The sequence below is a fragment of the Dermacentor albipictus genome, chromosome 1 (genome assembly GCF_038994185.2).
Source record: "Dermacentor albipictus isolate Rhodes 1998 colony chromosome 1, USDA_Dalb.pri_finalv2, whole genome shotgun sequence".
Lineage (NCBI taxonomy): Eukaryota > Metazoa > Arthropoda > Arachnida > Ixodida > Ixodidae > Dermacentor > Dermacentor albipictus.
This window is the reverse complement of record NC_091821.1, coordinates 226,945,642-227,089,820: the sequence shown is the minus strand read 5'-3', so window position 1 is coordinate 227,089,820 and position 144,179 is coordinate 226,945,642. Positions and strand designations below refer to the sequence as shown.

Below are 144,179 nucleotides of genomic sequence, written 5' to 3'. Positions count from 1 at the left end.
AGCAGATAGCTACCTAATAAAAGCAGTTTCTTATTAGCATGCTGATACAATTTTTATCGATTTGATTGGATAATTTTTGTCTGAGCAAGCTTCAGATAACATTCGAATGCCTTGAAATGTTGCCTTGAAATGAATGCCTTGAAAGGCTCCCGAAACCAATCTTGATATTGAGCGTGTACTGCTACGCCTGATCATTAAAAAAATCGACCGGTGTACCCGATGTACTCTTTCCCGTAGCTTAGCGTGAGTATACCCACTCCTGGAATACCCACTGTGAATCTGGTTGCACTTTTCTTGACGCATGCCTTCTGCTTGTGATTCATCACAGCACAAATGTTAAGCAAGTTGCAAGGTGGTACCATGGAAATGCAAACATTGTGACAAGTGGCTATTTTTCTAACGTTGCGAGACAGTGCCCCAATTTAAAGGCCACTTGGACGGGCCTGAGTTCTTTACGTGTGACATTACGGTGCAAAGTGAAAAATTACAACAGCCACAATCTCAGTGGAGCTCGACGTGATTCGAAGCATTGTTGTTTGGTTAGAAAACGGGCTCGCATGAATCGTTTAATTTTCTGGGGCTAAACGGGTACCCCAGTTCTCACGTGCATGCGAACTGGTGGTATGTGCAGCGTAAATGACACAGGGCTTATTGAATACGAAATGTTTATTTCATTGAAGTGACACCTATTATTTCGTTTGGGTGGCGTAGCACTCACGTTCGGCAATTCGTTTTCGTTCCACTGGGGCAGCGCAGGACGGGCGTCTGAGCCGCATAATCACGGCGAGTGGCCTCGGGGCGCTTAAGTTAACGTCAATCGAACCCAGCTGGGATGAGAAGTTTTTTGGGAAAGGGTTATGTAGAGCGACGTGGAGACATTACGCTGCTCTCAGGCCGCACTGCAGCTGGAAGGAGCGAGCGTCTTTTTTATAGAGCCCTGATGTCGCGTACACGTGCCTAGGGCGTCTAGCTTCTATCGTCGCTTTGATTGTTAGCACACCTAACGTCAAAGTCAATGACCAGCACTTGTCCAAGAACCCCGACGTGCGTTTCCGGGAAGCCGAGAGCGGGTGTGCCATAGGATAAGTGATTGCACACTGTTTCACCGGCACTTCCGACACTATCTTCTGGATCGGTCCACATTTTTGTGCTGGACTACCTTCGGGATCGGCCCATATTTCTGGACTGCACTTATCTTCGGGATCGGCTCACATTTTACACTGCATTTATCTTAGGGATGGGCCCATATTTTTGGTTAGGTAGATGGTAAATGACAGGTAAAACAGGGTTACACTCGACAAGAATGCTTCGCCTTAGTACATGTTTCGATTGCTATAGAACGCCTTCACACAAGCTTGAAATCAAGAGCGACGGGCAACCAGCTTTGCCGATATGAGTCAGGTGTTCACGGGAACTGGAGGACAATTAACGCAACAATCTTTCTTAGGATACTTCACGCACTTTCCTATCTATCTATCTATCTATCTATCTATCTATCTATCTATCTATCTATCTATCTATCTATCTATCTATCTATCTATCTATCTATCTATCTATCTATCTATCTATCTATCTATCTATCTATCTATCTATCTATCTATCTATCTATCTATCTATCTATCTATCTATCTATCTATCTATCTATCTATCTATCTATCTATCTATCTATCTATCTATCTATCTATCTATCTATCTATCTATCTATCTATCTATCTATCTATCTATCTATCTATCTATCTATCTATCTATCTATCTATCTATCTATCTATCTATCTATCTATCTATCTATCCCTTTACTCGCCAGCTTAGGTCACGGGTAGTTCATGGTCTAATGGTTGGAGGCTGCTGTGCTGAACCAACCTTCAGATTAGCTTGCGTCACTGGTTATGTGCCTCTATTCAATGAACCTCTCTGACGCCAATGTGGGTACTTGTCGCTCTTCATTGAGAAAAAAAAAATTACAAACTTTATAGTACATGTCTAAATCGAACCCACATCATATGTATTCAGGAATTTTTTACGGAATATATATTCACACATGCGCTACGCGCGGATTTCACGTTAGTGCCGCTAGATGGAGCAGCGTGTTCAGAGGGAAGAGCGAGAGAGTAGCCCGGATGCATACATGCCTCACGCACGACGCGTCTCTGGGGTGACAATACGGCGTTTTGATACATCGCTTCAATGCTAATCGCATTCATCGTGAAATGAGTCCTGCCAGATTTTTTTCTTTTACTATGTTAGTGTGTGTTCTATTACAGTATAACGCCTCTCTCACGAAAAAATTTTACAATCGTATGCGTACTCCTAGATTAGAGGAAACTTTAATGTCAGAACTTGTGTGCCACGTTTGACTGGCGGTAAAAAGGGGAAGAGTGGGTCTGTACGCTGAATAAATGTCGTCAGAATCGCCGCCGCCGCTGCTGCTGCTGCTCCACAATCGTACTATTGTCGAATACACTGCAAATGAACTAAAGCGATTCTCCGCCTGCGGTGCTGTTGTTGTTGTTCCTCTGCACGAGCGATACATACCCACCGTGGAGGATTAGCCAAGGATTGGGTGGTTTGAGGAAAATGGGTGAAATAAGTTTCGAATGAAAAAAAAAAAAAAGACCGCTGGTGAACAGTGGCATAGCTAGGTCGTCTGGCACCCGGGGCCCATAGGTCTTCTGTCACCCCCCTCCCCGGGTGTAGCCGGCGGAAAGAGGGGTGTCTTCAGACGTATATGACACCCCCCCCCCTCTCACTGGCCCCTTGCACCCGGGGCCCACGGCTTCCCGCCCCCCCCCCCCCCCCTGTTGCTACGCCACTGCTGGTGAAAGACGTAGTTTGCTCGGTATTCAAAGTGGAACAGCCATAATGCTAGAGTTAACCGAAAAATAGATGAATAATTATTATAATTTACTGCTTTAGGAAGCCAGCCGATTGGTGTCATGAATGAAGTCTTTTATCACTGTGCATACATTCTTGTGGCTGTAACACAAAGTTGAAGCTCCAGACAAATGCAAGACGGGGACGTTCATGCTGAGGCCAAGCTTGTCTACAAGGACTTCGGGCAACCTTCTTAGTGCGGAAAATCGCGTCGACACGCAAGGAGAAAGTGATCAATTGTTTCTGGTTCCCCCGCACTGTATACGCAGAGGAGATGCCGCCAAACCTGCAACGCAATTTGCATAGAAATTTAGCGCCGGAATGAGGCAGCGTAGCCTCGTTAATGTAACCGCTAATTTGCGTGTTGGGCAGAGTTTGTGGCTCCAGGGGAATAGTAGGCCGCGGTAAACAGAATGCGAGGCTAGGTTAGATTTGCACAACTCGCTCATCATTCTTAATCTTCGCAACCTTGCGGCAGTGATACAGACGGTCGAAGGAAGGGCAGAAACTACGGGGCCACCCAAGGAAACCTTTGCCAATTAGTCGGTACACTCATTCAAAGGGAAGATAGCTTGCCCTGGCACCCACATTAAACGATGCGAACGCAACTGAGGTCGAGCCACTAGATATAATTCTTGCAAAATTTTTGTGTCTCTACACGTTGTAAGCGATGAATACAGACAGGGTGAGTCGGTCATATCAGCTACTGATGAATGAGTGAGCTTCAACCTTCGCAGTGCTAAAACTACACCTAAGAATTCTGCTAGGTAGACATGGGTAAAATGAGGAAGTCTAATTGAATAGGATCAATTTATCGAATGACAGAAAAAAGAAATTCCTCCTCCTGTCTCTTCATTGCTCAGTGAGGCATCTCTCGCTATTATAGCGTTGGTCTGAATATCCATCAAGTGAAAATCGAGCAAGTGACTGAGAATTCCTGAAGATAAAGATTTTGCATTATTTGTGCAGATGGTATCGAAAATAATTTCTAGAGAGAAGGTAGTCTAATTTTCTGAAGTTATCTCATAGAGTTTAACATTCCTATAAGAGTCCTCTAAACACAAACATATAACAGTCCTACAAAAGTCCTATACACTGTCATTTACCGCATCAGCACTGCCACGTGCCATAACCGTATGGAACAGACTTCCTGATAACATTGCGTGCTTGACAAATCGTGATGCCTCTCGCAAATAATTGCAAAGCTTCCTGTAGAAACATTTTATAAGGATGTTATTGACCTGCTTTCCTTCCCTGTTTTTCACACTTGTATTTTTTGTGTGTATGAGTATATTATTTTGTTTACGCTGTCTAAAGCTTAGCCTAGACAAACATTTTTTGAACTTTGCTTTACTTATCTTGTGACTGCCTGTATTGATATTTATATTGTTACGGGGTTAAAAATAGTCAGATGTGTATTTACAGAATATTTACAATAATTATAGCAGCTGACAAGATGGCAGACAGCGAGCGAGCACCAGAACATCGTCTTCTTCCGAGGATGATTAAAACATCTTCTTCGTCAGCGTGTCACATCACCCCCGATGGCTGAAGCACCGGCTCGGTGCTGGTTAGGAGGCGGGCGAGTGATACAACTTTAGACGCGCGACGTGGAGCACGTCGGAGCGATGCTGAGCCACGGTTGACTCAAGAGGGGCGATTTCGTACGTGACGTCAGTTACTTGACGCAAGACACGGCAAGGGCCGGAGTAGCGTGAAAGTAACTTCTCCGAGAGGCCAACGCATCGCGATGGCGACCAAAGGAGAACCAGGGCGCCCGGTGTGTAATGCACGTCACGATGGCGGGCGTCATACAAGCGCCGCTGATTGTCCTGCGACTCCACAAGTCGACGTCGGGCAATATGGCGTACTTCTTGTGCTTTGAGGATGGCTTCACGGGTGTACTCGGATGTGGAATTCGGACTAGCAGGTAGAACGGTGTCGAAAGGTAACGTAGGGTCGCGGCCAAACAATAGGAAGAATGGAGAGAAGCCGGCGGTATCATGGTGAAACGAATAATAGGCGAAAGTAACGAACAGCAGCGCAACGTCCCAGTCGCGATGGTAATCGGAGACATACATGGACAGCATGTCAGTAAGGGTGCGGTTAAGGCGCTCGGTTAGACCGTTCTTTTGTGGATGGTTAGCAGTAGCAAGTTTGTGTTTAGTCGCGCACGAGTGGAGAATGTCATCAACAACTTTAAAAAGAAAGTAGCGGCCTTGGTAGGTGAGGAGCAGTCGAGGGGCGCCATGGTGAAGGATGACGTTTTATAGGAGGAAGTCCGCGACATCGGTTGCACAGCTTGTCGGAAGAGCCCGTGTGATTGCATATCGGGTGGCGTAGTCTGTCGCTACAGCAATCCACTTGTTTCCCGAAGCAGGCGTAGGAAAAGGGCCTAAAAGATTAACACCTACACGGAAGAATGATTCTGATGGTACGTCAAGTGGTTGAAGGCGACCAGCAGGTAGTGTGGTTGGCTTTTTGCGTCGTTGACGAAGATAACACGCAGCGACATAACGGCAGACGTCGCGGTATAGACCAGGCCAAAAGAAGCGCCGACGAACGCGGTCATAAGTCCGTGACACACCAAGGTGACCTGCAGTCGGTACATCATGAAGCTGGGCTAGAACAGTCTGACGCAGACCTCAGGCACAACGAAGAGTCGGGCAGGGCCGCCCGGGCACATGTTAGAGCAATACAATATACCATCTTGAAGTTAAAACATGCGAACGGAAGGAGCGGGCGTCGTTGAGGTGAGCCGTTGAATAAGGTGTTGCAAGGAGGCGTTCCGACGTTGTTCGGCTCCAATGTCACGAAAAGCAGCCAGATAGAGAACGGTGACAGGTATGCCGGCCGCAGAAACGTCAGGAGGGTCGACAGGATGGCGCGACAAGCAGTCCGCATCTTGATGTAACCGGCCAGTCTTGTATACAACTGAATAGTTGTATTCTTCAAGGCGCAGAGCCCAGCGGCCAAGGCAGCCTGAAGGATCTTTGAGGGACGAAAGCCAACACTGAGCGTGGTGATCAGTGATGACTGTGAATTGGCGGCCGTACAAATAGGGGCGGAATTTACCCACTGCCCAAACGAGAGCCAGACACCCGCGTTCGGTGATAGAATAATTGCTCTCCGCAGAGGAAAGAAGGCGGCTGGCGTAGGCAATAACACGTTCTCGCCCTGGTTGTTTCTGTGCCAAGATAGCTCCAATACCGTGGCCACTGGCATCGGTACGGACTTCTGTTGGAGCTGACGCATCAAAGTGAGCTACAATGGGCGGGGACGTAAGCAGCCCAATCAGCTCGGTGAAAGCACCAGCTTGCTCAGGGCCCCAGATGAATGCAGCGTCTTTCTTAAGGAGCTGATTTAGAGGGCGCGCAACGTTCACAAAATTTCGGACAAACCGACGGAAGTAGGAGCAAAGGCCCAAGAAGCTGCGAACAGCCTAGCCCCGGGCACCAACATCAATAACCGTAGGACAAATAAAGTTTATTCTTATCCTATCCTATCCTTAGCACATGTCGGCGCGGGAAAGTCTTTGACTGCCCGTATTTTATCGTGATCAGGGCGTACACCAGAAGAATCGGCGAGACGCCCGAGCACAGAAATTTCCCGATGACCGAAGTGGCACTTGGACGAATTTAGTTGTAGCCCCGCCTGACAGAAAACAGATAGGATCGTCGACAGGCGCTCGAGGTGTGTCGCGAAAGTCGGAGAAAGAACGATCACGTCGTCCAGGTAACAGAGGCAGATGGACCACTTGAAACCGTGTAGGAGGGCGTCCATCATCCGTTCAAATGTGGCCGGGGCATACATAAACCGAAAAGCATCACTTTGAACTGATACAGGCCATCGGGAGTAATAAAAGCTGTCTTCTCGCGGTCCATGTCATCGACGGCAATTTGCCAGTAGCCGCAGCGAAGGTCGATGGACGAAAAAATATTGTGCTCCATGCAGACAATCTAGGGCATCGTCAATGCGTGGTAGCGGATAGACGTCTTTCTTTGTTACCTTGTTGAGGTATCGATAATCGACGCAAAATCGCCAACTGTTGTCTTTCTTTTTAACTAGTACAACAGGGGATGCCCAAGGGCTGCAAGGTTCGATGATGTCTCGAGAAAGCATCTTGTCAACTTCGTGTTGGATGATGTGTTGCTCAGTAGGCGAGACGCGGTAGGGTCGCCGATGGATCGGGCTCGCATCACCGGTGTTTTATCGATGTTTTACGACAGATGTTTGTCCTAGAGGGCGTTCTCCAAGGTCGAATATGTCCCAGTATGAGGCAAGGAGGCAACGTAGTTCTTGAGCACGCTGGGGAGGAAGGTCGGGAGCAATCATTTGTGTTAGGGCATTCAAGTCTGAAGGGACAGGGGGCGAAGGAGGAGTTGAACACGAGGCGCTGTCACAAGTTAAAGCCGAAATGTGGCTGGCGTTATTTGCCACAGGGATATTCCGCGCGGGAGTACCTGTGTACAGAGTCCAAAGTTCACAAGCGGAAGGCAGGACGTGTTGTCCGAAATGGTAACGACGGTGTGAGGGAAAGCGACGTTATGCGAGAGCCGGACATACGGATTAGGAGATACGATGTAGTCACCATCTGGTACAGGTGGAACGGGGGAGACACCTATGTAGGTAACGGCACGGTGAGGGAGGCGAATATGCTCTGTGGAACATAGCCGTATCGGAGCACTATCGGGAGGGTCACTAGCCGCAGGTAGAGCGAGGTGCACAAAACCCGCAGAACAGTCTATCAAAGCGGAATGTGTAGGCAGAACGTCAAGGCCCAGGATGAGGTGGTCGTGAGGGCAGTGCTCTAGTGCATAAAACAAAACAGAAGTATGATGTCCGGCGACACTCACGCGAGCCGGACACATGCCAATAACGGCTGGTGTTTCACCGTCGGCGACTTGGACCACAGGCGAAGGGGCAGGAGTGAGGACTTTCTTGAGGCGATTCCGAAGCTGAGCATTCATCAGAGATACGTGAGCGCCAGTGTCAATCAGCGCCGTAACAGGTACACCATCCATGTTCACGTTAATGAGGTTCCGATGTGTGGGCAAGGTCAAAAGAGGATTTTTGCGTCGGGTCGGTTTGGGAGCAATATTGTTTACTCCTGTTGAAACATTTGCTTTGGGACCCCTCCCCTTACCCAATGCCCTTAAATGGCCTTGTAAGGTATTGTGTGTATATATATATATATATATATATATATATATCCGCAGAGATACCCACTGACAGGACAGCAGCAGTGTCTACACGAAACTCAGCTGGGTAGGCAAAGAAAGCGCCGCTTTAAAAACACGGCCTGCTCCGTCTATAAGTACGGGATTAGTGAATTTTTTTGCTTTTTTGGAGCTGTAGAACTGCAATTTCCGCACGTGAGAACGAAATTGCTTTGCCAGCGTCGCCGGTGAGCCAGCGGGTGTCCATGTGTCGTGAATGGAACCGACGCCTAGCCTCTCTTTTTGCCCGTTTTTGCTTCCGCCGTCTTCCGGCAGCCGACGAGGATGGATCAGCGCGGCGAGGGGGCTCGCGTGTCCGGCCGGGACAGCCAAACAGACGCGCTCCCCGACGAGCCGTCGAAACACACTGCCCCAAACTTAGGCGGGCGGCGCAGAAGGAAAACAAAGGCCCGGGGTGAAAGACCCCTCATTTGCGCCAGTTGGGCCCGCACCGAACGCCTGCGAAGGCCCGAGTCGCCGGAATAACGGGGCACCGAAACGCTGCTAATTACAGCGAGAGGCATGGGCCTGCTGGTGAACGCAAATGCGCCTGCCAAGAATCTCTGCGCAAAGCCGGTCCAATGGCCCATATTTGCTGCTGCTACGCCGACGCGTGAAGACCCTGCTGAAAGAAAGCTTCCGTGAGAATGACGCAGATGCGCACGCGCAGTGCAGCGGCTTAGCTCGGCTATGGCACACAATGACTTGGAACGGATGCTCGTGCTAGAGTTGTTCGTAGGATTGCACTGATGATGATTATGAATATGGTGATGATGATGATGAATTATTTAAGGAGATAATCTACACCAGCTGTATTGATAGTCTCTTACATAAAGCAGTACTGCTTCCAAAGTCAACGTCCAACGCAGGTATTTACGTTCGCCATAATTTACTTTCTTGCTCGCGAGGCATGCGCGGTTGTCCTGTCGCTATCTATCTATCTATCTATCTATCTATCTATCTATCTATCTATCTATCTATCTATCTATCTATCTATCTATCTATCTATCTATCTATCTATCTATCTATCTATCTATCTATCTATCTATCTATCTATCTATCTATCTATCTATCTATCTATCTATCTATCTATCTATCTATCTATCTATCTCTCTATCTATCTATCTATCTATCTATCTATCTATCTATCCTTTTATTATTTTTTTTGCCAATGAAATGCACTTGCTAGAAATATGGGTCCAAAAGCTTCATGGTAGCTAATGAAAGAAATTTATCTTCGGTTGTATTCAAATATCGGTAAACGCTAACCGCGCCTCCACTTCAGTCATGTACACTTCTTGTACGATCTCAGGCAAAACTAAGACTGCATGTTGTTGCACTTCGCTGCGCCCTTTGCATTGTCTCTCCGTAAAGGTACATGCGCGATCACTGTGGGTGTGCGCGTCGGTGAACGATGCGTACGGACTTCCACCATAGACAGGTTATACCTGCTGAAATTGATTTTATTTATGCTACGTAGAGGTGGGGACATTGAAGCGCGGAATTAAAACAGGGGCGGGCAACTATGTGCGTGGAGGTTTCCGGTATGAACTTTCGGGCGAATAAATTAATATGGCTGACGCGGTACGAGTGCGGCAGGCACGAAGGCACTACCGATGAAAATGGGAGCTCTGACATTAAAAGCCCAAGCAGAACGAGCAGTGCGAAAATTCTCCGGTGAGAGCGAGTGAAAGCAAACAGAAGACGCGGAGGTTACCCAGAGATGGTCTTGGTTGCCTGCACTAGGTGCTAAGTATGAGGTCGTGGAATCAAACCATGGCCACGGGGGCCACGTTCCGATGAGAGCGATATGCAAAAACGCCCGTGCACTGGAGGGACATTAAAGGTGGTCCCAGGTGGTCTAAATTAATCCACAGTCCTCCACTACGACGTGCCTGGCTCTGGCACGTAAAACACATCAATTAATTTTTTTACAGAGAACGAGTAGAAATATCGTGCTTTGTGAAACTTCAGTACTTCTGTTCTTTCGTATCAGCCATGCACGTTCCATACATTTTATAAGGTAGTGCATCATTTATTGTCAATCCGAGAACCATGTCCTATGTGGAACCAGAGCGCGGCCATGGGGTCCTGCGGCAACTGCCTTGCACCGGTTGCACCCTGGACAAAGAAAGGTCTACGCAGCAATTAAAAGGCGCTCGAGGCAACCACCAGAGCAGTGACCATGCGTAATACAACAGCGCGAACTCCGACACCATGGAAACGAGGATCCATGGCCCTCCAGAAGACTTTATAAACGAAACATTGCAGCAGCAAATGTTGGTTGTATCCTTGAAGGGGGCAGTTCGGCGGTTTACCGATGTTGGGACCACACCTCACCGTTCAGGTAGATCACGCGTGGTGATCACAGCCCATCACAGACGACACATGAAGTCGCAGAAACGGCACGAAAAAAAAAAGGATACCGTTATCGCACCCCACGACACACGACTGGAATGTGCACGCCGCGTTATAGCGGAACTAGAAGGAGCAGCAACGCTACCATTTTATTCATAACGCTACTATCGAAGACGTCTACATCGGAACAGACCTGTTTTACTTGTCGACGAATTGTCATAGCTGTAGGATAAAATGCAAGCATTTTGAATACCTAGGGTACGCAATTTAGGCATTCGTCTGGTAATAGGTGGTGAATCATAGTACCAACGGATATAGCATGAGAGCTGACGCGCATCGCTCTGATCACCATGCGACAGGCGGAGTAGGCATCGCAGAGCAAGCAACCGGCAACGAACAGACACAGATGCAAAGGAAAAGCCACCACAAGAGCGCGGTTGCCCGAAACGCGACAGGCTACGTTTTGTGCTCCGGACAGTCAACTTGAGCTGTGTTTGGTGCTCTGTGTTGCCGGCAGAATCTTTCTGTCCCGAACACTTTCTTACTTTCGAATGCTGGGGACAGACTACTGCCAGTCGCACAGGCTGCTTTGCTCATCATGTTCTACCATGCACACTTTGGGGCGTGCAATAAAGCTTAAAAGGGGTCGCTAGCGTCGTTTGCTCACTGCTGTTTTAAAGAAAGAGCAGTAAATCTAGAACCAGCGCGGAAGAAGAATCAAAACAGTGCAAGGTGGCAGCCGGCAGCTGCCGCTGCACGCGCACTCCGCGCTTTGTGGTAGCTGGCCCGTGAGGGCTGCGTGGTCTGCCATCTTATTTTTAGGAAGCGACCTGAAAAAGTCCCCTGACGCCAGACGATCTTTTGAAGTTGCCGTCTGTGCGCTTTCGTTCCTGCAGGCTAGTCGCCTGCTCTTTAACCGCAGCAGCCAGCGAGAAGTCTGTCCCGTACCACTCGGGTAAAAAGAGTTGACTGCTGGGCTTTCACCGAGCTGCGCTCACTTCGGTGCCTGGCGCACGCGCAGCCAAGCCGGCGGCTGACTTCTCGCACGGCCGCCTTCGGCACTCTCTCCGTTTATCCTAATGGAGCTCTGGAAAAAAAAAAGTTAACTAATTATTTAGAGCTTCGAAAGATACTTGGTGACTTCAGTTACTGCGTAGAAGCCTTGGTCACGCGACAAAAGGCAGGCATGTTTTAAAGATTTTTCCTACATAAATGACCCACTGAGAAACTACAGAAAAGCAGCTAAAGTAATCACGAGACCCTCACGCACCCCAAGTCATCTACTCAAGGACTGCAAGCAAACATTAAGTATGCTACAGATGATCTTATGAACACTGCAATTTACGAGGAACTATGAAACAGGCAACATGGTAGAGTTGCTGCTTAGATAAGTTATAATTCTCCATCGGAGTTGAACCGGCGATATTTTAAGGCAAATACGGTGGAAGAATTTGAAATACTCTCACGCGAATTTTCTTCCGTCCTTCTTGTGTGCAAGACACTATCTCTTAAGCAGGGTGGAATGACATGAAGGGGAAGTCGCAGCTCTGCCACTGAACCTGTGGTTTCAGGTTTCAATACATTACGTCCCTTTATGTGACTGTCAGAGAAAGAAACTGTGGAGAAGTAATGCCGCGGAGTGCAGAGTTAATGCTTCATGTTAACTATCTTAGAGCCTACAGCAGCCAGTGGTGACAAAGGAGACTACTGTGACTTAACGGGCATCAGCTGTATACCACACAGCTCACTACCTATGTTGGTTTAGCTTATATTTCTTTACGAAATGTAGTACTCGCGCTGAGCGGCCAGAAGCTGGCTGGTAAAGAAAAAAACTACGTCAGTCAAATCAAGTTAAAGTGTTTAAGGCTCTTGCAAAGTGCGGAATAGAGCGTATCAGACGCTATGACAAATAATAAAAGATGCTATGTCTAGGATGCACTTATGTGAAGTGTACCCAATACAACTTATAACACCTGTTTAACTTTATTTAGAACACATTGCTCAAAGCGACATGAAACAATAGATTCTCATCGTTTTGACAGCCCACCTTCCCAGCATCTTTCAGTACCCCATAGTAAAATATAACATAATAAAAAAATTGCATGCAGAATCTCCTGCGAGAGTTATCTCAATGATGCGCAAATATTTGCTACTAATCACCTGTTTCCGCTTGGGGCTGAAACTCTTTGCAAGAGGTTCGCGGTCAGCGCTACACGCGACTGGAGGAAACGCGTTTCGAACTGCCACCTTGCATACGGAATGTGAGCGACTCTCAACAGCAACCATAAAGGGAGCCGAACGAACGAACTACCAAAAAAGCTCTTAGGCTATTGCAACAGCTAGAGCTTTGCCGCAACGGTGGCCACAATCATGCACTTGACTCCGCTGCAAAAGGTTCAATTTGAAGCCATATGAGTCACGCTTTTTACTGCCACGGGAACATCTCAGCGTGCCGGCAGTGACTGATGGTGGACACGTAAGTGCGGAGCATGCATAATTACCAGTATTTGCTTTTTGTTTTCTTTTACAAGACGTGCGGGAACATCGCAAAATTACTTAGTCGCAAATGCATTGGTGTCTTTCCACGAACGCGACCGCGACCGCGGCAGCACGTAGACCCCGGTTCGCGGCAGTTTCCCGTGTGCCGATTGGAGTTGCTGCGTCGAAAGATCTCCGCGAACTGCTGCGCGCGCACGCTGCGCGTTGTGTTGTGCTCGTGGAGCCCCGTGCAAAGGTCCACGGTTTGACAAAGACATTCGTCTCATATGTCGGGCACGATACAGGAACGCATACGGCTAATGGCCGCTGACGCATAGCGAAACTGGAACACGTTCTAGATACGAAACGCGCCAATGGGAAGAGCAAGTCCACTCTGACCTTCTCTTTTGTTTTCCCAACTCGCGCAACGCGACCCTTCGGCCATTGAATTTCGAGCAGCGCTGCTACGTAGTTCGCCCTTTGTGTCAGAAAAGGCAGTGAACGTGTGAAATCGGATAGCGCCGCCTTGATGTTTGAGGTAACTATATATATTTTTGGCTTTGTTACAGTTAGGGAAAACAGCTTTCTTTAGCACAAAGAAAGCTTTATGCAGCAATGCCGTCACGTTACATTCTCTTCTCTGAATTTTCCAAATTCCTGGAAATCCGAAGACAGCCCGATTCACAAACACCCAGGTTGTGTGTCTCACAGCAGAGTGCTGGTATGGTAAGCTATTTCCTGAGGGGTCATGCCGCCAGAAGTAGGTTATGTGCACTAATAGCGCAGTGCACATTGGTACACGTTTTTCAATCAAGCTATGGTATAAAATTTAGAGTGATATAGCTCACCCGTGCTGAAGAGCGAACAGATTCAAAATAAAGGGTGCTTTGACTTTCAGTTTAATGAACGATGTGACAAAAAGCGCAGAATTATAGTCTTACCAAAGGTAGTCACGCGAGCAACGTACCTCCCCTTGCCTCCCCTCCCCCTTCGCCGTGTCATTTGGAATTCTCAACCAAACCAAATCCAATCAGTGCACGCTGACGGGGTTCTCAAGAACATGGCGCGTCGAATAAGTACTACGATCTAGCGCTAATAAATTTGGTAGAATGCCAGGAGTAAATTGAAAAAAAAAAAGAAAATCATTAAGAGAGAGAGAGAGAGAGAGCGATGAGGGGACAGTTTTTTTTCTCTCAAGTTCTTCGCTATCGCGAGCTGTCGTCTCTCGTGATGATAACGAAGAATATTGGGTAGCGCGCACGCAGTCATTACCCGTGCGACATCCTCAAGAAATGCTACAGACAGGAAGCGTCGCGGAAGCGTGAACCGAGCGGCCGCGGTCGAGCCAGAGCACAACTTCTCGGCACGACCGTTTCCGTGAGACACAGGGCGGCCGCCCAAGAATAGAGCCGTGTTTAGCGCCGCTCAGGCGCATTATGTTCAGCAACCTGGAATCGAAGTCAACGAGCCGCGCGACTCGAAGTTCAACGGCCGCCGCTGGAATGGGCTTCCCTGGAACTCGGGCCAGAAGAGCTGGGGCGTCGCACGCGCGCGCCGCTCTGTCTCGCGCGTTCCGACGCCTCCTCTTGGCGCGGTATTTGTTTAACCAGGAAGGAGGACAGCGTGCGCGGCAGGTGCTGCTCTCGCCCTGCGTACTGTGCGCGCTCCTGGGGTCCACACACACACACACACTGATGCGGGAGACACATGGTGCGATTTTCCGTGCGATCAGTCGTACGGCGCGTCGTGTGCGACTTGCCGCATGCGGCGATTCGGGACACATGGTACGAATGACCGAGCGGCGGCTAGCTCCGCCCAGAACCGGCGCCCCTGCGTGGAAGTTTGGAATGCTGCATAACTTCGAACAGAAAGTGAAAACAAACGTATTTGCACAGCTCTCTTGTTTGGAACAAACGATGACAATATAAACACGCCCATGGAAGCACTGTAGACGTGTTTCCACAAGGCCGCGTTAGCAGTAACGGCTCCTTTGACAGCCGCCGATGGCTGTGCCGGCAGGCACAGCTCGCTCGGCCACCGAATCCGACACCGGTGGCGCTTGTGACACGATCGCCGATCGCTTGCAGCTCGTAAAACGAAGCGTCTATGTTAGTCGGCACAACGTGTACGCAGTTATCCTACGCTTATATTGCAGCACATTTGATTTCATTGGCGCCGACAGAAGCGAACGAGCATGCCAGGCGAGCTTGCGATCGCTGGGAGACCGTGTAGGCCTAGCTCGCCGGCCGTCTATCCGAGGCCGAGGGCCCATGCCGATGCGTCCGCAGCTCGTAATTAAGCGCCTAAATTCATCAGCACAATCAATGCTTGAACATTTATGTTTTTCTTAAGTGAAAATACGGTTAGTTTTCTCGGTGCCGTTAGTAGCGATGAGTAAACACGCCACTCAGGCGAGCCGCTTCGTATAGACGATTGCTGGCGCATCTGCGCTGACGGCGTCCGTTTACTATATCGCACGACGTTTCATAACATGCACTCTTTTGAGGCCACTTTATTCTATAAGTTATATCGTGTCAGAAACAAACTGCTGCTTATTTATGTGCCGCCGTCAGCGGCGAAAGAGGCCCTCGTTTCGACCAGGGAGAAAAAAAACAGACATGATCGGAGCGGCGAGGCGCTCGCTCGCCGGCTCCGCCCCGTCGGGTCTATGACGTGGCCGTGACGTTCGCGCTACCTGCGCTGTCATTGGCTGCGGTCGCCCGACCGATGCGGCGGTCGCACGAGAATATTCAGCAAGCAAGACAACAAAAGCTAAGACGGGCAAACTCAATACACGAAGGCGATGTGCTTCTGCCGAGGAAAGAGAAATGCTACACCAAACGAGGAAACCTGTCCGTCACGTATAAGAATCGCTCCGAAGAAAGTTAATGTATAAAGCAACAGCATAAATTCGAAACGAAGGCGGTAGCGAGCTTTGAACCTGTGACCCCACGCTCAGAAGCCGAGTGTCTTACCAACTGGGTTAAACACCCATGCTTTCTGAAGGTGAATATATCTGAACCATGTATGAATGTGTTGTACTGGCGGTACAAAACAAAAGTCAAAGAAGAACAATTTATACGAAGGCTTTCTTGAAAGATTTAGTTGATGGAGGAATAAAATTCATCTCCAGGACCACATGTAGATCCGACTTGGAGCATTGTAGACGTTAGGAAAATTAAGATTTTGCGAAATTTTAATGACAAACATGCCCCATCCCCGATGCATTTCGGTGGTCGCGTGACGCGCCTTTCGTTAGGGCGTTCCTTCACCGACCAAAATGCCACCGATCTCTGAGGGCTCATGCGCTTCCCGTCGCGCAACACAGAGAGATAACCAGTCAATAAGCGCATAAGGATGATAAAGAATGATGAGGGGTTATATGCGTCTCATCGCGGTTAATAATGGTTTGACGCCGATGGATAAGGTGTGAAAGAGAGTTAAGGGCTTGTAATCGTCGCAGCAATTCCGATAAGGTTGATAAAGACCGAGCGGAATTGATAAGGTCCGGATCAAGTCCGGTAAGAGTTGATAAGGTTTGCATAATGTCCGATAAGGTTGATAACGACCGATAACGGTTGATAAGTGTTTATACTGGGGGGATCATGTTTGATAATATTGATAATGAACCAAGTTGCGTGCACATTAACAAGTGGCAGAATTATTACACATACTTGGGCAGCTCCAGTGAAGTTTCTGCTTGACTGTTTTTTTTTTGTGTGTGGGAAGGGGAGGGAAGAAAAAGCTCTGCTGCCGCTGACATTGTATATATATACCTGAGCTATAAAATTGACTTTCAAGTTATTTTCGAATGACTGGCACCAAAAAGTGATTTGTAGATTTAGCCCGAATGTACCTCTCCGCTTGTTGCCGGTATGTCGCCGGCAATAGGCACCGCGAACCCGTCGTATGGCCATGGCATCGTCAGCGGTGTAGCGACCAGCGCCAAAAATCACAGAGAGGAAATAGATAGCTAGCTGTAAACTGCCACCAGGAGGTGCACAACGCCGATAGGTTCTAGAAGAAACAAGGCACATAGGAAAAAGAATGGTACGTTTTATATGTAACTTATATGAAACCCTGCGAACAAACGTAACTTCCCACGTCTTCACGTACGCTCTCGCAGAGTGCGTCTTGTTACATCTAGCTTTTCTAGCGTCTGAATTATGCAATAGTGATGTTCATACGCGTAGCAATATTGCTGCACAAAGGCCAGAACGGACATTGTCGAAGCGCCTTGATTGCCCACCATGCTTAAGCATTGACACCGCCTACTGTGATATTCAGACTACGTGCGACAAGCTTCAACGGTGGGTCAGAACAATGATACAACAAATATACGTATGTTCAAATTACCTGTGAAAACAACAAGACAGCAACTGCTACTTCAGATAACCCTCCTTCAGAAGAGAAGGTTGCATAAAGCGCGCAGCTAAATTATAAATAGAATTTCTTTCAGCGGCTTTACGTTGCTGCTTGGCGGAAGATCAGCGAACAGAGAATTTGTACTGTACCTTCAGTGACTGCTGTTACTTTTGCAGCACAATTGTAGCTTCGTCGAAATTTTCCACGGCAAGGCGCAGACGACAACCTGATCAGTACCTGACCTCCGTACCTGATGAGAAGCTACCTGCCCAGTTGCCTCTCTTGCTTCGTTTTGTTTTTGTGCTAAATTTTTAGCTATGAACACACATGCACAACTAGCCCAGCAGTGCATTTGGCTAAAAATGGCACATGATTTTTACCGAGTCCTGCTCACTGTCCGCACTACATATTTATCGACTCTTTATGCAGCGAAGCTGACGGTGTGGCTATGTAAGCGCTCGGAAAACTTTATATGCGTGTTTCCATGGTGTCTATGTCATGTCTAAGAACTACGTCATTCGATCACCAAGCATATATTTAGCGGAAATGGGGCTTTCAGGCTTTAAGGACGTTAGGAGTTAATGAAACGTAATAAATCTTCGTTTTCTATACATGCTTAGAGGCGGCATACGAAATGCTTACAATGTTTCCCGCTGGTATGGAAGGACCAAGAATGGCAGCTACTCTATATTCAAAGAAACTAGGAACCATGTTATGGATGGCCATTACAGAAAGAGAGAAGTGTGCAGGTTATTTACAGCCTCTGCAGTAACTTACCTTTACAAGCGTGCCGGGGCTTTACAAGCTTGCTTTATGAACTGCGTCGGAAATTTTCCAAATGTTTTGAAAGAAGTCGGCGGGGCACAAAGATACGATTTCAATGGAATCCAATGAGCGATGTGTGGGCACAGTTTCAAGCGCTTCAATTGATTACGGGTTTCGGAAAATTTTCTTAAGCAAGTGCTCAAAAGCGTTATACGGCCGTTAAGCACTATGTTTTCTGCTATTCAGATAGAACTGTACGTACACATATTCAATGGAACTAGGGGCCGTGCTAGCTGAGGCCCGGGGGGAAAGTTTAACGTTTCTGGCTTAATTAAGAGTTTTGTAAATAATTACTGATCTCTCGTTTCCTTTCCATTTTGATGCGTTATATGTGCCACGTTCATAGTAAATTTCCCCGGTGCTCTCGGTGTACTAAGCGAGCCGCCTTGTTTATATTTAGTGAAAATAAGGAGATGGGGGCATGGTATGGATGACGTGCAGGCGAAGCTCATACTGTGTGGGTTAATTACGGCCTTTGCATAGAAGTGCTCCGGTGAATTATGTGTGTGCTTTACTAACGGCGCAGCATTTAACCCACTTTCCGGTGAAAACTAGGTCTTCAAAGTTGAAATAACGGTACATTTAATGGAACGCTATGCTATCTACGCAAAATGTAATTTCACAGGCGGTTTACAGGTTTTGGCAGAAACAATTTTCACGACAAATTAGAATCACCAATCACATATTTAACAAATCTTTATTATGATTATTACTATTATTGAAAACTAGCGACGAATATCTACATTGCCGGTTATTGCTCAGATCATTGCTTAACAAATTTTCTATCCTGACAGATCGACTGATAATGGGGGGGGATCATGATGGCCCATGCGCATGCGAAGGTGAAGGTAAGTGGGTGAATTACGGCTTGTGTTAAATATTCAAGCTCTTAAGCATCATATGGTGGCAATGTTCTAAAGTGTGTGGTTGAATTGTACGGGCAACTGAATTTCTTGGTGCAACTGCTCCAAAGAAACAGCTTCGCTGGAAATTGAGTTGTGATTCTACAATGTCGGACAAGTATGCTGTTTGCTGCTTTTCTTTTTATCGGTGTCAAGAGCTCTAAATAATTTATGCATTCAAATTATTTTTAAATCTTTTGCATTTTTTGCCATGGCGACGCACCTTAGTTAGAAAATTATGTATTTGTTGAGTGCTTTTAGTACGTTACTTATTTGGCTCCTCTAAATACTTTAGCTATGAATTTATGGATTCAGGAAGCATTTGTAAAGTTGTGTTAGTGGCGAAGGCTCCCTTTTGCCAGATAGATAATATTACCTGTCCTCTTAGAGCTAGGTGCCGTCTCCTAGATAGTTACCGACCCCACAAGTTATCTATTGTTCCGAAATCCCTAGAACACGCAATAAGTCACAAATTATATCCTCTTCTAATGTAACCTGTTCAGAACTCGCAATAAATGGAGGTTGACTTCTTGGCGTAGGGTTTGTTTACAAGGGCTTTTTTACGCCATGAAAATCGCATTGGACAAATACGACATGCTTATATGCAACAGTGCATGGTGGCTGATTATTAACGTTTTGTGAGAGACATTTTTTAAAGGAAAGCGAACAGCCAAACGCTCTTAGAAAGCCGTTCACTTTATTGAAGGCCGGATGCGCTTTTAGGTGCATATTTCTTTCATTGCGTTCAACAGGTAAAAGAACCGTCAACCAGTACATACGTATAGTGGTGCCAGAGCCCTCTCCTATACAGCCGCCGCAGGGCCTTCTCGAGTGCCACAACATCTAAACCTCCTCACGCCCCTCAAATCCCGCGCGACAGCACGTGACAGGAGGGCCGCTTTTCATCCCCATTGGCTCACGCGTACAGCTCTAGACGATCTTGCTAAGGGGCGTATGTAACGGAGCCAAGTTATACCTTCGCATTGTCGCAAATTGCCTATATTCAGTACCTCCGGAATAGCTGATAATGCTCAATGAACTCTGACGAAAAATGTTATTTTACACTTGCGAAAACCACAAAAACCATATCTATCACTCGCACGTTTGTGAGAACTAGGTTCGCATGGAAGGTTCTTTTTTTTCGTTTTTTTTTAATCTCATAAATTTGCTGAAGGCGTGCAACACGTGCCGCCCAACTCAGTTGCGCGAGAGCAGGTGGCGTTAGTGTCGGTGGTGAACGTCTGACCGCCAGCCACGAACCATTAAAACAGGCGATAAAGCAAAAAGAAAGCTATTCAATGAAAAACTGAGCTGGGCTTAACATGCCATCCATGAATGTGATGCAATGAGTATGAAACAAGCGCTCATGAAATGAACAGTACGTCTGCTAAAACAGAGTTATACTTATGACGTCAGGAAAAGGGGCAAAAAATAGCCTTTCGCTACTGTTTATACACAGCCAAACAAGGCAAGTGCGCACCCGGTGTTGGCCGTGCTCGCAGATCCTCAATCTCGTATCCATCACTTTCGTTACAGTGTGTAAGAGACGAACAAATACGGGGGCAGTCGTTGCCCCAGTTTCGCGTAGCTGCGGGACCGGCTCCGCGAAGCGAGGCATTTGTTCCGTACGACTCTGTTGAGCCACTCCCACGATTTCCATGGCAACATCCCATCCCGGTGTTCAGCGACAGGAAAAAGGGCATCGCCACACTACAGACGATATGGAGGGCGCGTGGCTGTGCACAAGGAACGCCACAAGTTTGCCCCATTGTTTTTTTTTTTCCCTGGAGGACCACGGGCCGATGCTGATTGCACTGGGCTTCCGTCGGGCCGCGCAGTGTCGCAATCTCGGCGACAAATCAAGAACGCCTAGCTCTCTCGAGCTCAGGGACCTCAACCTCTCGGCGACGGGGGGGGGGGGGGGGGGGGGCAACTTTCACAGCCCTGCCGTTGCGCGTATGGAAGCGCACGTGGCCGCGCGCGCCCCTAATGCTCACGATTGATGAGGGCGAAGGAATCTAGATCAAGCTAAAAACGGGTCTCGCAAATTAATCGAGAAGGGGAGCGCGCAACTCTGCCTGTGCGCATCCTCGCCCCCTGTGCGCCAGCGCTGCACGGCGGGAAGCTCGCTGGGAGCTGCATTTTCTCATTTTAACGTAACACACACACACACACACACACACACACACACACACACACACACACACACACACACACACACACACACACACACACACACACACACACACACACACACACACACACACACACACACACACACACACACACACACACACGCACACGCACAGATCCGCGTTCATGCGCTCCACGAGAGTTATTTTTGAGATTGTGACGCGTGCACAAAAGTTGCTCCCCCTTTTCCGCCCCCATCGGAACTTCATAAAGAAATGATTCCAGTCTTTCTTACTTTTGTTTTTTTTTGTCTGTAACACGACTAGCGTATTCGACATCAAATACTTCGCTTATGCTCTCCAAAAGCATCGCCCACAATTTGCCTAAATCTATCGGACGGCGTACGCTACCGTACAACCATGTCCAATGGGGCACTAGAGGACAGAGACGGCCACAGCCATTACGGCGCGCGCACGTGTCGTTGACGCTGCCCCGTTTTCTACTGTTAACGTGACCCTAGCTGGCAGTGTAGGGGTTTTCGGAATTCTTCAGCGACCTGTTGCGATAAAATTACTGGAGCGTCGGCTATATATATATATATATATATATATATATATAAATATATATATATATATATATATATATATATATATATATATATATATATATATATATATATGCGGAAGAGCCATGCTATTCCGTCGTCGACCTGCCAGCGAAGCGTTGGCTGCTCTATGTCCATGGAGCGGTGCAGGTTTCCCCGGGGCGCGTTTTTAGAACGGTTCTGTAGCGAACCGTTCGCTTGGCATCGCGTGTTTGGTCAGAATGGCGCTTTCGTCGGAAAAACAAGAACAACAACCACAACAACAAACATGATTCTGAGCAACCACGCCAGGCCAAGCGAATGGCTCGTTCTCCGGACCGTTAAAAGATCGCGTTCCCAGGTGAAGCGTAAGTGGCTGCACGTTCGCGGCGTAAACCATAGCCGTGTCGCCACCGCTGGGTCTTCCACTCGGTCAGATCCTGTACCGCCCTTCTTACGGCACTCGTGCATCTGAGTTTGAACGCCACATCCCTCAGCTCGCGCTTTGTTTTTTGTGGGCTATTTCAACGAGTAATGGGAAAATGCCTCCAGCACACGGAAGCTGATGGCGCTGTAACGTGAGACATATACTCTCTTACGTAGGCTGGCAGAATCGAACGCCTCCCCCCCCCCCCCCCTACGACGACAGGGTGCACGTGTGCGTATAGGTAGGCGCAAACTATTATGGAAGCACGCTTTTCTGCTTCCGTATTAGCTAACACTACATGGGCTAGGAAAACAGAAGCGCTTCAGAGAATCGTGCAGGTTAAAACATTATATGCCTGTTCTAATGACATGCCATACAATCTCTGCCTGGAACCGCGAAGAAGCGCTTCAGGGATTCGTGCAGGTTAAAACATTATATGCCTATTCTAATCAAATGCCACACAACATCTACCTGGAACCGGCGAGATTGCCCTTATTCCGCGACTATGATGACACGAGGCTCCTGAACAGGTCAGCCGCATTTCCAATTAGTGCAGCGAGTGCGACCTATATACATCCTTAGGTCGATGACACGTGCTTTTGTGGGTATATTTTTCATCGTATAACTCCTTCGTTCCATTCGTTGCTTCCACATGACATGTCCATTTATTTCTTACCGCTGTCACCGTACCTCTTTCATTCAAACATACAAATGCACCAAGGTTTTCAGCGCGCCTATAATTATTTTTTACTTGCAGTGAATACTCATTACGTGAAACCAACAACATATTTCTGTCGTGTTTTTTGTGGCCGCAGTTTGGAGCTCGAAAATATTCATATTCGAAGCATTTCCTGCAAGGCATGCGTAGTAAAAAACAAATGAAAGAGAGAAAGACGAAGAAAAATGGGCATCAAATAAATGCATGCAGCCCTGTGGTGCAGTTATTGCAGGAATGAGTTGGCACATTTGTTGTTCGTTATCCAATGGGTATTGACATCTGGAAGATTAGACTTTAGTGTGACTTTCATCAGCATCTTGTGCCTAATATCCTGAGTACCAGGGCACAGCCACGGATGGTGGTGAATGTCATCCGTAGACATAGGTGCCGGCCGCTTATGACAGGTTCCAGAGTTGTCAGTTGCATATATATGCTTAGGTCCAGGTGACAGCAGATGTCAGGGCCAACCCAGCCTGAAGTCGCCGAACAGAAACTTCGCCCACCCCGGTTAACGTTGCGGTGATGGAAGCAGAAACACGGCGCTGTAAGCGCACATGTGTACCGTCGGAGAATAGACTTGTGGACTTGGAGGAGAGCTCGGCGGTCAGAGTGAAGAGAGATTGGTGGGGTTTCAGATAAACACGTTGAGTGGGCCATTTGGTCGGCCAAACTATTGAACGGACTCCGACCATATATCTTGATCCAATGCGCGGTAACGCTGAAGTTTGGCGACTTGCTTTAGCTTATGTATTTGTTGGCAGATTGCGAATGTCGTGGGAATATTTTTTCACTTCCTTCAATGTATGTCAGTGTAGACGTTAAGTTGCGTAACGTTTGATAACGCGCTGACGCACTTGACGGCATTATGTATGGCTTGTGGTTCCAGAAACAACAACAACAAAAAAAAAAACCGCAGAAAACACCCGCCGCCTCACCCATAACTTAGCGGGGAAGAGGCCGCCGATTGGCGCAAAATACAGACTGGGGTATTACCCGACCAAAAATTGCTAAACGCCATGTATCCCACTCGCTATAGGGCCAAATGCCCTTGGTGCGGTGGCATACCCATCCTAATGCATGTAACCTAGGTGTGCGCTAAGCGCCCTCATAGGCCAAATAGCAATGACAAAATGGAGCAGTGGGAGGCACAGCTCGCCAGTGCCAGCAGCGAGACGCTGCTGCTGTCGCAGTAATTGACTTCAGAGCCAAAGGAACCGATGAAGTTAGACTTTTTTTGTCCGCATCAGTCTCGAACCCACTGGCTGTCAACGCTACATAATCCTATAATAACAAATATTTTTGCTGAGCTGTTTTTTCTCGTTAACACGCGTTAACGGCGAACGAGTAACCGATGAAGACGGACAGAATATTAAACAAATACAGAAACATAAAGTCTGGAACATACTTTTGGAATATATATATTCCAAAAATATGTTCCAGACCTTATGTTTCTGTATTTGTTTAATATCATGTCCGTCTTCATCGGTTACTCGTTCGCCGTTAACGCGTGTTATACTATTTGAACCTTCTTTGCGGTGCCTATCCCATATGACACTGAGCTGGTCAATTACCTGCCTTACTCTGAGCATTACTTTTATTACGCACCTTAATCACATTATTTCCGGTTCTTTCAGTAGTTCTCGCATAATGGCATCTCCGTATCATCGTCGCAACATGGGATGTACAGACTTTGTCAGAAGTTTTGGAACCACTGCGCGCTACCACACACCAGGTCCTCCGTGAAGCTTTTTTTCGCTCCTTAATTATAGCGCTTGAGAGGAAGGAGGCTGAGTACTCTCGCATACTTTGAAGGGCCAGGTGTGCGAGTAGGAGCCCAGATTTCAATGATGCGGCTGCGAAACTTCCGACAAAGATTGCGCGCATTCATCCGCCCTTTTCTTCTTTGGCCACATTCTACCTGTAATTGCTACACTGCGCGTCTGATTTTCTGCAATAATCTATACGTTTACTCGCAGGAGGTCCTTCTCACTTTCATTACCATGGCAGTCCTGCGTCGAGGTTCGATAACTTTCATATGTTTCAAGAGTTGGTGAAATATTATCGACGAGAGCGTCCCTGAAGAAATATACTCTGAGGTCCACGACCTGCTCAGTGCTTTTAGGAAGGAGCCCCGGCACCTCCCTCCTGAATTCCCAGTGTCGTCGCGGAAACATGTCGCATATAGCCTGTGAGGTGCCTCGGCACTGAACTGCATCAAACAAAGAATTGCACTTTGCGTTCGTCGCGTATTTTTTATTTTCATTGCAGATAAACTAGGAAGTTCCTGAAGTTGATGGGACCCTATAATTATCTAGTTAAATTGAGAACTTCATCAATTAGAAAACACTTATAGCACCCATGAGAATAACACATTTATTCAGGAGCAAGAAAAGTATATAATTTATGCTACAGACAGCGAGCCCGTTGAGCGCACATTTTTCGTCGCACTGGCTCTACCAGATGGCCGACATCAAACCGGCATGCTAATGCGTTTACTGTATCAACATTTGAATTAACTTTGACGCATTTTTATCAAAACAGGTTTTCTGTGACATGTTTATTTGCCCGTACTTTCACGTAAATTGTCGTTAAATTGGGCGAGACGTTGACCTGGCCCCGTTGCTTCGAGTTTTTTTTTTTAGCAAATCAGGCACTCAGGTTAGCAATCAGGTTGTCGGGGAGTCGAAAGCACTTTGTTAAATTGAAGCCAATGCGTTTAAAACCTCGAAGCAACGAAGTGAACTCAAGTTCTCGCCTACGTTAATGAATCTTGAGGAACAATATGGATAAATTATGGATATGCCGGATTTAAGTTCAGGCGACGGGCACCATTGACCAGTTAAGAAGGTTTTTCGCGTCAATAAAGAAAGCAAGACTGCTCCAACGGATCACTCTGCGATAATTGCAAAAAGTGTGCACACACGAAAAATTTTTTTTTATTTTTCGCTCTTCAGTATATATATGTATATACATAATGTTACTCACACGATTGTTTAAGTGTTCTCATGTTAAAGAACTGCTCTATATAAAGAAATAATTCACGGGTATATACCAACCCTGCCAACTGTACCTTCCCGGGCCACCAGTATCCTGCTTTCGACTGAGAGGGGATTTAGATAAGAAGAAGGTAGGGAGGTTAACCAGAATCACGTCCGGTTGGCTACCCTACACCGGGGGAGCGGGAAAGGGGGAAAACAAAGATAACAGGGAGAGAGCGGAGGGAAGGAAAGAAGGAAATTGCAGTGAGTTCGCTGACGTGTGTGGTCTTACAGAAATTACAATTAGAGTCACAAATGGTCGCACAAGCCCGTCGTCCTTAAGAAGCACAAGAGTGCCTTCACAGCTTTTTGGGCCGACGGGCGATGGGGGCGGTGTTCCAGCAGCACCTGCACAGAAAGCGGCCGATTGTCCAGTTTTTGAAAAGCCCTGGCAAGTTCTTGTCTCTCAGGGGTGTATCGTGGACAGTGGCACAGCAGGTGGTCGATGTTTTCTTCCGTGCCACAGACCTCGCATGCTCCACTGTCAGTCACTCCAATCAATGTAGAGTATGCCTTTGTGAACGCAACTCCTAACCAAAGGCGACAGAGAAGCGTAGCTTCACGTCGAGGAAGTCCGAGTGGAGGCCGGAGTTGCAGGGAGGGGTTTAGTCGATGCAGTCGTGTAAGTCGCAAGTTTGGCGAGTTCCACTCGGTCAGTGTGAGACTGCGTGCCAAATGTCGAAGCTGCCTAGCGGCGTCTGTCCTCGAAAGCGGAATCGGAACGCTCTGCTCTTCATGATGCGCTGTGCGAGCAGCGTTATCGGCGGAATCATTGCTACTGATTCCACAATGGCCAGGTACCCATTGAAAAATGACCTCGTGACCTTTTTGTTGGACATCATGGTAAAGTTTCGCGATTTCGTATGTCAGTTGGTCATGGCATCCGTGTCGAAGAACTGACTGCATGCACTGTAATGCCGGTTTGGAATCACAGAACACAGCCCATTTTCTAGCTCTTTCAGATTCAATGAATTCCAGTGCTCGACGCAGGGCCGTTAGTTCTGCTGCCGTTGAGGTCGTGACATGCGATGTCTTGAAGCGCAGTGTCATTCCTCGCGTTGGTACCACCACGGCACCACCGGAACTGCACGACGTAGTTGATCCATCGGTATAGATGTGGACGTGGTTTCTGTACTTTTCATGCAGAAGAAGTAAGCTCAGCTGTTTTAGAGCAGGGGTCGTTAGATCTGTCTTCTTCTGTAGTCCTGGAATCATTAGATACACTTGTGGACGGCTCAAACACCACGGAGGAAACGCTGGCTTGGCCGCAGGTGCGTACCCTGAAGTAAACGGCGCACGATGTGCACTGACCATGCCGCTAAATGTCGAGCAGGGCCTTGCAGCAGTGAGGCTCGCCAAGTGGTGGGAAGGAGTCCTAGCATAATGCCTCAGGCATCTCAGGCATTATTTCGACTGAGAAATGCGTAAAAGAGGCTTTTACTCTCAAGCCATCAAGGCAACGTGTCAGTTCTTTCAAAGCATTATGGAACAGCAGAAGTTACACTTTCTTTAGTTATCATTGATAAACATGTGTGACTGGTCGCTACATGTGAATTACCTGAAGAAGTTGTCGACAGCGATTGCCAGCTGCCGATGTTTCTGCAAGGAAACACTGGTCAGATGGGCGTGACCGCGCATTCAATGTTCCCGTCGTACGAGACGCTTTTCGTCGGATACCTGCGGTACGTGTCATTGATCCCCGACACGTGTCGAAGTATTCGCGGTGCCATTAACAATACTCAGGCTCAGGACGTCGATATTTGTCTTGGATTAATTGTCACGGCGCGTGTGAAAGGCGCATAATACTGCTCAAGGACCCCAAGGCAGAAACCATTACTCTTAGACTAACGAGTCTCGTTACGAATTGCTAATGAAACCAGGTGCGACGTCCCATCTAGGAATGACCAGTTCGTCACCTCTTCAGGGAATACATACACTACGTACACCAGAGGCGCGTACCTGCCCTGTAATGCGAACAAGGCATACGTTTCTGATTTCTTCAGTGAAACTCGCTATAGGGATCCTCAATAATCTTGGCCCCAGATTCGTTCTCATAATCCCCCCCGTATCTCTGCAGAAACGCCGTGCACTAAATATATACAGCCATTTCGGCGTATTGCACTCTGTTTTATATCAGTATTTGCTCCTGTGGCGTGAGCAATGCATTTACCGCGTCTTACCTCGCTTATAACTTGAAGAAAGGTTATTTTTTGTTAGGCAAAACAACCTTCGTATATATGAGCGTCAGGAATTGTTAAATACTCACCAAGAAGGGCTAACAAACTGAAATTCTCTAATTACCTTCCTTTAGAATCATGAAACTCGGATCTTGTATCTGCGAAATTGAAGTCGGTGAGTCCTCGAGACGCGCTAATCTTGTGGGGATCCTAGCACGACCATGTATTTTAATATACGAGTACTCATAATGTGGATAGAACACCTCCCCCCCCTCCCCCCCATAACTCCTTCCCCGCCACTGCGGGATGAAAGCACGTGGAGCGCCAACGTGTTTTCTGCCGTATAGGAGGACGGCCATCAGGAAACTGGCGCTGGTCTCAGTATTGCTATTTGAATGATTAAATTCATAATTAATTGAACTGTTAAAGTACTAAACGCTTTGCGTTCACTGACTCCAATGGTGAATTTACGGAATAAGCGCCAATGTTCTTGGAATTAAAAGTTGGCTTGAAAGTTATAGCTAACGAAATATATTGTAGCCCACCGTGCACTATCTTAAGCCGAATGTATTGTCATTTCGCTGCAAAAATAACCTTAATACCCTGCACTGTGTTCACTTAACGAATCTGCTGACACTTTTCTTATTTCATTGATAGCTTTCTTTTCTAAAGAAATGAATTCATTAACGACAGCATAAAACGTCTAATTAACTACACTAGGATCAGTGGCGCGGCCTAGAGTTAAATTTTTTTAGGGTGTTGTTCGCCTGATCTTAATCTGTTTATTGCTGTTTCGAGAGAAATAAAAGAAACATTCTGGGTGGTATTCTGACACCTGGAGACGCCGCTGGCTGTGATGAGGAATTGCGAACGCATCTGTATAAAATTTCGGTAGGTTAACAGGGGCAATCACGCCAGCTTAAAAAGCGAGTACATCGGGGGTTTTGCTTTAAAGCCTTTTTTAACATGTTTTGCCTTTGAAATTTTCATGAGAGAGCCACCAATGCTGTTTGCAGCAAATACTTTTGAAAACATAACTATTATGGAAGCGCGTTCACCCTTATTAAATATTCGCGAAGGTGTTATAACGGAAAACAAATGAAAACAACGTGGACGCATATTTGGTGTTTGAATTTTCTCTACAAGAATGGGTAAAGGTACGCTGTGACGAATACGCTTTAGCTCTGTTTATAGCGATGAAAATAAAACGAAATCTTGCCTTTGTCCTTCTAATTAGTGTCTGCAACAGAGATGTAGAAAATTGTGAGTGCCTTCTCGACAAGACGGTCATTTGCTGAAGCGGAGACGAAAAAAAAGTATTGAATGAGAAAACGCAAATCAGGGTGACTGACAAAGGGCGGCACATCATTTGAAGAAATTCAAGAGCCTCGCATAATAAGCCAGGGAGCACGTGCCGTGCTCTGCTGCTAAACTGAAAACAATTGCGTACCTACGCGCTATGTCCTTCCGGCGGGCTCATTTGTATCATGGGTTTAAACCTATCCGGTTTCTGTCATTTGTCGTTTTTGGAGGGGACGACCAGAGCGAGGAGATCTCACAGTGGGAACAAACGTGAGAAATTAAATTGTAGCGTTCTGTCGTGCTCCAGTTGTCCTTCGCAGCAAGCACGGGGCGCTGGAAGGGAACGCGCGTGGACGTCGTTGAAGGAATCATGCTCCGGCGCGAAAAACGTTGCGTCAGCTTGTTTCACCTCTGCCAGCTTCCGTTTTTCGTCCCTCCCTTCTCCTTGTTTCAAGCGGCGAGCACGTACACACCTTCACTGAGAAAGCATGGAGCAAGCGCTGGGAAAGAGCGTGGCGGGCCGTCTGCTGGCAGTTGGACTGCCGCTAGTAAAGGGGGGGGGGTGGAGGGGGGAGGGAGGTAGCACGCGAAGCGTGCCGTGTCTGGCCAACGTGCGGGCTTCCTCGCCGGGTGAACGGTCGCGGGCGCCCAAGATGAGAAAGGATGGTGCGCGTCCCGTCGTCTTCGTCGATAGCTTCTCTTTCGTGGTATCACCGTCGGCAGGGCGGTGGATCGGCGGCCTGTCGAGGACGCGACAGGAAGAGGCAGCCGTTGCGCTTTGTGACTCCCCCGTTCCTCTGCGCGACCAGGCGTCTTGGCTGTTGGCACCTCTTCAGAAACTTCACGCACCTCCGCTCACCGTTTCTACGAACTGGCGCGCTATGCTCGGGCGCAAGGAGGGCGCAGAGAGAAAGCGAGAAAAACAGCAAAATCGGGGACGAGACAGCGGCCGAAGGGTGAGGCACGCCTGTTTATTTGCCGGCCCCCTGGCTCGGCCTGTCGCTCGAGGGACAGCAAAACGTTCATTTTACGCCACCGCAGCATCACTTGGCCTGCTCCGGAGATTTCGATGGGTGGGCCACGAGCGTAAAAAGAGATTTGGTGAACGGGACACGATGTCTGAGAGGGCGTTTGTCCACGCTTATTTCGCGAACGAGCACTCGATGCGAAGGCTAAAGGAATGTCGCCTGATGTCACGCGCACGGATACGATGTCCAGGTAGCTCGCCCAAACGACACGACAACCATTACTTTTGTCTTTGTGTCGAACAGGCGCATCCATTTGGCGTTAGCAGCTTGCACCGAAATGCAGCTCTGGTTGGCAGAGTGTGGCGGAAGTTTGTTGCACCAAGAAAGGCAAAGAGTCGCCCCTGTCTGAAGGGAATAAATCATGCGCGGTGAGGCGCCGCCAGCCACGACAGGAAAACAAGGGACGAGTCTGGGAAGGTCGTTGCGCCAGCTCTGCCATCCACGAAGGCTCGCCAGTGAGGTTCACGTTGCAATAGCTTCGTGTGCGATGTTTGTTTCTCTTTTGAGGGGGGGGGCGAGGGGAGGAGGGGGGAGGGATGACGCTTATATAGGGGACTACAGCACCTATATCCTCCACACCAGTGCAGGGTAGCAAACCGAAAACTTGCCTCTGGTTAACCTCCCTGCCTTTCTCTTTATCTCTCTCTCTCTCTCTTTCTCTCTTGGAGAGCACGACAACAGGTTCTAACTGAACCTGCAATGAGAAAAAGCGTGGTTGAAAACGGTGTGTTAGTTATGAGAGCTTTGGGGGCGCACACGGATCCTTGATTTGTCTTCTTGAATATCTTTAGATTTGCGTTCTTTCTGACCAAATGGAGCAAGGAGAAATGAATAAATGTCTAAAATCCAGATGGGCGTACAGTTGCTTTGTCTTCACACAGCGAAGCGACGTCACTATAGTAACACACACACACACACACACACACACACACACACACACACACACACACACACACACACACACGCACACGCACACGCACACGCACACACACACGCACACGCACACGCACACGCACACGCGCGCACACACGCACACACACACGCACGCACACACACACACACACACACACGCACGTACACACACACACACACACACACACACACACACACACACACACACACACACACACACACACACACACACACACACACACACACACACACACACACACACTTTTGCAAGTATGAGAGAAAAACGGTGATACTGTAACCGCTCTACTTTTCCACTTGCAACGAGCGAAACCCGAGGACTCGGGTTCCCAATGCTGACGCCATGGCTCCAGCATGAGGGGCTTCTTCGTCGAGCTCGCTGTTCTTGAGCCGTCTTCTCCGCTTTAAGCGGCGTCACTGCGGTAGCGTGCGCATTGTGCCGCGCGCCCGCGTCATTCATAACTGGGCTCATCTGTATGCGGCCACTTACGGCTCTAATTTTGCGGCTCCCGCGTGAACCAACACTGCGACGGGCTCATAATTGAGGCCGTTAGCCCGCTCCCCATTTCCGTGGGCTACACGTGAGCTCGCACGCATCTGGTGCGCTTCCCTCCCCCTCTCCTGTCTGCCCCTTTGCCCGAGTGACCCCTGCGAACCTCGCATGCAGTGGCCGGCGACCGCCAGAAGATTAGCCACACCGTTGGGCGCGGTGGCGTAACGTGAACGCCGGCTTTTTCGCGCAATGAAAGCAGGCGTAAAAGACGAAAGAGTGCTGCATAGGCTACTTTAATAGGTTGCCCCCGTTAACGAAAAGTCTGCCTTGCTGAGGTCGTGTGAACCAATGCTCTTCCTGACGATACATGAACCGAGCTCGTAAAACGCAAGCCCCGCTGAACAAAGGCCATCTTTCAAATGCTGAGAGAAGCAACGAACTAAAGAGGAGTAAGAGCAACAATGACTGCGTATGACTGCCATATAAGCACGTGGGCAGTGATTACAGCGCGAAGCAATTAGCACTGAAAGTAGCTTCGGTAACGTTATACCTAAATTGATCAAGTTTCCCGAGCAACAAATCGGGAAGGATGAGGGATTATAGGCAGTGCAATGAGTGAAAATGTTCACAGGTGAGTGTTTCGTGGTGGTTGTAATGTATACGGCTAACTTAATTGCACTTCGCTTTCACTTTTCCTTCTCGTTTTCTCTTTACACAGAGTGTTGCGAAGAAATAGTGGCACTCAACGCTCGTCCATGAAACCGATTTAACGTTTCTTGTGTCATCGTTCTACCTGCGCTACCGCCTTAGTGGTAGTACTCTTCTCCGTCCGTGTACAACTGTCCACATTCATTTTATCACCGCGTACTAGCATTAGGTTTTTGTTCTTTAGTCTCGATGAAAGACACCCACGGGACGTGATAGGTATCCTAACCCCTGCTTTCGCCTCGTAAAAACGGCATTTGTTCTGTGTAGATTGGGACGTCTTGTCACTTTTCATATGCCTTAAGTGCAGAAAACAAATCTGAGTGCCTTATGATTATCTCGAAGTGTAAAGTGAGAAAAACGAACAAGCATTTCAGACACGGTAAAAAGAAGCACAAACAAGTTATTCATAGAGTACAAGCATTTATTGAAAATTCAACGGCTGTCCGAGGACGCAAAGATGGCAACAACAACAAAAAAGCAAGAAAAAAAGCTAGGAATTTGAAAATGCGTGATTCAAGGTGATCTTCAAATACCTTTTTATGAGAACTACAACTACCGAAGATTTATAGGCTAGCGTCCAACTAGTAATGCCGCACTACAAACTTTTCGTGCTATAAGAACGCTCAGGACTCTATGGCATTGAAACTAAACTGTGCCGTGATGTGACACCATTGGAAAGAAGCCGTCTTAGAAAATGTTGCGGCTGTGCGAGATTTGATTTCTAGCGTTTCATCCGGAATGGCTAAACGTTGGTGTGGCCAAAAATTATTAACTTTCTTAACATTTACCATGGAAGCTCCGCGTCGTGTGTGTGGACAGCGAAGACGAAAGCCATGCATTGTTGATCTTGCCCTTTTACGCCGAGAATGGCGACAGCTGCATACGCTAGAAGCTGAGCGCACACGACAAACACCCAGTTTCACTTCACACAATAGTTCTACCTAGGCCTCGTGCGCGCGCGCACACACACACACACACACACACACACACACACACACACACACACACACACACACACACACACACACACACACACACACACACACACACACACACACACACACACACACACACACACACACACACACACACACACACACACACACACACACACACGTACGCACGCGCGCACACACACACACGCACACACACACAAACACACATATACACACACGCACGCGCACACACACACACACACGCACACACACACACACACACGCGCGCGCACACACACACACACACACACACACACACACACACGCACACGCACACACACGCGCGCGCGCACTCACGCACACGCACGCACATACACGTGCACACACACACGCGTGCACACGCACGCACACACACACGCACGCACATACACGTGCGCACATACGTATGCACACACACACACGCACGCACACACACGCGCGCTCACGCACATGCACGCACACGCACGCACACGCACACACGCACGCACATACACGTGCGCACGTACGTACGCACACACACACGCGCGCGCGCACACGCACGCACATACACGAGCGCACATACGTGCGCACACACACACACACGCGCGCGCACACGCACACACGCACACGCACGCACATACAGATGCGCACATACGTACGCACATACAAACACGGGCGCACATAAAAAAACGCGCGTGGATGCACGTACGCGGACACATTAAATTCAAGATTACATTCTGGCAGAGGGAGGAGATGCGGAGTGGTTTCTGGAAATGTCGGTATTTAATCCTAAGGATTACGAACTTAACTGGCAACAACGTTGGAGGACATAATTATGTCCAACTTTGAAGAGGTTACGAAAAAATAAATTACGCCACAGCGAGCAAGGTCTGTCTGCTTCGCAACTACGCACTTGTTCTTTCTTCCGGAGGAATGGTAAAACGTGCACTATCTTATGTTTCGAAAGCTTTCCTCGTTGCCCATTTTTCATCGGTCCATATGTTTAATGACTTCTGTTTCTTTGCTTTGATAAAAAGGCCAGTGAGGGCAAATTGTTTCCAGAACTACGATGAACGACTGCTTTAAGTTTAACGATCCCAGAACACTCATTACGGGATTGCTCAAGGGAGCGCTCTTTACCGGCTCACTCAGCGCCAGAAGAGGGTGGTCTTGTGCTCCAGAATTTTAAAGAGAAAAGGCGAACTTCCCTCGAGCCCTTATTGATTAATGTGCGTTCTTGCCTGGCAACTATAAGAACTTTATGAACGTCTCTGTCACATAGTAACAAATACAGTGGGGTGACTGCCTGATACGGAACATTTCCACTCAAAATCCAAACAAGTAAAAAAAATGCAGGTAAAGTAAACGTGCAAAATAAAATAAATAATAAATAAACAGGCAAGAACGTCGAAAAACAAGTAACCAGGTGGGAGGGGAACGGCTGTCGAAACGCGATGATAAAGCATACGATATAGCTATAGAAATTTCGGTTAATAAACTATTCTAACAAAAATAAACGAAGTAACAAACAATAAACTATTGAATTAACAAAACGCAAGTTCTGCATAAACTGGCGGCGTTTAAATATAACTGACAAGCTGCGAATGGCGTTAAGAAAAATGATCACGTGGCTTGCGTTAATCGGCAGGACAGGGAATGCTCCAAGGTGCGGCCAACATTTCGACAAGAGGAGTTGTCAGGGCCCTGACGACAAGTAGCTTCGCGAAAACGTTGTCACCATCCTGCGGTATTCCTTGTTGCACCAGCGCTGGTCACTCCTAGCCTCCGATACGCCGCGGCAGCTTAGTTGCTGTGGCGTTGCGCTTCTTTATTACTCGACGTCGCGGACGCCATCTCGGCCGCAGCGGCCGCGTATTGATGGGACGAAATGCTAAAGCGCGCGTGTAATTAGATTCAGGTGCACGTTAAAAAAGCCCAGGGAATCAGAATTATTCCGAAGTCCTGCACTACGGCGTGCCTCAAGTCATATGGTGGATTTGGCGCGCAAAATGTGATAATTTAATTTACTCACAGCTGCAAGTTTCCATTTTCCTCTGCACCCTTCTTTTTAAGGGAATTTTATCGCGGGTGTGCAAGACCTCGCGCCGCGGTGCTTTAAAAAAAAGTATGAAGGGATGTGTTATATTGGAGCGTAATGCACTTTCAGTCGCTTATTGAGCTGGTTACAGTAATGGGCGACTTTGTGGAAGCAATCGGACATGCTGTGTTAGCCTGTAGAGCATACAGTGATGAAAGGGACATATGCAAGACAAATATGTCGGCAGTCTTCCAAGGCTCTGTGACACTAAAGAGAGTATTAGATCCCAAGGAAACTCCAGGAACGCAGCCTCAAGCCCTCGAACTCTTATTTGATTGCCTTCATAAATTGGCTTTCTCTCAAAACTATAGCTGTAATTCGGACTGTTACATAGCATAAAAGCCAGTTGTGGAGTCAAGATGACTCATATACTCGAACAAGTAAGAGTCAAAATCGAAATGAATTAAGATATCAAATAATTTTTTTTTTCTGTTCTTATGCCCTCCTTCTCTTATGGCTTCTTCCCTCCTTCTTCCCTTCCCTTCCCTTGCAGAGTAGCATGTAGGTGAATACATAGCCGCAAACCTCTCTGCTTTTAAATAAAGCGCTCTCTTTCTCTCTCTACGAGAAAAAAAGAGATGAATTCAATATATTGGCTTCCCCATTCTTGTCGTCATCGTAAATATTGTAATTTATTGATAGTTGTAACGTCGTTTTTTTTCTGCAGCATATGAAGTTAGGCGAACTGGTTGCAAAACAAATATCTATATTACCATGGTACAAGAGAGAGAGAGAGAGAGAGAGAGAGAGAGAGAGAGAGAGAGAGAGAGATCTATTAAGGAAGGAAGGACATGGAAGGTCAGTCACCGTGTAAGTACTGGCTTGCTATCCTGTGCTCGAGAAAGGGGTAAAGGAAATAAAAGGTAAAATAAGAAAAAAGAAAAAAAAATCATGAGCCTTTTCACTTTGTGAAGGTGGATGGGCAGCGAAGCTGTTTAGCGGAAGACAGAAAGGTGACAAAAAATTTTGAACAAACGTGCGAACACATTTATTATCTTAATCAGTGATCATCGTGACGATAGGTACGCACACACATTGTCGTATCACCTCTGTTATAAATGCGTAAGCGTTTCTATGCCTACCGAACGAGAAATTTGTCCGCTACGTAAAGCAATGAATGGCTCATACCCCCTTAATTAAGCAATGGCTCATAACCCCGTAAGCTAGCAAAAACAAATGATCTACCTTAGAATCTACTGATCTTGAAAATGGTTCCTATTGATAACTAATCTACTGAATATGCATATCCAAGTTATGAGACGTACAAGCGTTTGCAGAGAATGAAGCGATTTTGCATCAAATTCAGGAGCTGAGTTTTTGCACGCGCGCAGATTGACGGACAGGAAAAATCCACGGAACCCTAGCCATAAGCAGTTTCGCTATAAAAAAATAAAGTGAGAAAAGTTCACATGATAGCTCGATGCTACGCGCTATTGTATAAAACACGTCGCTATCGGCACTATGACAAATACGGCACCAACGCGATGCTACGCGCTAGTGCCAAAATATGTCCGGGCCGTATCCTAGAACTTTTTCTCCGTGGAGTGGCGTTCGTCGAGTTTTTCGAGCGTGGTCGAGAACATTTTTTTTTCCACGTTGTAGCGGCGGCATAGTCACAGATGAGATGCTTGATCGTTTCCTCGCAGCCACAGTTGCCGCAAGCAGGGCTTTCGGCCATTCCAATGCGGAAGGAATAGACGTTCGCGAATGCCGCACCGAGCCACAGGTGGCACGGAAGTGCTGCTTCCGCTTGCGGTAACGCTGGTGGAAGACGGACATTCAGACGTGGATCCAGTCAGTGCAGACGTGCTTTGATGAATTCACTGACGCTCCGCTGCGTAAGCGCGCGCGCGTGCGAGGGAGCGAAGAATATGAATGCATCTGTTCGCTACAGTGGTATTGGTATAATATCGACACCATCGTGGGCCGATCGGGCCGCGTCATCCGCACTGTGGTTTCCTGAAATTCCACAGTGACCCGGTGTCCACTGGTAGATGATGCCCTTGTCGATTGCGTGATGGTGAAGTAGTCGGATGTCTGCGAATAATTGCGCGTTAGGTCCGTGGTTGAAAGCGTACAACAGACACTGGCGAGCTGCCTTCGAGCCGCAAAGGATGGACCATCACTGTTATGGTTTGTGGCAAGGTACAAACACTGTCGTCACCTTTACAAGGAAGTGAGGGTGGAGAACGCTACTAGTACGCGCAGTATTCTTACAGAGTGGCGGGGATAGACGTGATGAACAAGAAGGAAAAGAAATCTCTTAGGGGTTCTTGCACATTTAGAACCCTATCACCTTTGAAGCTGTGTTATACGCAGGGTACTTTCTTCTTGTGTGCGTGTATCTTCGACAGATTATCCTTAGGTCTCCTGTGTCGATAATGCTACGTCACCGGGTCCTCAAAGTTATCGTTGCTGACGTAGCCGTCAGTAGCCTTACGGCGCTAGCGGACGGCAACGTAGCATACGAGAATATGGCGACAGCTGGCGCGCGTTTAGAAGACAATCTATCGCAGGTATGTTGCTGTGGGTCAGTGTAAAATATGACGCGCGAGACTTTAAATTAAAGAGGGAGTAGGAATTGTGTAGTCTAGGTCAATGTACTTTCAGAGCTACAATTCTTCGTGCCAGTGGTCATTTGAAATAACTCCAATGCCTGGTGCCTCGTAAAATAAATAAATAAATAAATAAAAAAGAGGAAAAAAGGACCGGAATAATTTTCATTAGTTTGCGTTCCTATTTACCCAACATGTGGTCTTTCTCAAGGCACACCCTTATTTTTTTTACTCATCTTTTTATTCATTCTTTAGTTCGCATCTTCTAGAGAACGTCCCTTATGCCTTTTGACTTTTGATATTTCCTTTTGGCGACTGTGAAGGGGGCAATATTCTTAGCGAGATCTCAGTTCACGTGACTTGCCCTTCATGAAAGATCTTCTCTCCAGAAAACAGAAAAAGAAAGCAAATTCCCGTGAGGATTCTCTAACGAAGCGATCACGTGGCACAGCTGGAACAGTACACAGGAGACAGCAGTTCACATCTTTTACTCGGCTGGTGTTTAAGCCCGCGCGCACTCAGGTCCGCGCGTTGTTTGCCCATTTCGGCTCAGCCCTAAATGGCTAGATTGCAGGTCGCCACTCCAAGATGGAATGAGCTCTGTTTGGCGCTTGGCTTGGCACGCCACGTGCCGAAATGTGATCGCGGCCGAAATGTTTGACCAGTGCTTGCAAGACACGAAGAGGGAGCATCAATCAGCAGAGTCACCTTTCACCTTCAACAGAGGACGAACGAACAGAATGAGTGCGCTTTCATCTCAATTTCATCGCTTTGTTTTCTTGGGCCAAATATTGCACTAGTGAGTTGCATCAGAGAAGTGACGGAGCAATTCCCTGTAAACATGCACAAAACGCGTTCACCATGTATGCGTAGCAAAGCCAGAAGCGTAGCTTCGGGCGAATTCGTCCCGGTCAATTAATCACTGCGATGTGTAGGAAACCGCATGGGCTATTCTAAACTGCGGCGCGTAACTTTTCGACTCGCCACCGAAGGGATAAGCCAAGTAATCTGAAGCACTCTGTAAAATTTATTCGCGAACACGTCGGCAACGTAAACGAATAATTCTAAGCAGACTGTCGTGAACGTGGCAACGTACTTGTCTGCGTACGTGATGATTATACTGAGAAACAGTGACGGTTTAGCTCGTGCTTTGAGAACCGGCTCATCTCTCATGCCCGTTACCATACCGCCGAAGACAGCGTTCTCTTCTCATGTCATTGTGTAGAGGCACTAATAAACCCACACTCGAACTTCGCGTGTTCTGTCCATTCACTGATATAGCGAGAGTGGAGCCTGACTGGAAGCGTCCAGACTCTTGGAAGGCGCTGCGCAAAGGCGATAAATGCAGCTGTGAGGATCGTTTCAATGGGAAACGACCGAGCTGCGAAGGCGTTTGTAAAGAATCTGCCGCGACGGAGCATTTCGAAACAGCCTCTTTGTGCTCGCGGAAAGGTTTTCCTTGATTTCGCCATTGCACTGAAATGGAAGCCCATCGTCTTACTTTAAAGATTTCCTTTTATTTCTCGGAATACTGCTGGGAAATACTGCTTGCCCATTGAGCAAGAATAAGAAAAAGAAAGCTTTGTGGTTCCGTGCTCGATGCGATTTAACGAGAAAATATTATAGCATACGAATAGATCTCTGAACGCAGCTTGAATGGCTGGAAGAAAAAAAAAAAGCAGAGGAAAAAAAAGGGAAAAAGCTCCAAGATAGGTGACTTTCCACTGTCGTAAACCTGCGGGAAACAAAGTAATAATGAGCTAGTTTGCTAAAGAACTACCAACACCACCTAACGCAAATTGATTGTGGCTGATCCATATATTACTGACAGGCAGGCGTGCAAACATGGACACAAGTAGGAACGAACAGGACAATACAAACGCTATCAACTGAACGTTCTCTCTGTGGCGGCATAGAAGCATCACACAAGATATGTGTTCATGCTTAAGAGAAGGCAGCGCCAACCTATCCAGCCTGGAGTTTCCGGCAAAAGTTACTAGGGAGTACTCTGGGGCTGGTGTTGACGGGAGCTGCTATCATGGCGATTCAACCAGCCGGGAAATTAAGGTTAGTACGTGAATTTGCCCAAACTTTGCCCTTGTGACTTCGAATGGCTTTCTGCCTTTCCAGACCAATCATATTCAGCAACATATTGCGTTATAAGTACCACAATTCGCAGTGATTATGCATGTGCCTTATCGCCTTCTGCGCTTAGAAAAATATAATCGCTTCGAAATTTGGGCGGCTAAATTAGCCAAAGCTTAGAGCAGAAAAAGCCACAAGAACGTCTGAAGGCACGAGCACGAAGATCCGACAAACCCATGCAGCAACCATGATTCACTCGGTAGCTGAGCATTCGGCTCGCTAGAGTTGCCTCTAGTTATTTTAGCAGAAAACTCTATGCCGTGAAAACGTGCGGCCGCTCGCACGAGATAACTGCGTAGACATGACAATTTCTCTTTGGGCCAGATAATCTAGTGCTTATTAATGATACGCGTTAATAATGATACGACATGCCTGAACCATTAGGCGCCCATCGTTTTTAATACACGAACTCAAATATATCGTCTGGAATTTAGGGAGTACACTTGCAATCGTGACGTGTTGCCGAGACAGTGTTCCACGGAGTAATGAACGTTTATGCGCAGTCTGTCCCTGAATGACGCAACACCCAGTCTGCCCGACATAAAGGTGACCGAAGCTTAAATTAACTTCATAAACTACGCCCATACGGCATCAAGCGAATTGTTGTACGTTGTCCAAGAAACGGGCAGTGTACGTTGTCCACTGCCCGTTTCTTGTGGCCTGCCACAAGGCAGTATTTCGGGCCCTTTCCTCTTTAATTTATATATTAATGATATCATTAGTATCAGTATCAAGGCAAACTATATAATTTACGCCGATGATACTAGCATATTCCCGATAAGAAAGTCGGCGGATGAATTAGTTGAGGAAGCAAACTTAATCCTTCAAAGATTGCATGAATGGACACGTAAAAATTGTCTTAAAGTAAACACAAACAAAACAAAAGGAATAATTTTTCGAAGCAAAAATAAAAGCGTAATAATTAATACACCTATATTGCTAAATTTAACGCCTACCGATATAGTTCTGTACTTTAAAACTTTAGGTGTTATCTTTCAAGAAAACCTATCTTGTGATAAGCATGTAAATTCCTTGGCGACAAAATCATCTCAAACAATCGGGCTCTATTACCGTAACCGTTATATACTGCCAACAAAAATAATGATGCTGTGCTTCAACACACTGTTACTTTCTAGTCTAAACTAATGTCAATTAGTTTTGGCTACTACCACACAGGAAAATTCCTATGAGTCGTAGAAAATGTTCCAAAATATGTTCATACACGTGAATTTTTTATAAAATACAATGTAATGCCAATTGCCAGTATGTACGATTATCGAGTCTGCATACAAACAAGAAATAAGAAATGAAGCCAACTTTCTAAGAACACTAGCGGATTTAAAAATCAACACTACAGCATATACAACAAGGACCAGAGAGTTTTGGAAAGTAGAAACCGTTAGAACGACATACGGACAACAAACTATTCGTAACAACCTGCCAAGGTTCCTGAATAAATTACACAACGAAACCACCGGATTCGAAAATACCTCTTTTAAAGCTCTGTATAGTTATTTCTGCCTGCACTTGATTGTTTCCCTGGCTTTCGCAAGTTTTTCCCTATCGAAACTAACTAGTCCCATTGTATAGCTTATATTCTTGGTTTTTCATTTGTTTACTTTGTATGAGAAATGTTATTGTTACAGCTTCTGTTATGATTATATCTTTCTCACCCTCGTGTTTTTTGAACAGTTGCGATACCGTTGTGCCTATCATTGTTTTTTATTCTTATTGGTTAGAGATGTTTTTTACTATGCCCTGTTAGAGCACATCTTTTTTTCTTCATTTGCTTCGCATGGTTCGCGATGCTCAATTTTGTGTAAAGGACATTTGTAAACATTGTCCTTTACCTTTGTGTTTGCTAACGTCGCGCAAACGCCAATGCGGGGGCCTGCGGCATCGTCAAGCTGTCCATGTGGCAGCTTTTTCTGCATGCCCCTCGCGTCATGTACTGATGCGAATAAACATCATTGTCAAAATAAACATCATTGCATAGCACCTGTCAGGCCTTTCTTTGCAGTTCAACTGGCCTTTCTTTATCTGCCCGGTAGCGGATACATTTCCCAACTTATTGTCAGCCCTAAACACCTCGCCTGCCCTGTATCGACTCCCTACTTTGTTAAGCATATGTGATAGAGAGTGAATGTAAGGTATATCCACGTCCGTCTCTTCTTACTGTCACGTGCTCATGATTGACGAACTGGCGATGCCTTCTTTTCAGCATGCGCAGATAAGTTTTGTTTCTTGCTGCTTTTGCGCGACTGTGCGACCTATCAGTTGATAGTCCAAAAACAAGAAAGGGGCTGGCAGATGGAATGGCACACTGTGGTATAAAATTTTTTAAACAGGGTTGAAGTACCTCAGACAGGCTGGCCGACGTTTCGATAGGTGGACCTATCTTCGTCAAAGGCGGCCTCGACACGCCGAGGATGACGAGGCCGCCTTTGACGAAGATAGGTCCACCTATCGAAACGTTGGCCAGCCTGTCTGAGGTACTTCAACCCTGTTTAAAAAATTTTATACTATCAGTTGATAGTCTTAGTTTGTGCTGGTCCTCTTCGTTCCTACTATAGTGTCCTTGTTTGCACGACTGCCTTTCAGTTACGTTATTCCCTACCAACTTGCTTATAACCTTCAGTAGTACTAAGGTTGCTGATGTGGTCTATACAAGGTGGTGGCCGTAAATACTGCAACACATCGCGATTACTTCTCGGCACTTCGTGTGAATTAAATTCCAGCTCCCCAACTCATTACATTGTTCTCTTCATAGAAATACTATAGGTATAGTAAACTGTATTAACGGAACTCGAGAGAGCTGGAAATTTCGCTCTATTTTACTGAAGCTTTATCGAAGCACATTACTGAAGGTACTTATCGGCAGGCTTGTTACGACGGGTGTGTGAGCTGAGTTGATCGAAGAAGCCCATCCGAATAAGGTGTGAAATCAAGGTAAGTAAAACTGTTTTCGCCTGCTAGGTGGTTCGTGGCTATGAAACCTAGCATTATGCGCAAAAGCCTGTCGGCAGAGGCAAGGAAAGAAAGTCTTCCGACGTAATTGTTACTTACCTAGCCGCAAAATATAAAGGCATTTATTTCACTCGCGTCACTAAGAGAATCAGACGACGATTACGATAACCACCATGAAGCGCGCAGTGTCAAGCCGACAGCGTCAAACAGGGACTCACAATACCCGCTGATAGCCCGGGCAAAATGTAAACATATCGACGAACAAAGGTACATGCAACGAAAGTAACACTAAAGAACGAAAGCAAAAACCATCAAAAACAATATAATGAAGCGGCGCTCCCCTTCCTCCCTCTCCCGCCAAAAAGAGAAAGAGAGAAAAATAATGACGGCCAACAAGAAACCGAGAACAAAACCAAAAACCTGGGAAGTCATAGGTTACGCAAAACATCAAGAACGTAAGCTACAGCGCGCAACATCTCCAGATAGCGTTCGCCTTCGGAGCCATGACGTCCCGCTTGAAGGCAGATAGCCTATACATTTCAATGGGCGACCCAGGCGACGCTTAACACGGTCGTCTATCCTCTGAAGTATGGTTTTCAACGACATTTTGCTGCCGAGCGCCAGATCGTGGGCACGATTTACGACCACAGCGGCAGCATTCCAATGGTGGCGGATTGCGAAAGCGCTCGTCCGCTTGGATTTAGGCGGCCATTAAAATTGAATATAGGGGTTCAAAATGGATAGGAAGCCCTACAAAACGCAGCTCTCATAGTCGCTAATGTCGCTTTCGGACGTCAAGTTTAACCACTCTCTCAATCAATGGCATTTGCCGAGGCTTGCTCACCCTCCCCCATTGGCAGACGCTACGCCGCACTGCTCATGAACGCCTTAACAGTGTGGGCCTATCGACACTCGGCACGTTCCGTGTTATCTTCCATGACATTTGTCGTACTATATAGTCAGCGAGCTGCCGTGCTCGAAAATGGAGGTTCGATCCCACCATCAGTCACGCATTATAGGTGGTCTTCACACACTTTGAAGATATCTAACAGAAAACTCGAGAGGTGCTGAGCATACGCGAGCGGCATCACAGCGTGCATGAAATCGCAAGTTTGTAAGAAATGCGAGGTGTAGAAACGTCACTCTGATAAATGAGAGTGTGAGGTCGACCGTAACGTCCGCGCGCGCAGATGTCGAGACATCCAATCTAAGTATCGTATACTGAGAGAGACAGCGGTGCTAATAACTGGCTTTCGTGTTTTTCTTTTAATTTTTTTTTTGCTTTTAACTTGCTGTTTTCGCTTGTGTACCTATAACACCAGTACGCACTTATACGAACCCGTCACCATTCGCTGCTTTGTCTTTTCTCCACTTGTAAAACTCACCCTGTCCGGTTTTCTGACATATTTGTTTTCACAAATACCTTTAATTGTCTAGAAGGCTAGATGGATCCGATGTTGCATTTCCAGCCCTCGCACCACCCTAGTTTCTTTTTGTAGTGTCTTCCTTGCATTTATAGTTCAGTCCCTGTAGAGGATGCTCTGCTGCTCGCTTCAATGTAATGCAAGAAAGCCAAACTTTCTGCATGTATTTATGTGTATTTAAATGGAATGGTCTTTCTTGCTTGATTATTTTTTCCTTCTCTCAGCCTGCTATGATGGGAATACAAATATTACGGGCGTGCGGGAAAAAAATGCTTCGACCTTTCCGAGTACATTACACGCCCGAGTATATGAACGAACGGTTACTACGAGCAGTCTCGGTATCGCGCAAATTGTATGTGCATTTTCTTTCTTTGCAATTTTTGGAGTGAGAAGAGCTCGTAAAACGTTATCTCAGTTTTCTTATACGAATAAGTATGCTATCGGCAAATGTCATTTTAAGTAGGCAGGAAACTTCTTGTGGCGAATACTATTTTCACAGCAAAACAAAGCACATAAGCTTGGAGATCTGCGCCTAACCTGCAGTGTGCATAACGCGGCCGAATTTTTCAGTACTACGTCGTGTGATCACGCACAAAGGGAAAGCGGAATTAACTAGGTCGCCCGGCTATTCTCGCCGAACGACTCCTGCTTCAAAACACTGCAACAGAAAGTGCAACAGGCTAGAGAGATTAATCGGAAGCCACAGCTTACAGGAGGTTCTCGTGGTAGTCGCCGCGCGTGATTGTTGTGCCGGTGGCCAACGAGCGCTGTTTTGAAACCACCTGCGCGGGGTGTTCGCGGGACCCAGGGAGAGGAGGAAGTTCCTGGAAGTGGAGAGCGCGCGCCGAGACCCTCCCGCCGCTCGGCGCTGCTTCGGAGCGTGCGGGTGTGCGCGTGCGTCAAAGGTTCAGGAGCCAACCAAGATAGATTTACTGCTCGCTCCGGGCGCGAACGCTGGGCCGACGCGTCATGGCCCACGTGACGGCCGGCGGGCTATAAAAGACCCGGTCGAAGCTACACGCGGTACACACAACGCACACAGACCGTTGGGCGCGCGTTCACGGCTCCTCTCCCCGCTTTCGCGTGGCAGTCGCGCGCGCTTTGTTTTGCCTCGTGCGGCGCATGGTGGCCGCCCTGTGATCGGGGCCGCCTGGAGGAGCAACACATTGGACGCTGTGCCGCGCACTCTGCCGGACTGCATTTGTCTCGGGAGAGCAGCGGTCGCGCGGAACCTCGGCTGCCGAGGCTGACCGGCATGGCCCTCGAGAACGCGGCGCGTCGTGCGTCACCAACGCGCACCACGGCCCGGCCTTCCTCGAGCCAGGGTTCGGCGGCAGACAGCGAAATCTGCCTGACGGGCGATGGGGCGGGCGGCGTCGCCGCTGGCGGCCGTAGTCCATCGAGCCAGCAGCAGCGCAGCCCAAGCCACAGCGTCCGCAGGAAGCCACGTGCCTCCCCGCACCGATATCACGGCAGCCACAGCAACGGCTGCGCCTCGGCCACTGCGTCCCCTCTGCGGGACGCCAGTGTAAGCCGGTCCCAGTCCATGCGCACCACACGCCGGCCTCACTCGCTGCAACGCCACTTCCGCGACCGGATCGCCAGCATCCCTGGCGACCTGCTCATGGTGAACGGCGCCAACGACTCGCGTGGCTCGTCCAGCAGCTCGCTGCCCTGTGACGAGCCGGCGGCTGACGTGCAACGCCTCAGAAACTTTGCCGTCACCTCCAAGGGCGTCGTGAACCGCGGTGACTCTTTCCGTTCCAAGTCGCGCAGTACGCATAGTGTCGCCTCGAATGGCAGCGGCCACAAACTGGCTGTGCCGTGCTCATCGGACGCCGGCGGCGACGCGACCAGCGAAGCGTACTGCGTGTGCGCATCGTTGGACGGAGACAGGCGTGTGGTCAGCTCCCTGCAGCAGCTCAGTGCCGAGCCCGCGGTGCGCACAGACCGGGCCACGTTCGCGCTCGCCTGCCTCGAGCAGTCCGGCCCGAGCCTGTCCGGGCTGCCGCCCGAGGTCGTGGTCACGAAAAGCGCCGATGCAGCTGACCTGGCCCGCTACCGAATCCTTGTCCTTGGTGCCCGAGACGTGGGCAAGACCTCGCTCATCAACCAGTTCATGACCTCCGAGTACATCTACGCGCACGACATCTCGGTCGGTGAGTGTCACACTGTGCGGCGCCTCCTACTTGGCGGCAAAGGGCACGTTTCAAGCGGCGCTGTAACGACGTTTGAAAGGTGTCCTTCGTCGTTTCCTTCCCGAACCAAATCGTTCTTGTAACTAGTAATAAACTCAGTTATTTATTACATACCGATCTAAACCGAACCTCTTTAGAGGCAGCGCCTTGGCTGTCGCTGCACATATCTTTTCTGCGGTGTAGCCTATAAGGTTCTGACCAGAAGGCAACCACATCAGTTACAATGAAATTTGAGGGATAAAAATCCCCTACGCTGCACGCTGACATTTACATCTGGCCATCAAAGAAAGATAACAAGCCTGTCTTTTGGAGCATGTCTTCACCATCTGCCTGTCAGAGGAATTGCACATTGAAAATGCTTTGGGCTGAGCGCAACTGTCGGGCTTCAAAACTAGAACTGTTGAAGTGCTCTGGAGAGAGAGAGATCTAGACAATGAAGCATGCTAGGGCGATTAAAGAGCCTAGCTTTTGGTTGGCGAGCCTACACTGGAGAAAAAATGGGCGGAATATGGCCAGGGAGAGTGAGGGAAAGAAAAGTTCGACTTGTTGGCACTGTGAAGAGTAGCAAAATAGTGCACATTGCGCACTTTTGTTGTTGGATGTGTTGAAGCAAGCTGGCGAGGTGTAAGCGCATGAGATGGGATCTTTGAAGTGTAGGTTGTTTTTAACTTTTGAAGCGGCGCAAAATTTTCGGCCCTCTCCTACGAAGCAGTACCGTTGCAATCAAATCCACCTAGCTGTGGCCTGGCAGCTGTCCCTGCTGACAGATGTAAAGCATGATATTTACTGCCTGTCAGAGAAATTCTTATGACATTTAGGCTGACGTTAATCATGAATGGTGAAAAGCAACAAGCACAAAGTGGTGTAAAGGAAAGTCCTTAACTGCCCTCTTACTTCACTAAGAAATGACAAATGTCTTATAATACAGATTTTTGATCTATAGATCAGATCAGAACATTCAAGCAATATCTGTCGTAGAGATACAGGCGTACAATGAGTTAAATATCTTCTGAATTCTTTATATTGCGTGTCTGTGTGAGTGAGAGAGATAGAGAGTAAGAGAGAAAGCAAGCATAATTAGTTTTGTGCATTCCGTTCTATACTCTGAAAATCCTGTCACGAATAAATACCAAGCAAAGTTTGTTGCATTCAATAACGTTATTTTTAATGTACGGGTATCAGTGTGGCACAGAAACTGCATTGCTCAAGTCCAGAGGAATATTGAGCTGGACTTGGCCCATTAATTGTTACTATATCTATCTCTTCATTGAATATCTTGCATTCAGTAGTTGGAAATGTCGCGGAAATATTTTCTCATGTTTTTTTGATTAACCAGTATACGGTCTATTCCAGCTAAACATATCGCCGTGCTGATTCGCCCAGTAGTCCATATTAGTTACAGACCTTTAATCTTTCTCTGTTGATGGTAAAAGTTTAGTAAAACATAATTTGTTACTCACTGAAACATTGAGCCTCCTTAGATGTATACAAAAGTGCTCGTTAATATTAAATCGCTATTCATAGGTACATGCTTTGTAACTCGCGAATGTAAAACCCATTCGGAAGACAAGAGACACGGTACATGGGCCATTCTAAGTAGTTACTGAACGTTTCAGCTATCCAATATTACAAAGCATATTTTAGGGCAGCAAGGTTAGCGTGCGCTTGCACTTTAGTTACTCGAACATTTTTCTAGTGGTGTAACACAGAGCTCATTGGAGACCATTCGCCGAGGCTTGTCCCGACTTAATAATGAATGCTCATTCTGAAATAAAGAATGAATAAAAATAAAATGCCGTGACATAGTTTCCTACAGCATGAGCTGTTTGCCTTCTGCATGGAGGCAGCGGGATATCGAGATAACCGTAGGTTTGACGCTCGCTTCACGCTGCGTCTCGACCAACACACTGACTGCTTGAGACGTCCCAAGTTCCCTGGCATGTATTTCACTATTTGCAGTTGCTGAAGATAAAATAAAAAGAAAAGCAGTTAAAATGAAAGCAACCGTGTGACTGGCAAGAGCAACACTAAATGAACCATTCCATTGGCTACAAAACCCTAACGTATTGTGGGCTGAGGGAATACGAGAGAAAAGGGCACCCACCCTCTTTGTGAGTCGCGCGGGTCTTCCTTCTTTCCAGAAAAGCAGAAAAAAAAAATGCTGTATGTCGTGATTTCTTTTAAGCGCGAACCATTTTTGAGCCTGACTCTTCCAGAATGTCGCTGTACTTGTACACTCTCGCCAATTTCAGCGACCACCGAAATCCTCACCATACTCTGTTCCTTGCTGATTATCAAACAACGCAACCAAAATCAAAGCGTAGAGGACTTTGTACATTAGTCACGTGACGTACGTAACAACTTTCGATCTTGAGGTTGGCGCTGTGAGCCTATTATGTTGACTATAGGCTTTTTGAGCTCACCACCACAAGAGTATTTCTGGACAAGCCACCACTGTTTGTGAAGCACGGCGAGTTTAAAGCAAAAAGTGCGGACGTCGGAGGCGGCGGTTATTGATTCATTGATGGGGTTTAACTTAGCTCCAAATGTGCGGCCACAACAATGGCAGTTCCTTCCTATGGCGCACGACGTTTTTCGCTTGAAGGACGAGGCTTGCGGTTCCTACTGAAACATAGATCCGACCTTTTAGTCAAGGACAACACTCCGTCGTTTCGTCTGACCTCACTGTTCTGTCACTCCAGGGGTAACGATGCTCCGTTAAAAAGTACTACTATATATATATATATATATATATATATATATATATATATATATATATATATATATATATATATATATATATATATATATATATAGAGAGAGAGAGAGAGAGAGAGAGAGAGAGAGAGAGAGATAGAGAGCAGTACTTTTTAACGCAGGAGCTTAATAAATTACAACAGTGAGAGATTATGGCCTGTCAATACAATCAGTACAAAATTTTGCTAAGTCTGTGTGCTGTTGTGTATTTCGCTCATGTGGTTACGGACAGATGTGCGAACAAGGGGTTTATTTACACTATACGGAAAGACCAAGCGGGGCCACAACAACAAAGATGACGGACTGGGTGGTCGGTCGGTTTGCCTTTATGACCGGAGCACACCTCGCCCTGTTTCTTGTTCTCTACGCTTCAACAGCTTCTTTTTGCATCGGCAAGATACCGGGCTCATAACAATGTACCTCGGAAAACGCTGTCAAAGCGTCGCATATGACGCCCGACAGAAAAAATAAAAAGGAAGGATTCTTATGTCCTGTGGAAAACATCGGTAGGGGGTACAGCTGAAATCGTCAGCATAACACAGGTTGCATTGCAAACATTTCGATGTACACAATATAGCGATTGCTTTCGTTTGATTCCATTCCGTTCGTAATAGAATCGAGCGCTCATGACTACTTATGACCGATCCTGGTGACAACGTACAAGCAAAACGTTGCTCTGACCCCTGACAAAGAGCGGCAAGGAAAATAATTGGATTAGGACATTTATATTATCTCGGACCACTCGTCTGAGGCACAGGAGCGGTGCGCGCTGGCGTTCGTCAGCGGCTTCAACGATATTGCCGCGCTGGTTCGAGACATTGTTTATTGCACATGCTCTGCCAAACGAGCCAGCCTAGCAAAAGGAATGACGGTATACCTTCGATTGATAGCCTAGCCCGGTTGAAGGACTTGTTTCCTGTGGGCTGGGGGATATCATAAGCTCTAGCTAAGGGACGTATTGAAATGTTGCTTCTGGGCACGTGCTACACCAAGAGGGCAGGTCACCTCTATTCTTGCCCTTTTAACACCGGTATAACGCAATGATTTTTGTTCGCTCGATTATTGTCCTTTCTTATCGTCCACCGCTCATGAAGGGCCGATCCCGCTGATAGCGCAGGCGGAGTTCAGTCTCGGACAAATGAAGAAGTGCAAAAAGGAAAAGAATCGGAATAGGATCGTCTATTCCGGTTCTTTTTTCTGAACAAGTTTCGATAAAAAATTCAACAACCTTTCAGAATAAATTTTGCGCCCATAGTTCACCTGTTTCCAAAAGGACCGGCTCAAATATCGCGGCGAAATGCGTTGCTTTTCTAGTTGATATTTTCCCGTAGTTTATATTGTACAGTGCGCAAACATGTTAACTGGAACAGCAACGCCTTTGAGTGCAGATGTTTAGTAAATATTTATCAAAACTGATGCAACACGCAGAGCTTTAAGCAAAAAGGTGATTCTTTGATTACTGGGGGACTTTACTTCTGCAGTAACAACCTCCTGTATGAAGCGATTAACTTAAAACAAAGTGATAATTCAAAAAAGTTGTTGAATAATAATCTTATTGGCACGTATAGCGCAAACTCTGACGTTCGCTGTTGTTATAAATCTTGGTTAGTAACAATCATCATTTTGTCTCAAATCCCCCGTTCTTAATAGTTTGAAAGAGTCGCCGCTGAAACACGCGATATAAGACAATGCTCGCCTGGACCGGCTACCTTCCTTTCGGTTGTTATCGATGTGTGGCAACACTTCGTCGTTTCAAGCGTTTCCTTATGCATTTCTTATCCTTTTAACAACTTCAAAAATGTATGCAGAGCTGATTATTTGGAGCCTGCGAAACAAAGTACGAATTGATTGTGACAGTTTGACGCAGACCATGATTATACCGTTTTATGACAGTGCATGACCGTTGTATATGACAATATTCGCCAACATGCATGCGGGAAATTATAACTTAGTGTTTAAGAGGAAAGATGGTCGTTCACCCGACTGTAACGCGAAGCTACAAAGGAAACAAATACGGTTTCCTAAGAAAAGGAAGCTTCGCAGCTGAAGAAAATTTCGTCCTGGTCTCGGCACCGAAGCCAGGACCAACGTCTTTCCTGGGCGGGCGTTTTAATATCTTCGAAATGAGGAAGCTAGCAGATCACGGAGCGAGGCCGAATTGAGAGTAACGACCGAAATGAGCATGCTTAAAACTCAAGTTTTAGCTGTACTCAGCTGCGTGCACTCTCCCGTGTGAACGCTCGGCAACCATGTGGAGCGCTTCGTGTTGCGTCTCGTCCTTGCATAAGTGCACTTGTGAACAGCTTTGCGTTTCGATAAACAGCCCTGAGGGTTTAACGATTCTTCACGAGAAATAAAAATTCTGATGGCAGTCTTGTACAGTGAGATGTGCTAGTATTCGAATTTCACTACGTTCCGTTTTTCAAGGCAGCGTCATTAATTTGCACCTACTTGCCCATATGCTACCCGACGATAGTGCAAAACACGTAAATCAAATAAAAACTACACTTCAGCTCATGAAAAATAAAGACTGGGAAGCGTTTCTCCTCCTTTAGTTTTTCTCAAGCAGCGGCGTTAACGAAACGGAAAAAGTCGCGCTTGACTTGGCTGCTTTCCGGCAGCTTGTGCTCTCATTCTTATGGCTTATTTATATTTGGGCAATGAAAACGTGAACTTCTTCCGCGGCAATCAAATTTCGCATCAGCGCCTGCATTCGGTAGAGTATACCGTGTACGCGAACGCTGTCAGTCTCTCGAGCGTTATCGAGTTACAGGTTTCCGCGGAGCGCTTTACGTTCGCTTTGAGAAGCGCGCGGCCCCGCTCTGGTCAGACTGCCCCCATCGCAATAAAGCTGATCGCCCCACGACTCGACAGAGGCACCGGTGCGCTCGAGAAACGCCGAGGCAGCACGAGCTGGAAACAAGAACATTCGAATGTGCATTGATTAACACTGTTCAGAAGCCTAGGCTCGAGTCGCGCCAACCGGGTCCTAATAGTCTCGCCATTCACGGACGAAAGCTTTTCTGGGAAATGCGTAGTGCACACTGAATGACGCCATCAACTATTATTTTTCTTGCGCTAATTAATGCAGGTGGTCGTCGGGCAGATGAGAGAAACGATGCTAACGACAAACTCGGCAGCCGTCGACCGGAATGGAGTGTTTCGCTTGAATGCACGCTTGTTAGATGAAGTCTCTCATCTCCAGCATGATAAAAAGGCTCGAGAAGATGGCAAGACGTGCGCATCAATTGGATACACTGCATTGTAATCAGCGCGGAAAATGGCGTAGAGGATGGAGCAGGAAGACGAGACCGGCATAACTTAGCAACCCAACGTTTGACAATAGGTTACGTGACCTTTAGCAAACGCCAGCAAGGAGCGCCCCGGGCGCGTCGGGCCCTTTGCCTCGAACACTTATTCTCTAAATCTCGTTCTGCACGGTGCCTGTCGGGCACGCGTATTACTTTTTCGCTACTTCGACTTACTCGCATAGTTTCGTCTCGTATAGTTATCACGTGGATGATTCGCAAGCGTGAAAATGGTTCTACTGACGGGATCGGAGTTTCACGACAAAAGGTTAATTTGACATCACTGCATGGGCCAAAAATTGAGCAGTTGTTCATTAAAAGGTGGAGATTATGACTCCCCATGAACTGAAAATAATATGGTCTGCTTAAATAAGCGTTTAAGATTACTTAATATAACCATAAATATTGTTATAAGATGGTCTATCGTAAACAAGCGTTTTCCTGGCAGAAAAGGTGCTTCGAGTTCCTGTGGAACTTTTTCACAGCGCTCGCGTGCCTTGCTCAGTGCTTTGCGCGCGCTGCCGAGAAACAAATGCTGCGCTGGAGCTGCAGGAATCAGCGCAACCGCTTGCAATTAACCCTTTAAATTAATCCTTCTCGACTAGCTAGTATACTGCTCATTATCTATTATACGCGCAGACGTGGTCTCCGGTATATATGCGCAAAGTTCTAAACAGAAATATCGAACTGTTTACTTGCAGAAACAATCCTAAAACTTAGACTACTCGAAGGAGCCTGCTACCACAGCCCTTTGCAGATTTTCTGCGGCTCCCCCAACGAAGCTACAACTTTGCAGTCTCTCCAGCGTATTTCTTATGACACACTTTATCCTGGCAAAGTTAGTATCAATTTGCTGAATAGTTCGTAAACGGCAAATGTTTTACTCCTCCGACATCGAGAAGTTAGAGCTGTAATTGGCAAATTTGATAATTTACTACGGCGCCGCGAAAGTACCTATAATTTCTAAATTTATTCAGCGTGCTTAACGTAACGTGAAAATAATGTCTACGGAGTTTCATCTTGGTACACTCTGTAGCTCTGACACGAGGCACTGTTGAATACACCACAGAGCTTGAAGGAGCAATTGCTAGACATTTGGTAATTTCTCACAAGAAAGCTTCATTACCCCATACATTTATAATCTTGCCCTTACATTACCCTAGACATGCCCAACATCTCCTCCAAATTTAATTACGCTAACTCTTATGGACCTCTTAATACATGTTCGTCGATGCTTGGAGCAGGTGTATTTTCCACCACGTCTAGTCGTAATAACAGCTTCGCTGGAAAAGTACAATTGAAGGCAGCACTGCACAGTGCAAATAGTGCAGAGAGAGAGAGAGAGAGAGAGAGAGAGAGAGAGAAGGATGGTTAAAAAAAAAAACGTGACTCGCGTAGTGTAGCAAATGAACTTGGATTCCTTCCCGAGCACCTTAGCGTTCTATAGCGGAAACATATTTACTGCTTACAAGACATAATTAATAAAGAAGCACTGAAGCGTGTTTGTCCAAAAATAAAAAGGAAATGCTGGTAGCATCGAGCGTGACTGCCTGACTATCGCAGGTGCTAAATGCGTCGCACCTGTATATGTACACTCTTATCAAGCCAACCTTTAAAATTGACGGCAGTTTTGAAGATAACAACCACCCCGTAAAATTGCATAGTTTTCTGTACCTTGTATTAATAGTTCCATTACGGTTCTTCACGTATAATGGTAACACAGGCATGACAAAAATTTACAGCAGTAACATATAGAGAACTTTCGGTACGTTTTAACAGGGCGTACACGCCGCTGAGCCCCGATATTACCTATAAGGGCAACTGCGGCACGATACCTTTGTCGCTGTTACTTATGCGAAGGACATCCACCGTATTTGCGCTTTGGTTATTGCGTGCTTTTCCATAAAGAAACATCGGCTGACTACTAGCTTGGCGGCACGGCTGCTATCATACAGGCCAGTTATACGTTTATCATGGACACGTTGCTCTCACCGACGCACCTGTCGCATAGGGGCTGCATCGAGACCGGGGCAGCACATATACAGTTGCTGCAGTATTTAACCACTCAAAAGCAATCACGATGCGGTTATGACGGCGCTCTTTTCCCGCTCAACGAAACCCAGCTGCCAATGGCGGCTTTGATCTTGTATGAGGTAAAGGAGTCCATCATGGCGAAAATGTGCCCTCGAATGATCATAGTATCCAGAAAAACTCAGAAAAGGGCGAGTGGGCGCTTTGCAGGGCTCGCAAAGCTTACCTGCTTCTGTCGAGAGGTCACGCGAAGTAGGAATTGGACTGCTACTAAAGCCAATAAGGATGAATATTAAGGCTATTAAGGCTAGTAAGAACGGATATGAATGCCTGGTTGCTTCTATAGCATGAAACTGCCTGAGTAATGTTTCTTAAAAGATAAGAATTGAAAAGCCATTAGCCGTATTATCTAAATTAAACATGTGTTGTAAACCTGCACGTGCACATTATATTTTCTTCAAGCTTTTTTCTTTCCACGGCGTCCTAATACAGTTCCTGAATTAATTTCCACTATTCGCGCATTACCATTCGTCTCCTGCCGCGCTGTTCCGTATATTATTTTCTGCGCGAATGAAGTACTTCATGCGGAACGAGGGCCACTGTTTACCCTCCGTTGCATTTCGTCACGGCTCTCACGACGCGTCCCTCAGCGAAGCGCTCTCGACACTGAAAGACGTGACTAGCTCTCATTTCAGAGCCAATTCCAACAGTCGCGTTTCCAGGTAAAGCGCACGCGCTTACATCAGCAGTCCGGAAGACAATGGCGGGGTCGTCTTGATTTCCGCGCCCCGGCAATTGGACGAGACACCCGCGCAAGAGCGGAATTGCACGAAACGGCGCCACCCACGTCACACGTCACCGTGAGCCGGAGCGCCCTACAATCGGCTTTGCAAAAGCGGTTAAGTTTAGCGTCACGGCTTCCGGCTTGCCCCTGAGATGGCGCGCAGCCGGCAACGCTCCTCCGCAGCGCGGCATCGTCGCGAACATCTCGTCTACGCAAAGATCAAGTGCTTGCAAAGACGGGCAGAAACCCATCGTGCGCGGCCGCTTTCCCCTGACGAAGCCGCGCCACAAAAAGATTGGTCGCGCTCGAGTTGACTCTTCAGCGCCTGCTCCGCTTGTTTTCCCGCGCTTTTGTGCCTTCGAGGCGGCTTATCGCGCTCGATCGTCTGCCCGCTTCGGGAGTCTTCTCTCTCCGACGCCGGCGGTGTCGTAACGCGGCAAAGATAGCCGCCGCTAATTGAATGTATTCGGTTGGCTGACGAACTTTCGCGGAGCGCGATTGCTGGATGCACCAGGCCCCCCACGCAGGACTGAATGCTAAATAGAGCTGTCGCATTCGTTGGACGCCCACCGAATTGAAGACAGGCGACACTCGCCTGGGCCGGCTCAAAAGCGTCACTCGAGGAGCGACAGTATACGAGCTGAAAAGTTCGCGCTTGAAAGCCGCCAAGGGCGCACGGTTCGCGGCATCTGGAAAATGTGTAGTTTCGCGGGCTTGAGCGACAAGGAGAAAGCTGTAACCTGTTCGCGACGTCCTGCTCTTTGTTCGGAGTTAGTAACGAAGTACTGCTCTCTGCTACGCGCATACGAAATGCGTGATAAGGGCGCCCCATTAATTAGCGTAAAAGCGTCGCATTTTTCCTGTGCGAGCGTTCCCTCGCCTAAGTCGAGAAACATTGCTCGGTAGCTCCGAAGACGCAAGATAGCAAACAATGCACTGCATACTGGGAACCTTACACGGAGATCCACAATTACGATGCAGGAGAACACTTGTCTCTCATGACGGTCTTTAGAGATAAAGAAAGAAAAAATTTAGCGGTAGCACTTGTTTAATGCATAAAGAAAGAAGTTCCTTCTTGCGCCCGATCTGGAAAAGGCTGACCCCGTGAACCTCGTTTTTCAATAAATGAGGGCGGCAAGCAAAGAGTACAGGAGCGACGAAAGAGGTAATTGATGTTGTTTCAGATAAGGCTCAAATACGGGTACCGGCCTTTCTTTAATTGTCCCGTTGGCAAGCATGCACTGACCATGTGTTAATGGCTTAACAGAACCCTGGAACGGCGGGCGTAAAATTAGAAAAGGATGGTGCCTCAGCCGGATTTCTTGATTTTCCTTGAGGCAGAGTGTACTCCCGCGTCCTTATTTTAGCAGCGACGCAAAGTGACATCATGGCATCGTCTCGCGTTTCAACAGGATCAAAAGACGGGGCGTGCTGTCCCAGGCCTTGAGCAGAGCTTTGGCCGCTTGCTTAGACTAACGTCAAAACATTATGAACGCGCAATTTTTGCAGCGGCTTCAAGATAACTCTCGGTTGGTATGCTTATCTTGATGAGGCTGGAAAATTGACAACTATGGCGACACCCGCTTCTCCCCAAACAATAAATTGTTTAATCATTAAATAATGAGAACATGAAGGAAAATGAAGATGTCGCAAACTGTCATATGAAAGCGTCGCGAACGGGCTTGAACAGTGAATGACATTTTGAACAATTAGAGCTATAAAGAAAACTTTGGAAACCGTAAAAAAGAACACTAAACAAGGCACTGCATTTTGGTCACTATAGTTGCGCAGGCGAAAATGTAGAATTATAGTTAAACCTGCTGCGACAGTAACCTGTCAGAGACGTTGAATGTTGATTGCACATTGAAAATATTCCTATTTCGAAAATATCGAAACGATAAGAAGCATGTTATAAGAGGGAATGTTGTGACGTTTGGAACGTGCTGATGCTGCTACAACGGCCGTGTTCATCTTGACCAAAGATGCCACTCCTGGCACCTTTATTTTACCCTCTTTACATTATTGCCGATAAAAAATGTTATCTTGCTACACCAGTCGTTTTCTGACGAATAACACACCCCTCCTCGGGCTGCACTATGTGCTCTTGTGACTAATCAATTCACGTACTCTTATCGGGCAACCGCATCTGTGTTACCCTTAATTGACGTGAATATGCAAGGAAGGGTTCGCCCTATATAATGCCGACGGTTACTCCCCATCACATGCGCACCATATACTTAGCACTAGTATCATTTAAAAAAAAAAAAGAAAGTCTCAAGCAGGATACACACGGTACGATTCGGCATGCGGCATACGACGATTCGGGGCACACGGTGCGTGCATCCGAAAGATTGAGCGGCGCGTAAGCTCCGCCCAGATCCACCCCCCCCCCCCCCCCCAGCTTGACTTCATAGCCACGTCGAGAAACGCAATATAAACAACTCTGCACAACACTGCTTCGGTTTACGCAAACACTGTCAATAAAATTATGCCCCTGCGAGTGACAGAACACTTCACGACGGCTCGTTGCCCACTGACGACTCCGCTAACAGCCAGCGATAGGGCAGGTAAACCTAGCTAGGCAGCCGCCGCGGCCGACGGCGCTTACGATCCGACCCGAGCTCGTCGAAGAGCGCTTATGTTTGCCAAAACAATGAACACTGTACACTTAGGTAGCCCGTAATTAAATACAATTGGTTTACTCGACACAGTCGTTGCGAAGGGCAAACGTGCAAGCGAAGCGAGCAGCCTCGCTCAGACGGTCGGTGTGTGATGTCTGCCCGCGAAATGCCCTCGCGTCGCGGTTCCCAATCTCGCCAGTAGCTTAGTGCTAGTGTACTAGGCGCTGCTTTGCATAACAGGCACAAGTTCGAGATAATTTTACTGAACTGGTAACTATTTCGTGTCGAAAACAAACCGCAGCAGGCAAGGAAAAAAAAAAAAAACACTGCGAGAAACCGGCCAGCCAGCGCCGCCTCCGTGGAGGGAACGTCACATGCCAGCCGCGCTGTCATTGGCTGCGGCCAGACGACGGTACGGTTGTCGGACGCGTCGGACGATGCAAATCTGCCCGGTTTGTCGCACGCCGGACGTCTGATCCGGCGCTTCGGCAGGGCAAAACACCTCGATTCCGGCTGCCGTTCCGGCGCGTCGGACGCCGGATCGGACACCGAGTCGGACCGTGTGTCGCCCGCTTCAGACATATAGCAGGTTGGTGGAATTCCGGCAGAAGCTACACACTCTGCTAATCGGTTTGTGCACGTATTCAGTAGACACGTTGCTGTTTGCATAATTGTTTACACCCGCCGCGGTGGCTCAGTGGCTCTTCTGTTCTGCTGCTGAGGACGTGGGTTCGATACCCGGCCAGCGGCCGCATTTATGCAGGACGGAATGCAAAAAACGCTCGTGCACCGAGGTTTGTGTGACTCGTTAGAGCAGCCTAGGTGTTTAAAATTAATCTGGTTCCCTCCATTATTGCGTAACTCCTAGCCCATGCGTTTCTTTCGCTCATTAAACTCAATCAGTCATTGCGAATGTTGACATTAAGTGACAACAGTCAGCTTCTTGTAGAGCAGCTTGTAGAAGTAGAACAGAAACAAAATTATAATATTGTTGTATTGACGTAATAGTTCTGCGGAAACCCGCAAGGTGGAGAGAAGTAATCACTGAAGGGAAATTGAGACATCCACCCCATCGTAGCAATTGCTACAAAGGAAACATACAGGTTCCTCGAAAAAAAAAAAAAGCCCCGCAATTGAAGAAAAATAAGTCCTCGTCCGGGACCACCACCTCTCCGGGCCAGCCGCTTTACCATCTAAGCTAACCAGGCGGCTAGCAGATGGCAGGGCAAAGTCGAACTTATGAACTACTCGAAGCAAAGGCAAGGATTTGACGTAATACTAAACCCGCAAATTGTAGAAAAGCAATTCATAAAGGGAAAATGAGACATACATCCAATCGTAGCAATTGCTACAAAAGAAACCCCTATGTGTTTTGTTTTTGTTTTTTTTGTAGCAATTGGCTACAACGGGGTGGAGGTCTTATTTTCCCTTGATTATTTGCTGTATTGAATTTCTTGATATCTGGTCTTTTTTTCGTCGTGCTTCCTCACACATTATTTGTTCATGTTTCAAAAAAAAAAAAGAGCAGAAATCCCTGCAAGCCCTCTGAACGCCAGAATAGCCTAGCTGCCAAACAGAATGCCATGTTGAGTTCCTGACGCAAGAGTGCAGGCTGTTGTAGAGCATCAGTAAAGTTTTCTCTGAACTGGATCACGTCGGGTACATGCGAGAGGAGTCTTTTAACTTGACAACCTACTTAAAATCCAGCTCCAACGGCTGTTCCTGCACTTGAATGCACACAAAGTGGGCCTTTCTCATCAATTATTGAGTGTTGTACTTCTGTGCCTCGTGATCATAACAGTAGAGCGCTCCTTTGTTATGAACAGCTCTGCTTTATTTTCCATTAACCGGTTTCGCGTTGTCCGGTTAAGTTTAGCCTCCTACCTTACCTTTGTTCGACACAAGGGAAATAAAAGTGCCTTGCTATCTCACCGGCGTGCTTATCGTTCACTAGCCATCAAATACGCATGGTAAAGAATGTTTCACGCGCAGGAATGAAATATGTACTGCGTATTCATTACTGCGCACCTACGTCACTTTTATTAAGCGGTACGTACTGCTGTCCCTAATTTTCTCTCCATAGCTCCGTGCAAAATGCAAAAATACAAGAAAAAAGAGCATCATGACAGTGATACATTACAAACGCTACGCCGGCTTCCTTCGAACTTGCTCAGCGCCGGTGTTACCAGCGTCTTTCCAGCGGCGTGTTTCAGTCCCAGTAACTTTCAGATTTATTACGCTAATTTTGCATCCTGTATATTCACTTCTTCTGCAGCGATTTCTCCCCTCCTTTCGCTCTCTCTCTCTCTCTCTCTCTCTCTCTCTCACGCACACGCACACAAACTATACACACACACAAAGTTTCTGTTCTGCTTGATGAAACAGCAAGTTAAGGTCCCCACGCTTATTTTCTCCTCATCTCGAACCTAGCGTAGGCCAGCTTCACAATTTCACGAGTGCTGCAACCTGCATAGAAGCAATACGTCGTAAAGCTAAAGCTGTGCATTCTACTCACTATGTCCGGCGTTGTAAAGATCAAGGGGAAAGGACACCTAAAGGGCGCGCGCTACCGTGTTATACGTGAGTGAATATGATAAACAACGGGCCTGCAATCTTCGTTTGCCTTTACTGCGGCCTCAGAAGAAGGGAATTGTTCTTCGTTATTGTGGCCCATGACAAAAAATTATAAGTGAAGGGACGAAAATCAGGTGAGAAAGAGAAACAGGAAATTAATTACAGTAAGGTAGATAGTGGCGTTCACTGGCCGCAACGAGAATGCTCGTGAGCAAACTATCCACTATATTCGGTGCTGCGAGTGGCCAGACGCTCCTCGCTACGCTGGTTCTTTTGAATGATCGGCCAGTCTTTGCGACGCGCTCCACAGTCGTCCCTGTAGAAAGGAATGCCTGCCATCTTTTCTGTAGTGAAACGCTCGGTGTGAAGGCTTATAACGCTTCCTGTTGCTTTCCTCAAGCCTTTGAAGTGCCTCGTCTTCCTATTTGCCGCTAACCGTTTTATCTATCATTCTCCGTCCCTTAGTGCAGGTTTACAAGAAAGTTATGACTATTCGGGTGAACTCAATTTCTTTTCTTTTGCCAACTGCACTCTTTCCTCACGCTGCCAAGCTGCCAAGTTGAGGTATTTACATATTTTATGAAGCCTCGATCTTCCTGAAAAGCACGCTAGACACAAGCAATTTTGCTTCGTAACTCAGCGATGAATGAAAAGAGGCCCATTATATCAGGAGAAAACATTGTGGCATTCGTTATATCCATCGCTACGCATGTGACTTGTCCTAAAGTGAGGGGTGACACAAAAGATGTCATGTTCGAATTTGTCCTCCTTGCATTTAGCTGCAGCGCCCGAAACATAGCAGCAGTCCTCGATTCTAAAGCAAGCTAAAGCACACCGTGTCGAGTGCACGCAACGTGATTTCGAGATTTATGTAGCGTTCGTTGAATGCAAGTGCGATTTCCAAGTTGCAAACGATCGAGATTCCAAAAAAAGTGGTGGCCGCCATAGCTTCGCCCAATGATGGAAACATTATTTGCTTTTCGAAAAGTTCCGGGACCAAAAAATGCCGAAGCGGGAGACCCTTCAAGCCCAGTTGTCACAGGCAGCACTGCCAGCCCTCCGAATACAGAAAGTAAAATAGTCTGCAAGGCCTACTTCTAGCCATAGCCGACAAAGAGCAGTTGTCTCGCCCCCGGAGAGTCCAGATGTGATTAGAAGCGGGGTGAAGGAGGAGCGAATTCCTGCTAGTCTGGTGCACTTGGAGCCGAATCAGACACGCAAGAGAAGGCGATCGTTTAGTTTTTTTTTAACTGAAGCCTGATTACAGATGTGATGGAGTAATCTAACGTAACTTAACCTTAACCGTAACATACCTTAACAGAAACTCGAATAGCGAGAAAGGCACTTGAAGTGCGCATTCATCGTAGAACATTTTCTCAGACGCTTGTTCCGCGAATCTTTTCACCATCCCTGTGTTGAGTACGGGTATGCTACAAGGAAAGTGTTCGCAAACGCGCTCACACTTGCAATTTTGCGTACACGCACGTGTGCGTTCAAAGAAAAACGTTGGAGAAAAAGAAAAGAAAAGAAAAAAAAAGGTCTCTATCACAGAGCAAAGAAGAGAGTTGCAACAATTGAGTTCATTATATGCATAGTAGACAGAGTGAAGATGTCATTTTAGTGCTTTCATATATACTGTTCGCAAAGACTTATTGAATCTTCAATGCTCACTGGTAGAATGAAATTTCATTTGCGTCCATGCCCGGCTCTGAAAAGTGGACGCGAACGGCATTTTTCGCATCAGAAATGTCATGCCTATGCTCCGTCCAGAAGATAGCCCTTCTTTCTGCTGGAGCAAAAAAAATAAGTAGTCATAATAATATTTATATGTCTATTGCTACAAATCTCTGCATTATTGAATCTAGCCTTGAAATCCGACGACGGCAGGAATCAAGCATGTAAACTTGGTCGAGATACGCAATGTATGTACATTCGTTCAGAAACGTCAGGCACACGTCTCTTTCACACAAACGATTTACTGATAATTTTTTTTATGCGGATGGAGCTTATATAAGTTTACTGGAGGTCCGCTTCAATAATTCTAAAAAATAATGAGCTGGATTTCCCGCTGTGCATCATTTTACCAAGCTATGGTGTTCAGCACACTGCTAAAATAATTGCTTCACCGCTGGTGCCCTGTTCCTGTTTACGTGTATGATGAGAGCTGCAGAGTAATCGCTGTTTTAACAGTGTTTTGGCGGCCAGATTCCGGGACATTTGCATTGCGGGAAAGCCAGCTTGGCACTTTTCAAACGTGTCTATTGTTGCCGCATTGAGGCAGCTATAAGCAGCCGCCTCAAAGAGCAATCGAACGATTTACGCTACAGTGCCACAAAGCTCGCAGTTATGGCTTATGGAGAATGCGTTGAAGCAAAATACCGGAAGTCCACTAAAATGACCATCGAGAAAATTAAACTTTCGCTTTTAAGTATAGGAAGTCTGTTAAACATTTTTTTGATTAAGTGCAGCGTGAAGTGGTATAGGCTTTTCGAGGCGTCGATGTAGGTGTATAGAAGCAACCCAGTTTTAGGTGAGAAAGGCGTAGCACTTGAAATACGCATTGATCGCCGCTATGCTTTCAATCTCTGACACTGCGTATACATATACGGCCACCACTGTCGCAGGTAAAAGAAGGATCGGCTTCTGGTATTGCATGAAATACCGAGGTGTGAGGGAAGCCAAGAACAAAGCAAAAGTTCTAGGCAACATGAGGACGTCTAAAAGGTTTCCTCTATGTCGAGAGGGGCGACAGAGGACGGGGAAGCTTGGCGGCCCAAAAATAGTCACATTCGTGCGAAGCCAGTGACGTGGGCTGAACCGTTCCGAAAAGCTTTAGATTGTTGCATTTCAGTTTTTTTCTTCAGAAGCGTGAAGAGCGGTACCTGAACTTTGCGAACGCCTGTTTGCTCATAAGCCATGCTCGATTTTTTCTTTAGTGTTCGTGATTTTGTTTTGCCGTTTTCTTTTAAAGTGGACGGCACTCCATTCATTTTTTCTTCGGATCTCCAGGTTGTTGGCAACGCTGGTCCTTACTAAGCATCTAGAAGCATGTGGGCTTACTCTGAGCAGCGGCGCGGCTATAATATGCGCGAGACACGGCCACCGGTGCGAGAATGGCAAAACTTATTTTAGAAAAACCTGAGCGCAATTACTAAGCGTCACAAAGCAATAAAAAAAATCACCCGACCAAATGCGCGCGCGCGCACACACACACACACACACACACACACACACACACACACGCACACACGCACACTCACACACACACACACACACACACACACACGCACACACACGCACACACACGCACACTCACACACACACACGCGCGCGCGCACGCACGCACACGCACACACACACGTGCGCACGCACACACACACACACACATACACACACACACACGCACACACACACATACACACACTGCTGTGTGGAAGTTGGCGGGAATAGGCTGTTGCCCGCATTTTTAATTGCGTCCAAATAAAAACTCGATGCACGTAGTGCCCAGTGTGGAGTGCATAAGATGTATTATGACAAGATTGCAAAAAAGCAAACAAAAAAGAAATTATATGCAATGGAGCAATACAATAAAATACAGGAATGGAGCAAAATAAGCAGGTCCATGCTTTTTATGTGATTGGGTTGTGCCAAAGTAGCGAGCAGATATTATAAGAGTATAATTCGGGGCACGACGAGGTTCTTGTTCTGTAATTTAGCGCTTCTGCCCTGACAAATTTGCTTAACATCAGCAACAGTCAACGCGCTTCGTTTTGCTTTCGCGCAGGATCTGTAAAATATGCGTGTACCATTTTATGACCATCATATTTTCGACATAAAATGAACGCCATAAAAGGAGGCAGGATCACATATAAAGAGCAGAAATCAGGAATGATTACGGCACTTAAAAAAAATGACGCGCAACGAATTTACTCGTTCGGAGGAACTGTGACGAGCGGCTCTGCATATGCCGACCGTGTACGGCTCATCTATAAAGCTAGCGTCGTGCCCTCCCTACACGCAGTTTATCGGCTCTGTGAAAGTGATAAAACGCTGTGTAGGGGCAACGGAATGCCGTACTGCTGCCAGATTTGTTATGCTGTTTCGTTATACACAACACCAAGGGTGAGTTGAGGGGAAAAAAAAAGAGGAACCAACCGTTCAACGACAGCGTGAGTTAGAAGTGACGTCAAAAGACCATTATATACAGCGGAGCTCATAGCATTACACCGAAGCAATAGAACTGAGTCGCCTGTCAGCTTCGAATTGTTGAAAATGCTCAAGTAAAAAAAAAAAAACAAGTCCCTGTACAGTATACATGGCCAATTGGCCCTGTAAATCGTAGATGTACAGACTAAAGTGAAAATGACGTAACGCCTGGCACGTTAAACATGGTAGCGCTCCTACTTTATTGCAGGAAACTCATGCGGTATTCATTTGATTATAGATAATGTGTCAAACAGGGAAATTCCTAATTATAAAACGCCGAGATAAAGTTGGTATTTCTAGAAGAAAGACGCACCCGAGGAAGATGAAAGGGTTAGTTTAGCGAAAATGCCCACAAATAGTGAGTGTAAGTAATACAAGCATAGCTATAGAACACGCCGTTGGCCCTTTTTAATAATAATATTTGGGGTTTTACGTGCCAAAACCACTCTCTGATTATGAGGCACGCCGTAGTGGAGGGCTCCGGAAATTTTGACCACCTGGGGTTCTTTAACGTGCACCTAAATCTAAGCACACGGGTGTTTTCGCATTTCGCCCCCATCGAAATGCGGCCGCCGTGGCCGGGATTCGATCCCGCGACCTCGTGCTCAGCAGCGCAACACCATAGCCACTGAGCAACCACGGCGGGTGTTGGCCCTTTTTAGTTTGGCAAAGGCCGTAGACGAGTCGTAACGCAGCAACCTTCGATGTATTATAGCGTTTGAAGTGGCAGTCAACAACTTAATTGAGTATCGCAATAGCGACAAGTCCGTTCGCTATAATGGTAACTATTTTAGGTAACCACGCATAACGTCACTAGCCACTCACGTGGTTCCTCAATATAGCCATTGGTTTCCAGCGCACCTAGGTTGTTAGAGCCGGACGGTTTCATTAAAGCGCGAGTTGCTCCATGGCGAACCAGTTGAGTGCGAGCGCAGTATAGCACTCGAGAGCGATAATCCGCGCGTACGAAAAAAAAAAAAAGAACAACGATAACTGCTGCCACTGGCATCGCTCGCGGTGTCTCCACAGAGAGCCTCAGTTAGGCAATGCAAAAAGAAAAAAAATAGAAAAAGTAAAACTGCTCACGCAAGAATGCAGCTGCTCATGCAATTCAAATTTGCGCGAAATACGGTTTGAGCAGGTACATGTTTGTTGACTCGGCTTCGGTAGTAGGAACATAGGCGTCAGCAACATAATTTAGTGTCCGGACAATCCCAGATGAGACGTGGGCGCATTAGTAAGTGTCGCTGGCTTGTTCTGACCATACTCTACGATATTTTCTTAGTTTTATCAGATAAGTGAATTAAACCACAGTTAGTTAACAGGACAATAAATTTAATATTATTGGCATCGATTATTTCATGAAGATATTTTTGAAGCATACCACACTTACATTAAAAGTGCCGACATTGCTTCAACTAAATCCTCCTTATCAGGGAAGTTTCTTTTTTCGTTCTTTTTTTCTTTTATTTATCTATAGAGAATACTCCAGGGGGGGCATAATAGGGGCTCTTGCAAGACGAGCATGGGTACAAAATATCGACAAGGATACGAAGAACTTAGGAAAAGAACATGGCATAGGCAGGTAGAAAACGAAAACAATGAAAATAGAGCCGATGCGAAAAAAGTCACCGAAACAAAAAAGAAGTTACAAAAACAGAAAAGAACCGAAGAAACAAGAATATCCGAGGTATTACGCAAGATGAACGTTATAGGTGGCGTCTATATGCGGAAACGCAGTCCTTAGTAATTCGCTGTCTATCAAGGCTTTCATTTAGCTCGACTTCACCGAGCTCGCTACGTCCATTCCCGCTGTGCATTGACGGGTCTGACGAAAAACTGCGTAATTTCACCAACCTCGGCAATCAGCGCTGTCGTCAACGGTCGGAACATTGGAGCCGCCGTCGCCACTCGGTGACCACGTCGAGCAAATGGGCTCCCAGTGAGTCTTGCAATAAGCCCGCGGGCGACAATCGGCGCCAACAAGGTGTACTGAGTGCGCACGACGAGCGGGAGATGCGGGAATTCCTCGCGAAATTAGGCTTTTCCTTTATTTATTTATTTATTTATTTATTTATTTATTTATTTATCATACCCTCAAGGTACGGTTGTACATTGCAGAGGGGAGGGGCAAGGTAAGTAAATACAGAGGCAAATCACAAAATACGAAAGGAAGGCAAACAACATGGCAAAAAAACATCGTATACAAAATAATAATGGTAAATAGAAACTTGTGAGCGTGGCAAAAATACATGGCATAACAAAATAAAGAAAGGAAAGAACATACGATATAAAAATACAAGCCAAAATGTAAAACAATGACATAAAAGCAGTTATACAGAACAAGCAAACGCAACAATAGTTTATAACATGAAGCTTTGAAGTGTGCTTTTAAAGTTATTGGTGTCAATAATGCTTGTCCAATAATGTTTCCAATAATGATTGACGCTTCACCAGCCGTGAGATGTGTTATCAGGTGTCCATGCTCCGCGCGCGAGCAGGATAATGCGGCCCACCAAATATCTACGGGAAGAGAGCGTCCTACTTAGAAGACGCTTATTCTACTTGGGCTTTTTAACGTCAGCGCTAAAGCAGAGAGGCTAGCGGCCGCAAAGCTGTAATATCCGGAGAGCGCCGCTGCTTTGGCTTTGTGGCCGGAACGTTGGAACTAAGGCCAGATTCACGAAACGGCTCATTCACAAAGAGGATTTGGCGACAGTTAAACCAGGGTTAGTAAAAAAAAAAATGTAAGGATTCTTTTCGCCTGATACTAAGACATGCTCATTAGCTACGGTTGCCTGATCGACTGACTTTCGCGATAACGTAGGTGGGGCGATCTGCTCTGGCCCATCCCCAATCACGAACATATATCAGAAAAACGATCAATTGGGGAAGCTGATAAGACGTCATAACAAAATGTGTGCGTGCAGAACATGAGAAAAAAAAAGGACGAATGCGTCACATTAAACTACGTTTAATGTGACGCATTCTCCAGGGAGTCCAGCCTTTGTTTTTTTTTTTTTTTTTTGGCGGACCCGCCGTGGTGGCGTAGTGGCTTTGGCGATGCGTGGCGAAACCCGAGGGCGGGAGGTCAAATTCCGGTCCCGGCGGCCGCATTTCGTTGGTGGAGAAATGCAAAAACGTCCGTTGTAACGTGCGTTGGATGCACATTAATGACCCTCAGGCGGTAAAAAAATTAATCCCGGGGCGCGCCTCCACTACGGCGTGCCTCTTAATCATACCGTGGTTTTGGCACGTATAACCCCAGAATTTAGTGCAGTTTTTTTTTATCTCTTTGGCGGGTGAGCTATCTCACCAGTTTCGCGCGCCGATTCCGGTGATATTGATATCTAAGATTACGTGCCATACTAAGTATGCGCACTGGGTATGTGCCCCTGGACGTGTGCCACTGGATTTCAGATAGATTTCAATCATATATCTTGCCATTACAAATACTCTGCGTTACTTATCTTTAATATAAAAAGACTACAGCTTATAATCTGTACATAACCGTTCGCTATACAAGAGTTACATCATTCGTGCAGCCGTTCTCTGCAAATCATGAATGCTTCGCAATACGTAGACGTCAACTGCAGTTTAGCCTGCCAATTTTTTTTTATTGGAACAAAGACAGCACATAAATAATCATAATAGATAGCCTGTGAACAAAGAAAGAAAGGTCACAGGGAAATTTGCGAATGACTAAACAAACCTATCAGGCAATTCGACTCGTGTTTTGTCAAACAACCGAACTCATCACTAAATGAAAGTGGTGCCTGGCTAACACACACTGTACTTATTCTGATGTGGCATTCCAGGCCAAAAGAAAAAAGTCGCAGTGTGTGTTAGCGATGCATCAATTTTACTTAGAAAGGAAGAGTTCTTTTCTTTCTCTTTTGATAAACACGTATCTAATTACATCAATGGTTCGTTAAGCATTCTTGTGTGAAATGTTTTTTTTAATGTCTTCTGTTGTTCTTGGGCAGTATATAATAATCGTTTTTATGTTGCCCTTAAAAAATAAAAACAATAAGAAAATTAAAAGCATTTGAAAACAAGCGTCTAGTTTCATTGCCCTTTCGCTGTACCACTCTCGATTTTTATGCAGCAGTAATAAAATCATTACATTATAATTCTTTGAAGACCCAAGGCCAGTTTCGGCACTGATAGATCGTGCGTTAAGTGCTTGCACGGGTCACTGCCTTGGGTTATTTTCTCGTCGTCTGGCGCGCCTGCTCTGCGCGTGTTTTACTGAATCGGCGGATTTCGAAGTTTCATGGATCCGGGCGCTGGTCACAAAAGTTCTCACGGGGAAAGATCAAGTACTCCCCCTTCCCCCTACCCCCCATGATCTGAGATTGAATGCACAAAATGTTTTCACCGTAATGACAATCGAGCATTGGCCGGTTGCCTTTGCTTCACTATTCAGATTGGACGGTGCCTGCTTTGTGAATTCGGGCCTTGGACTATAGTGTTGCCACAGGTCATAAAAAAATAGTCGCAAGTTTCTGCTTGAAAAATCAGTAGAAATTAGTAGATTTTTGTATGCTGTCGAAAGAGGTATCTTAAACGAAGTTTTTGCCAGCAGAGTTCGAAGACTTATTCTTAGTATTACAATGTTGCAGCTGCGAAGCAGTAACACAGTACAATGTCCCCCAAACTTCATGAGGCTGTGTGTGGTTAGACAAGCCACAGAGCGCACAGACATTCTCGAACACGACAACTGTTAAAAGAAACGGCCTTGTTCCAATCTTCGAATCAGTTTTGGAAGGTTCTTGGATCACATCTGGAGCTGAAGTCTGAAGCGTTCAGCGTGTTTTAGACAATGCGTAAAGATAAACGGAGCAAAAAAGGAAAAGCACAAATTGCTCATTAATCGAGCGCAGTAAATGCTGATGGCACCTTAGCAATCATCGATTGAAGAAAGTACCATAGATTTCGTAAAAAAAGATTGCAAAAGAGGTGGACAATCTTGAAAAAGCAATAGATTTTGCTATGTCGTTTTTATGGAAGACGCCAGAAATCATTAGATTCCCCAGCTTTATCACTGAATGAGTGCACGTGAAAAAAAAAAATCTGTAGACCTACTAATAAATCGCTCGCTGCGGTGACATTGCCTCACTTTCACAAAGCAGCGCGCATATGCACTAGAGCGGTTCGTACAAGAAATTGTGGCGGCCAGTCCTGATAGATAAACGTAAGGTAATCGAAGGCGGTCGATCTGTGGAAGGCTCCTCACGAGCGCAAAGCTTTGCGAATCGTTTTACCCTGTCCATAGGTTCTGCAAACACACAGAATAACTCGTCCTATCGGCTGATACTGTGCGCAATTTCATTAGCAATAGCTATTGAAGCAGTCTCGGCATCCTGCTTCAATCGGTACCTACCACTGTGAACATTTCACGCGCAAGTGCACGCGCAAGCGCACTGACAGGCTCTGGTTGGCGATCGTTAAGCGCCCCTCGAGCAAAAGTTTACGCTCGTTGTAGGAAGGATTCGGAGATGCGGAGGCGTCTGCGACACACACTAGGCACGGCACAATGGTCGGGGAAAGGTGCGTGCCTTTTGTCTCTTTCCTGGTGCGGCGAAGCTCTCTCTGTGCAGGCCACCCCTTTTGTGCGCGTCACCTTCGTGAACCTCGAGCAAAGTTGCCTAACGGAAACAAAGCCCTGGGTTGGAGTTGTCGGGGCGGGCTCTTAGGGTCCCGAACTGTCGTCCAATTATCCCAGGCGCTAATGACGCACCCCTATACGCGCTGTCGCCGGGGGCAAAAGAAAGGTTGCTGCGCCAAGCTGCCTTCTGCTCGGTGCTCCTCCATCGCGGCCGTTAATGCCCTGTCGTTGCAAATGACAGCGGTCGCGGGCACCTATATATACTATGGGGTCTCATCGCTCGCGTTGAAGTGCCGCGTGGTTGGTTGAAACTCTTTGGCCGCAAAGAACGCAGAGCCTCGCACACATTTGTAGTCGGCTTCGTTGAAATGCAGCATTATTATACGAGAACCTGGGCCTGTAAATAAAAAGAAAGCTCTTATACGGTAAACCTCTTCGTAATAGTAGGTACGAGCAAACCACGATGTTGGACATATTATTAGCGAAGGTGGCCAGTATAGAGAGTTTTAGAATAGGGGCCCCAAACGTTTTGGGGCCCCAAAGAAATAGCGTCGAAGCCACTGCGCATGCGCAAGACGCAAACTCCGTTTGGGTTTTGCGTTGGGAACGCTATTTCACCGATTTAGCGGGAGCCCAAATAGCGGCCCCAAAAGCTTTGCGTCGGCAAACATGGCGGCACCCATCGAAGCGACGGCTCTAACGTAGCACAAAACTGGGTTCGATTCGCGGTAACGCGTGAAGCTCGCAAACTAGGAGAAGCGAGTGCGGTTATCGCTTTCTCTCAACTAGCGTGTGTTATGAAGATTGACTCATTAGGCGCCGCTGATTTTGAATTCGATTGTGGATTTTATGGCTCGTAGGCCTAACACGGCTAAGCTTGGCTGGTGAAGGCTACTAAAGTTGGTTTGCTCAAAACTAAGCGCAACTAATTGTTTGCTGCTTACAGAGAATAACCTCTAAATTGTACTTAAACGCGAATACACGCAAGTAAAAATTATTATTCCTATCATAAAATGGTATATTTTATTTAATTATTTCTGATAGTTTTTCTTTGACGCCGTAGTGGCGCTGTCAGCGCAAGACGCTATCTGCAAACGTCAAACCCTATTCTAAATCTCTTCACTCCTACGTGCCCCAACGCTAACACCCGCAAAGCTCTTTGGGGCCCCAAACTATTGGGGCCCCTATTCTAAAACTCTCTATTGGCAAATTACATCACTTACGACCGAAAACCTTTGTGAATTCGGCTTCTGTCTCGTTCGTTAACATAGGCGTCCATCCTTTTGTTAGCATTTTACTGTGCGCGAACAAGTAATAACAAAATAAAATTAGGCAGAATACATTCCTGATGTCTCTCCATGTAAGCTAAAATTTCTTAGTTTTGGAGAACGGTGCATTGAAACACAACACATAGTATGTACGACGTGCAAGTCTCTTTATTTACACATTACGACGTGCCCATGACTTTGGGTAGTTTATTTTTAAAAATATTTTTCTTGTTCCTGGGCGCGGAACGGGTGGAGGATGTGTGGCCCAAATGAGGCACTAAATAAGCCGATACAAACACCATATGATGACTCCAACAGAGGTTAGAAGACGACACGGACACCAACGTGTGGCAGCGATGCAAAGAAAGCTTCGCTCTGAAACTAGCGAAGGCAGTGCTTATGATACCTGTATGCCTGCAGTTTTGGATACATTCTGTTGCCGACCACATGTTTTCCCGAGAACAATGAGTGGACTGTCGAAATGAAATAAAGTCGGAGTGACAATGGCACAATCGCCGCGGCTATGGTCAATCGCAGAAGGCAATCACGTAAAAATCAGATATGTGAGCATGAATCCGGATGCTCATGGGTGAATTCAGGGAGCCCTCATTTCACGTTGTCATCTTGAGGAATGCTTTGAGACAGAAGCGTCTATTATGAGGCATGACATGCTTATAGGCGGCACTATAGTGGGGTTTCAGCCAAGGTCTCACAGATTCTCGTAAAGAGTGCCAGTTAAATCGAATAGTCTTGCATAAGTGTTGCCGGTGTCACAGCTATAGTATCTGGCAGAGTCTCGACGAATATGCTCAGTACCGTTCATCTGGGCCCGTTTTCGCACCAGTTCTTTTACGTAATCGCACTTACTCAGTAAGGTGGCTGTCACGATCGCGACGGCCATGCAGACAGCACTTACGTAAGAAAGGCTTTGGGAATTCTACACCCAGTGGTTCAGCCGGCAACCGAACATAAGGACGTAAGATTCAGATTGCAACGCTGCACCGTCCTGGCTACGAGCGCATGCGTCATCACTATCACTTGCTTGAACGCGCGTATTGCTTACTGCAAATCACTGGGTGACGCACTGCGGAAGAAGTCAAACGTACTAAACCGACATCAGAGAAGACGTCTCACAGAACAAATGATCCCATACTGCAGGAGTTGTAGCGGCAACGGTGACGGCGACCACTAGAGAACGAAGAGCACCGAACGTACCAAGCAGCCGAGAAGAAAAACAACCAAGCAGAGACCCGGTTGTTTTTGGGCAAGGACAACACGGTCTGAAATGAGGGCAGCAGCAGCTCATGTGCGAAACTCTCCATCCAGTCCTGTGAGACGCGTGTGCATCTGCGGCAGCAACCGCTTTAGGCAAAGGCCACAGTCGCGCGCTTCCATCTCTCCATGATCGGGAATGCATGATTCACAAGAGCACTGTGAATAAGACACGTATGTTTAAATCTATTACGGGTGTATAATAGGCGGCCATATGTAATTGGACATTTGTATCACAGATACTTTAGCGATTTTGCGCTTATTAACCTAAAAAATGTGTACTGCAGAACAATTAGGCTTCACGATTCACAATTGCAGTGCCTTCACACACACACACACACACACACACACACACACACACACACACACACACACACACACACACACACACACACACACACACACACACACACACACACACACACACACACACACACACACACACACACACACACACACACACACACACACACACACACACACACACACACACACACACACACACACACACACACACACACACACACACACACACACACACACACACACACACACACACACACACACACACACACACACACACACACACACACACACACACACACACACACACACACACACACACACACACACACACACACACACACACACACACACACACACACACACACACACACACACACACACACACACACACACACACACACACACACACACACACACACACACACACACACACACACACACACACACACACACACACACACACACACACACACACACACACACACACACACACACACACACACACACACACACACACACACACACACACACACACACACACACACACACACACACACACACACACACACACACACACACACACACACACACACACACACACACACACACACACACACACACACACACACACACACACACACACACACACACACACACACACACACACACACACACACACACACACACACACACACACACACACACACACACACACACACACACACACACACACACACACACACACACACACACACACACACACACACACACACACACACACACACACACACACACACACACACACACACACACACACACACACACACACACACACACACACACACACTTTAATGTCATGTAATTCTATGCCCAAATGGCACTACTCAATCGAGCTTGTTGGGGACACCTTATTCAAAGAAACCGCGTAGGTACATCGTAGGTACGTCTCGAGTGTTCTAGGAGATACTTTAAAGTTTGAATAACAGCCCAATGACAGCAAAGGGGACAGAATATGAGAATAGAGAGCTAACTTCCAACAATTTAGGCTGTTATTGAAACTTTAATGCATGTTTCACCAACAAGCCCAATCCTGTACCCTTCTTGGACATAGACGCCGCATCCCAACGATACCGCTGATGGCGAACAACTGCGTTCCCTCACAAAGCTCATGTGCACATTGCGCTTCTCCGCTATCTGCCAGCAATCCAGAAGATGCGCCATGCAAGCAAGAGGGAAATGGAGGCGGTGTACAACCATCGCTTGCGGGCCTTCCTTATTATCCAGAGAGCACTCGTCATGCTTCCGAAGTGTTAGTGCAAGCGCTGGCAGACACAAGTGGGGAGAAGAAGGCATTGCGAGGCGAAACGTCTGGTACAACGAAAGATAAACTGACCATATCCCCAATGGCTCTACGTTTGATTAGTTACGGTTTACGAGGGCCGCGGAAAGACTTGCGCGTCTGTGAGCTTCATCTTGACACGTGTAAGAATACCAGGCATGTGCACTTTCGTCTGCCTCATCTTTCGCGAGGTAGCATCGGTTACTCGTGACGTCACACATGTCTTCTTTTCCTTCTTCTTCTGCTTCTTCTTCGTTTTCCTGTGTCCCGAGATGATGACTTTGAAGGATGGTGTGCACTGAGCTTGGAGTGTCTGTGAGCGCCCTAGTCCACTCTTCAGCACCAGTGCAGCCGCTAATGAGCACGGAAGCTATTCGTCTAAATGTATAGCTTGTTATTGGTGCAAAAAGGAAAATTCAAGGTGAGGCTACCTGACGAGACTACAGCGACCGGAGTTTCGGTGGCCCAGAGAGGGGACGGCTCCTCACTGCTGTGGCGCTTGCGATTCCTTGTATTGATTAGCTCCCGACGGCCACGCAGCGACGCAATAAGCGGCCTCCATGCTTTGCTCTGCGCCGGGGTGCCCACTTCCGAGATAACATTGTTTGCCGTCGACAGCCCATCTTGGCAGCAGCGTTCATGGGCGGCCCAACGCAGATGGAACGGGCCCTTTCCCTCTGCTCTCTTATTTTTTGCTTCTTCTCTCGCTCGGTCTAAGGTCCAGTGGCCGAGCAACTCATCTGGCGAGTTGTTGATTTTCTTTACTCTTATCTCAGGGGTGCTTTTCTTTCACTGATCTGCTACAGCTTGTAATGCTCTACTTGCTCTCGCTACTTCCGAAAGGATGATTGTGGTCATGTTTGTTGCCTCAGGCAGCGGCGGGCTTTTTCTGTTGTCCAAGGACAGGGGCTCTACTTCCTGTCCTTACTGGTGGAGATCGAGCTGAAAATGTAGCGAACCGTGGGCGAAACTAGCTGGGTGAAAAAAAGAAATAAAGAATATATAATATAACGGTTCGAGAAGAAAAGAGACAGCGCGCGTGGCTTTTCAAAGTTCGAGGTGAAATTTTTTTCTTTTTTTTTCGGCGACCATAGAAGAATATTTTGTAAACCGTGTCTCTGATAGCTGGATTCATAAAGCTTGTGGGCCATAAAAATTATTTGCAATTCGTTGTCTGTTTGTTTACATCAGCCTTTGTCGTGGAACGATATAAACAAGGAGGCAGCACTCTAGCAGCCCCCCCCCCCCCCACTTCGTCCGCCATGTTAATCCACGCTGAGAGCCGGTATCTTAAACATTAGCCCAACGAAGGCCGGTAGGACACTCCGATATTAATGTACTGAAGCTGGGTCGGTAGCGGAGTCGTGAGGAGGAGGAGGAGGAACTTTATTATTGTAGAAACCGTTGCGCGGTTTATTCCTGGGTGGTTCCCTCTGACAGGGCTCCACTGGCGATCGCGGCTCGCCGGGCCTGGTCGAGGGTCGCCAGTTAGCTTCCCAGGTCCAGTTCGGAGAGTCTCGCCTCCCAAGACCACGTAGTGAGTGTGTGTGTTGTGGCTCGTGGCGAAATTGCGTCGCCTGGACGGTCGGTGCATTCGTGTGTTATGTGCGCGAGTGTCGCTGTGTGGTTGCTACACTAGGGACATGTTCGGGACGTATAACTGTCTGGGGAGATTGCGTGTAGACGAGACAAGTGTGGGTATGTGTTAGTTTACAGGCGGCGCCAGTCCCTTGCTTGGAGTTTATTGAGAGCTTTGTGTGGGGGAGCGTATTGTGTTCTTCCGAGACGTTGGTCCTGTAGTATTTGTTGACTTGTCGTTAATAACTCGTGGGTCGTTCGTCGGTCTGTCGGGGGCTGAAGAACGGTGTGGTCTGCCGCTCGGCTAGTGAGACCTCGAGCTGCGCAGTCCGCCTCTTCGTTGCCCCGCAGGGCTTCGTGCCCGGGGCACCAGACGATACCGTGGGTCCATTCTAGTGTGCGACCCAGGAGAGAAGTATTTTAATGAATGGAAAATGTAGAGAGGTCGGCCGGTTAATGGAGCATCTGGCCTGCTACTCTACGTAAGGGAAGGGGAAGATGGGAAGAAAAAGGGTCACAATGGGGGATGATAATGGGAGGAACGAGGTGAATGACACATTACACAACTGGTATCACAGGCGTGAGTCCAGGCCCGTGTCACCAGGAAACGTGAAAGTGCACGCATTGTCTCTGTCGTCTGCCAACCCTGTGGCCACGCGCCTAGCAAGATGTCTTCCGACAGTGGTCAATTGTTTAAATGTCTCAATGTATCTGCCAATGTCAGTCTTTCTCGCGCATACTCAGGGCACACCACGAGCACATGTTCTATAGTCTCTACAGCGCCACACACTGAACAGTCCGGGGAGTCTGTCCGTCCAATAATGTGCAAATATTTGCGCGTGAAGGCGACGCCTAATTTTGGGATGCTTCCTGCGCCACACCGCATATCAGGTTCTGGCCCTGCAGATCACCGAGCTACTTTCATACGCTCAAGAAAAACACCACCGCATAGTGTTCCAATGGAACCCGGAACACTGTGGGCTCAACGGTAATGAGATGGCCGATGCTGCAGCAAGGCGCACCCTCAGCAATGGCCTGCGAACTGTAGTGCCATTCTCCAGACCGGACATCACATGCCTCCTGTCGGAAATAATGAGGAGCGTGACGAGGAGATACTGGGCCCAGCCAGACGCTCGTCACGTCCGCCTTAAAAGCCTGGATCCCGATATGAAATTTCCTATTCTGCGTGGAATTCCACGCCCTCATACATGCCTGATACACAGACTGCGACCCAGGATTCGAATGGCTTGTATAGGTAGTGTTCCATTCCTGTATAAACGACATGCCGCTTGTGAGTCCGTAAGGACGCGGGCGGACCTTCCCTTGCTCTCGGCGTCGCGAAGTGCGAGAGCGATTGTTGCTGCTTCATCTTCACTGTGTGCGTTCGTGCGTGCGGCACTCCATCAGATAACACGTGGTTGGTGCTTGGTCTTCGTTACTTTTTGTTTTAACTCTGGTGCCGTGACAAAGCCAATTGAAACCCTGGTCAAGCAAATCTAACAAACCTTCGAATAACTTCAGAAAAGGGCCTCCCGTTTCATTTTATGAAATTATGCGCGTATATGCAAGCGTGTGATCAATGAAACGGGCCGTTAATCTACGTCCCCCTTGCAGGGTAACAAAACGGACGTCTGTCTGGTTAATCTCTCTGTCTTTCTCTCTCTCTCTCTCTTGATTGGCAGACCTTGCCTTACGCCGTAAGTTTATGCGCTTAAGCCTCTTTCATAAGATTTACTTCATTAATCCTGTCCTCAAGGATGAGTTGCTCCTTCGGCCATCCTACATTTAATCTCGCATTGATCACCAAATGACGGTCCTGGCGCCACCGTGCAATTCCAACTCTTGCACTCATTCATGTCAAGGACCGCTGACGACTAGAACCCCCGTCCCAACTCCATCGCTGGCATCTGTGACGCCACTAGTTTCAAGCAGGTCGCCAACGGCTACACATGTTCTCTCTGCTCCTCTGTACAAAGCCCCCGGGCCTAGTGAGCATTCAAATAAATAAATAAAAAATCCGAGGACACCTAAGCACTTTTTATGAGTTGTTAATGCGAAAGCGTTAAAGTCCAATTGAACGCCGCTGAGCGGTCCTTCGAGTAATGAACTCCTCGCGGGCAAGCGAGCGCGTTGAGACGCTTGGCGCGTTTTGATTTGGCCTTACCGAGGCGCAGTTAGAACGCCGCCGAGAGTATGCGCGGATAACACAGGCTTGCGAGAGCCAGGGTGACGTGGCGTCGCGGGGATGCCCTCTCCTCAAGCAACGCCTGGCGCACTAGCGAGGCAGCAGGTGTACCCTTTCGCCCGCTCTGCTCCGTCGAGGCCCGAGCCAGCAAGCGCGAGTCAGCGTCACGAGGCGCACTCGTGACGTGGCGTCGCAGCCAATGAGAAAATAGGTGTCGTTTCGTTGCTACAGACGCCGCCGGCTTTTTCGCTCAATGGTCCATTTGACGATTTAGCATAAATAAATAAATAAATAAATAAATAAATAAATAAATAAATAAATAAATAAATAAATAAATAAATAAATAAATGTGTATGAGAGCATCAAATTGTCCTTTAGACAGATGAAAGAGAAATAACTATACCTAAGAATGTTTGAATTCATCCTTAATACAAATTGATTGAGCCTTAGCAGACATATTTATTGCGTCTTTAAACGACCGATAATCATTACGCGTGCTAGCTACACTTTTATTCTCATTGACAGGTCTGGGCTATATATGAGCACAGGTGTTATGTGGGGCTTCCTTCATGGTCTACAAGTATTCACACATTACGCGAAATGTTGAAGCAGTACTTTTCTTGTAATTTATCTTCCTTTTATTTCGTTCTTTACAGACTTCCATGCCGGTGTATCTTAGTGCTCACTTGTACCTTTCTACTTCGCACACAGTTATTTACGGCCGTGTGCGCTCCAGAAGTGGAGCATAACGGCAAAAGCCGGCCGTTTTAAATTAGAAGTTGCGCCCAGGAGACTGTGCTAATCTCGAAATCAAGCTTCCATCCAAAAGTGCCACGTAATAACATCTAGTCGTAGTGCTTCAGCTACTCTAGCCTTTTGCTGCAGTAGTAGTATTTGCACGGCGAGTAGTACTTACACGGCGAGTAGTATTTACACGGCGCGAAAGCCAATTGTGATACCAGACATCTTAGTGAAGGTGGCTGTTCCATGCCTAACAGTTCTTCCGAACGAAAAGCTTTGTGTATTCAGCCCCAGTCTCGAAGCCGGCCCGTCAGTGTTCGCATATTGACATGCGGAGACACAAAAATAGACTCGGTATTACGCGTGAACCATCTCTCGGCTATAGATCATTGACATTTTCGATGTGCTCGTAGAAACTATTGATTTACTTCAGTCTGGTTTAGATCGTCGTGATATTCAATGAAAATGAGACGGCACTCGAAACGGTAATCACCTCGTGTATGTTTTGGCGCTCTCGTGCTCCCGTGCTCGATCACGTTTACGTCCCATTATGCGTGGTATGCGCAGTCGTGCTTGAACAGGGCATGTTGTTCACCTTAGGTGGCAGATTTTCACTTTGCAAAGCATTCGCGCTTTTGGTAACATGATCGATCGACCTTCGCACTCAGAGGTGCAGTGTCACACATGTGGGCTGGCATTTCAATTGCAAAGCATGATGTGGCGCACGCATAAACACGACAAGCACCTCATCTGTAACGTTGCCGTCCTCAGAGTGCGAATGCCGACTCTCATGACGCCATACCTCGATGCGCCACGTGGAGTATCAGACCACGTGGAGTATCGGCGGCGCTGCCTGTGTGTTGTGCGAATTTATTACTATAGAGAGAAGCAACCGCAAGTATCACCGCGAAACAGTAGCCAGTGCCACTAAAGACTGCTTTCTTCCCTCGCTGTTAGGCTGCATACGTTCAAACTGCCGTTGTCGGCACAGAACGCTTCAGTGCGTGTCCTCTATATATCCTGCGCGTTATTGTGTCACTATATCTTTCACAGCTTCAAAGTGCATACCTTCATCGGAGGGAAGCTCGTCGGGAGAGCGGGGTTCGCGGCAAACCCTTCTTGCAAAGCTTGTGAGCGCCGATTAGACGCTGCGAAATCGATAGCGAGTTTTCTAAAGCCCGACCCGGGAGACTCGTTGGTGCCTGCCGTGTGGATGAGCCGGCTAATTTTGTCTCACCCGGTCGGTAGTGAAAGAGCCTCGCTGGCAGCGGGAGCCTCGCCGCCCTGCGTCCGACAGGCGCGCCGTCGTTAGCGCGCAAGCCGCCAAGTGTGGTCCGACTTCGCTCGCGCCACCGACAGCCGCGGGCAGCACCTGGGCGCGACGACAGCAGCAAGTGGTCTCCTCTGTGCGGCGGCGGTAATGCACCCTCCGGTCTGCACGCGGGAAGATGTACCCCGAGCTGCCGCAACCCCGAGGCCTAAATTTAGCGGCCGGCAATCGATAGTCGGTACACGGCAGAGTGAGGTTTGTCTCTTCTTTGCACAGCTGCTGGGGGGAGCGGAGGGGGTGGGGGGCGCAGAGGGGTTACCTGCCACCAAGTTGAAGGCGACCATCGTGCCGCCGGCCAGCGTTTCGCCGCGGGGGTCTTCGAGCGGGTTTGGTGAACCACCGAGATTACGACGCATCCGTCGCTACAGGTGCCTCGACCCCGCCAGGAAGGGTTCAGCGTGAGGAAGAAGGCGTGAAAGCTAATGGGAGGAACGGTAGAATACGGAACGGTGGGATATCCCCGGGAACGAGGATATGTGGTAGTTCGAAAAGCGTGTACACGCATTTATACGTTGTGTTTGTGCGCTTCACAACCTCGCTGCTTCTGGGCAGAAGAATTCGCTATATACTGACGATAAGGTGGAGCAAAACGCAGCGTTTGGCAGCACACTGACCATTTCGACTATTAAACCGAAACTTTGCTGCCCACCAAGGATCGAACTTATGCGACTGCGACAATGTGTGTTTCATTAAGGGAAGCGCTAACCACCGGGCTATACCGCCCAAATGCCGGAATTCATACTGTATTCTGGGTTTGTAGCGTGCGCACGCAGGTGCGGAGAATGGGAGTGTTTTATCCAGCGTTCTTTTAGTAGGTTCGGTGTGTATTTCCGAGGCAACAGCACGCAATGTTCTTGCGCAGCGTAGATCGCGCGCGATGTATACAAGCCTTTGGCGGCGTGGCTTTTGACGCACAATTCATTCTAGCGTCCTCTCGCAAAAAGAAGGAAAGCAAAAAAAAAAAGCAGAATGCCCAAATACCGGACCACGCCTGACAAGTTACATATGAGCCAATGATATCGCGGCCGTCGAGCATATAGACACCGCGACGTTTAATTATTAGCCTCGCCATCAGAATAAAGGCAGTGACTATCGCGCAGCGTACCGCCGCTCTCATTTTAAGCGTTCAATTACTTATGAAAACTCTCAAACGCGGCCACAGATATTTTAAGCACCTTTACAAATGTTTAGGCCTATCACTTGCAAACGTACAGTTGCTACTGACATGCATCGACCTCATTCATGCCCATTTGTCAGGAGTGCTACTTTGCCTTTGCATTTTTTTTTTCAATCACAGCTGTACTCACACTCCAGGCGAATTTTTCCCGGCACCGTGGTGCTCGGTATAAAGTACAAGTGCGATGAGATCGCGCTTTGCGCTCCGTATGCTGCGGTTGCGAGGGTATAAGCATGCGAGGGTGAGCCGAGACACTGGGGGGCTTGATACGTGCCGTCTTCCTGCGCGCCCAATGGCGAAGGTCACGTGGTCAAGCGCGCACTAGCGGAGGAGAGTGCTAGTGTCCTCCTCTAGCCCGTCCGTGGCTGCGCATGGCCGTCCGCGCGCATAGAGTTGCAGGTCACGTAATCTCCAGTTTAGAAGATGCGGTGAAGCGAGCGCCAGCACGAAGCGTTCGCTCCCCGCTGCCGGCCCTCTTCACCACGTCAGCGTTTTGACAGCTAGCGATCGCCGGTCACCGAGTGTTGTCTCTTCGTGTTTGCCTGTGTGCGCGTGACGCCGTGCTTGTGAATTTAATTAGTAAGCTAATGTTTAGTACAAGTTATACGGCCGATGAAACTACGTACCTTACTTCGTGCAGTCATCTAATACATTGCTACCGCTACCAGTGCTTCGCCTTTCGGGCGAAACTACGACTATATCTTCTGTTATACACGTAGCTTTTTCTTCTGGCTTGGTTGCATTCTCACTAGCATTAGTAAGACTGCATACGGATTTCTTCCGCAGTCAGGGAACTTCCCCTAAGAACTAAAGAAAATCAAAATGGAAATTGAAATGGTTGCTGTAGGGTTAACCTACAACGCGATCTCCGTCAGTGAACAAAGCTCATTTATTGAAGTGCCGATGCAAAGGTCAAAGCGAAGCTAGCCCGCGTAAGCACTGTTCGTTGTTGTAAACACTGTTTGTTCCTGTAAGAACTTCCTCTGCTGTGAAGGGCTGTTCACTGATAAATGATGCTGTCTACGGATGAGCCTAAAAATCTTGATCCTTCTTCTAAACTTTTGTTCTGCCTGGAAGCCTGCGATACTATTTCTATTCTTGTTCCTTACGAGGAATAAAGACAGCGCCTAATAGCCCAAGCTATCCGGCTTTTCATGACGAAGGCCGGACCCCGGCCGAAACGTAGGACATAAAGCATCGCTTTTTTCGTGCGTGCGTCCTCAACCTACAAGTGCCTATATATATAAACGAAATACAGCTAGCGAGCTATCTGAAATATTTTGCAGTAAGATTGTTCGCTATAGCTCTCCCTAGTCTGTCGGTATCGAGCAGAAAGACGTATACATTCCAAGGTCGATAAGGACTGTCAGGCCTGAATGAACGCTCGAATGCGCTCCTCTCGACTTTATACACAAGCAGGGTCTGCTCATTATTCTGGGAACTCGTCTCTACCAGAGTCTCCGATAAAGCACAAAAATGTAGGAACGACAGTGCCCTTGCGGAGGCTATACCTATATAGGCTATATAGGCTATATACGGAGGCTATATCGCATATTACCACTCCGCATCTTCAAGAAGAATGAGGGAAGATTTCTTTTTTCCTTAACATTCCGCTCTAATGCTTGTTTCGAACATTTGATTCGTGTAAAGAAGGAGCAGGAGTGGCATAGGACAGCGATTATTCTAGCACTGAAGGAAGCAGATAAGATGTGTTTGTTAAGAAAAGAGGAGTATCAAAGTAAAATAGAAATATATGCATGTGTCGACACAAGAGGCTCATTGCTAATGGCTTCGTCTACGAAATTGAGAAGGAACTGGTGCGTTCAGTAAATTACATTTTCGTGTTGTTATTTTTTTCTGCATCGAAACAGAGCAACGCGTACCGTTTATTAAGCCGTCCATGAAACACAGGTTTTCTTCCAAATTAAACACTGGGAATTATGCACACTACTCCTTTTCATCATCCGGTCTCAGCCAATCCTGCCTTGTAATGTCCGCACTAAATGCAACATATACTTTCAACGTTAATTATGAGACAAGTTACTACACCAAGAGCGAAAATAGTCGGTTACTTTTGTTACGCGGGATGGAAGAGAGAACGTGGAGAAGGCAATATCAATACATAAACGAAGTCTGTGGAGTCAGTAACAATATCAAAGTAAGTGTTGTCAGCGCTCGGCTACCGCGGATATAACCCAAAATGGCGAGTAGCTCATGAATTTTGATGTTGACCCAATCAAGTAACTGTTCGCAAAAAAATAATAATAATGCTACTAACATCCGAGCGCATTCTCATGGACCACGGTGATAACATTATTCAAACCGACAATCAAAAAGCAAAGAAAACTCGCAGGCCCTTATGCTACACTTGAGGGACTGTAATGCGGTAATGCGATAGCACTGTGGCCGCCTGTCATTCATTCTATGGCTACCTAATAACCTGATGCACGGCACTGGCCACGTCTTCGCTCCACCCCGTCGTAACTGCGCTCTGTGGCCTCTGACGCTCTTTACCACGCGACCTGCTCCTGTCTTCGGCTGGTAAAATGTTAGGATGCCTTTCGCTAGATTGTAGTCCTGTCTTATCACCCACCGTTCAGGACCGGCCGCCCATGCTGACAGACTACTGACAAAACGCAATTAAAAAAAGATAGCAAAAAGGAATTGGAATGGAATTCGTTAAATTATCCAGGCCCTCCTCTTCACTCTTGTCCAAGAGCTTCGCCGCCAGCGCTGAACAGACTCCGCCACCGCCGAACTCGTTCTTACCACGTGACTTGTTCTGCCCCTTCTCGCGTGACTCCTACGTCTCTCCTCCTTCTTTTTTGGTTCCGTGCCAGGTCTCTAGACAGTGGGGAGTCCTTGGCCGTTACCAACCGCGAAGACCATTCAGCTTCCTGTACAATGTTGACGCAGTTAATGGGGAGAAGTACGCAATGACGAAAAATATTCACCGGCGATTACGATACTTCCTAATGTGAAATTTGAGCGCAGCTCTATACGCGCTTTCATTTCGCGATATATTAAGGCAAAGAATTTGACAGAGACATGTAGCAGAGTCGGTGATCGTCGAAAATCTGATCTGCGGGTCAAGCGCGTCGGCTTTTATATAAGACTTTTCGAAGGTTCCAGTGTAATCGCTGGCCACGTGGCTTCCAGAAACTACTACACAATTAGCGTCCAGCATACAATCAGCTTATAAAACAATCGCAAACCATGACAATCGAAACAAGCGTGAACGAGAGCAAACCAAGCTAACCAAACAAGAGCGAGCGAGAGCTGACGCGAGCAGACGATAGTACGAAACGAGCGGTCCAGCCATGGCCAGATACGAGTACGCACCAAGCGGTCGGACGGGGCCGCATGACACCAGTTTCTCGCGGACACGTCACTGAAGGGGGCCACTCTCATTGGTCTCCGCCGTTTTCGGCTCGCGTCTTTCACCTCCCGCTCTGCGTTCGCTCTTTCATCTTTCGCTGTGCTCGTTCACTCGGTTACGCCGCCGACGCCGCCGACGGCGACGCTCGCTGCAGCAACGGGCGCCTAAGAGCTGCGCTCTAAAAATCGTGCAGTCTGTCCGAACCAAAAGTAACGTTGGTGCGAACGATGTACTACGGGCAAATACATCGCACAGCTCCTGGAGACCTGCCGCTACGAAGGTTCGTCTTTCGAGGTTTCATTTCGTGTAGGTTACTCGGCTCGTAAAGGTTACACTTTGGCGCAGCTGAACTCTTAGGCATAACAATATTGACTGAGATTCGAGGAGGCATAGAAGTGGTGCGATGTGAACTGTACTATGCAGATTGTTAGATGTATTCAATGTGACGGGCGTGCTGCCCTTTTTGACGCTGCACGTTCATATTGTCTGTGTTAACGAAACGACACAACCCTTGAACATGTATTGCAACGACCGTCGGGTGATCATTCGTTTTTGGTGCGTAAAGGTACCCTGCTCACCAACCCTGATGAGCCTTCAGAAGCTGAAACTAGCAATATATGAGTCGGGAATGGGCGCACAGCTTTCTCATGGTGCGCATTAACTACTGTTCGCTTTAAAACTTGGCGAGGAAGCTGAAGACAAAATCGTATAGCTGTTTGCGCTAGCATAGTGGTCAGAATAGCAGCGGCCATCGCATCGCGTGGGCGCCATTAGGTCTAACATGACGGTCGTCGAGGCCACTTGCTGCTACAAACACACCCGCTGTACAATGACAAGACGACATTATGCGCGTGGCTTGGTCCGTGGCTGCGCGCGCTTGAGTGTCCCGCTCTCCATAGGCCTCAAGAGATCTAAGGTGACGTTCGACACCACGCTCAGATCACGTGAGTGTATTCGTCGTATCGTCAGGGTTTTGTCGACCGGGTCGCCGTTCATGCTCTACAGGTATTCTGCTCTACAGGGTATTCGACTCAGTGCCTGTCTCTTACGTCAGTGCCGTCAGCGCGACGAGCGCAACGATCTTGTGCTGATTGCTCTCATGAGTAACGGGTGACCGAATGCCGGCCTATCGGGAAGCGTCCCTATCGAATGACTAATTCCTGAGGTTGAGAGAGAGAGAGAAAGCAAGAATAAGAAAGGCAGGGATGTCAACCAGACGAGCTTCCGGTTTGCTACCCTATAATGGGGGTAAAGGGAAAGGGGGAACAGAAAGATGAGAAGAGGAAGCAATCGGAGTGAGCACTGAGTGGAAGTGGGAGGATGCACAGGAGCACTAAAAGCGGTCTCTCAAACCGGTGTAGTTCATGTACTGCGCTAATGCCTTAGATAGCGCACTAGATAGTGTACTAGATAGCGTCCTGAAGCAACACTGGGGCTGTGAGAGACGCCGTAATTGAGGGCTTCGGGTTGATTTTGACCACCGGGGTTCTTGAACGTGCACCTAAATTTAAATACAGGAGTGTTTTTGCATTTATCCGCCATCAAAATGCGGCCGCCAGGGCTGGTAGTCGAACCCGCGACTTCTTCTTTTTTGTTACATGAATGTGAGCGTCCTTTCATGGTGAAAACAAAACAGATTGATTTGACTGACTGACTGACAGTAAAATTAATTAATTAATTAATTAATTAATTAGATAAATAAATAAATAAATAATTTGTTAGTTGATCAATTAATTGATTGATTGATTGATATTCCGTAATACATATATACGCAACATTAGTATTCATCACCTGAATAGACGCGACCCGCAGTTTATTATAGTTTGGTTCTTTTGTTATATTTCGTTTTATATATACCCGACATAAGAAAATTGTACACGGATGCGCGGAAACAGCAAGAGAAGTCGCCTGATAGGAAGAGTCTTCCTTCGGGTGGGACACGAAGTACAACAATAAAGCAACAATGGAAGGGCGCAAAGACCCTCGATCTGTAGAACTTCATATACAGCCGCCCGTGTTTTATTAGTATAACGCGATACACTGTGCGGCTCGCAGCAGGCAGCGCGGGGTCGAGTAGCACGACCGTAAGTGATGAGGCCTGTGCGAAGGCACACGCACCATCGGCGTGACCAAACGATGCGCTAGTGCAACGAGCTCCAGTCGGGGCCGTTGTCAGCAGCTAGTGCGCGAGTGCCTGTAGGATCCCAGAAAGCACGCTAGCGGTTTCCACTCAGAGGTGCAACCGGTGTCGCTGACGTCTTCGTCGATCGGTCGGCCTGAGCGTTGAACTCGGCTTCGCAAAAGACATCGTCGTTTTCTTCCACTCCACAGGGAGCCACGGCGGACCGTCCCTGTTTGTCGCGTCCATTTTCCCAGTTGCGTTCGCCCCGAGCGAGCGTTGTTATAATATTTTCTGGAAACTTTTGCCCCGAGAGTGGTGTACAGCTCCGAGTGGAAAACACGGCAGCACAGCCGCTCGCCGGATGACGCTCAGCGCTCGCTGGCTGCAGCTCGCTCGCGGGGTGCCGCTATTTTAGGCCGTGCGCGGCGGTCTCCGAGCGCGGCGAGCAGCCATCGCGAAAGGGATGGGAGTGGAAAAAGTGCGCTGTCGAGCTTCGTCTTCCTGTTGCTCCAGATTGGCCATGAGTTCAGTAGACAAGTCATCGTTCATCACGCGTGGCAGCGAATGATGCGCGAGGTTGGCCGCCTCGCTCTCTGTGTCGCCGCCGCTGTGAATCGCCACGCTTTTTCTGGGAAGGGAGCCCAGTAGCCGCCGCTTTCTTCCTTCCCTTCTTTCTTTTTCTTTCTTTTTTTTTCTCTGAGGAGGGAGAGATAAGGTGCAAGCCGGTGGGAGATGGGTGGCGGCGGGAGCGGGGCAGCATAGACACTTATTTTCGCAAAAGTGGTGGAGCTGCGATGAACTCGCAACTTGCGAGAATCTCGATACGCGAAATTTCGTCGGCTTTACTAGCTGTGGGCCCCTTCCCGATAAAGCACTGCAAACTACCTGTCACAGCAACAAACCTGACATTAGCCCTTTAGGAGCACGCTTTGGAGTTTTGCACTTTAAGTAGAAGAGGCAGGTCGTATATGCTAGGATGACAGAGACTACCTATCAACATCCCATGTCCCGAGTATTTGCGTAAGCACGACAGATAGGTGGAAATACATAAGAAAATAAATAAGTATGGGAAACAGGGAAGAGATAGAGAAAAGAAGTAAGTTGTGAAGTATAAAATAACTCATAAGTAGGGAAGGAGTAACTGTTTAGCGGAAGCAACAGTAGAAAGGTGCCTAAAGCACGGCGTCCAGTAGGCCTTTTAATGCGACTAGCATTCTTGGCTTTGTCAGACCAGTTTTCTTTCCCGCTATCTAACCTATCTACCGTTTTCGTAGGCCGATCTCGAAGTTTCTGCAGTCTAAACTTGTGGGCCGTTCCCGAGGTAGTACTTTCTAAAAATGCGGGCCCATCCCGAAGGTTGTGCACTCGAAAATTCAGACCTTTAAAATTTCACCGGTGCTGGGCGGAATCCAAAACGCGTCACACGGGTTCTTCAACCCCAGCAGCTCGACGTTTTAGCGTACTGCCTCACGAATGCCCATGGGGAGGGATGGATTTTAATCGTCAGTGTCCGCATCCACTGGAGCTTCACGCATCTCGGAGGCCACGCCCAGACTTCGCTGGAAGCAGGAGAGAGGATCCCTGCTACAGTACACGGCTCGTACGCACCGGCGCACTACCGGCGCAAATTCGAAGGCCACGCGATCTTGGAGTCCACGGGCAGGACTTCGCGCTGTCTTCGCGGTGACTCGTACACGGCTCATACATGACGGGCTTAGGCTATTGGCATACTTGGATAGTCATCGTAAATGACTATCCAACCACCTGTGACTATTAATGCAACTTCTGTAAAACCATACGCGTCAGCGAACTTGCAGCAATTTCCTTCTTTCCTTTTCTTCTCTCTCTCCCTGTGATCTTTGCTTTCCCCTTTCCCATTCCCCCGGTGTAGGGTAGCCAACCGGACGTTATTCTGGTTAACCTCCCTGCCTTCTACTTTTCTTTTTCCTCCTCCTCCTCCATCGTAGATGATTTGCGCCCGACTTTTCTAACATTTTTTTTTTTTTTAAACTGAGATCTACTGATCTTGAAGTCAATACCTTTCGGCTATTTCTTGGTCCTCAAAAACTGAGCGCTCTGTCAGTGCACAGAAAGGTGCTGTCTTGTATCTGGTTTATCTGGGTGTTTCCGTGATTTCATTTCGAAGGAGTGAAGAAATGTAATTTATCTGTCACCGCACATCTTGGTAAGGCCTTGGAGTAACGCCTCGCTGGTAAAAGCAAATTACGATCAAATTTAGAATGATGAGCATGATTGACCCAGAAATCTAAAATAATGTCGTCTTTCTTCCATGCTTATAACACAATTTATAACATACAGCCAAAGCCATCATGGTGAAAGCATTAGTTTTGTTAATATTTGAACGTTGCTTTTACTTTTTATGTTAGGTAAAATTTACTTATGCGAAACATAATTCACCATTCCATGCACATATCTGTACATGAGCTCTCTGGCCTGTATTGGTAAGCGCCATAGAGAAAATATCGAGCGCTACGCTACTGGAAAATGACTCTCGCGTATTTGAATGGCGTTCAAAAGGCAGTTTTATCCGAATGTCAGCCACCTATTTTAGTTCTTTTTTTCTCTAATTTCGCTATGAGGACCTCCAGTGCGTTTGCTTCTTGCAGCCCATAGTCCATGCAAACGTAAAGCTGGACAGGATGTTTCTTCGTGCATGGTAAAATTAATCATGACCACAACTATAATTGTGCTTGTCAAAAAAAAGGAACACGCGGTGGCTGTACGAACCCAGAAAAGCCGAATTCGTATGGTGTTTTGTATGTATTAACAGGGAATACTAATGTATTTTTCAGCCTTCTCCGATATATATATATACACTTCATTAAAAGGGTCCTGGAAACCTCCTGGCGGTCATTTTTAATATTTCGCAATATTTCGTTGGTGCGATTGCGTAAAAGCATTTTGTCTCGAACCAGCGAAAATAAAATCCACATGGCAGAATGGCCTGTTCACGTTGTCACGCTAGAAAATGGGAAACGCGAAAATTGCAAAAAAAAAAGTTGCGTGGTTACGGATTGCTGGCCTAGCATCACAGGTGCTGCAGCTGCTGCAAAGCGCCCACGCATCTTTCATTCATCGTTTGTGCAGTCGCGAGACGAGAAGAAGAGCAGTAGAAACAGGGAGGGAAAAGCATGCAATATTGACGAAAAGTGTTTCAGGGATGCTTAGATTTTTTGAACCTTCCTTATTGTAATTTATTTCGGGGCGTGGGCTACGCCCCTATCGGCTGGAAAGCTCTGGGATGAAGAAACAGAAAACTAGCAGCACGAAATTTTTTTCTATCGTGGTGAAGAGGCGTTTTGTAAACGGAATACGCAGGTGTTGCAGAGAAAGTAATTCATCCAGCGCTTCTTGCGAACGCGTCGCTAAGGTCACCACCAGCAGAATGAAGTGCTGGTCGTAGTCCTTGCGTGTTGTTCTCTTCATTGTCTCTTTCTCTTGGCCTTGCCTGCAATTGTGAGGTGTCCAAAGATATCCGACTATACATTGTGAAAACGCGCGCTAGATGTATAACTAAATGTTTGAACTTGCTGTGCTTGATGTTCTATGTACTATGGCTCCAGCCGTTGTGGGCGTGCCGGATAATGGTAACGGTGTTGGCGCATGCAACTGTGGTGTGCGTAATCAATTTTTCTATACATGCTAACCTGTTCACTAAAGCTTAATCTACGACTGTGTATGGCTTGCGTGTCATGTCCTCTTTATTGCAGCGGTTACGTCAATACTTGTGCACACAGAATGTTATCAACGCGCGTTGCTTTTCTTTCTTTCTTTCTTACTTGTTTTACTTACTTTCTTTCTTTCTTTCTTTCCTTCTTTCTTTCTTTCTTTCTTTCTTTCTTTCTTTCTTTCTTTCTTTCTTTCTTTCTTTCTTTCTTTCTTTCTTTCTTTCTTTCCTTCTTTCTTTCTTTCTTTCTTTCTTTATTTATTTCTTAGTTTCTTTCTTTCTTCTTTTTTTTGTAACTGTTACTGGGACGAGGTGAACGGGGGGTAGAAGTGAACGGCGATATTATAGACACTGTGCCTCTATGTATATGTGAATACAAATACGCGAAACACTGCGCCCTTTTTTAGATTTGACGCAAACGTAAAGAGAATTCTGACACTGAATAACCATGATTAGCATCCCAGCAAGGTGCGTCAAATACGTGGCCACTGTTGCGGCAGCGCGATTTCCTCAGCACAGGCTTGTGGTTACTGAGCATTGCTTCTTTGTCACAACCGTAGTTAGTGATACGTGACAAGCACCAGTTTTAGTTTTCTGTATCCCATAACAGATCGAAATCGGTTGTGGAAGGCATTATGGATTTAGTAATCGTTTCTTAATTACTGTTGTTTAGTAGCTGTTGTTTAGCAACCATAGCCTAGTGACCATTTCTGCGTAACCTGATGTTTCACACTTTTCTTACTCAATCTTTCTTTACGATTTTGAGCGCCAAGAATGGAATTCCACTTTAGTGGGCTCCCTGTCAGTCTCTCTAAAAGCACTGATTCTCATGTGTCGATGTGTTTTGCGTTAAGTTTGTATGAATGACAATTCGAAATTCAATGAGCCGAACAAAATCGGTCGTTCGCAACGTCCTATTACGTTAACTAAGTTTAACTAAACTAACTAACTAGTTAACTAAAATTAACTAAGAAGTTATTTAGTGGTTTCGAATTAGATGAATATGGGTTTCGATTCCTAGCGCAGGTATTGTGCTCCTGTCTGAATAATCCAGGTGTAGAGTTATGTTTATCTGCAGCAGGCTATTATTCAAAATTCCAGAAAACTTAAGAATGATCACTCTGTATGCTAAATGGTGTAAGCGAGAAACTTATTTTGAGTGAGTGACCTTTTATTTTAACAATGGTGACGATACGTATCTTCTTCTTAGATAAGCGTCTTTTATTATTCATCAGTCATTCTGTTTGCCAACAAATTTGCATTTGAAAAAGCAAGGGGCTTTGCTGAAATGGAGCAGGCGATGTCGTTAGGGTTGGACATGGTTTTCGTAAAAAAAAGAAGTACGCCAGTCAAACGCGAGTTTAATCCACCTATTAGCTTAAATACGTGAGTCTTAGCTAACATTAGCCAAGCAGTACAACGAAAAAATATTTAAAAAACGCAGTGCAAGATGCAGTCATAAGACCTAGGGTGTTGGTTCATCACAGGTTGGACGGCCAAACAAAGTAGGTCTTAAAATCGTATCGTGCGCCGTGTTCAGCGAATCTTTCTTTTTTTTTTCGTTGGACAGCTTGGCTAGCGTTAGCTGGGCCACCCTATATATGCGTATAGCAGACGACGCTGCAGGAACCAGAGTTCTAAATAGCGTTCTTGTTAAAAAGGCATCAAGATTGAAGAAAAAGACGGCGACATGAAGGCAGATGAAGGAGCTCGTAAGCGAGCGCAAGTTCATATCGCAAACTGACATCGTTGGTTTCAATGCTCTGCACCGTATATGAATCTAAAGTATTGTGTAAAGCGTTTTAAGGACAAGAAGTTGGCACCCGTATTTCGAGAACACAGCTACAATGTCTCTATTTTCGCTCGCTGGGCTGCGCTTTTCAAGTAGACTCAACCGACTATTGCTCGGGATTGATGATTGCGGAGACCCACGAACAAGCGGCCGCCGCGACCGCGGTAGGTCTTACAGACGCGGAGCACCCTGGCGGGGGCGACTGACAACATGCGCAGCTACGCGAATAACGACGTCCCAGCCGTCCTGAACATTGTTGACGAAGGACTCGAGTAGCGCTTCACCTGCTTTGTTTATTTTTACGCTTTAAAGCGCCGTGAATGTGCGTGAGATATAAAATACCAGGCGGTTGTTAGCAGAAATGTCAGCGGGAAAGAAGGATTGCACAAATGCTATAGCATAGACTTAACTTGTCATTGCCAGGGAGCTGCGTTTCTTTCTTTTTTTTTTCTTTTGTTCAAGCAAGGCAACAACTGTCAACCTGACTACTCCGTCTCTCCCACCGAACACGTGACGCACATTCTTCTGCTAAAACAAAGACCCCCCATTTGCCGCAGCATCATTCGTTTCGACACTAAGAAGTTGTTCCTTGTGTTACTTGCTGCGGGGCGCAGCGGAGTGGAAAAGCTCGTGCCAGGATGGCACACGACAGGGGTGGCGCATCCTTTCGGTTTCCGAGAGTGAGACGCCATTTTATACGTCACACTGCTGACAGGCCGTGCTGCCGCAAGTATAAAAGGCAAGCAAAACTTGCCCGGCTCGCTGCCTCAGCAGCGGCGACCCGGTGACTCATCAAAAGAGGGCGTTGGCAGTCCCGGGTCGGGGAGCCACTGCCAAGACTAGCCTGGCATTTGTTTATAAACAGGCCACTGGTCCTTGACAGCAAACCGCGGAGCGCTCGACCTGCTGTTTGCGCACACTGCTTGCGCCCCGTGCTGGGCGCACAGCCGGCCGCACTTCCTTGGCGGCAGGTGCCGCCTTGCGCCACGCGGTTCACGCCACGTTCGGCGTTTTACGTCTCCATTCGTGACCTGAGCCGAGAGACGTCGCGGTTTGCAGCGGGCACGCTCTTCCGAGTGTCGCTGGCTCCAGTGAACGTTGCCGCAATGGTATCACACCGACGTGCGCCCTTTTCCGCCAGTGTGCGCCTGTTAGTCTGCAAAAACCTGCCACTGTTCACAGTGAACAGTGAAACGCAACCTGTCTTTAGTTTGTTTCGTCAGCGCTTCCGCTTAGCGACAGATGCCGAAGGAAGAGCAAGGAAGGTAACAAACGCTGACTCCAGATAGCTGCTCTGTGCGAGTGAAGCATTCGAAGCGGCGGAAGGGTGCAAAGCGGCGGAAGGGTGCAAAGCGGCGAAAGGATGCAGAGTTGGTATAATTCAAGGATTCCCATTGATGGACTATCTCTTACCTGCCACCGCTCTTGACAGGCCGATCCTGATGATGAGCTAGCTGGTGGGCCACTGGTAGCCCTGATGATGCGCGGAAAGGAGTAGACTTGGAGTGGGATCGTTATACCGGTGCAGACATCATTAACGGTAAAGACGCGCATGCAAGACGAAGTGCATGCGAAAAAAAGTCATGCTAGTTCGATGACTCTGAAAAGTGCCGGCACGTGAGATGGCATTACAGCTCAGAAATTGGGCATCGAAGCTTAGCAGCTCCCTGTATTCATATTCAGGAAAAAATCTAAGGAGAAGCTTATTTCTGAGGAAGAACTAGCAATTATGTTCAGAGGAAGCTTTAGCTCGGGCCCAACTCCGATGCGGCCTATTCAAATGCAACCCGTTTCTGAGATAATCACTGTGGCGATCTTAATGAAATTGGTTGTTTTTGAGAGAGAAAGTTAAATTGTACTGACTGTTGGTAGCGGAATTTCGATTTAGGGCTTTAATTTTTTTACAAGAATTTGCAAAAATTTGGAAGTTAAAAAAATAGAACCACCAAGTTTACAAATTAATAACTCTGTATCAAGAGCAGATATCGGGGTACTGTAAACGGAATCTATTATATCATTCAAAGCGACCAAATTCGACATGCTAATTTTTATCTTACATGAATTCGTTACGTTGTGTACAAGGGTTTCGCAAAAGCTGTATTTCCATATTACAAAATTTTTTCACATTCATGTGTAACATATCAATTTTGTCCGCTTCAGGTGTACTATTATATGCAATTCACAACATTGTTAAATCATTTTTCATTGCAGAATTATCAGAGTTGTAAACTTGAGTTTCATTTTCTGAAAATTAGCGATTTTCGAAATTTTTTTAATGAAAAATTGGCGGCCTAAATCAAAAATTCGAAACCAACAGTCATTAGGCTTTTCTTTTAAATGCAACAAACCTTGTCAAATTTGGTGCAGTGGTTGACGAGAAAAACGAATTCCCCTTCTACATGTATTTACATTGGAGCACCCGAATTTAAGCTTCCTTTTAAGGACGCCTGCTCAAGCACTGTCATACTGAACTCACGAGCACTGAAACAGTGCAAGCTTGGTTTTCTGCATCAGACTTTGACAGCGTTCCTTTTCAAGGTGGCCGCGTTCCTAAAGGCGGAGAAGCCAAAAGCGCTCTCGGAATTGCACTTACGCGAACGCTAAAGACATAGGGTTGATTGAACATAATCTGAAGCCCAGCTGTACTGTAAGACGTTAAACTCACTCACTCACTCACTCACTCACTCACTCACTCACTCACTCACTCACTCACTCACTCACTCACTCACTCACTCACTCACTCACTCACTCACTCACTCACTCACTCACTCACTCACTCACTCACTCACTCACTCACTCACTCACTCACTCACTCACTCACTCACTCACTCACTCACTCACTCACTCACTCACTCACTCACTCACTCACTCACTCACTCACTCACTCACTCACTCACTCACTCACTCACTCACTCACTCACTCACTCACTCACTCACTCACTCACTCAATTAATAAATTGATAAATTAATATGAAGGTTTACATAATGTTAACAATGAGCTTGCAATCAATCAGCCAACAAGAAACACAAAAGCGAAAAAAAGCTATTATAATTGTTTTCAGACATATATGCTTTTTTTATGCTACCCCGAGTAATACTTTTTACTTAGAGCCCGTTGAGCCCTTAGAGCCACCTAAGTTACATAGATGCATGACAACAGACACAAACTCATGTTCAATGTACAACTGTCGTGAAAATATCTGCTTTCGTCACCCAAAAACTTACTGCCACCGTATACGAAATATATAAATTTTATTTATTTATGATCGCTTCAGGAAAAGTTACGTCTTCACCTGGGTGATGTTGCGTCATTCCTTATTGCATTAAAACATCAAACACCTGATGCAATCCCTGGTATTATTCGTTATTCAAAAAAAAAAGAAAGAAAGAAAGAACTGCTCATATAAAGGCGATAAAGCAGACAACCCCTAATGTCTGTCACTGTGTTCGCATCTCCCTTGAGAAGAAGCAGAGAGTTGTCTTTGCCCAGTAACAAGAATAGGGAGGTCTTTCCCTATTTCGCAATTTTGTATGAACGAAGTTAAGCATCCTGTGATGGGTCTTTTACCGTCAGCATTCTACTAGCGTGCGCGTGTTTCACGCATTAATCCTTGCTGCTCCTGCGCGGACGAGGCAGGCCATTAACGGAGCTTGAGGCGTAACCTGCTTTGTGTAACGAGCTTAGGTCATGGAGAAATTAAATGTGAGCGGCATTAAGAGCAATGCACGCGCTGTACTTTTTTTCTTCCTCTTTCTTGCTCAAAGAGAAGCTCCAAGAGAGATTTCGAAACAATACTAAATGTTATAAAAATAATTACGGCCTCATCTGACGGATTAACGGAAGGGAAAGAAAATCAGTGGCTAACCTTACAGGGAAATGAATTAGAGCTCGAGCAGGTAAAAATAAATTTTATTACAGAAGTCGTTTCATAAATGCGTCTTTTAAAGCGGACGCGTATTAAAACTGAAACAAGGAGCACGTGCTGTCTTGCTTTACGAAATGGTGAAGTTTTCACTACCCTTTCTTCCTTCCCCAGTGCAGGGTAGCCAACAGGGCTACCCTTATGACTTCTCTCTCTTTTTTACAGGCCCCTTTTCTTATTGTCTTCTCATTCAGAGTTGACACATACACATTTAGGCTTAGAATGGCTTTGCACTTTCCTGCCTGTTTGCCTTTTCCAGCGTTGGAGTAGCGCAAGAAGGCGCGATGAAATAAGTTTCGTTTGGGCAACTGAGAGAATAATGTTAAGCGTTGGTATATACATGCATTGAGTGATGTCAATACACGTACATACGTATGTCCAGTTGAAAGATCAGCAAATTGTTGCAACATATATTGATGATCCATAATTTCCACTCCTAAAAACAAAACATGATAGGGAAGTAATAACCAACAGAAGGTTCATGCCGTTTCTAACATTTCAAAGCTTTGTTATCATGTCTTTCTTTTTTATGCGAACCATATTACGAGGGCTCAACCCAGCTCCTCAGGCGCGGCGGTGTCGCCTTGAATACCACCTGACACCGTGACGTCACGAGAGAGGAGAAGTGGCTTTGGCTCAACTCTTGCAAGATGGGCTGGGTGGGAATCGAACCAGGGTCTCCGGAGTGGGAGACGGAGACGCTACCACTGAGCCACGAGTACGATGCTTCAAAGCGGTACAAAAGCGCCTCTAGTGAATGCGGTGTTGCCTTAGAAACGAGCTGTTTTTAAGGCTCAGGCGTGCGTCGCTTGCTCAGGCGCACATTTCGTTGCCGCGCCGAACGCTGCGTTGCTCGACGCTCACCGCGTCCAATGCGGGGCGTCCAAGGCGAAGCAGAGTAACGCATGAGTTGTTTCTTCGTCTAGCCGAACCAAATATAGCCAAGCAACAGCAGTTCACCAAGCTAAACAGTGGTTCAACAACTAAAATAAAGGCTAGTATGCTTCGCATCCTGGGCTTAACCTTACCTAAGCCACAGCCATTTCTTTCTTTCTTTCTTTCTTTCTTTCTTTCTTTCTTTCTTTCTTTCTTTCTTTCTTTCTTTCTTTCTTTCTTTCTTTCTTTCTTTCTTTCTTTCTTTCTTTCTTTCTTTCTTTCTTTCTTTCTTTCTTTCTTTCTTTTTATTTCTTCTCTCAATTGCGTCGCTTTAATCAGACATGCCGCAGCGAAAAAGCGGCGCCTGTTAAGGCGCCGGCAGGAGGACCCCTTGCGGAGTTAATACATTCTCGTCTTAATTCCTTCCGACAAGATCTACTTCCTCTGACTAGGAGCAAAAAGAAAAATAATATTGAAATGAATAATTAAAATAAGAAAAACAATCTTGTGACGAGGGAGGACTTTCCTGTGTTGATTGGCGTCAGCGCTGAAAATCACATGTCTCCCCCAGCTCCTTCGTCCTATTCTCGGCGCCTTCGAAATGGGGTCTCGCCATCTTGCTGGACTCATTGTGCTACTGGAGAACGAGGCTTCCTGCCTGACACGCTTATTGAACATGTGGCGTCGCGCTCAACAAGCTTCGAGCATGCGCCAGGATGTCAGTCAACGGCAGCCTCGTCTTTTCTTTCATTGCGCTTAAACCACGTGCAGCGTTGCTGAAGCGATAGATTGGGCGTCAGATGATACACGGCCACATTAACAGAGCTGTGCAGCTAAGAACGTGGCAGTTATTCGTCACTGCCCTTCACCTTAGCCCTTTTATCCCATGGATATCAGGAGGAGGGTTTAGCGAGCAGGTATACCGGGCGATTTCGAGCTGTTCCTTCTTGCGATCTTCAAAACTTCGGTTGCTGCTTAGATGACGTCAGCTTTGGCTCTAAATGAAATATATGGATTTAGTGAGAGAGGGTGTAAATAAAAGCACGTATGGTGGCTTTATCATTGGTCGAACTGCGCTCGCCTGTTTAATATTGTCGTTCGTACACGCGGCGACACCATGCACCTGACATGTTCGTGTTTCTGTCGCACTCTGAATCCCTTCACGTTGGCGTGTTCGTGTGACTCGCGCGCTGCGTTTGCAAGCGGCTTTAAGCTCCTCCGCGAACCCGCTGCTCCAGACAGAGGCTGCACCAGACGGCTGCACCAGACGGCGCGCATGTGAGCTTCTAGGTACTTCTAGGCAGCGACTGATGGCGTGCCGATCGTCGGCGCAGCTCGCGGCGCAAACCGCAGCTCGTCGTTGCGACGGCCGTGCGGTGGGAGAGCCCGCGCGCGGCAGCTGTTCTGAACCCATAGCGCTCTAAAATTAGGCCTAGACAACAGCCAACCAGCGTGTACGCACGTTAAGCCGATCTCTCAGCGCCGAGCGAAGCTCAACTCACGCTCTCTGCGAGCCGCTCGCGCGCTGTGTGACCTTCGCCGCATTTCGATGGGGGCGAAATGCGAAAACACCCGTGTGCTTAGATTTAGGTGCACGTTAAAGAACCCCAGGTGGTCAAAATTTCCGGAGTCCTCCACTACGGCGTGCCTCATAATCAGAAAGTGGTTTTGGCACGTAAAACCCCAAATATTATTATTATTGTGTGACCTTCAAAAGTTGGGCGACCTATAAAAGCGGGCCGCCTTTCCGCGCCACCGTTTCCTCCTTTCTCGTCTCACGCGCGTGCGTGTGCGAGATTGAGCTCTCTTCGTTTCCTTGCGCCTGCAGATTGATTGGGTGCGCGGCGTGCGGCTTCCACCCCCCCCCCCTCCCTTCCCTATAAATCGGGTGCTTTCCATCTCGACCAGGTTTGCAGACATGCGCGTGTCGGCTGCCTCTGATAAATGGCGAAAAGCGCGTTGCCCTTATAGTGTCGAGCGCTATAGAACAAGCCGCTGTTGGATGCGTATTGCTTTCTAGATCAATATAGGGCGCGCTAAACATGTGGTGCGCGCAGAAAGTTGATCATAACTGTTAACGCGTGACACCTTTTGACGTTTAATTTGGACAATAATACAGATATTTAAATTGAGTTTCTTGTATTAAATACAGGAAAATTTCAGCGACTCCGGCTGCAGATAATCATCCGACATCTAAAACATTAAAGTCAACTAATACATGAATAACAAGACAAAATTCTATAGGTTAAAATCCAATAGAAACAGTTATGTTAACTCTTGTTCTTGCTTTTATTTGTTTAGGCACGGGCTATAATGCTTTTCTGGGAGCGTCAGGCAGGCACTATACAAAAAGAGGAACACGAGGATTGAATTCTGCTCGCCACTAATCTCCAGCGTCGAAAAAAGTTCCGAATTTCTTTCCGCGCTTGAGAGCACCCCTGTGCGTTCAGTTTCTGCTACCGCGAGCTTTTCCTATCAGAGCAGCTCTACTGTACTGCTGACAGTATGCGCTCTTCCTAGCGTTAAGCAGATCGCCTCGTTATCGTCGGGCTGCTCACTTGTTGCTCCCGAAATTCCTCGCGAATCCTCCTGGCAGCCTGAACAACAGCCGCGCTTCCCGTAATCCTGCTTCACGTGCGCAAGGGAGCTTCTGTTGGCTTCGGCAACCTAATGCGCCGTAAATCCTCCCAGAGATTACGCGCCTTTAAGGGCGACTCTGAAGGATCCCACGCCCGATTTCGGTACCGTTTTGTTGCTTGTTCCAGAAGACAGGTGACCGGCAACTCTGGACAAAGAGCGCGCTAATTACTCCGAACAGTTCGAAACGCTGTCTCGCTGAACGCCGAACGGCGTCCGACCTGGTCTGCTGTCACTAGCAATGACCTTTGGCAATGAATATACTCGATTTCGCTCAGGCCGCCCCTTCTCGTTTGCTGAAATAAAAGAGAGAGACAGATATATAGAGAAAAAAAATAGCTAACTGCACACATAGAAGAAAAGTTGAATGCTGAGTCAGCGCTGACGCCATTGATCTCGGCGCATACGCTTTTACCTAGATTCGAATGGACGCTGTATAGCATGCACGAGTGAATGATAGCTGCTTTGTCCTCGTTGTTTGTTCTTGCTCTTTTTACTGGCAGTCCGGCAGTATAAAAATATGGCGATGCTATGAAAAGGGAATAGTTTTGTGCAGTTTATTATTGGAGTGAATGTAATCGAGCCTAAAGACTTAGAAGCAAAAAACCGAAGCACCCCCACCCCCCTACCCCCGCTGATAGACCGCGGGGATTCTGCCTGCGCGAAGTAGGAAAAATAATGATATAATAATGATAACAATGATAATAATAGAAATAAACGCCTCAGTGAACAGTGCGTGAGCAGATACAATGCTGCAGACATGCCTATGTCTGCATCATCAATAATAAAACAGGTACATTAATACCGAAACAAATCACTTTGGCTTTGCTACAGCTCTACAGTAATTATCTGTAATTCCATAGTAATTAGATCTGAAAATTTCTGAAAAGTTCCGAAAAAGATAGTGAAAAAATAATGAAATATTTATGAGTACGGCAGCAAAAAAATATGGGAAGGACGAGAAACTACGTGACGTGTAGTGTTGTAAAAGGTCAGCTATGTTTTTTTGATCATTTTGCCTCGGTACATCCACTAGATGTATATACACTGCGAGAATATCTTGGGCCTGCCTCATGAGGTACAGCTCATGAGGCAATTACATTGTTTTCTAAACTTTTAGAAGTAAAAAAAAAAGCTTTCTTTTTTTACTATGCTAAATACCATACGGAACACGCTTTAGTTATTGCGGCGAATCGTGATAATCAATTAAATTTATTTTATATGTCGGTTCTATCTTCTCTCTTTCGACACGTGTAAAGTAACCAAACCAGGCAATTTCTCTTCTTTTCTTTCTGAGATTCTCGCGTTTCTTTGGTACAGAGGCTTCTTATTGAAGCCAATACGGCTTGAAACAACTTGTTTGCATGGGGCGTGAATGCGGCGCCGAATTCACAAACCATTTTGATTGTAAGTACTGTTAGCAGGTTAGCAGGTTAAGTTAGCAGGTTAAGATCAGATTACGTGTAGTTTTCACACCCGCACCCTAGCAAACAAGTTCATCTGTCAAAACTAACAACGGGCATTTTATGGTGCAAACACTTTCAACAGCTTCCCCTTGTCCTGATAGACTTATGTTTTAAAATATTCGATTTGTTTTGCGCTGAAACGGCCATTATGCTGCTAACAAACGTTACTGTGAAGATGGATTAAAAGCAGGGCCTCTCGAGTTATATCACTTAACTACGAACGACATTCCTGCAGCCTAATGAAACTTACAAAAGAACTTGAGCTGCACCTACTGAATGTGCGCTGCTCCATTGTACTTTTATTGCTACTGCCTAAATATGTTCATAAACTGCAGCTACATCGGTTGCTGATGCAAGCTACTCCGCGCACATCCAGACGTCTACATAATTGCGTGAGCCTGAGCTATGAGCATTAAACGTATTTTTACAAGAACGGCAGCTTTTAATTGATCCACATTGCATGCAGCGCGCCATTGCGAACTTGAATTATTTCCTGATTCCATCGTTGCTTCACAAGTCCTTCAGAAGTCCCTAAGAACTTGAGTAGAGCACTTGAAGCCTTTTTCCTCTGTCAAGGATCGGCCAGTTGTTTGAACGAGGTCTCGAGCACTTTTCTTGCCACATTGTAATGGGGACGCTCACAGAGGACGTTCTTGATCGTCTCCTCGCAACCACAGTTGTTGCAAGCGAGACTGTCGGCCATTCCAATGCCCAAAGCACCCCTCCCCCTCTCGCGGATATGCAGCAGCCAAAGTTGAATAAAGAGATTCAACTTTGGCTGAATTTGAGTGTTAAGTGAGAAGTGTTGAGTGTTAAGTAAGAAGACGCTATAATTATGAAATATTTGCTATAAAGATAAGACAAATCACTCGAACTACAGTCAGTCAAGTTCCGGCGCACTTGACCATCTGGCTTTCAGGCCACCTTGAAGGGCAAAGTCGTAAATGTTACGCGAGACACTTGTCTGGTTGGTTTTTGTGACCACTGCTGAAAGCGCGCGAGTGATGATGTTCTTGCAAAAAGATGCTGGGCGTCAAAATGTAAAAATTAGATTATGCGCTATTAAGTACGAAAAATACGATCTTGTTAGGAGGCACGCCGTAGTAAGGGACTCTTGATTAACTTTGACCACCCGGCCTTCTTTAACGGGCACCCAATGCACGATACACGGCAGTTTTTGCACTTCGGCCTCATCGAAATGCAGCCGCCAGGATTTATTCGTGTGACCTCGTGCTTAGCAGCGCCACGACAAAGCCACTAAGCCACTACGGCGGATGCTGGGCGTCAAATACAAGATAGTGTTGAGCGTCTTGAGAGTACAGGCGTAGGTGCTGGTTTCCCAAAACACATGCTTACTCGTACATGTACATGGGGGAAATTAGGCAAGCCATTTTCGCGCTCAAGGGGAAGTGTGCGCCAGGTGCCGACAGAATCACCAACAAGATGCTGCGGAACCTTGACGACGGTTCGATCGCATACCTCACCGAGAAGATCAACAAAACCTGGAAAAACGGCAGCGTCCCAGAGCAATGGAAGACCGCCAACGTCGTCCTGATCCCCAAACCCGGCAAGGCTCCGAACGTGGACAACCTCCGACCGATATCTCTCACCTCCTGCGTTGGGAAAGTGGCGGAGCATGTCGTCCTCAACAGACTAAACAGATATCTCGAAGAGAAGAACATCTATACTCACAACATGATTGGCTTTCGTGCCGGCCTCTCGTCGCAGGACGCCATGAAGATGATCAAACATCAAATCATCGACGGCAGTACCAGAGACACCAGGGCCCTGCTCGGACTCGACCTCGAGAAAGCCTTTGACAACGTTCTCCACGAATACATTCTGGCCTCCGTGGCAGACCTCGAGCTGGGCCCCAGACTATATAACTACGTCCGTTCGTTCCTGACGGGGAGGAAAGCGAAGCTGCGGATCGGCGACTTTGTCTCCGACGAGGTGCTCCTGGGCTCACGGGGCACGCCGCAAGGCTCGGTCATTTCTCCTGCACTCTTCAACATCTGCATGATCGGCCTCTCGAGGAATCTGGCCCAAGTTGAAGGTATCAAACACACCATCTACGCAGACGACATCACCATCTGGTGCACCGGCGGTAGCGAAGGGCAAGTGGAAAGCGCCATGCAAGAGGCGGTAGACGTCACGGAGCAGTACCTGCTACCCACCGGACTCAGATGCTCCCCGACCAAATCTGAGCTTCTCCTTTATAGAAAAGAAAAAGGGCGCAGACCCAAGGGCTGGAAACCGGTCTCGGAAAGTGACATTCACCTGTTCACTCGGAGCGGTGACCCGATACCCAGGGTCGACACCATCAGAGTCCTGGGTATGTTTATAGAATCACGCGGCGGCAACGGCACTGCGTTACGCAAGATAATTGCGAAAACCGACAATGCTTTTCGCCTTGTACGAAGGGTCACGAACAGACATCGTGGCCTCAAGGAGGACAACCTGCTTCGGCTCATCAACGCCTTTGTGCTGTGTCACTTCACCTACACGGTGGCCATGCACAACTGGCTCAGAGCCGAGCGGGAAAAGCTTAATGCCCTCATTAGAAAATTCTTCAAGAGAGCCCTCGGGCTGCCCGTCAGAACGCATACAGAGGACCTCCTTCGGCTCGGCATACACAACACCATGGAGGAGATAGCCGAGGCTCAGGAACGGGCCCAGCTAACTCGGCTGTCCACCACGCCGGCCGGCAGGCGTATCCTCGAGGAGATCGGACTCGCACCAACCAAGAACTTGGCTGAAGACACCCAAATCCCCAGAGAAATAGGGGAGACGATCGTGGTCGCCCCTTTGCCCCGCAACGTTCATCCCGTTCACAACGCAGGTCGTCGCAAGGCAAGAGCATTGAATATGCTAAAGCAAGTAAACAGGGACAAAATCGCAGCAAGCTTCGTGGACGCAGCTGCATACAGAGACGGCAAGGCTTTTGCGGTTTCCGTCGTTGACACGCTGGGCAAAGTTATCAACTGTGCTTCCGTCCGGACGACGAACCCAGAGGTGGCCGAGCAAGTGGCCATTGCACTCGCCATGCAAGACGGTCGGAGAGACAGGGTGTATAGCGATTCGAAAGCCGCCATCAGGGCATTCCAGAAAGGCCGGGTAGCCCGGCAGGTAGTTCAAATTCTGAAAGGCGCCAAACACGGCAACACCTCCATGCACTCGATCCTTTGGTTCCCTGCACACGTCGGGGCGATTGAGGGGGTTCCTCTGAACCTCAACGAGTCTGCCCACGAGGCTGCGCGTGGCTTTACCGACCGCGCTGCCCTCGGGTCGGGCGACTCTCTCTCCGGACACCGAGACGCTCCTCTCACACACAATGAAATAACTAAATTCTTCTACTTAGAGAGAAGGGTTTTCCCCCCGCCTCACTCCAAGTTAAGCAGGCCGCAGGCGGTCACACTAAGACTTCTACAAACGAACTCGTACCCAAATCCGGCGTCCCTTAATAGCATATATCCAGAGATTTATACCAATTGTTCTTGCGTGGCCTGTGGTGAAGTAGCTACGTTGCCTCATATGCTCTGGGAGTGCGGGTCGCTGGGCCCGAAGTTCACCAAGGAAGAGTGGGACGCCCTCCTGCGAAGTCCCGTATTTGAGGATCAAATCCTGGCCGTCCAGCGCGCCCGCGATCGCGCCGGCAGACTAGATCTGTCAGTCCCGTCGTGGGATTAGCCAGGTGCGCGTTTTATCGCGCTTTGCTGGACCAAATAAAAGTTTATTCACTCACTCACTCACTCACTCACTCACTCACTCACTCACTCACTCACTCACTCACTCACTCACTCACTCACTCACTCACTCACTCACTCACTCACACACTCACTCACTCACTCACTCACTCACTCACTCACTCACTCACTCACTCACTCACTCACTCACTCACTCACTCACTCACTCACTCACTCACTCACTCACTCACTCACTCACTCACTCACTCACTCACTCACTCACTCACTCACTCACTCACTCACTCACTCACTCACTCACTCACTCACTCACTCACTCACTCACTCACTCACTCACTCACTCACTCACTCACTCGTACATGTCGTCCAGGTAAACTGAAAGCCCGACCTTTCTTTCTTTCTTTTTTTTCACAGGCCCTTATAGGCAAGTTTTCGTAGCTTATTCGAGTCACTCGTCGATTCCAAAGCCGTCCGTTTGGAATCTGGAGCTGCATCCGTAATGCAATATTAATATAACCGAATTCAGCCTCTTTGCAAGATCCGTGCGATGGCAGGTACTCGCGCACCCGAACGCGCTGGCGCGAACCGTTGCGTTCCGTGTATCCGTGGGCTGCCCGCCTAGGGCATGCCTGCTTGCGCCCACATTCCGGGCCCGATCGGGACCCATGGCCGGGGCCCCCTATTCAGCTACGCCCGCGTCCTATTGATTCGTCTGTGGAAATGCGCTCTCGTGCTGAAAATTCGCACGAAATTAAATTTATTTCTTCCCCTTTCGCGAACGCCGTCGTCGCCAGTATTCCCGGATTCCCAGGCTCCCTTCCCATCCCGCGGCTGCAGCGACGCGCTGCGATTGTGGCGCAACTAGCTTGCCCAACGTGCATTCTGCGTGTGTGCTGCGCGCCAGAGAACGAGGGAAGGAGCGCGAGGCGAGCGTCTGTGCGCTGCGACTTTGGGACCCGCTCTGTGTCTGCAACCCGCCAGGCGGCGCACCTCCCCTCGCCTTTGGCCTGCCACTATTGGATCGTCTGCACTTCTCGCGTGCCCAGCTTCGTACTTTCCGGGACCCTTTAAGTCCGACCACCGCTCGCTTCCTTTCTTCCATATCTTGCCGGCGGAAAGGTGCTGACGCTCGCAGACGAGTGAGATGCGTCATGCTCTGGGAATCACGGCTTCCGGGAAACGTCGCTTTCTATTCTTATTCTCACATCACGTGACGTTTATGTACTAAGCAGGAAACTTAGAGCAACGTGCTCTTACATCTGTCCTTCGCGGCCCAAGTGCGAGCTTCTTGCGCGAACATCTTCCGTACGTCTTTCCTTTTTGCTCGTTTGTTTATTTGCTCTAAACGATGTTTTCCGGCAACCGTCACTAACGAACGTGACCTTTCTGAAGATAAAAATGTGATTGAGTGCTGCCAACTGGCAACATGTGCTTTCGTTTCTTTCACTATGTAACATTTGTATTATACAAAAGCCGAGATACTCCGTGATCGTTAAGAGCGTCGCGGCAGGGGCGCCTCCGTGTTATAATCGGCAAACACGTTACCGCATTAGCTTCGCCGTCTGGAAATTGAGGCCCTCGCGATGCTGCCTATATTTAACGTGCGCGCCCGGCACCGCAAGCTGCGCCGCTCTCCGTTTGCGAGCGCACGCTCACACGCCACGCGTGACGTTGTTTCTATCCTGATCCGACCAAAAATGACAACACTGAACGTACGGAACGACCTATATAGACAAAAATGCTCCATGCTTTGAAAACCGTGACCACGGCTCTTTCTTGGAATAGCAAGCTGAAAAATGCGAAAGCTATTGACGTTTGCAAAAGCTCACCCACTTGCATTCGTGAACACGCAAGTGCGATACGTTGACGCAATTTTGACGAATAGTGATTTTCGAGACCGAATCGAATACGAATAGAATAATGCCAGAAGTGAATCGGATGAAATAACGAATACTTTTCGAGTAGTTTTCAAATGATGAACAGCCGTTATCACACTTAATATACAACGATATTCCCATCCTAGTATTATTAAAGCAGGCAAGTTTCTGTCATTACATAGCACATTATGAAGCGTTGCTTATTGAAAGCACAAATTGAGCATTAAAAGCAAACGAGTAGTTTGTTTGCACGCACAGAGCTTTTCAGAGAGTGCAAATGGTCGCTGTAGAGCCTGTAGTGTATGGCTACCCAAGCGACATAACGTGCTCCGCTACGCAAGTTCTCGTGTTTTATGTATGCCGGCGGGGCTGAAAATGTACCACACTTTTGCTCCAATTTTACATTAATTTGAGCTCAGTTGATGTTTCGATATATTGTAAACGTATTCGAAAAATATTCACATTTACGAATAGTGACTATCCGATCCGAGATTCGAAAGTTGACGAATATTCGCACATCACTATAGTTGACGCTGCTTGCACTTGACACAGTTCGACCTGCTCATCACGAGGTCGACGCTTCGTGTTGGAGTGGTCACAGTCTATAGCTGTAACATTCGCTGGTATCACCATACATTCTTTATTGCGAGGCGAGCAAATTAATGAATATAAATGGCCTCAGCCGGCCCATGTAAATATAGCCGGCGGGTGTCGTCATGTAGTGCTACAACCCGCCGTGGTGGCTTAGTGCACGGCTATGGCGCTGTGCTGCCAAACACGAGGTCGCGAGTGGTGTTCTCCGCTACGACAGCCGCATTTCGATGACGGTGAAATGAAAAAAAAAAAGGACACCAGTGCACCGTGCATTGGGTGTACGTGAAAGACCCTCATGCGGTAAAAATTAACCCCAGTCTTTCCCGCTAAGGCGTGCCTTATAGTTGAAGCCGAGTTTTGTATAAACGTAAAGCCCCATAATTTAATCAATTTAATGCAATGCCACTACTGGTATAAAATGAAATACACAGGCCTGAATTGTTTGCTAGAATTTTGCTCTAAGATGGCGACAGAGGGAAACACATGCTATTGCTCTTGTGATTATCGCTAAGTTAGCATTGCGGTATTAATGTTTTTCGCCGGCTCTACTGTCGACAAGTGTCAGAGAACAACGTTTCTGTCGATGACAGGTGACAGCGTCGTCTTAATTTTTTCTGCGAACGGCTTCCGTTTTTTCTTGTTCAGGAGTGACACGTTGGTCCTGTGTAGTAATTAATATATCTCCACTTTGACCGTGCGCGCCGCTGGAGCACAAAGAAACGAGGGCGTTGCTACATACAGTATACCTCAAGCCGGCAGGTCTCTGTGACAGTTTATATAGGCTTAGTAGACACATTCCAGTGTACGCACACCTGGTGCTCCCGTTCTTCCCTTCTTTCTACTTTCGTATTCTTCTTTTCTTTTTTTCTCCTGCAAACGAAAAAAAGAAATGAAGCACGCGCCACCTCCTAAAACTTCACTTTTCCCTTTTTCAAAGACGGCGCAAGTTTCGACCGCAGTCTTGGCGGTGCCGGTTACCCGGGTCCGAGATCTGGCTCGAAACATTCGCTATCTGTCAGAGATCTGCGACTTTAAATGCTCTCACATCGGATACGGGCACTAATAATTAGTTCCTGGAGCTCTGTGCGACAGACTCTCTCTTTTCCTTAATGAAGAGCTAAACGCTTCGAAAGTAAAGGCAAACTGCATGAAGAAAAGCGGACAAAGAAAAGGCATACAACCTAACGAAAACGAACGCGCAGTTTACGCTTACTTTTGAAACGTGCTAACTGGCCTCAAAACCAAGGTCATTTTGGGAAGCGCTTCTTTTATTCCTTTCTTTTGCACAACGTGGGACTTTCACCGCTTGTTGTTGATTGAAACTTTTCGTCGATGATGCATGCAGCATGGAAAGACCGACCGTAATAACTCGGGTATTTCGGTTCTGGTTGGTTTACTGAAGCGGCTCACAGCTTCACGCGTCTAATGTTTATCGCGTTCTCGCGTTGCGTTAGGGCTGAACGTTTGCTGCGATGCGAAATTCGCCGAGCATCAGCCTCAAGTGGGTTTCGAATCCAGCGACGAGACTGCCTGCGCGCTTGCCCCAGCTTGAGTAGAATTGCGTGGAAGAATGGCAGCAGAGCGAAGTAACCGGATCCCGTCCTGCCCTGAGAGTCGGGTGTTCGAGAGGCGCTTGCAATGAGAAAAAAAGGGCAGCCACTGCATGGCGCCGTATATATAGCCAATCCCGTCGCGGGCAGGTGACGCGCTCGAAGCTGAACCTTATTCTCAGGTCCTGCGCTGCAGTCCCTCTCAAGTCTGCCTGATTGCTCGAGCGCAATCGGGCCGCGCCCCAAAGAGAGGCCGCCGTTTCTTGACAGCCCTGACCGACATTCGTGCCATATATCTGTGCGCTGCTCCCGATAGTACCGCGGCGAAGACAACGGCTATGCTTGTTGTGGGCCGCGCGCATTTAATTGCGGTGCGTGGTTTGGCCCCATCTGTCGGGGCATCTGCTGCCTTCGGATCAGCATGCGTCTAAACTTAGCCCAAAGATTGAAAATAGAACGAGCTTCTTCGGAGGAGGAGGAGGAGGAATAGGCGGTGGTAAAAGAAAGAAGGGGGGGGGATATAGGTTCCGCGGCATGCACGAAAAACAGCCCATCCATTAGTTTCGCCGAAACGTTGATCGAGTTTGCTGTGGCAGCTTTATGCCGACTCGCGCTACCGTGCTCTAAGATGTCAGCGTAAAGGTCATGTGCCATCTACGCCGTGGTAGAGTCGCCAATTATTTGTCGGTACCTATAATCTGCCACAGCTATAATGTGTCTTCGCTTTGTTTGGCGACTCTTAGAGGCCAGACGGCATCGACAGAAAGCTCGTAACCGAGACGGTGTTACTTAAATACCATTCTGTCACTGTTCAAAAGAACGTGTACACTGTCGATTGCCGCATGTTAAACATCAGTGCCAGAGAGCACGCGTGTCGTGTCACCGACATTATATTGAAAAATAGTAACACTACCTCCGTCGTTTTGCAATACGTCAACGAAGTAGCGAATATCTCTTTATGTGGCTACCAGCCGCTTGATTTTCAAAATAATGAAATAAGTGTACAGTCGCCCAAATATTTAACTGGTGTGCGGGAGCGGCGACTTTTCCGTGCGTCAGCGCCGTTTGACGGGGCGAGGCTGGAAACAGTCTGAGGCTAAGCGCATGCGGACAAAGCGCGCTCAGCTGGGCCCATCGTCTACTAGGCTGTTTCCAGCCTCGCCGCGTCATACGGCCCTGACGCCCGAAAAAGTCGCCGCTCCCGCACACCAGTTAAAGATTTGGGCGACTGTACATCCCTATATGTCATTAATGCATGTTGTTAGGCAAGTTTGTCGTACATCGCTAAGCAAGGTGCTGCGCAATACAAACATGGACGAGAAGAGCGCAATGACGCGCGCCCATCCTGATGCTCTTCTCGTCCAGGTTTGTATTGCGCTGTCCCTTGCTTAGCGACCCCTCCATATCTTTGTTATTTCATTTTCACCATCTCACGGAGCCTGGAAGCTTCTCGCTATATCACTGGCTCAATCTGGTACAAACCAAATACATTCCAATGTTGCCATATATTATGTTGTCCGTACCTCGGTTTGGTGATGCCTATCGTCTGTCCAAGAAAAGTTGTTAGCTTGTGGAGCATTTCTCTACTCGAGGGATACCAGCAGTGACATCGGTGCATCAAGCACGTGCATAGTACTTTGCGTCGACGTAGATGGCTGGCTGTCTAACAGCACACGGATGATCTCCATTAATGAGTGCAGTATAGAAATATAACTTCATCATCTGCACAGAGGATGGTGTATTTCATTCGACAGCTGGCCTATGCGAACGACTAGAACGCTACTGCCTGATTTTTTTCCCTTGCGGCTGTGTTGCACTCGCTCTTAAGGTGCACATTTTTCTCTTCCTTTGCCTTTCTCCCGTCTGTTTTACTCTTCCCGAATGCAGGGTAGCAAACAACATATTTCCGTCTGGTTAACCTGCCTGCCCGTCACTTTATTCTCTCTGTCCTGCCCGTGATATTCTGCTATCAGATAGTATGTTTAACAGATCCCACCTTTATTTTATCGTTACGTTAAAGAAAGATGCGTGTGTGTGTGGAAGGGATGGGGTGGGGGTTCTCTGTGCCTTTTCTATCTGTGCCCGCGTTCTACGTCCGTACCGTCTCGGCAACCAGATTCTCCTCTGGCTGATCACCTTGACTTTTCTCCGCCTTGTTCCCTCTCCAGGCACAAGGGCACTGCCTCACTTAAGAATATGTAACGCAACGCGATCCCCCAGCCTTGAACCGAGCTCCACTTCACCCTCGGCTTTATCCCCACCCCCTTCTCGCATCTTGCTTTTGGAGGCTCAGCGCGTGCTTAACCAAAGCAGTCCCTGTTCAATTTCACATCGCGCGCACGGCCAGGGCCGGCGGCGGAAAGAAAATCGGCGACCAAAATAAAGCGGCGTGAAATGTTTGTGTTTGGCCCGGCGCTTCCTCTATTTCTGCCCGGAGAACCTTCTTTTCTTCAGCCCCCACCGTCCAAAATTAGCGCTGCGGCGAGACGGGACTATATTTAATGCCTTGTATCGGTGCGGGTCGTCCTGAGCTTCGATGTGCGCCTGCGCGTTTTACAGCGTCGCGCGGGCCAACGACGCGCCGCACGCTGACAGCCGCGGGCGCACTGCTTTCTCTCTCCGGACGCGATCGCGTGATTTACAAAGGCGCGCCCTTGCACAAGGTGCGCGCACACCACCTCGGACGCTTGTTTTCGCTGCAAGAACAGTGGTTTCGCTCTATTTGTCTGCCCAGCTCATGAGCTGCACGCGCGAGCCGTGCGCTCTGAAGAAGGGGCCTGTCGATTTCTCCGTGTTCTGGGAATAGCAGTGCTGCTTCCAGCTCTTTATTTTTTTTATTTAATTTCATCGCTTTTTGCGCTGCATACTGTGCACGTCAGCCTATCAGAGCGCCGCTTGTTTGGAGGAGGAGTTTTGAGGGTGGCAAAGAAACGAGTTTTCAGCGAGGATGACGTGCCTCCCCGAGCTGTGCGCACCGAAACGACAGCCAAACAAGCTCGTCTGTGTTCGAGCGCGCTCGTGCGTTTTCTTTCAGGCGCTGGTTTCTACGCGAATCTCCCTCTTCGAGCCGTTTTGCCAGCTATGCGTCTTCGAAGGAGCCGCGACATCCTGTGGTGGAGCCTAGTATTCTTCTTTCTTTTCCTTTTTTTTTCTTTTTTGGATGCCGGCTTCAACAAATACTTCCTGGACGCAGGATATTACGAAGGAAACATTAAGTAGCCGTTCTTATGGAAAAATAATCGGCTTACGACATTCGGGCTCTGGTTGGGCTGGACATTGATTCTGCATAAGGAGAGGAATATATCCATTGCGCAAATTAAAGATTTCGAGGCTTATCGTGGTCTGTTCGATGCCAAATCGCACATAAAAGCCAACTGGCAACCATGGTTTGGATCATTTTCAGTATCGGTAAAAGAAGTTTGGCATGCCTTTGTAGAACGGGATTGTAACAGCATGGTAGCAACATCGAAAACAATTGTTATTCCATGTGAGCACCATTCGCGAAATAGCTTTCTCCTTCTTTCTTGGATTTATCGCTACTTGTAGCAACCGTCGATAATTAAATGTGCGGTACTTTTGTTTTCGTTGCCGTTACTTAAATATGGGCGGAAATAGGCTAATAGCCTAGGCGACGCCAATTCTACAATTTGGTTGTCAAATTTGTTGGTTTTTATTTCGACAAACTGCATCACGAATTGAGCGCTGTAGGAAGGAAGGAAGGAAGGAAGGAAAAAGTGGAGTAGGAAAGGTAGGGAGGTTAACCAGTATGGCTTAACCGGTTTGCTACCCTACACATGGGAGAGGGATGGGGGAGATTAAAGATGGGGAAGGGGGAGAGGGAGAGAGAGCACATATCACGGCACACACACAGCGTCCGTTGGAGTCCATCATTCTGGCATGGTACGCGACGTCACTCTCACAGCCGCTTGTCCAATCCCGTCTCTTTCAAAAACCGAAGTAGTCCCTTTGTCGCCTTCACCTGCGATATCTTCTGTCGGCGGCATGTGAAAATCGTGTCGAGCGACAAAGGTCTACTGTCAAGGCGCGCTAGAACAGATGCCAGGGACTGTCGCTGAACGTTATAGTCAGGACAGTCGCACAGAACATGTTCCAGCGTCTCCTCTCAAAGACAGGCATTACAGAGATCGTTGTCGGCCATTCCAATGCGGAATGAGTAAGATTTGGTGAAAGCCACCCCCAGCCATAAGCGATAAAGCAGAGTCGCCTCTCTTCGACGCAGTCCAGTTGGCATATAGAGATGCATCAAAGAGGGCAGGTGGTATTGACGGTTGCTCTGGGTGGTCTGGTTGTTTGGTGTGCACCAAAGAGATAGCGTGATAGCGCTGTTGTTTTCAGTGTTGTCTATGGGGTGATCTGAATCCCTTTAGTCGTCGCATACATATTCGCGCCAAAAACTGTTGACGTTGTTTCTTCTTTTATTTTTATTTGTTCTTTGGTGTGCCCATTCTCTTACCGTGTCTAGATGCATCGCACTTCTTAACCACAGGTGTGTGTTGTTTTTGCCTTGTTTTGCAGATGAAGAGAATGAGAAATCGGTCATGGTGGTTCTCAACGGAGAAGAGTCCGAGCTTACCTTCATTGAACACGTACATCAAGACGAACTGGTAAGTGCTGGCTTGAAAACCTTAATTGGGTGTGACCATGCAAAGCCTTTCAGGTGTAATCGTGCGAAGCGTGTCCAATTTAGCAAGATACCATGCATTGTATACAAGCAAACCAGTGGCAACTATACAAGTCAGTTCTGCTCGCGTCAAAATTACCTAGTATAAGTAGATCAACTTGAGATGAAAAGCCGTTGTTCATCCGAGGAAAATGATGCCTCGCACGTCTTCGTTACCGTCTATTACCCGGTACGTAAGAAATGACAGACATACGACATGTAACGCACTGGTGAACAGAAAATTAGTATGCTTTCCTCCTAGAAGTCATATTGCCGTATATAAATCTTTATTGACAATTACCACGCGACAGCGTTTGAAGATGAAATTGTTATGTTAAAAGGGTTTATATAATCAGCATTTGTCTTGAGGTTCGTGTAGTAATGTTAGACCTCAGACGTCAATACTTCTAGAAGAGAAGAAATTTATACATAGCTGCCAAATGAAGCTGCACTCTTTCCCAATAAAAAAAAAGTGATAAAGAACACTGGCTATCTGAAATGAGACACACGTGCATGGGCACTGTGTTCGCAACTGAGAAAGAAAGAACCGGGAAGTGACTTATTTCACAGGCAGTCGCACGCCTGTCACCGCCGGCCTGACACCTTAAACCATCTGGGCCTTCGCATAGATACTGGGATCTCATTCACAGAAACACGGTGACGGAATAAATGATGCAAGAGCAATCTCGAGGAGATTGTCGCGACACGCTGGTTCTTTTAGTCGTGGCGACTGTAGGCGCATCTCGATCGCTCGTATTTCTCCGCAGAGAAACGAGCAGACTGGAGACGGCACCTACCCAGTACTCTCGATTTGGTTTTGTTTGCTCGCTGGTCCTCTGTCGGCGTACTGCCCATTTATTTATTTATTTATTTATTTATTTATTTATTTATTTATTTATTTATTTATTATACATACTTTCAAGGCCCTAGGACACTACAGAAAGGAGTGGTAACAAAGCAAGAAAGATAAAAAGAAAGGAAAGGAAGCAAAATAAGCTGACAATTATATAAGGAAAAAAAAATGTAAAGCGATAGCGTGGTAGATGCTGTCTTCAGTGAAGATGTGTCTCCGATATGAACGACGGAAGCAAGAAGGTGGTTCCAGTGGAAACTCCGCGTGGTAAAAAAATAGTCATGGTACCGGTTCGTTCGGCAAGATGGTACGGCAATTTTATATCTGTGGTCAGATCGGGATGAAGCGTAGAAAGATGGGGTGATAATTTGCTGGCTGGAGCCCGTGGTTGGCGTGATAAACCTTGTGGAATAGGCAAAGGCGAGCACGTTTGCGTCGTAATCAAAGTTCTGGGAGATAAGGGATTGTTTTGTACGTATTACACTGGAATGGCGGGGAACAGTTAGATAAAATAAACTGAGATGAACATCTTGAAGGGGCAGCGCAAAAAGACGATGACAGAAGGCAGGAAACACACAGGACAGCGCTGAACTCACAACTAACTTTATTCGAAGGCATACATACACTTATGTACACAACCCATAGCCACGTGCTCTCCCGTCCATGGCGTCATTATCAGTGCACAGGCAAAAAACACGAAACACCAATTTAATCTAATTCATTATCAGTGCGCATATTGCCTGCGCACTGATAATGACGCCATGGACGGGAGAGCACGTGGCTATGGGTTGTGTACACAAGTGTATGTATGCCTTCGAATAAAGTTAGTTGTGAGTTCAGCGCTGTCCTGTGTGTTTCCTCCCTTCTGTCATCGTCTTTTTGCGCTGCCCCTTCAAGATGTTCAACCAGTACCAACTCGCCCAAATGTCGATCCTTCTACATAAACTGAGATGCTGGATTTTGAATCGTTTGAAGGGCAATGGTTAGCGATGGCTTGATCGTTATCCCAAACGACAAATGCGTATTCTAGTTCTGAGCGAACTAGGGTTTTGCAGAGTGTCAGTCTTACAGAATGAGGTACAGTAGAAAAATATATGACTGCGTTAGTAACGACGCGGAAAAATATTGTTCAGAATTCTTGCCGAAGAAGTTGTGAGTCTTTTTTGGGGTTTATAGAGTACGCTCTATATCACTTGGTATAAATCGCGTACGTATGGATGGTCCCGTATTGTGGTCACATGATCAGATTTCGCTGTTACTCAGCCTATCTAGGGGGCTTCACCTCTCTACGTGCGGAGAAATAAATCTTTCCTAGAGTAAAGTGCTGGCATTGATGAGCTGAGTACAACTTTCTGTGATCGAAAAGAACACAGATGCAAATAATATTGAGCTATATGCGCTTTCTGGACGACTTTTTGAAATAAAGTGACACACGCTGTACGATTTGTCCGTTTACACAATAAAGTTCTGCTAGCGATTCCCAAAACCTTCACAGGGATTGAACTTCAAGCATGCCTTGATCGAGTGGGTCCAATTTCTCCTTGCAGGTGATTTTCATTGACATGTGGGCGCAATTATGGAGACTAACACCAACGGGTGCTTTTAGCATATTTACAGAATTCTGGCGATTAAATGGGCTGAATACTGAGGCCAGGAGCAGGTTTAAGGTGGCACAATTAAAATCTTTCTCACGCCGAGGTCGTTTCATTTTAAAGAAACTGCTGCAATGCAGTTGTGATTCAAGACTGTCTGTCGTCGAAGGGCGCAGGCATGCTGTGGCGTTTCACGAACAGCTAGGTCACATTGTGCGCCTCGGGAGGGACGTGACCTGTTCAGATATAATATGGTAAAACAGGTGCGCGGAGCTCTGTACTGGCGTGCCGTAATTGATAGCCGCATATCAGCCCGGCCTGCTGAAGGAAAACACGATACGTACAGCACTCCTGCCCCACGCATCGATAAACTGAGCAAGGGGCATCGAGGCGAGCCTCGTGGCTGCTATTAAGTGGATTGTGTCGCAGTTTTATACGCTTAAGCATCCGTACGTTGGACGAATTATTTAGTATTGTTGGCCTTGGAGGACAACATCACACAACACTATCACCACTTATAAGCATGAAACAGGCTAAAATTAATCAGTGACCACTGCGATTATTCCCGTAAGCTGGCTCCACCTGTCCATCGAACAGCGGCAAGAGCGCGATTTTGCGTGCTGCTTTTTATTCTGGCGATGTTCCAAAGTGGCCTTGGGGTGGGAATGCGATACTGCAGGATAAAGACAGTCTGTCGCCGTGCATGTTGTAGTATTCCCCTACCGGGAGCGCCGTATGTATGTGAATAGTTATAAATAAGAGTATTTCGTTTATCGGGTGATAACTCAACTATAAGCTACGTTCACTGCGTGCTGCATTTGCTAATAGAGGTTTTCGTGTGCCGTCCCGCCAAACTTTGCATGCTGAGAGCGTGTGACTGTGGGGCCTTGGAAAGCATATGACCACCCCATTCTCTTGCGTGCAGTTGCAGCACGCGAGAAACCCGTGCCAGGCCTTAAGAAGTCCACCAACGGGCTTCAACCCGGTGGCCATGTATCGTCCGGATGCCTACCTTGTCGTTTACAGTATCTGCAGTCGAAGCAGCTTCAAGATCGCCAAGGAGTATCTGTCTCTGATACACCGCTGGGACAACGTGGACCACAAGGCCGTCATTATGGTGGGCAACAAGATGGACCTAGTTCGCAACTGCGCTGTCACCACTGACGGTAAGGAGCACCTTCGCTTGCAAGTTTTAGTGCAATGTTCGTTTTTGTGCTTGCGCAGCTAGCATCATTTCTCGGTCATCTGCACGCTAGACGTCATCACTTCAGTTGCAGGGCATTCAGAGCAGAGTCGCCACAGCTATGTTACTGTCGCAGTCGTAACGGAATGGGAACAAACAGAACTGTCAAAATTGCACCTTCTGTCTCGTGCGTTTGGCTTCAAAGGAAATATCTACAACTATCTTTTTTAAGGGACGTCTGACTAACCACGTACTTACTTCGCACATTGCTTCTGTCATGGTTGACACTTGATCTCCTCATGGGAACATATGGTCGAGAGCATTTCGAAAAGAATAAACCTAGTGACCTTTATGAAAAAGAGGGAGATGGGGAGGGGGAGAAAGAAAGACAGCGAAAAGAGATAAGCACAAACCATCAACGACGATAGTCAATGCTTGTAAGCGAATATCCGAAAGCTTTTAGAAAGCTATTCGTTTTATTCAAGGGATAACACGCTTGGAGGTGTATACGTTTGTTGCAGCGAGAACGTTCAGGTAGCGCTTGTTGTTTCATAGCGTAATTCCGTAGAGAACAGAACCGTTACGCAGTGCATCTGGGTCCCGGGGTCCTCTTGTGCAGCCGCCACAAGGGGTGGGGGGGGGGGAGGGGAGTGAGACGGCAGGAGAGGAGAAGGACTTTTTTTTTTGCTCGTGCCCTCCACCACAGCATCAAACATCCCATGCACCCTAAAATCTCTCTCGACATCGCAGAGCTCGTGCCGAGACACCCGGCTGTTCACGTCGATATCACACAGGCATGCTTTTAACGGAGCCAAGCTTGCATATCTTCAAAGCCGTTGCATATCTTCAAAGCCTGTGGAATAGCCCTTGATAGTTACTGATATTTGAGTAAACGTTTATTTTACCATTTCAAATGCCATGTCTAGAACTCATGAGTTTGTGTGAACTGCCTTCGCATCTAAGATATTAATCTGATATATTTACTGCTTTACTGTATCGGCAGCGAATTTCCGACAACGAAAACGGGAGGAATCGTCAAAGAAAGAAATTCGCTTTAAGATACACAAGAAAGGTAGTTACAGTATGACTTGCTGCCTACGTCTTGACAATGGGACGAGCTGTTAGCGGCTTGCTGGTAGTGTTCAGGGAAGCTAGCTGGCACAATCAAACAAACGAAGGGGTGCTGAATACGATCCGTCGCTCTCTTCGATTGAAAAGTCAAAGCCACTGCTACAGAATGTTGTTCATGGTGCAACGTGAGACTTCCACGCACCAAAGAGGCTCATCCTACATTTTCACGCGCTGTATTTCTCTTGGCACCTCGGCAGAATGAGAAAAACGAAGAAACATGCGCATACACCGTAAACCGATTTACACCCTTAAAAATGCTTTCTGTCCATAGCTCACACCCTTACATCCGTAAGGGTATGGAGCTTAAGACCAATTTGGACCCTTAAGTATCCTTAAGGGTGTAAATTGGTTTACAGTGTTTTATAGTCACTTCCACTCATTAACAGTCGAACTGCGCTCCTCAATTTAGTGGTTGGACCGACGCTGCGAATGCGGAGTAAATTTTCAAACGGATCTCCTTCCTGCTTCCTATTGCTTCTGTGCATAACCAAGCAGCTAGATTGCGACGGTCATGGCCAATAAACGCATTCATTTTTCGTTTTACTCGCTCCTTAAATAAAAAAAATACCCATTAATTCTCTAAGGCTTAATCTTGCGCACATTATGTCATGGTTGCGTCTCCGCGCTTCTATTTTTCGCTTCCTCATTCTTTCGTGCGCAGCCATTGGCCGGTCTTAAAGCTCAGCTGCAGCCAAGAAAACGGCTGAATTACTGGCGAAATAATCAGATATGGATTGTGCTGGCTGTTTTCGTTCCCTACATTTGAGCAACTTTGTTCGTGAAAAATAAAAACCGCGCTCTGGGAGCGTGTAAAGTCGCCATCTCTTGCAGGAATCTGTAGAACAAAAGCTAAGGGGCGGGGGCCGAATATTCCAAGATTCGAATGCGAATCGAATATTACACATTAACTATTCGTATTCTTATTCGAAAAGACACTATATTCGGTATTTTCGCATATTCAAGATTAACCAAATATTTCGCAGCAACCGACTGTTAAAGTCTTGCTGCGGTTATCTGTAAGCTAAATAAAGTATGGCAAATTGTCGGAAGCAAAACAACGACAAACGTTGGCGAAGGAATGCAGAAAAAAAAGGATAATGCAAGTTTTGTTTTTGATTTCGCGGCGGAAGCCTACATAACAACGTGTGAGCTTTGCTTGTAGTCGGTCATTTAGAGCTTTGACAGTCTAGTTGTCTAGTATTCTTATCTTTTAGGCTACCACCAGTGATGTTTTTCTGCCTACTGGCCTCCTTACATATGTTTACGACGCACAATTTATTAAGCAGCTTTCTTTTTGCTTTTGTCCACAACCTCTGATCGTTTTTCGGAAACCATTTATTTAGTGTTTTTTTTTATTTCCGTTATATAGAGCGGTCATTATTTCATGGAAAGCTTGTTTGCAACTAGGCTATGAAGGTGTTAAGAGGCTGTTTGTGTAGTTTCTTAATGACAATAAGTGATCTTGTATTTACAACTGATTCTTTGCTTGTGATAGCTGACTTTTTTTTAACCATTCAGTACTAGTGTGGTGCCTATGATTATGCAGAAATTAATATTCTTGATTCAGATGCGTATGCGCGTCTACGTTTGACGATTCAGTAGTCCATTCGATATTCAATACTTGCTGTTCGAATCGTATTTGAAAAATTTAGTATCCGCCCAGCCCTAACAAAAGATTATGGCTACAACTACAGTGCTCTCTTCGATTGTTGGGTGGAGCACCTGCGGCAACCCGTCAATGTGTGCATACCGTCAGCGCGGTATGCATCAATAGGCGCATACATGTCCACATATCTACATAGACTTGGTCAGCTGCTGTAGCGGTCTGAAGAGCTGCCATAAAACATCACGCGACCCGCGGCTTGAAGGTCGGCACTGAATACAGGCGTGTTTTTCCAGAGCGAATTCTAGTTCTGGACAACTCACCGGCGACAAGAAGAAAGCATGCGAGGAGCATGGACTCCGTCGCTGCCTCCGGCGAGTGGAAGGGCGCTATTTCGTATGCATTCAGCAGTCGGCCCCTCATTATTGCACGTGCGTTTGTCTTTTTGGCGCTAGTTTCCATTCGACCTTCGCGCAGACGTCGAACCGTGCGTTGAGAAGCTTAGCACATTACATAGAAGGTCCGGGGTCCAGGGAAACAGCCCGGCTGCGCAAGTGTCTTCGATTCTGCTCTTTTCCAGTTTTTCCTCCCCACTCGTCCTTCTGCCTTTATTTTTTCGCTTGGAGCTTGTTGTGTAGGCTCGTGTCTAATTCATCCCATGTTCTTCTTTTATTTACATCTGTATTTTACGTTACTCTATGAACTGAAAAGCTGCGGGCGTGGAGCGCAGAGAAATAAACGCCTGAACGCCGCAACCGTTGTTAACATTAGGAGGATAATAGAATGAAAAAGAAATGGAGCCGAAATACTATTTCGCCCAAATTAGGCTTCTTAGCGTCCCTGTGTCCTTGTCCACAACTCGACATTTGCCATTACGAGCGGACACTTTTTGCGTTCGCGAATAAAACAGCGTGCGCGCGCTTCAACCTAAGTTCCTTTTGATTGTTCTCGCAGATGGACGCTACTTGGCCACCAACGAGCGGGTCAAGTTTATCGAGACGTCGACGTGCATCAACCACCAAGTGGACGAACTCCTGGCCGGCCTGCTGCACCAGATTCGCCTCAAGAACCAGATCAGCTACAAGGAGAGCTGTAAGCGCGACTCGGTCCGAATGCGGGGCCGCAACTCCAGCTGCACGTCATCCTTCTCGGGGTGCAAGGCCAAGGTCTTCCTTAAGCGGTTCCTGCGGAAAGCCTGTTCGCGGTCGCGGTCCTGCGACGATCTCCACGTCCTCTGAGAGGGAGGCCTCCGACTTTCTCGGCTCTGGTTGTGCTCTCTCTCGCGGCTCAGCGGGTGGCGCCCCATGTCTCGCCGTGGCGCCTTTACGGAACGCGCGCGTGCACTAAGGCGAAGGCACGGCGACTGTGCTTCACTGGCGCGATCGGTTCTCCCGACATAGAATTGGTGGGCGAGTGTCTTATTTTTTTTTTTTTTCGTCGCGGTTATTTACATTGCCAGGGACAACAGCAGGCTTCAGCGCGATGCAATCCGCGGGGGAAGCTCGGATATTCCGGCCTTGTAAGAGCAAGTTGACGTGTTTGATGCAGAAGTGTAAGAGCAAACGATCCGCTTTCCCTACAGTAAGGGCTGGTCATTAAGTTCCCAGAAAGGCCAAGTGAGCACTGGCCGACGTTCATAACGTTCATAACTCGTTATCGAGTGCGGCGTGATAACAGCACGTTCCCTTCTAAGGCAATTATCTGTTAGTATCGACGCGCTTCTGCGTTTTCGGGCGCTGTGGTCCTGCAGCGGCGCGCGATAAGCGCTTTCTCCTTCTTTTCATTTTTTTTTTTGCCGTAATTTTCCGCGCCTCCGATGCGCACTATTTAGGCCGCCGCGCTTGGAAGGGTGCTTTAAAGCGCCATGATATCGATTCGTATAACCAAATCCGGTCTCGATCGAAGGGATTCCGTCTCCTTACTTTTCTAGACGCTATCTCCACGCACCCCGGCGAACGTCGCTGTCTTTCACAAACGTGCCACTTTTATATCGAGAAATGCCGTGACAGGTTGAAACGCTCTGCTGAAGCAACGCGGAAAGAGCCAAACAAGTTTTCTCAGGGAGCTTTTGCAGGAGCGATATCTCTTCTGGTTGACTGAAGGTACAAAATTGAAGCTGTAAGGCCTGTCAGTATAAGAGAAAAGGACCACTTCTGTACTGTAAACAGATCGCCGTCTAGCAGTAGATTTTGCGCGATACGGGATTGCTGTTGCGGGAACTTATTGAACGCCCTTCGTATAATCATTTGATTTCATTCCTCTCAGCGGAGCCATTTACGGGGTAGTCTGCCTTTGACAGCACATTTCACCTTGTTGATTACACATAGAAGGGGGATAAACGTGCTGCCTTTTTTTTTTTACTATTGTATGTACAATTGCTCCTTTTGAGTTCCTTCGTAAGGGAACAATGTGCAGGCCCAAAGCACGAAAGTCGTGGTATCGCTTGGTGACCGGTTGTAGGGGAAAGGTAACTGACGGAGATAATCAAATCATCTTGATGCTCATTTTCCTGGCGTTGTACAGGGAGTCGTGCTTTCAAAAGCCACTCTTGTTTGTTGTACATTTCGCTTCCGTTGTTTACGTAGTACGATTCGCTGTGTTTCACTGTGTGCGCACAATGTTTCTACGTCGGTTCACTCGCATCGGTTCATGTGTTTCGAAACGCAGAAGTGAAAGCGACTGCTGGTCAGTGGTTTGTATGCACGAGTCCAACTGTCAACTTTATTTTATCTTTCTTTTGTTTCACGCTCTATGCGTGTGTCATCTATATACCTTCCACACATTGTCTTCGGCGTTGTATGAGACTGTCGTCACAAGTAGTTTGTTACAGTGCACCAGTGTATTCGACGTGATTTTCGATATTGGTGGTGTTTTTGACGTTCATGTCAATGCCTCTGTTGTCTTGTTGCTCATGAAACTTGAATAATGGTTGCTGTATTTTCAAACTAGCTCAAACTGTGACGTGAGGTGAAACAAGATGTAGTGCATGCGTTTTTTTTTTTTTTTTTTCGGGACACATATGTTATGTCGTTGCCTGTTTCGCACTTTATTTTGTAAAAAAAAAAGCATGCTATAATCATTTGGTTCTCTGTATAAATGCTACAAAGTTTTTTTGCTTTGAGCCTTTCTTGATTTTGTTTTTTCAATAAAAATATACACTTTAAGAATCTTGTGTACCTTCCTTTTTTATTTTGTCGTCAGGCGTGTGAACGTAGGCAGCGAGTTCTTTGGTTGTGCGAGCACGTCTGCATTCCTACATGCGTACACATTATACGACACTCGGCATTCCTCGCCCCCCAGCGTGCTCTCTTTTCTTTTCTGTCGTAGCGTTACCGCAACTGGTGAGAATTTTTAAATTCCTCTAGCTTTCTACTACACGATGCAAAGCTTTTATTTATGTTTAACTTGGAACATGTTACCAAATTATTGTCCTGCCTTTATACGCAGTTCATTATTCAACGCCTCTCTTCGCGGCGATGATCATTGGGTCCCGAATAATTCCAGTGTCAGTAGCCTCGCTCTGTAACGTTCTTCAGAATCCTAATCAAGATCTTAAATCCCTCTTGACTTTGTCTTCGGGCACTGGAGCCTTTCCAAGCTTCAACGCATTTGCTTCCTTGGGATTAAATGCAGAGAGAAAAAAAAAATATCACGAGCGGGGCACAGCTTATAACTTAAGCAACATTTTCGTTCGCGCAACCGGCATACCACTGCAAGTACCTTCGTCATAAGTGATTACGAACCCTGGCTTTATGAACCTTGGCTCTACTTAGCAAGGAAGCTACAGGACGCAGTACTGCTCCGTGAACTTCTTCGCAAGATGTCATTGGAAGCGAGAATGGTGAAAAATCTGGACCAAGTGCTGCATCCAATTCTTGTACGGTCGAGAAAAATAATTACGCCTTCTCTTAATGCTAGCTTGGCGGGTTCTACAAGCGTGGCTATCTCTACAGCGCACTTCAGTTACTTGCAGTGCGGTTGCCAAAGCCACTTAAGAGGACGCTTTAGCTGTGGCCCAACTCTGATGTGGCCTATTCAAATACATGTAAAACGAAGAAACGCTTTTGTGAGATAATAACTCGTCGATTATAATAAAATTTGTCGCATTTTAGAGAAACGGTTAAATTCTATTGACTGTTGGAAGCAGAGTTCTGATTTAAGGCCTGAATTTCTCAAAAGGAATTTTCAAAGATTGGTAAATTCGAAAAACAAATAGAAGCAAGAAGTTTATACATTCGTAGCTCTTCACCGATAACAAATATAGCAGTTCTGTAAAATGCATATGTTTTAGCAACCAAAGCGGTCAAATGCGATATATCAATTTATATCTTACGTTAGTTTGTTACATTCTTTGCGATGATTTTGCAAAAGTGCTACCCACATATTAGGAGTATATCTGAGAGCTATATATAATAAACAAGTTTTGTCCGCTTAGATGTACTATTACAAGCAATTTACAGAATTGTGATATCTTTTTTCGTTGCTGAGTTACAGTGCTCTTAACATGATAGTCTAGATTTCTGAAAATTTGGGATTTTCAACAATATTTATTTAAAAATGTACGGCCTGAATCGGAAATTCGCTACCAACAATCATTAGATATTGGCATTTTCTTTTAATTGTAACAAATCTCATAAAAGTTTGGTGCTGTGGTTACCGAGAAAAACGATTTCTCCTTTCCGATGTATTTAGACAGGAGCCCCCGAGCTAAAGCATCCTCTTAAATGACCAAAGACGTCGGTGTACGCAGGTGAAAGAGCGGTCGACAGTTGCTATTTCGTTTCTCTGTTTCATAGTAATGCGCCAGTCAATGACAAACAGTGATCCCCGACGAAAAGCTTCGTGAATCTGCCTTCTTTCTAGTTATTTATTTCTTATTTTCGGGGCGCACCTTTAGTGCCTTCGCGTTTCACTGCAGCCATGCCACGATTATGTCGATCGAAGGATGACCATACGAATGGAAGAACAGCCTTCGAAACTGGGCGGCGTGCACATGAACAAATGGCCCAAGGATCTCGAAATCGTGATGGCAGCCAGGAGTTTCATGCAAGGAACACCAGGGGAAGATCTGGCGGTAGTGCCTCCGGTATTCGACAGTTATGGATGTTGAGCATGGGAATCATGGCTAGTACATGGGATTGTCAAACTTTCGTCCTTCGGATGTCCTCGCAGCGTTTCTTAGTCTAAACCATTTAAATATGCTATCTTGTCGTCAAAACCAAGAATTCAACTTGTGGCCGTGATCAGAGTTATTTATTCCGTCTGAGTGTTAAGGTTTATTCCGGGGAGTGTTACGGTCAGGCTACTGACTAGATTTAGTGACAGACGTACGCCAAACGGCCGTGTCCTTATTTTATGCATATCTGGGAGCAAAGCAAACGGAACAAACGACGAGTTTCAGTTTGCGTACAGCCTGCTATTGATTCATACCAGCTAGCCTTCTCCCATTGCTTGCCATTTATGCGCTGAAAATTGCAATGAACCACTGCCGGGAATTAGGAACATTTTGCTGTGACAAAGGATCGTTTTCAAGTCAGCTGAACTTAGGAAGAACAATCAACAACATATATTAAACAATTAAGTGTTACGTGCCAAAACCGCAACCTGATTGTGAGGCGCGCCGTAGTGGGGAGCTGCGGATTGATTTCTTACCACCTAGGGTTCTTGCAACCACTGCACGGTACACGGGCGTTCTTGCATTTTTATCCCACGGGAATGTGGCCATCGCGGCCGGGGTCGAACCCGCGAGCTCGAGCTCAGCAGCGCGAACGCCACGGCCACCGAGCTACCACGGCGGGTCGCAGAAATGGACCTCAAAGCGCAATAACAGAGCAGGACGCCGCGAGATGCTTCCTCGACGAAAGCCATGGCCGACCGGACCCACGATTCCCACGCTGCTTGAAACATTTCAGCACTGGACTGCCACGTGGTAAAACTTGCACGAAGCTCCATGAACGTGTGCCCCCTGAGTAGCCGGTTGACAGTCGGCTTGCTCGCTGCCTCGGCTTCTCCGAGTTCGCACGCGCCGCTCTTCTTTATTTCTGTCGCGATCAAGAGCACGAGGAGCGAGACGGCGACTGAAGGCAGCTCGGCAGCGAAACGTTCTTCCTCGAGCGCGACGACGCTGCCAGCCGCAAAGCGGCGTTGTGGCACCGCCGTCACGCTCGAGCGATAAGCGGCTGCCGGAGCGAAAGGGAAAACTTGCGTGACTGTCCGGCGGCCGGTGGCAATGTTTGCCCAGCAGATGTTTCGCGAGACGGCCTATTGCGAGCTTTGGAGGGGCCCCAAAGTCGTTTCCGAAACGACGGTCAACATTTACGGCCGCGACAAATACGCGAGAAATCGTGGCGCTCCTGTTTGCGCTGAGATGTCGTGCGTGCCTCGCGCGGCGAAATGCAGGAAACGCGAAGGAATGAGGGGGGGCTCTATACTGACTGGTTGTACAGAGGTTCTGAATCGCAAAGCTCATGGGAACAAATGCGACCGAGTTCCGCACTTTCTGTTGGCGTGCTCGTGTCACAGGGTATTTTTGTCTTTAAGAAAAACCTTTTGTTCCGCCTGCTCTTCAACGATGTAGTACTAAACATGCGCGTCGAAACTGAGCTTGTTCACTAGAAGTCAAGGCCTTGACGCAACAGATCCCCACGGCACAGATTGCATTACCATTTTCCTAAATGACCCATTGCCCTAGGACGACAACGTAAACGAGTGCTATGTGCTACACCATAGAGAGGCAGCAATTAAATTTGCGCTCTTCATGCATGCATTTAAGTTATGTGTCCAAGTTTGTGGCGAAAATATTTCTACGAGACCGTCAGATGGCCCTACGAATTAATACGATGCCGCCGAACCCGTACAATAGGACTCTGAAATTTTCAGGACCCATTCGCTGACATACCTCGTGTAATCACTTCGAAAGGCTGCTCTTTCAGTGAGAACTGTAAAAGGCGGTTGGAGTAATGAAATCGCTTGTTAAGCGCAGAACGTTTCCAGATTTCCTTTTCTTCCCTTTTTTTTATCTGTTGCTCATCACTCACGCTCTCGGAAAGCTTCTGTAAGCTGGATTAGTTGCGTTTAGCAGTGGTTACGAAGAAGGTATGCTGCTATGCTGCGCTATTGGTTTAGGCACGGATCTTGTTTCGCGTTTAAGCATTGGTATAACATAAAACCTCTCTTAGAGACAGATAGGTCGACGAGTCGACATGTTTGGTGGCAGCAGATGATGCCCTTTCTTTAGTTCACTCTTTGTTTTCCTTCGGTAGCATTCAGCTCATACAGAAGTCTTACGAACTTAGCGATTGAAGCTTAGGGCAACAAATGACGCTCTTTATCACAATGTTTAGTGTAGAAAGTGAAACTAATCCTTTGACTGTACATAAGTCGTCTTTTGCAAATCGTAACTTGCCCATGCCTTCTTTTTACTTATATATATATTTACTGTCAGCTTCAAAGAAAAAGAATTGGCAAAGGAGAGAACAAGATCCCCCTCCCTCCCCCTTCTCCCCTTTTATTTGTTTGTATACTTGCAAATGTTAGTTTGTTCGGAGTTTATAGCTCTACGAATCCCGGAACTTTGCTTTGACGGAAGTTTTACTCACTGGTGCCTTGTACTTACGCGTGCAGTTGGCTTGTTCGTATGAAGCAATTATTTAACATGGCTGATGTCCCTTACTGTGGACACCATACGGGCTTCGAACAGTATAATTAAGAGCCCTTCCTGTGCCTCCCTGCAAAGGTCCAGAATTGCTTGTTTTTTTTCCGAAGATAACGTAGTTCGCTCAGTAAAAAAACAAAAAAAAATTATATAACCTTACATAGCTTGACTGGCATTGCGGAATACAGCGAAAACTAGCATGTAGCCTCGTTTTGTGACGACTACATTGACTGCAGGCTATTCTTGTAGCTGTTTCTTTCTTTCTTTGTATCGTGTTGAGTCAAGCACCGAAGCAAAAATGTCACTTGAAGGGGCGACTGGAACTTTTACCTTCGCAACGAAATGGCGGAAGCGGGGGGGGGGGGGGCGGGAGGGGCGGTTAGGAGAATTGTTTCATGCTTTCGCCAATACCCGCTCTCAAATCCTGCAATCGGCGTGAGCAGCCGGGTTTCTTGCTTTCCACGTCGATCTTCAGGCGTTGGTTAGCCGCAGCTGCGAGTTTTCACGCTTGGCTGAGCGGAACAACCATCTGAAGGCGGGATAAAGGGGGGAAGAAAACGAGTCCTTCCTTCTAGGTGTAGTACTCCCGTCTTCTTTTCAAAGCATCCATTAAGAGTAAGACTACTCCTTCGCGCCCACTCACCTGGAAAGGACAGAATGCGCCGCCGGCTGTAATGAAAGCGAGATCGAGCAGTTCGTGTGCGACCACGCAATACCTTGCGCCTTGCCCCGACGTGCAGAGACGGAGACAGTATCGCGTTCTCCATTAGCGACGCTGCACCGAAGTCCATATGTTGAGGTCGAGTGGCAACAACAGGACAATGTACTGTTGCAACATCTCTACACACGCCACGAGTGATGTCTCTTCGCTCGTAAGCAGAGAAGCCGCATGCTTATACGGAGCTGGACCGGGTTCCCGTGGAGTGTGAGATCCCGGTAGAAAGCGGCTTACGAACAGTCATTTATGTTTCAAGATACCATGGCAGGTCGATGTGCCATCAGCCCCATTCAATTTCTCTAGCTATATCCACACTGTTCGTCCAGCCCATTCCGGGCTGCATACACCTTGTTCGGCTCTCTTCTCCCGGCTGCAAGACGTAGGAGAGCGGTAAACGGGACTTTATGTGGATTGTTCTTTAAGTTCTCACGCGTTACTGGTTCTTTAAATAGCAGCGGACATTATTTTTAAACTTAAATTGAAAACTCTACGCTAACGTGATTCGGTTAGTGGCCGTGACGTTTCCTTGAAAATCTAAGCTTGTTGGCAATAGTTAACTTCTTTGGTAAGTAACTCTTTGCGCTGACGTCTCAGGCCATTTTCTTCGTATATATTGGAGTTCATCTAACCTCTCTCTCCCTATACACATCCACTTTTGCTTAGTGTACAGCAGGCAGGTCCGAAGAAACAAAAGCGGCTTTTCGAGAAAAGGGATTTTCTTGAAAGCCCTAAGCGTCTCTGTACTGTCGATTGGATTTGTCAGCAGCGCCCCACGCTCCTATAGCTGAGAGCGGTCTACGAAGCGCTGAAAGAACGCCCTGGCTTGTCACGGTTCTGCTCGTTGCTGTTGACTCAATCCAGCAGCTGAAGAAATTTTGTTATTTACAAAGCTCAGTCATTCTAATTGCCCTATGGGCGTCACGAGAATAAATTAAAGGTAATACATGGCTAGCGAGTTGTCTTATCAGTGTGCCTACTTCTCCACAATATCGAGGTCACCCGGTTCGGCGACTTTCTTGATATTCAACGCCGCAGGTATTCTGTAGGTTTAAAAAAAATTCGAATATTAACTGAAGCCTGTGAATTTGAGTCACATTATATTTCTGTGGGTGCAAGAAAGGTACAGCGCGGATTTTTTAAGTCAAGTCAATAACATACATTTTCAATAGACGATTTGTACATTCACTCGGGCAGCGCGGAAGGTCATTCACGTCTGGTCTTAATATGTATAAAGCTCTTTACCAACCCAATAGCTACGAGTGTACGCAACGTGTGACATTATAAACTCTAGTGCTTAACTTGTACATAAAAGCAGGTAACAACTGAATGTTTTCGGGAGATGAGCATAAAGAACAAATACTTAGGGAGCTGACCTGTCATAGAATATGTGATGTTTACAGACGCAAGGCCCAGGTATGGCCTAAGACCTGTCAGTCGTTGGTCAACCTTGTGTGTGAACCGACGTTGTTACGAATGAATGGGGATCGAAAGACGTTCATCTTGAACTTTTGGAAACGGCCGATGAACGCCTATTTTCGACGTAAGCCAAGGTTTTCTACATGTTCTGCGCAAACGTCTCTCTGCTTACATGACATTACTGCACAAAGAATCAAGCGTCGACACTGCCCGATTGATGGTATTAATGTCTAAGCAGCTGGCCACAGCAAAATACACGTTCTTATGTTAGGGTAGAGGCGCGCATTTTCAGTATTTGTTCCTTCTGCCCTTTGTTTGTTTGCGACCTAAATTAGCTCATCCTAGATGTAAATAGAATGAACGATGATCTGAATGAACCAAAGAGAAAGAAAAAAAGGGGGGGGGGGAGGCGATAGGTTGTATAAGCATATCAGACACAAACGCAAAGCGGAAGATGGTGGGGGAAAGGAACCGTGGCGAATTGCCTTTGCATGTTTAATGCACGTGTCATCGTGGTTCTGTCTTTTAAATAAATAAGGCCACTGGTGATGCACGAATTGGCAGCAGATGGTAATTCGAGACATCAGAGGGTAATTCGACACAACGGGAACGAAAGGAAAATTCTCAACAATACTTTGTAGAAGTGCTTACATCGTCAGGTTCTTGTGAAAGCCGTTTGTGTGCGCGCTTTGCACACAACTTTGCCGCAGCTTTCTGAATTTCTACGCGTCCTCCCTTCGTGTCTCTTGTTCAGAACACGTTGCCAGTGTGTGAATCAGTCATCGAAGAGCATCATCTATACTCGCGTGGGCCGTCACGGCGGAATACGCATCCCAAGACGTGACGCCTCGCGCGCTGCATGAAACTCATCGAGAGCGGTCTTACGACAGCATCCTTCCAGTGCCGCCCGCCCTCTGACATCGATAAATACAAAAGAAAAAAAAGGAAAAAAAAAGAAACGATGTTTAGACGAGATGAGCGAAATATTTACACGCGTTGGCTGCAGTCCCCGGACATACGAAATTTACGCAGCTGCAGGAGCTGCACTCTCCCAAGGGAAAGTACTACTTGTGCTATTTTTTTTCTTCGTTCTCCAGCTTCTTTTGTGTTTCAATTCGGTTCTCGGCGTCTTCAAGCACTTGCCGCTTGATAGATTCTGCCATGCTACAAGAAGAAAAAAATAGAATAGAAAAGAAAAACGCTGAGTGACCTGCCTCAGGCTCTTTTGATCGGAGACTGGTCTGCTGGGAAATCTCGGTCCCACGTTTGAAGCCCGTGAAAAAAAAAAAAAAAAGAGATGAAGACGAAGAATGTCTCTCGGTGCCTCATTGTCCCGGGCCCTCGTGTACTGCGTCTCTTCAACCGTTTGTTATCGATGTCCGCGGAGTCGGGGTTGCTGCAGAGTGAACGAGGAAACAAGTTCCATTCGCGAGTAATATTAGACAAAAACGAGTGGATTTTTTTTTACTTCTTGATTCCAATAAGCTATCACAGCTTTACGTGCAATAAAAAACTGATACCGTACGCAAAAACGGGCGCAGTATCAGCTAATGGAGCGTCATTTAGCATTACAAATTAGCCAGAATTCCTGCCGCGGAAGCTCGCAAACGAAACGAAGAGCAACAAAAAACATCAACAGCGCTAGCGTCAAAGCCCGCATGGCAGTAGTGGAGGACAATGCGCGGCCAGCAAAAGGCAGCCGCAAGGGCATGTGCATGAAACGAAAGTGAACGGAAGGCGCTCTTTCTCGTCAGAGGAAAAGAAATTAGATTGTCCATAAACGAGAGCGAGAGAGAGAGAGAGAGAGGGGATAGTTTTCAACTGATACACACGTAGGTTATCTTTCACAAGAACATTGTGTCACCAATCAGTTACCTTCGATAATAAGTTCGCAATAATGACTGGCTGGCGCCTTTTATTGCGAACCGCTTTAGGGAACGACGCGCTTCGTGAATACAGGCGCTTGTCTCTCGCAGCGAAGAGGAGAAGAACAAGAATCAGTGACTTTGTTCGACGCGTCGGACAACAGTTTGTGTCTGAGAAATGAGCTAAAAGGGATGCAAACTTTTAGCAAGAAGCAGTAGCTTTGGAATGCCTTTACACACGAACCATGCTGCTGCCTCAACACATACTGTACTATTGCTGTGTACTGTATCGCACTATACTGTACACGTACTCCTCAGCAACATCCCCGTTCGCCCTTCCCTTCGTTCAAGTCCTTTGAAACCTCTCGTCGTCATTGTTGTGCCCGGGTGCGTTGAGCGTTTCATAGAATATGAAAGTTATGACGAGCAACTCCGTTTGAACAAATTGTCAAAGCACGTTCTGAGGCTGGAAAAGAAAGTGTCTCAGTATGCTCGTGGGAATGAAAAAGAGAATAAGCATTATTGAAAGCTTGGCCGAATTTGTTGTAAGCATTATCCTGCAACATCAAGATAACGGAAATGTACTGGTAGCCGTTGACCTAATAAAAACATTTGCGACACAACATGAGACAGTCGTATGGTGGTGCTCGACGAAGCTTGTTCCGGAATCGGTGTCAAGAACACGGTGAAAGCCCTTGTTCTCAGAAGTCTATTTTATATCACAAGCGGCGCAAAGCAGCCAACGATGCTTCAAGGATTGCATATAGGTATAGCGTATACCACAAGGGACAGTTATTTCGCCAGCGCTATTCAACATCATAATGTGTGAGCTGGTTGGAAGACTCAGCACAGTGGCGGCGTCATAATGTCATTGTGTCATAATGTCATAATGAAATTATGTACAGACGACATCACTTTGTGCACAGAACAAACACATTACGCCACAATTGAAACATCAATAGCAACCATGCAGTGAAAACCGAGCACACTAGCCGAAAACTTAAGCGCAATAGGAATCAACTCGTCCGCAGAGACGGCATAATAACAACAATGGGCACACAGGAAAACTAAAGGACCAAGGTTGAGTATACCTTGCTGGAATGCATAAACGAAGGGCAGATGAACGCGTAGTCAGAAGTTACGATTTCTCGACATCCTGCTGCATGAGAAAGGAGACACTGATACATGGTGAACTTGAAAAAGTGGGTACCAGCGAGACACAAAGGACGAGTGCACAAGGTAAAGGCGTTAGACACAGACGGAGCGTTCGTCCGCGTATAACACCTTTTCCTTGTGTACGCGTCCTTTGTGTATCGCTGGTACCCACTTTCTAAAGTTCATCATGCACCAACTGGCCCAAGACCTTGCGCTAATGCACTGATGCATGGACTTGATCAGTTCGACTGTAAGCAATTTCTGCATTTACTGGGCAGGATTCCGCGACGATTTAGAGGGGCTATACGACTCTTTTGTTTACAGGGCATACAGGGGCTTCACTCATGTGGCGAATGCACTGCGCAAACACACCCGCACGTGCCCCCCCCCCTCTCCCCCCTCAAAAAAAGAAAAGGGAGCGAAAGAATGATGAACTAGAAGTTGATACTCAGCAACAGCTTGACACTGCCACAATGACTCTCAAGTGCCATCACTGCAAAGCCCAAACGACACCTAACACTTGACATCTGCTTTGGATCTGTCTCCAGTTATCAGACGCACGCCAACGACACGCGGGCGCGACGCGTTCCCTGTATCTATGGCGCACGCCTCGTTCGGGTATCTATGGTCCTTCGCCCTTAAAAGCATGCGCTAGGCATTAGACCACAATCGCAAGCCTACATTCACTTTGGGCACTTCGCAAACAAGCAAACAAACGAACAACCAACTAAACAAAAACCTGGCGTCCACCGGGGAATGTAGTTATACTGCCCCTTCACCCCTTTCCCAAAAGTTTGTCAGGAGTCTGACCTTCAAATAAATACGATCAGTCTGTCCCAAAGCGAGACCAAATTTTTTTTGAGGGTTGGTTTCTTTTCCTATGCCTTTTTCGCCCTTCACCATTGGCATGCCGCCGCACCGCCGTTTTATTGCTACAATCCATCACTTACCGCGACGAATGATAAGAACACGGCTTCGGATGACTGACTGAGTGCATTGGGAATTGCATGTGCGACGCACAGAATCGGATGCCTGCTACAGCATGATTGTAGTCGGAAACCGAGAATACAAACTTGCAAAAGAAGAGGCTGTAGGAGGGAGAAGGGCTAGGTACAATCATAAGGCTGCTCTGTCGAGAGGTTGCTGCAAAGCCGCCAATGAATATGTGAACACAAAGTTCCATGGCAAGGCGAAGACTATACTCATGCGAGGACGATTTCGCTTTGCGGGTTATCACGAGCCGAAAACTAATTTGCGACATATTTCCAGCACACAAGAAAAAAAGAGAAAAGCTTCTGGTATTTTAAAAATCACGCGACAAATCCGATTCCGAGCATCTTCGGTTTATGACGCAGTAGTTTTGGTATGGCTAACAGCAGTTTATAACCAACACCACAGGTACAAGCGTGCGTACGTACTTACACGTAAGACGACGAAAATTGCCGTGCTACAAGCAGCACCTTCAGGAGGTCGCCAGGTTTCCGATTTTTTCAACATGTACAACACCAACGTTGGTTCCTTTAAGCGATACCAGAAACAATTTTTCACCACATCTTTTGGTTATACATGTAGACGCTGTATTTATTTCGTTGTTGGCTAAATAAACTGAAGTTGACAAAGCGCCTCGGCTACTAGAACAAAAGAACGGATCTTATGGGACGAGTACGTCGTGGCCCACATAAAAAAAAATATTTCTTACGCTAGAGATATTTGTGAGCACTGATGCCAGCCGATTGCCGCACTGCAAGCAGCTGGCTATATTCACAAGAAGCTCTTACATTGAAAGTATTGTGAATTCGGCCAGAGATGAAATTCACGAACTAATTTGTTTGTACGAACTGTTTCTCATTGGCCGGCTGCCCTCGTTAATAACACGTTCGCAATCAGGATTGGCCGGCGCCTACTCTATGGGAACAGTTCTAGAGTATAAAATACGTTGTAAATACGGGGCCAGGGCCCCTATTCATGAAATCTTTCGTATACGTAAATGTTATCAGCGATCGGCCATCGTCGCAGCGATTCTCTCGTTACGTCGAGTATATGTCTAATGTGTCGATTGTGAGCATCACGTGCCCGGACGCCAACCAATGAGGCAAACACTCTAACGAAAAGTATTTAGAATGCGAGCCCGCACTTCAATGTATGCTTTCGTTCGCGAATAGCCATGTCGGTACATACCGCCGGACATGTAAAATAAAAAAAGAAGAAGCTCTTTCTTTGCATCATCCAATGTGTTGGTAGCACGCACATATACATACAACAGAACGCCATACAAAGAGGCAGTGTCTATGTGTTTACGAATTTTCCAGTGCTGTGAAGGTGCTCCCGTCATTCTTGAGAGAGCCGAAGTTTTTCGTGGAAATATTCGCGGGCAGCCAAGACAACAAGTTATGCAACTGAAACAGTCGCACTGGGAATGCTATAAATAAACTGGCTAGCGCAAAAAAGCCCGCAGTAATTTGCATATCGCTGTTTCTTCACAGAGAAGAACGGGGGTAATTTTTCAGTCCAGAGCGTCAACGTGTTTTGCTTAGGCATTTGCGGCAGGCGGAGAGAATGCGAGGAATGGAAACGGAGCCAGATTATCCCGCTCTCTGGCTCGTTTTCCTTTTAGCCCGCGGAAAGGGCCGGTGAGGAGCAAATTATGCAGTAGGCCCTGTCATGCTGTCGGTGCTCAGAATAAGCCTCGAACGCTCCGTTGCTCCCTTCACATCCCTCCTCCTTCCGCCGACTAAAGAAATAGACAGCGTCGCGCTTTTACGGTCGAAAAAATGCTGGCTCCTACGTGCGCGGCGTAACGCCAGCACAGTTTGCTTTCTTGCAACGCCGAGTGCATAATCGCAGTTGTTTCGGCTAACCTAGACGTTACAATAAGCTGCCCATATAACCGTAAAATTCAAAACAGCGGCACATTTCGCAAGGCCTGTACTACAATCCGTTGCAAAAATTATACATTCTATTGCGTCCCAACAGGAAGTCTGTTGAAAGCAGCAAGAAGCCAATTGTAACAAGACATGCATTACATAATGGCTTGTAAGGGATTTGGGCGGAAATATGTTTTGTCGACAAATATTTGTCACTAAATCTACACCTTTAAGAGCAAGTGCATACAGGATGGTCAAACAAAAAATAAGAACCTTGGAAAGTAACGATTTTTATGATCGTTTAAATCACACTATTGAATCATCGATCTCCACCATTGTTCTTAAATATTCCCCAGAATCAGGTGACAAAATAAGTCGTGTTAGTGCTACTGCCTTGAGCTGAATGACGTAGGGTGAATCGCGGACCGGTACATCGTTTTTGGCCCTCGTTTTCTGTAGTTTGTGTTCCACGAAGCCTCGAGTTTTTGAGGTTGCAATATTTCGTGCCCCGTAAGAATAACTACCAATATCGATGAAGCGTTTTCTTAGTGTGCTAATAAAAAAAAACATATTTGGTTCCGTTCCAGCCAGCCTTTGTTAGGCTGACAAGGAGTTGGGGGGAGGGAGAATATGCCATCGTCGTCAGCCACGATGTTTCGGGAATCTGATTATGATCGTAATGCGCAAGCATGCAGTTGGGAAAGCACGGGGTCTCTACGTGTCTTCTTGTTATGCCAATTAGCTATATTAAGTTTTGGTAGAGGAATACTTTCAAGCTTTCCATTTTCATCTGTGTCACCCAAACACTCTGGTTACGCAGCCACAACTATAGCCGGCAAACTTGAGCATCTCGGCACTTTCGTGCATGGTTGCTAACCTATAGCCAAAAACACACACACACCCTTCTCAAGGCTCTTTCGATTTACACGGCAAGTTCTTCTTGCGCGGTAGTAGCCGCTACCCGATAAATTTTAACAAGTCATGATTTTAAACCAGTTGTAGTGCTGATCAGTCTTGAGCTGCTACTCGGACATTCCGCACGAGATTGCACGAGATTGGAGTAAAACTAGAGATACCGCGGGGGGCCGCGCGCAAGACAGAAAAAAAGCGAACTTTCTTAAAATTTCATGTTAACTGAACACAAATAGTGTCATCTACATTTGTGTGCGCGACCACGCAGCGCACCTCCGAATACAAAGCTGCATTTCCAACCAGCGATGATACTGAGCTTGTTGCAGACTTCCATGGCCCTCAGTTTTTTTTTGGCATATTTTCGTACTAAGGTGCACTTGCCGCAAATGTGTTGCAGGTAGCACTGGATAATGCGCATAAGCGAAATTGCGGAAATCAGCAGACGAAGCCCAAAACGGCGCGAACCTACGAGGTGTAGTGGCTTAAAAAAATAGCAGCGTCACAGTATGGCCTAACCTGCGCCATTTAGCCCCAAAATGGTACTGCGACGCGTTAGTCATCTTGCTTATCTAGCACCTTTTTTTTTTCTCGAACGTCAGAAGCTAGTTTTCGCACTCATGTCGAATCTGAACTGCGAAAAAATGAAAAGAAAATTTATCAGCCCTTCCACTCTGTGAAGAAGGACGAGCAGCGAAGCTGTGATGTGTTTTACCTCAATCAACTCATCTATGTAATATTATTATTATTATTATTATTATTATTATTATTATTATTATTATTATTATTATTATTATTATTATTATTATTATTATTATTATTATTATTATTATTATTATTATTATTAGCACTACAACAGTGGGGCTGACCATTTCCCTCCCGTGGAAGCCCACATATGTAGTGACATCAGACGGCAATTCCACGATATTCACAACTTCACTACGAACTAACTATGACGAGAAAATGAAACTCGGCGTAATGATAGAGTCGCGTTAGCGTCCAGTCTCCGCATGATTTTTTTTCCCAAGATGCCTACATTAGATTAGGAGCTACAGAGCATTCGCGAGAAACTGGAGACGAAAATTTTTGACGGACGGACATCGACCACCGGCCGCAGGGCAGCTATACCGGGTGTTTCAGCGAGCACTTTCAAATTAAAAAAGAAATTGCCTGCGGCAGACAGCACAGTTCTAGTTCATGGGCTGACCTACTAGAAGAGGCGGACATTACTGACCCCCCAAAATTGAAATACACTATTGACTAATTAACAGAAAAGTCACTAATGAAGTTTCTAGCTAATTACCTTATGGCACACATTGCAACACACCAATTCTATCCGGGAAGTTCGCAAGGCGGATCCACTCGGAATAAATTCTCAGGATGACACTGATTACGAGATATTAATTCCCGAACTCCGAGGAGAAACGCGTTGGCGTTCCAGTTACTTTTGTGTTTCAATGCCCAGAAATACGTTTTGTTAAGAAATTAAATGGAACGACAGTACATTGTTACCGCAAGTTTGACGCCGCATATCTCGGAAATGCCGTCATCCACGCAATCCTTTTCAAGTCCATATGTCTTCCAGTCTAGTTTAAAGCTAGTTTAGAACTAGTTTAAAACTTAGTTCGTGCATGTTTGTTAATTATTCGATTATGAATTTCAATTTTTTTGTCCAAGTAATGTCCGGTTCTGCGAGTAGGCCAGCATCTGAACAAGAATTGTGCTATCTGCCATGGGCACTCTTTAAAAAAAAAATTGAAAGTGTTTGCTGAAACACCCGGCAAACATCTTAGCTGTAAAAAGAAATAAAGAGCATAGAAAGGCAAGCGGGGTGCACGCTATCTGGAAGAGCATATTGCCCCGTGAAGATAAATTTCCCGGCCTTCCGAGGCACTCATAGAAGATTGCGCGAAAAGCCTTTCCTGAACACTCGCAACAAGCTTTAAAATAGCTTGTGAATTTCTGCATTCCTTTAGTTTTTGTTTCCCGTTCCCCGCGGACGTGGGGAAGCTAGTAGAACGGGTTTAGGCTCGGGCGTACGTGAAAATCCGTGTGTACGAGCGATTATCGGAGGCTCCCGTAGAAGCTGTCGATCCATTTTTGTTTTCCTGTTTCAGGTGTCTGCAGTTTTTCATGACAAATATGGGGACTACGAGCGGACACTGTTCTAAAGCCATTGATATTAGGGAGTTCTATAAATAGCGCACACATGTGTCCTTGCGTACACAAAGCCCCATGGCTGAGATTGCGTTCTCTAGTACGCCTGGCGGTTTGTCGTCCCCTAACTTTGGGTGCGCAAAACTTGAAACTCCCTATTCTTGCTTGTTGTTTTCACTGGCAAGCATTGCCTTGATTTTCACGCGATAAATTGCAGAGAGAGAGAGAGAGAGAGTAGTCATAAAGGAAAGGCAGGGAGGTTAACCAGGTGAGCCCGGTGGGCTACCCTGCACTGGCGAAGGGGGAAAGAGGACTGAAAGAGGAGAAGGAAGAAAGAAGTTAACATTGTCCGCTGTTACACACACAAGCGCCCATCGCTGAGTCACTCACAGGCGGTTATACAGGCTCGTGCATTTCAAGAAACGCACCAGTGCACTTGTGACCTTGGCACATAGCAGATGCACGAGGCCACGGGCCCAAAATGATGAATCTAATGTTTTTGGATTGCTAAATTGCAATACCATGGAGCTAACCAACCCAACCTGAGCCGTAAAAACTGGAATATGTATGAAGTACTATAACATTTTCGGGATTCAATCTACCTATAGCGCCTTTCAATGAGACCATGTCGCACATCACCATAAACGTTACAACGCTTGAATCGCGAACCCCAGGACAATACGGCAGAGGAGATGACAAACAGGTGGACAATGCCAACTTCAGAAACCTGAAATACGGACGCGCGTATGAGACCAACCTGGATTCGTCAACAGTTTTTTGTTACGCCATGCGCTATGGGATGAGTGCGAGCCTTTTTTGGGGGGAGGGGGGGAGCAAGGAATGGCTTCATTGGTCTACGGTGGCCACTAGAGTATATTCCACTATCGTGTACGATTTGACAATTCACAGAGCATAGGTAAAAAAAAAGGTCTTCTATCGTTTACTGCTCTGGTGGGGAGGTTTGCATCTGACAGTGTGACGTCGATTGTGTGTCGGTGGCGTGGTGGATGTGGTGTGGTGTGGTGTCGTACATGATATATTGTGACCGTTGTTTGGCTACTCTCTTTGCACTTGTCCGTACCATGCACTTTCCATCTCATATCTCGTGGTAGACGTAGTACTTTCTTTTGTGTGGCATTGTCCTACCTCCTGTGTCATCGAGTCGATCGGGTGCCATTGTGTGATCCGTTACGTGAAGCGCTGCGGTTCATTTTTTTTTCTTTTACATATATATCATATTGCGAGTGGCAGCGCAATTTGTGAGCGATAAACGCAAGCGAAAGTTTTGAAACTGTTTGCACTGCTGTCACCCACGAAGACTGCTTTCAATCCCGGGCCGCATTTCGTAACGATCCGGCTAATTTTCTATTCTCCTTCTTTTTTTAATCATCCGTTCGACTGTCACGCTAGGCGGCCCATCCTAGCAATGCGGAGGAGTGGCAGCGTCCGAGCGAATAAATAAAGGCAAAAATCATGTGAAACGAGACGTGACCCCAAATGTTCTTTGGTCAGCGTGCAAAACGGAGGCAATCAGACGTACTATTCTTCGGTCGTGCACTTCTCTTCAGCACAGCAGCACGGCTGCACGTTCTTAATGTTTGACGCAATGTTTGGCGTGTCAGGTGTATGCCAAACATGTATCTGTGAAAAATGCGAGGCGGTCTCTCGGAAGTAGCGCGTTGAACGTAGCAACTATTCCTTTTCAGACGTGCTGTAGTCAGTCCTAGAACTTTGAAACACGTTGCTAAATTTACTGGACGAAACACAAGAAGTGGACACGGGCCATAAAAAAATGGCTAGAGTTCATTCAAGCATGCCTGTCAAAGTGAATTGATAGCTTGGTATACCTTCTGAGATGTGCTGCTGTAGACATTAAGTCGTTAACTCTGTTGGTTAATGCTGTGAACCATGTGGGTGCAGCGACGCTGCACTGCCTCCGGATTCGACACCAATTACAATCACATTAACAAGCTTGCGAGGACAGGATCGGCTCATCAAGTCGCCACCTTTGTTCATGGTGTCTCCGGGATGAGCCCACTTTACTTGGCCAGACAACGGCGCACGCAAAGGGGGAAAGAAGAGCCAAAGGAAGTTCGCTTTAAAAACTTAGCTTTAAGATAAAAAGGAGTTTGTGCTGTCTGTGTCTGCTCCTCGTGACCTGTCCCAATGGCGCTGGTAACGTGCTTCAGAGCTGTAAGAAAAAAAAAGAAAAATAAAAGCAAAACCGTCCGGAAGAATCTTTTGGCATCGCATACAATAATGCTCTGGAATTTTAGCATGTCGTTGCTTAGAGAATTGCATCGTCTCACTGCACCCTGTGCTCCGGGCAAAAGCGAGTAAAGAAAAAAAGAACGAACCCGGTTCCGAACATGCCCGAGCGCGAATTCGGGCTGCAGGAAAGGAGCACAAGAACTGGCGTTGAACGTGACTTTGTCCGGATTGGATTTCCGTGTAATGCGGTAAGCAAACGAACTGTCAAACACGTTTATTCTCCTTGGGACCCCATCGACCATCCGTGTGCGATGCTCCGGCTCGACAGCTAACGACCACGCTGCCTTATCGATCCCGCACAGCGCCGCAGGTGCACCAAGCCCCGTCTGCGAAAAGGGCGCAGTAGCCGTGTATCCACTCGCAGCACCCGCGGGGGACTCGACCAGCATCCTGTGCTTGCATGCGCTCCCTACGGACCCCAGCCCTATCCCCCCCCTCCCCTCTTTTTTTTTCTTCTTTTTACGAGACCATTGAAAGTCAGCCTACCGCGCGGCCGCTCACTTCGTTGAACGTTCCAATCACGTCCGAGTTCGCGCACCGTGACGCGTTTGAATTGCAGGCGCTGTGCCACATCGCGCAGATAAATTCCGCAGACGTCTCAGTCATAAGCGCGAAAACCAGGCTCCTGAAGGTCGAGCTGGCCGCTATTTGGTAGCGATGCCTTATGCCTTATTCTATGCTATTCTTATCATCCACCACACACGGCCTCCTGATCCCGTTGATAATGTGGGCAGACCGTCGCTCTGACCACTGGCCAAGCGCGAAAAGCCTATAAAAGCATAGAATCGGAAAAGCCATCGCTACAATATACCGGCCCTGTATATAGCACGGCGCCTCCTCGCCATGCTAAACCGAAGAGAAGCTAGAAGTGCCACAGCCCAACACCAGCGCCAGCTTGTAATAACGAAAAAAAAAAACAATACTACAGCGTGGTTTGCGGAGGCCGAGGATATGCGAAACAAAACATGTATTTGAATTCTGCCATTATGACGCGTAATGCGAGAGTGTGTCGCTCCGCCGTCAACGTCACTGTTGCTATTTTCGCTTGTCGGAGTCTTCGTTGAGGGCGGAAACTTGGAGGGAAGCTATAAACGAGGCTGCCCAAATGAAGAGAACTGATTTGTATTCTCTTCAGCGATGTTTGCAACTAAAGAGCTTGCACGAAATCGGGGGCAGGGATACTCATTTTGCAACAGTGTGTACAGCGTTTACAGTGCACGGAGGTTTGGTGGAGAGCAATGTAATAAGCTTATGGAACGAAAGCACACATACGCAGTGTTGCTTGTCTTGTCTGTTGTCGGTGGAAGCTCGCATGCGATAGTACAAATGACTGGTTTTTATGAAATACCTGAGAAACCACGTGTTAATGAATTGATTGCTCACTTCTAAACACAAAGTAATGCAAGAAGTTAACGTTCTACGCGCTCCATAATCTGTCATTCCACTGTGAAAGTTTAACGGAGAGCTTTTTCTCCGGTATTAAACAATGACCGAACCATTGTCAGGAAGGAAACAAAAATTAAACAACTTCAATATTTCAGTAACTGCAGCACAGAGAGCTACAAGGACGACTTATCAACATATCACTTCTTTATGATTTACGAAGAGCGCTGTCGACATGCCATCAAGAATCTTGCTGCAGTTGAATCTTTATGCGCATGATTTCAGACTGACATATAACAGTACATTGACGAATTATTATTACTGATGATAATGGAACTTTGTCATAGTCCCCTTAGAACTCATATGTATATATAAACCCTGTACCACATTTATGAACAAGAAAAAAGTGACATTTCAAATAACTTTGTCCCATTCGTCTTTTCTTTCGCGATTTCTTTTTCCAACAAAAACAAGTTTCCGAGACAGGTCGGGGTATAGTAAGCGGACACTTTTTCCATTATCGAATGCAGAGTTCCAAACACACACGCACAACACACACACGCACACACGCAAACAGCAGAGAGGCAAACTGACACCATCCTGACTTTTCTTTCACTTTCCGCTTGCATGAGGAGCACGGGACCACTGCTTTTTTTTAAATATCTATATATTGCATGCTTGCGCAAGGGTAGGTTACGTCATTTTAGAGAAAGTGCTATGGAATTACTCGTCCGTTCGTTCTGTGCAATACAAAACACAATTCATTACGCTCAGTGCGGCGTATGTAACGTTCCAGCGTTACTGCATGAATTCTTGGGTGGTCTGCTACGTAACGTTGCTTAGGGCATTAGAAGGGCCCCTCCTCTCGCATCTTCGGGGAAGAAAGAAAGAAAGTAAGAAAGAAAGAAAGTAAGAAAGAAAGAAATTAAGGAAGAAAGAAAGGAAGGAAGGCTGTCGATTAACATGCCATGACATTTCTACAAACTGCGCTTGAAAGAAAGGTTGTAGAATTAACGATTATTTTAATATTACGCAGTCACCTCAACCGCTTAAAAAAAAAAGGTATTTTTAGCATGCATTTCATAATGCGCTGTCGGAGTTAGCATATCGAAAGCATAGCAAGCAGTTATGTGTCTCGGGTTAAACTCCCGTG

At 47.0% G+C, this 144,179-nt stretch overlaps 1 protein-coding gene across 1 annotated transcript; it reads left to right on the top strand.

The window, feature by feature from the left end:
• The first annotated feature begins 45,736 nt into the window (after positions 1 to 45,736).
• Positions 45,737 to 123,795, top strand: LOC139054241 (uncharacterized). Its single transcript, XM_070530954.1, has 4 exons — positions 45,737 to 46,856; positions 114,128 to 114,216; positions 117,643 to 117,883; positions 121,589 to 123,795. The coding sequence occupies exons 1-4, from the start codon at positions 45,953 to 45,955 to the stop codon at positions 121,870 to 121,872; spliced, it is 1,518 nt and encodes a 505-aa protein (XP_070387055.1). The 5' UTR covers positions 45,737 to 45,952; the 3' UTR covers positions 121,873 to 123,795.
• The last annotated feature ends 20,384 nt before the right edge of the window (positions 123,796 to 144,179 follow it).

Excerpts from the sequence above, each read along its gene's own strand:
- LOC139054241 (XM_070530954.1), top strand. The coding sequence starts at position 45,953 with ATGGCCCTCGAGAACGCGGCGCGTCGTGCGTCACCAACGCGCACCACG. Across the intron at positions 114,217-117,642 it reads ACGTACATCAAGACGAACTG|TTGCAGCACGCGAGAAACCC; the intron begins GTAAGTGCTGGC and ends TCTTGCGTGCAG. Across the intron at positions 117,884-121,588 it reads CTGCGCTGTCACCACTGACG|ATGGACGCTACTTGGCCACC; the intron begins GTAAGGAGCACC and ends TTGTTCTCGCAG.